This window comes from Homalodisca vitripennis, chromosome 6, assembly GCF_021130785.1.
Source record: "Homalodisca vitripennis isolate AUS2020 chromosome 6, UT_GWSS_2.1, whole genome shotgun sequence".
Classification (NCBI taxonomy): Eukaryota; Metazoa; Arthropoda; class Insecta; order Hemiptera; family Cicadellidae; genus Homalodisca; species Homalodisca vitripennis.
Window position 1 is genome coordinate 15,785,363 of NC_060212.1, and position 113,805 is coordinate 15,899,167.

Here is a 113,805-nt window from a genome sequence, read left to right on the forward strand (position 1 = left end):
TTGCAATTCAGTGATCATTGATTTACAGATTGTTCTCAGTTCTTGCAATTCAGTGATCATTGATTTACAGATTATTCTCGGTTCTTGCAATTCAGTGATCATTGATTTACAGATTATTCTCGGTTCTTGCAATTCAGTGACCACTGATTTGCTTAAATGTAAGTTATCTTTTAATATTTGATGGAATGAAGAAAATAAAAAAAATAATGTAATATGATTAATATTGTAGAATAAAGATTTTTCAAAAGATTTCAAAGGGTTTTTCGTTTATTCGTAGCAGATTTGACAATATTTGAATAGATTTTTCATTAAAACAGCTTAAGAAAATAGAAGCAAAACTGAACAGTAAAACAGTTACAGATTCGTTTATTGTCCTTTAAACAGTATTTTATGTTGAATTACTGTCAGCTCCAAAAGTGCACTAGAAATATTACTATCTACTTAAATATATATATTGCCACAGGGATGTCTTGATGATACCAAGGTGTCAAAATAACTGCTGTGGCAATTGTAGCTTATATTAGGGATATTCGTTGAGATGGATATCTTCAGAAAACACTTATAATGATATTTTCTCAACAATGTACATAAGCGTGTCCTACCTGGATTTTTAAGTGGACAACTTGAATCATACTTATCCTATCAAGCCATCCTGTAATACAAATTTAGCACAGTAAAGGTTAATAGTTTTTCGAAGAATTTATGTTTTTAACAGTATTCAAGGTTTTTAAATATTTAAAACGTTTTACCTGAATTTAAAGCTTTTTTTACAAGAATTATGAATATTACATAACAAATTCATATTATTTGGAAGATATTCAGATTTTAATTTATTTCTGAAAGTGTAAGAGACCTTTTTAGTTATCATTGGTGGAAGCTTAGTTTTATTTTTATTTTGTTACAAGTGAGACTTTGAAGTCTTCTTGGTTTATGCACATTTACTAATTATTATTTTAGAACACTTTCGAAGAATATTCGTTTCATTTATAATTTAGAAGTGACGTTTGATTTATTTAGTTTAGTGAGGGACATTTTGTGACTATGTTTTAGGTGAGAAACAACATGAATATATTTATCAGTAATACTTTTGTTTCTTTGTGAGACTTTGTTTCTGATGGAGAGCTCTTTAACACTTAACTCAATTTATTTATTACTTAATTTAGCTCTATAATTTAGTGAATTTATACAAAAAAATTGTGTAAAATCAACATAAAGGTTATTGAAAATAAATATTATATTTTGATACAGCTAATTAAATTTATTCCAATACAAAACCTGTTGTATGGCATTACGACTATGAATAAACAGACAATTACCCTAATTCGTGTTTTTTACATCTGTGTTATGAATAACTATTGCATAGAATCATCTGTTCATACAACTGAAACAATGAAAATGTCTTGTTTATTTAAATAACATTTCAAGAAATTTTAAATGGTTTTTATACCTCAAATTAAATATAGATACTGCACTAAGAGAAAGGTGAACTGGAGCTAAACTCAATATTCACTTTATATACACTGCTGGACTCTTTTATTGTTTTATATATTGAGAAATGTTACTTTTTTGTACAAAAAACCTTCAATGTTTTGTTGTTTTTTTTTTTATACAAACTGAAACAAATGGGAAAGTGAATGAAAAAATTGTCTTAAAATAAAATTCAATAGCACTTTCATAACTTTATTGTAATAAGAATTCAGTATAAACAATAAAGTACAAATGTTTTTTTTTCTAAAAATAGCGTATTGATATTTACACTGATAATATTTACATTTGATGGAACCATATAAAATGATCGGTCATCAAAGCCATAGACACATCTTGATCATTTTAATGACATTTGATCAATATTTGTTCCAGATTTTTAATCAGTGGTAATTAATCTATGTTGAACAGAACTAAAAAAATTTAAATTATTATAAATTTAGTTTCATATCATCATATTATTTTCTTAGATTATTTCACTTGCAATAACAAAAACAATTTATACTCAAAGTGTGTAATTTCTGTCACAATTCCCTTACGGTAGATCACATTGTACTCAATGCATGGAAGCAATCAAAAATAAAATTATTGGGTCAAGTAAATAAAAAGCTTCGTTACGTTGATTTTGAAACAATTATTTCATTTCAAGTGAATAAAAATCAAAATGCTACCAAAGGATAGCTTAAAATTTCCCAGAATCTGTAGTATTTGTTCTGTGTTCACTTGAATAAAACATAACAATTAATAGAACAATGTAAATTCCTATGAATTTCCATATTGACCAGTGATGAACCAGCCCTGCTGTAAAGACAATATTGCTTCAGCTCATTGTGTAATTTAATTGAAACCTTACAATTGATTTAAATTCATAATAATAGAAAATTAATCATACTCAAATAAAAAGACCAAGGTTCCCATATCGTTTTTAAAAACTTTTTTAAAACGTTTTTTAATGGAGTAAGTACTATGCTAACAAAATTTTATGACAATAAAATTCCTCTTAACTGTCCAAAACCCTTAGGTTTCTGAAAATATTTATGCTAGGAGACTGATAATTCATAAACAATATAACTATAACCATCATCATAATGATGTATCAACATAACATTATCTCAGTTATACCACGGCTCAGATCAAGATGATTTTAAAAACGTCTTTTGAATTATTGATGTTCAACTGAAAAGAGCTAAATAGAAACATCGATATAGCTCAAAAAAGATTTTAGGAAGTCTTTTTTTAACGAACTGTTTGGTTCTCCGAGCCCAACCAATCAGTTACGTGTTGTTTTCAGGTGGCGAGAACACCAAACTCCTGGCCAGATTCCTTGCCTCGCTCGGGTCTATGGCCCTCATCCTCTGCCGTGAAGCCAACAGATTGTCCTCCACCTGAAACCAAACAACTGCCAGTACAGCTCACATTGTACTTAAGCCGGAGTTAAAATAATTAAAAAAACTATATTAAAATTTTGATTCTAATATTTCTGTGTACATTTTGGATCATAATTATGATCCAAATAAAAAATGTGTTTCTATTACTCTCTATAAACTAGAGAAAACACAATTTACTAAAGAAACCCCTAAACGTTAACCCACAAAAAAATTAAATTAAAAATGTTTGAAATAATTTGGTTTGCTCAGCTTGCATGTTATTGAAAAGCACCTTTAATTTGCTTCAAGAATATACTATTTTTGAGATCCTTATACTCATTTCTTTTCGAAAACAGAATAATTCCATACAGCTCCGAGTCTGGTCAGAAAGGTTAAGGTCAAAGGTTAGTAACACTTGAAATGATCAACTTCCCAAACAAACACATAAAATTACACAAGAAACACTAAAAAAAAAATCATTTATGTAATATCAAACAATAGGCTAAGAATACTGTACATTTTACCATCATTTCCAACGACGACTTTGCTCAAGAATGAACTGAAGTGATTCATATTGAGACAAAGTGCAATTTACGACAAATGCTGACTAAATGTTGATGACAAACTTCAAAAATAAATGTAGTCCCGAAACAGCTGACTCCATCACTGGTGAACACGTGGCCAAAATATGTATTTAAAGACTTCATATCGTCATATTAACAGACGTTGCACTCTTTGCAAATTTCCAAATGTCCGGTAAAACTGAACATAGTTACCAAAGGGTTAAAATAGTAAAGCGTCAGTTTCTAAAATTTTCAACTCTACAGATACTTAAGAAAAACATTATAGCCAGGAGCCGATGTGAAATTTCAGTTTTTTCGGTCCTGGCCGGTATTTATGCACACCAAGATGTTTCTTTGTGCCGTAATTGTTCAATCTGGTGCTGAACAGCGTTTTAACTGAAAATGAATTTCTCTATGAGGATTTCCTTTATTTGTAATTTATCTTAAACTAGTATATTATGTACAAAATATTTTGAATTCCACATAAATGGTCCTAAACATATATCACTGTCTTTATTTCAGAGGTTACAAACAAAAATATTATGTATGTATTCGTAAAACATAGAACTGATACAGATAGTATATTGAACATAATATTAATTTATTTTACTTTAAACTCATTAATAGTTTTTTAACATAAACAGGTTGACAGTACAATCTTTCAGGTCACAATACTCTGCAACTGCTTAACCCTATGCACTCGAAGGCAGTATTTATAATTTGTCCATGGAGCTCGAATGGCCAGCTCTACTCGTCGCTAACCAATTTTGTCGTGAAGAGCAGACTACTTTTTGCTCGTAATGTTTATCTCAAGCTGTACTCGGCCAAGATATAATATGTCCATATTTGAGTAAACCAGCACCACTGGCCACTTAACATAGCACGTTATTTTCTAATATTCCCTCTTTGTTTTATAATGAATGGTCGAGTGCTGAATGAACCTACTCGAGCACTGATTATTTAAAGTAATTTTTAGGTAAAATAGTCCAATTTTAAATTAGCCTATATACTGAAGTGAATAGAAGGGATATTAAACCGATAAAGTATTATTAAAGAAGTGTGTTAATTATTCCTTGACTACACGTTGTGGTGTGTATTTTTAAAAGTTTTATTCCGTCAAAAAAAGAAAAATAGTTCTATGGTCTGAAAATAACTGTATATGTCCTACTTTATAATGTTATTATTTACATATCATTTTAAACAATATACGTATACATAGTTAAATTTCCCAAATGCATTTTTATACATCTCTATGACATTAGAAAAAGTCATTAAAAATTAATTTTAAAATAATTTTCATTTCTTCTTTAAACATTTTTAAATTACTAATGCAAATAATGTCGTGAGGATATTGAATAAATTAATTCTGAACTGAGGAGACAAACAACAAATAATGGCCCGCCGTAGTTGACTATTACAGTCAGCACAACGGCCAACTGTACAGGCCAACACGAAGTTCGCGCCGGACGAAACTATGCAAAACTAACGAGCAAGCCTGTCTGCAACCTTGGTGTGGCCAAAGCAGCTGCGGCCCATTGGTCGTGCAAAGTTAATTGATATTTTATTCAGGAATTACAAGACCCCTGATAGTGATACTTTTATAGAAAAGAATCAAATTTATTCCGGGTTGATTTTTATTCCAGAGAGTTAACAACTTAAAAAATAAACAAATCCGTCGAGGTACTCAGCTGCATCCTGACGTTCGTCTCCTCCTTGCCTGTCCAACGTTTTTGAGAGGCGAAACGTTCTGAGGGTAGCTTTGCCTTCTTCTTTGAGGTCTACAAATATCAAATTAACAGGTTAATACACGAAACAATTAGTTTTGTCTAAGTTAGCGTATTATCATAAAGATAATAATTGTGTTTGGAACATCACAGCCCCGATTAAAGAACAATACCTTATGCCCGTGATTCCATGAGGGATCACTTCTGGCTGGCGTTACTACCTTCCAGTATGAACCCACCACATGGCACAGCAAAAAACGGCTGTCGTCACATAAACTCTGGGGCAAGCCTTATCGATGTCCAGGAGCAGCACATCACTAACGCAAATGTTGAGATTCTGGCGGGTGCAAGGATAATGTCGATAGGCTCTAGTCTACACCTGGCGGGAGTCGTATGTGTTGGAGTTGGGTTGGGGTTCGTTCCCTAAGTATCAGAGGTTCTTGCTAGGCCTCAACAAGGGTTGCCACCCCCTGCCTGCTTTTGAACTGAAGAGGCTTGTTCAGAGACTGGCCCTCCTCTCTTCCGAAGACATGACTTTTGAGATTAGTGCCTCTAATTCTTCCCTCATGGCATCTCGAATAGGGAAGGCGGGCCCCTACCCCCTAACCTTACCCCGTCCTGAATATCCATTGTTCACTTCGAAGCAGAACTAAGTTTCTACAGGACTAAGTGCAATTTTATAAGCTTCCTTTGTCCTAAAGATGCGAAGAAGAAAAAACTGATTCAGTAAATAGTTAGGCTCTCTGGAAGGTAGAGATGATGTTATAGTGAACGAATCTAAAATGGTTTTGAATTTCACTCACCCCGTTCCGACAGGGTGAGACACTTTTCTTGTCGCGTACTGATGCGCCAGCCTCCAGTTGCTGTTCTTGTGATGTGCTGTGACGCCAGAAACTTGTAAGCGTGGAGCGAGGTCGGGCCTTGTAGTCGCTCGTTTTCATGCTCGAACCATCACCTTCACAAACCTGTGTAACGCTGTCACCGCATCGGTCCACCAACTGGCACTTCTCGTAGCAACCTAACAATCAATCCGTGTATTAGTAACTTACGTAATGAGTGTTTACACGAGGTCAGGTTAGTACTATACTGGGTACCACCAGACAGCCTGTGGCCACTGATTGTAGCGTGTTTCGCCCCCCCCCTCTTTTTTAAGATTCATGGAATATAGAAAACCCCCGTTGGGCAAACTGTACCTCTACCCTTCACTTCCCTCATTTTGTGGCGCAAAAAGAGAATTGATATATAAATTATTTTCAACACACAGAAAATCTTAAAGGTGGAATTTTTTCGGGGGTTGGAGGTTTTTTCCTCAACAATTTTAAATGTAAATGTGTGGCATGTTGTTACCTCTTTTTAAATGACTCTTGAACACAGATCATTTCAAATAATATTCTCGATCTTTCTGTAAATCGAAAAGTGTCAAAAAATCTAAAAAAAAAACAGATTTAGCAGATTTTTTAGTTTACTACTTTATTGAAAATGTATTAAACTTCAAATGTTACCGCAAAATAGTTTAACCCCGTTTTAATTATCAATGTGATGTGCCAAAAATCCCAAGAGCCATTTATGGAGATAAATGGTAAGTGTTTTGTACAATCTTCCGTACCTAAGAAATTTGTTAAAGACATCCAAGCTAATTCATTTTTTAGTTTTAATTATTTTAAATGTATTCCACAAACATTTTAAGATAATAATATATATATAAATAAAAGTAAATGTAACACAGTACTTGAACATTATAGTCCTAACAAAACAAATAATAATATAATTACAACTGATAAATTCATCACAACGGTTTACAAGCCTTATATTTTTAAGAAACAAAATAAACCTTTTAATATATACAATATTTATATATCCAGAGTATGCTTTCAGAATTGTCAAAATAGCTATCACTCAATCATCAGCAATCACTCATCCACCGCCACTTGCAACAAAGTTAGTAAATGGTAGTATTTTCTATTCCTTTGACTTAAAAAAAATTCCTTTTAACTCCATTTCCAAACAAAATAATTAACAAACTTAATGATTTTAACTTCTATTTTATACCGGTTTTAAATTAATAACAAGCAGTTAACACAATGGAATATTCACAAACGTATGAAAAACATCTATATGCAATAATCTGTGAGTATTCAGTCTGAGGTGAATGCAATTTCTCAATCACAGGACTGACAAAATACTAAGTCAAAAAAGCTTCTAAAATTATTTACATTTTTTCAGAGTTTTAAAAAATGTTTTATAACTAAAAACCGTTAAATACAACCCATATGGTTAGCATTACAACAAAATTAAAGATAGTAAAACACTTTTTTTGTATTTAATCTGAGCAATTTTGGTTCTGTAAGCAAAAATAAAAATGTATTGAGCCGTAATGTTATCTCAGCTGTACTGGCCAAGATATAATATGTCCATAGTTTGTAAGACCAACACCACTGGCCACTAAACATAGCCGTTATTTTTTAATATATTCTGTGTTTTATATTAAATGGTGAGTGCTGAAACCTATAGAGCAGCTGTTTTTTAAAGTGATTTTTAGGTAAAATAGTCAATTTTAAATTAGCCTATAGACTGAAGTGATAGAAGGGATATTAAACCTATAAAGTTTTATTAGAAGATGTGTGTTAATTATTCTTGACTACACACGTTGTGGTGTGTATTTTTAAAAGTTTTATTCCATCAAAAAATGTAAAATAGTTCATGTCTGAAAATAACTGTAAATGCCTACTTTATAATGTTTTTATTTACATATCATTTTAACAATATACGTATAAGAGTTAAATTTCCCAAATGCATGTTTATATTTGAATTAGAAAAATTCATTAAAAATAAATTTTAAAATAATTTTCATTTCTTCTTTAAACATTTTAAATTACTATGCAAATAATGTGGAGGATATTGAAAAATAATTCTGATCTGAGGAGACAAACAACAAATATGGCCGCCGAGTTGACTATTAAAGTAGCACGGCCAGCTGTACTGGCCATACAAGTTGTGAGGACAAACTACGGCAAAACTAACGAGAGCTGTCTGCAACCTTGGTGTGACCAGTGCTGCTGGCCCTTCGAGCGCAAAGGGTTAATGTATTTCAGTAATTACAAGACTCTGGTAGTGATTTTTACAGAAAGAATAAATTTATTCCTGGTTGATTTTTATTCCTGATGTTAACAACTAAAAAAGTAACAAATCCAGTCGAGGTACTCACCTGCATGCCTGACTCGTCCCCTCCTTGTTGTCCACGTTTTGAGGCAATTGTTCTTAGGTAGGCTTTGCCTTCTTCTTTGGTCTACAAATATCAAATTCAAGGTTAATACACGATACAAGTTTTTCTAAGGTACGTTTATCATAAAATATAATTTGTTTGGAACATCACAGTCGGTACAGATCTTATACCTTATTCCAGTGATCCAGCAGGGACAACTTCGGCTGGTTTATACCTTCCAGTTGAACCCACCACTGGGCACAGCAAAAACGGATGTGTCACTTAAATCTGGGCAACCTTATCGATGTCCAGGAGCAGCACATCACTAACCACAAATGTTGGGATTCTTGGGTGCAAGGGTAGTCCGATAGGTCTAGTCTACTGCGGGAGATGACTGTTGGAGTTGGTGGGGTTCGATCCCTAAGTATCAGAGGTTCTTGCTAGCCTCAACAAGGGTGTGCCACCCCTGCCTGCTTTGACTGTAGAGGCTGGTTCAGAGCTGGCCTCCTCTTCTTCCGGAAGGACATGACTTTGAGATTAGTGCCCTAATTCTTCCTCATGGATCTCGATTAGGAGGCGGCCCCTTCCCCCTAACCTTACCCGTCCTGAATATCCTTTCACTTCGGAAGCAGCGCTAAGGTTCTTATAGGACTAAGTGCAATTTATAAGCTTCTTGTCCTAAAGAGGAAGAAGAAAAAAACTGATTCCAGTAATAGTTAGCTTTCTGAAAGGGGAGAGATGATGTTATATGAATTGGTAGTTTTAAGGGTAAAGAGTTAAGAAATACAACTCGGACTAACTCACTAACCTCCTCGAAGGTGAGACACTTCTGCGCGTACTGATGCGCCAGCTCCAGGTTGCTGTTCTTGATGTGCTGTGACGCCAGAAACTTGTAAGCATGAGCAAGGTCAGCCTTGTTGTCGCTCGTTGTCATGCTCACCATCTCTTTCACAAACTCTGTGTACGCTGTCAGCGCTTCGTCCACCAACTGCACTTTCTCGTACAACCTAACAATCAATCTGTGTATTATTAACTTACGTAATGTTTTACATGAGGTTAGGTTAGTAATATACAGGGTGTACCAGACACCTGGGCCACTGATTGTAGCGGTATAGCTAGTGAAGAACTCCGTTGCAACTGTACCTCTACCCTTCCATCCCAATTTTGTGGCCAAAGAGTTTGATTAAATTATTTTCAACACACCAAAAAATCTTAAAGGGGAATTTTGGGGGGTTGGAGGTTTTTCCTCGAAATTTTGTAATGTGGTGCACGTGGTACCTCTTTTTAAAAGACTCTTGACACAGATCATTTTGAGCGGTTTTGGTTCTGTAAGCAAAAATAACAATTTTAATTGATTTATTCCAATTAGTTTTCAAACAATCTTATCTGAAAAATTAACACTGTGTACTCAATGTCCTTATAAAAATCACAAAACTTTTGCAGGTCCTCAAACTCTTTTTCTCTAATACAAAGTCCAGTAGCCCTTACAAACAGCAACAAATTAATTGTATTTATTTGATAAAAAATTAATAAGCCATATTGTTTCTGTTGAAATGAATATAACGAATGAATTCTGTTGAAACGAACAATTCGAAACTTTTTAGAACAAAACCCGTACTTGGCCAGCTTGAAGATTGCAACGCCTTCTATATCGCCGACGCTGCGGGCCTTGTAGAAACACTTCAGGGCATCCTGGATCTTGTCGAGTTTCTCGTACGTCTCGCCCAATGCTACCAACATGCGGCTGTCGTTCGGCCTCAACTGCTGGGCCTGCTTGTAGTAGTACAGACAGTAGTAGGTCATCTTCAGTATCTCGTAGGTCTGGCCGAGGCCGTACCACGCTCTATAGTCACGTCTGTTCACCTCTGTGGGACGATCATAGTCAACATTTAGAAAAATTGTCATCCTAAATGAACATGCAACGATTACATTCTAGGTTATGGGTTGAACCTATATGTGCCATCCACTTTATTTTGATCGACATAAGTGATACTGTAGGTCTATACATAAAAGTAATAAAGTTCACATCTTTATTTTTAATTAGTTACTATTTTTCAACAAAAAATCACTCAAACGACTTTAAAATGATTACAGGATTAATGTAAATAAATGAAGAAAAAGAGCATAGAGATTTGGCGATAACTCCAAGCGAGATATGTAAAATTACAAAATATGTACGAAATAACTAGAAATGTAATTATTTCTTAAATAATATATTTTGACTGAAACAAATTGATTTAATTGTGTTGAATATGCTGTTTAGAAATAAACAATGTGGTGTAATAGATCAAATACCAACAAAAATGTGTATTATTTAAATATGTAATTGTACAGTTATTATAGTAAAATAATCTCTTTGTTTAAAGTTAATTTTTAACTATAATAAAGAGTTACTTATCCATCACTCAAAATTTATTTTTGGTGGCAGACTTCTGGTAAATGCTTCTGAAGATGTCACCTGTTAAGTATCCAAATGCCCCCGTGAAGTTCTTGTAAAGGTAAGTGGTTGTTTTTAATAAATAAGGAATCAAACTACACAGCTTTTGACCACATTTTCTTGAGTAGCTAGTAATGATAACAATAAAAAATGAAGAAAGAAAAGATTCAAGGGTTTTCGGAAAGTAAGTTATCTAAACAAATAAAAATTACATGTCATTTTTACAACTTTTTTTACTGTATATATTTGAAAGAGCAACTATCAATCTATTTTTAACATATGTAACATTTACATTTAAACACTGGGTCAAGCTTATCAGTAAAGATTGAATACAATTGTGCTGCTTATACACATAACCAATTGTAAAGGATTTCGAGGAGGTGTGACCCCACTCCATTGATTGTCTTATTTGTTTGACCTTGACATAAGAGACTCATGTTCCCGTCACAAGTGACTACGGTTTTATAAACAACCGTCACTTTCTTTACAGAACCGGATAAGTAACTTGAGAGTTGCCTCCATTCTCTTTGTTTGCAATTCATTGGTAAAACATTTAGGGTGCCATCGGGCATAAATGTTACAATACAAACATCTCAGTCACAATTTCATAAACAAGATATCTGATTGTAAACCTTCCATTTTCTTCAACACGTTATCTCAACAACTTACTTTCTGAATTACCCCCATATTAGGAGTGTACACTGTAGAGCCCATTTCTTTAAAATGAGACATCTCGAAAATGTCTTGAAAAAGCAAATATAACAAAGTAAAATACTCCAGTTTTGTTTTATCGGATAAAATAAAGATGGCACTAATGCAATAGGCCCTACAGGGATCACTTCTGGCTGATCTTATACCTTCCAGTTGAACCTAAACTCGGCACAGCAAAAACTGATGTGTCACTTAAATCTGAGCAAACCTTATGGATGTCCAGGAGCGGCACATCACTAACTGCAATGTCGAGAATTCTGGGGTGCAAGGGTAGTTTGATAGGTGTAGTCTCTACTGTGGGAGATGACTGTTGGAGTTGGTTGGACTCATTTCCTAACCTCAGAGATTCTTGCTAGCCTCAACAAGGGGTGTGCCACCCCCTGCCTGCTTTGACTGGAGAGGCTGGTTCAGAGCTGGCCTCCCCTTCTTCCGGGGGGACATGATTTTGAGATTAGTGCCCTAATTCTTCCCCATGGATCTCGATAGGAGGTGGCCCAGCCCCCTCCCTTTAACCTTACCCATCCTGAATATCCTGTCACTCCAAAAGCAGCACTAAGGTTTCTTATAGGACTAAGTGCAATTTATAAACTATTAATAGAGAACAAAAAAAATGCAGTAGGCAAGAGTCAGTGTTTTGGTTTGGTTAAAACTTAAAAAGTGAAATTTTAATAAAAAATTTAATTTTTGTAACGTAATGCAACAACCTGGTTTAGACATTCAAAAAATTGTTTCTTGATAATCTAATATTGAATTGAGTACAGATTTTATTATCTCTCCAAAAATAAAATTTTATACATAATGGTTCTACATTAATTCAGAAGTAGGCTTATAATATAATTTAGAACAGAATAGAAAATGCTTCTTTATTGAGATGATTTGGTTCAATGTATCTTTCACTTAGCTTCAAACAATAAAGATCTACTATAAATAGGCATATATAAACAAGTAAACCAATCGAGTGATTTTTCTTATAACTCTTAAAGATAAGTGGAAAGGTGTGCAGACACCAGACTCGACACTCGAAGGGTTAATCTATTTAAAATTAAACTATAAAACAACATTCAAAACCACAATACTACAGAATTAACCATTTTCCTTGAAAGCGCAACTATTGAAACGGATTAATAATAAGTAAGCTTGACACGCACCGATGGCCTGTCGATAGCTCTGGATGGCCGCATTTGTGTTTTTCATCTCCATAAACTCATGACCCATCAGCGTCCAAGCCGAGAGGTACTGGGGGTTCAGTCGAAGGGCTCTTTGGAAGTACAAAACAGCTTTTTGGTGTTCAGTTCGTAAACTGTAATAATTACCTGAAACAGAGCAAAAACAGCTTTCTTAACAAGCACAAGTAATTTTTATTTTAACCTAACTTTAGGTAACAGTTCATTAATTGTTACTTACATTTTAATAAATATTCTAGAATATTTTTACTTTCTAAATACTTAAATTCCTTTCAGTATCACAGCGTTAATATTTGAGACAGTCGTATTGTGTGTAGAGTGCATGGAATGTTGCAGTCACCCTCCTGACTGATAAAATAAATAAATCAGTTTGCACATGGAATCTACCCTAATAAACCAAAAAAGCACCTCAAAATAGAAACCCCCTATGAATGAGCTAAGCAAAAAATTGACATCAGGAACCTATGTAATCAGAAAAGAAAACAAGTCAGTAACATAGACATTACAGCTGTTCCAATATCAAATCCGATTCTTAAAATATCGATCCCCAATTATCAAATTTTGAATCTTAATAGATTTCTTTTTAACCCAAGCATGATTTAAACAAAAACACCATCAATCCGTTACTGTTATTCTAAAACTATTGTAGATAATATAAAAATAAATCCAAGAATTAAGTAAACTGGCTGACCACATAGTATACTTCAGGGTGCACAAAAGGCCCATGAGGCTTAAGTGCATGACAATAGCCCGCACTGAAAGAAGAAGAGAATAATACAAGAATACTGCTCTATTGTAAAGAGATTTTTTATACGTAAGTATTTATACAATACAATTAGAATATTGAGAAGTGAACACAAATGTTTAACAAGCTGCTGACATCCGCGCGTAAACACAATAGACCTACATTGCACAAATATAGACTTAGAAAATCGAGTCAGTAAACAAAAATATTATATACAAAAGGACAATAGTTTATTTATTAGATTATCTATCTTCGATTTTTCATGAACAAAAATCTATCGATAATTAACCCTCTAAGTGGCAAGCGCCGTCTGAGACGTATGATTCACGCCGCGCGAAGTGGCAAGCGCCGTCACAGCCGTCGCTTCACATTTAAGGCCGTTGCTCCACAACCGTCCATTATTTTTAGGCCTAGTTTGAACTATCGTATTCTCCATGAAATTTCCTATACATATTATATAGTATAGTGTGTATTCATGTTACTAATGTTTGCTGGCGTAAATGATTCCGACGGTTTTCGTTTGACCTGGCGGCAGACGAGAGAACAGCTGTCTACTCATCTCGTCACTGTTTTGTTTGACGACTTTGCGTACTGTTATTGTCAGTATATTATTGTTTATCTCGTTGTTTGTGTGACCGGTAAATGTTTAGGTTATTCGTTTGTAATGGAAAATGTTGGGGTACTTTGGGATTATACCGACTACACCAGTATGAGGAAACACAAACAAATAAATTTATAGAAAAAAAAACATTATAGAACGAAAAAAGCAACTCTTCAATTACAAACTTACAATGATTATTAATTGTTAATGGGTTTCCTGTGACGCCCAGAAAGCAGCAATATCAAGGATGAGTGAGTCTAGTGGATTTCCGCCTTCAGCAGCAACTGCCGACCGCAACGCATATTTTGAATGTAGGCAACTAGTCATGATCTTGTAAAAAACGAATGGCCCCCTCTTCGCTCCTGGGTAAATCCCAAATTCTCAAGTGTCACCCATCAACTAATCTATTAACACACACAGTAAAAACACGGAAGTACAAACAAAGCGGCACTCGACAGACACTTCGGCACGAAAAGTACAAGAATGCGGCGCACAAGCTGAACGGGCGGCGAGAATCTGTAGTCACGTTATCTACTAGATCGCTCGACTTTGACCTCTGTCTGAGGATGGGGAGGGGTTTGCGATAAGACAATTCCGGTTTTATATTTACGAAATATACTGTGCTATGACAAACTAAGCCACTATTATACTATTATAGGCCCTACACTACTGGGAGGAAAAGACAAGCCCCTTCTAGTGAATCGGGAGTAAAAAAAACCAGTTTAATACATATATTTAGTTTTTCCCATTTAACTTTTTTGTTCTTGTAAATAGAAAAAAATGTATAAGAAGTAATTTGTTTAGAATAAAATTGTGTATATTCTGTGAATTTGACATTATTTTTGTAGCTCCAGTAGTTTTCAAAGTGACTGGACAGTAGAACTTAAAAATTATTTTTTCAAAAAAAAATTTTTTTTACACATCTACAATGATATTAATCTGAAAATAATGATAAGGCACCAAATATTATATTTATTCTTATTCTATAGTTTCATAAGGAAAACAAAAATATATAATGTTACTAGGTTATCACTTAGATTATATTTTCTAAAAAATAAGTTTAACGATCACGGCAATTTACCCAAAAACGGCCTGCCACTGAGACCACAAATGATCGCCACTTAGAGGGTTAATTATGCGGTAGATCTCTGCAGATTCAAATTTCGAATCCCATTCATCAATTCTCGAATCAGAATCTCCGTTGAAGATTCAGTGGATTTGAGATTCAGCTTTGACCCATCACTAGCGTAGACACAGCTGAGATAATAGCATTATCTGAATCACACCTGTGATATGGATTAGTGCTATGGGGAGGATCTGGATATACCTGTTTCGAAAGAGCATTTCATACAATAGAATGAGATAAGATGATAAGAGAAAAGAAATAATGAGATAAGATGCCTGACAGGACTTCAATTAAGGAAGAGCTACAAAGAAACTTTTTTAAATTCAACATTCTCACTTTTGTATCTATCTGTTTATCCAAGAAAAATCTTCCATGCATCAGAACGGATACAGAGGTTTACATCCACAAAACACTCTTTATACCTCTAACTTCATCTCAGGAGCACTTTAAGTGATGGGGTTCATCATCTAGAACACCTGCACAGAGAACCTCCACAGCACTTCCAAGAGAATGGTGAAAAAAAGCTGGCAGTAAAACCTTTCTATTCTAAAAAAGAGTTTCCCACCTAAAAAAGATATATGTAATACATTAAATATTTTTTTTATCAACCTGATGGAATTTTTTTTTGAGGATCATGTCTATTATCTATTTTCAAGACAGAGACTGTCTCAAATACTGGTTATATCCCGGCGTTTTTGTGGATAAGTGTCCACATTTTGTGGTATACTAACTCAGCACAGGATCTCCATTTACCCTAAATATGTCGATAATACACAGGTCATTGCCAGTACTTGTGAAATGGTTAACATTAATTTGCTTTATTCAAGGCATCATTTCCGTTATTAAAAACAGCTTCCTAACTGTATTGGGGCTTCGAGTTATGGTTGATTTACAACTCTAAGAAACACACTAGTTAATAGCCTATGAAGTTTTGGAACATTGTAATTTTTTGCCCTGGTTCTGAAACGGTTAAAAATAAACTCAACACACCCTTTTGCACACCACTAATAAATCAATTAATTTCCCTATAATGCCAAGACATCTATAAAATACATTTTCTTTAAGTTCAAATCTAATTTTTTATTACAAATATACTATAAGAAGTAAACACAAAAAATATTAACCAGGAAATTTCAGTTAAAATTAGCATATTTACTGATATGAATCTAAAAATAACAATTTATTATACTGTGAATTTAATCTAAATTAAAATTCTTGGTATAAACTAATAAAACTGATAAATTATAAAAACTACTTGTGATTAGAGCAATTCCTTATCTAAGGTTTCACAGACAAGGTATATCATATTATCTAACTATTTGGGCAGATATCGGATATATTTGGTTATGGCTCTGTAGGAGCAGAACAGACAAGCAGGTGGGCGGCGCTAGACAAGGGTGCCCCCCCTCCCACTCGCCAGGGAGTGAAGGTCGTCTATAAATACTTCCTTATCAACTGTGATAAGCACAGAGCATGTACCTACCATTTGGAAGGTCATTTGTGAACTAAAAAAACTCTCCAAGAGATACAATGTGTAATACGGGATATACTCGTGTTTGGCGTTTTGGTCAAGGTCTACAGCGTAGGAAGGGTTAAATCACAAAAACACGTGTTGGACATTACCTATGACACAACAAGTCTCCACTCTGTACTTGTCAATCTCAGAAGCATGATGAGCTAGGTACGCAAGCTCCACTTTCATTTCTCTCACGTAGAGCAAATTCGAGAATGTGTCCAAGTTGTCCAATCGGAGTGGATCCAGCTTCCGCAGTTCGTGAAATGTTGAAATGGCCTTGACTACATCTGGAATCAGAAATTTCTTTTTACATTTAGTACCCACATTAGTGAAATAAATCGGTAATGAATTACTTATCCACTTAGCGAGATACTCGATATTTCCTCTTCTTTTAATCAATTAATTATAAACTGACTTTTGGTTTTATATTCTCAAAATTCAGTTTTATTTTCGGAGAATTTATAACTCAGTTGTTTTAGCAGGGGGAAACTTACTAACAAGTGTAAAACTATATTTTGAGATCAACTGAACCTGATGAATGAAAATGCTACTAAATTGATAACATCATGACTACATAAACATTCCTGAATGTTTAAAAAATTTACAGCATGAGCTAAAATGTATTTAAAATGCCAACTGAAATAGTCCTTCCGGCTCCGTATGAAGAAGTAGGTAAATTTGGTGAAAACTTAAATATTATTAATTTATTCTCATGGTATTTACAAGTACTAAAATCAGTTTTTTCCAAATTTGGGACAGTTATTCCAGAGGAAGCATTCTCAATCACCAAGACCGAAAAATACTCAACAACTGCAGTCAAACATGAAGGTTATACTGACTGAGTTCTTTAATTTTAATGGCATAGTGCATCACAAATTCTTGCCACAAAGTCAAACGGTCAAGAAGGAGTACTACCACACCATTTGCATCATGAAAACAATGTAATCTAGATGAAGAGGTGCACTAAGCAAAAGGCGTGAGCAGAACTCAACACGCAAATGAATCAAACCTTTCAACCATAACTACGTTATGTGTAGAAAACAGGTTGCTCCACCCTGATTTGGGATCGTGTCTGAAACATCATAGTGCACTCAATTTTGCACCTGATGGGACAATGAGAAACTCCTCTTCATCTAGATTACATTTTTTTTGTAGTCTTTGATGAAAGACTACAATGAATCGAAATGATGCAAAGAGTTTGTTTTGAGCTCCATCATCACCAACCCGTTTGGATCTCTTCACATGGACATTGACTCCAAATTCTAGGAGTAGAATACAAACTTACCTCGCTTGTTGTGGTAAGCTATTGCGGTCTGGGCGAGTAAGTAGTTGCTCTGGCCAAAACCCTGACTCTGCAACTGACCGTAGATATCTAACGCTTCGTCGTTCAGCTGCTGTTCCAAGTACGTGTGGGCGAGGAAGAACTGCTTGATCCAGTGATCTGGTAGCAGCAGAGACCTCAACTGGAACACGAGAACAACACTTTAAGTGTACTCTTCATTACCATTAATTATTGCATTACAAAATGAACAAGGTTTCTTTTCATTTTAATTTTTTATTACTATAAATTATATACAGTTTCTTGGGACTACTTAAGAAAATAGTGGTGAATTGGAGACATTAACCCTTCACTCGCTACTAATAAATCTATTAACTCTCCTATAACGCCAAGACAAGTAAAACATTTTTGTTTTTTTAAAGTTCAAAGCTAATTTTTATTATAACTACTAAATTATAAAACATAAAAGCAAAAAAAGTATAAAACACTGCATTTTACTTAAATTAGCATATTTATTTATAAAAATAAAAAAGATTTATTTACAAAACTGTTTATTCCAAATAAATTTAACTTTCATTGTAAAATGAAATTAAACTGAAGTTTAATTACATTTTACTGTACAACAAGAGAAATATTTCAAACTAATCACAACACTACCACGAACAATAATAAAGAGATATGTAGTAGACATGTGCGCTTGCACGAACTCGTGACATCAGAGAAAGCAGTAATACACATCACGGTTATGTTTGGTTATGGCTGAGTAGGACACGCAGAACTGACGATCAGGCGGTGGGAGTTAGACAAAGGGCGCTCCCGTCTCCCTGCTGCAGAGTGAAGGTCGTTTATAAATACTTCCTTGGCACGAAGCGTGCACCGGGCATTTCAAAGGCTTTCAGTTAACAAAAAAACTACAAGAGACATAATCTATAATATCGGATATAACTGTATTTGGCGTTTTTGTCATAGTAATGCCGTTCTAATATATCCGTCTAAGGCGTGGGAAGGGTTAAGAGAACTAGTATGTAAGTTATCATCTAATTACCAATCTAATATGTTTTAACTCCCTTTTCTAAATTACTATGCATTATTGAGTTTAGCTCCAATTCAATTTCCGCTAGAGCAGCGTCTGAAATCTGTCACTGGTACAGATGGACTCGTGAAATGTGAAGTACACTTCTGTCCGTAAAGATCCAGGAATAGTTGGCAACAAAGATGCTCATGATCGTTTTTGTCATCAGAGACTCCTAGACTATAAAGGAGTTCTGTCTTGTTACCCAGCTACCTGGTGTAATCCAGAAGAAGAGGTATTCTCATTGTCTCATTAGGTACACATTGGAGTGTATTATGTTTTAGACACAATTCAAAAGCACGGGGGAACAACCAGGAGTCAACCTGTAACTGTGTCAGATTTCAGATGCTACACTAAGGGGACAGGTGAAATTGAGCTAACCTCAATAATCACATTAAATCAAACCTTCCCACCATAGCTACATTATGTTTAAAATATGGATCACTTATTTATTTTTGGATTTTTCAACATTTTAGAAGACAATGCATTCTAGTGAAGCTTTATGATCTAATTCCTTGTCTTCTTCTTCTACAGGCTGTCAGCTAATTCTCTCAATGTAGATTCAGATTCTTTATCTGTCATTAGATAACAATTCTGTTACAATAGACTTCATCTACATAAAACCAATATAAATAGTAGGTTATACTTAAAACAAAGTTGCATTACATTGGACAAAATACAATACAATTACATGTTCTAATGTAATTTGGTATTGCTTCTGGAATAATAACTAAACATACTTTTTTCCCCCTTGGGGCGGCCTACTGCCATGCACTTAAGCCTCAAGGGCTTTTTGCACACCCCGGAAACACCATGAGGCCTACCAGTCTACAACTTCAGCAGTTCAACAAACTGCCGAAAACAACCTATCAAGTCCTCCTGGGAAAATTCACCACCCCTGTCCAAACTACCAAAGATGGCATACTGCTCTCTTGCTATTGCAGGGCAATCAAAGAGCAGGTGCTCAGCAGTCTCCTCCTGCTTATTACACCTTCCACAGAGCGGATCCTCCTGAAGGATACCAACTCTGTGAAGATGCTTCCTCAGGTGACCATGCCCCGTAATGAGACCAATGACCTTAGGAGACATACTTAGACAAGAGCTTCTTAAGCTTAAGATGTTGGATTTCAATATGAAATGAATTTTGCTTTCTCTAGTGTCTTATTACACTTAATGTAATCAGTTAAGAATTAATGTACAGAGTAGCCATTTACCACTTTCACTGCTGACAATGAGTTTCAGTTGCACATGGAATTCTATAGACTGCCGACAACGTCTTTTGACGGCGCCGACTTTTACAGTAATAAAAATGCATATTAACATATTTGGATTTTGGCATAGATAGTTATTTGCTATTTCCATGTTTTTATTTGTTACTCTATGGATTACGTTCTATGAAATGTTGTTGGCAGTCATCTGGAATATCGGAAAAATAGTGGTTTATTTACGAACACATCACTGTGTCGTGTCGCAGCAGCCGTTTGTTGTCGTTCTGCCAATTCGTCGTTTGCATTGTTATTTATTTGCTTGCTATTACTTTAGTTTACAACAATTGTTTTGTGAATAAATACAATAAATCGTGACAGTATTGAAGACAATCAAGTGCTAGAAGAGACTCCGATTTTCAAGTGACAGTGAAAGTAATGATTTATTCCAAGGTGACACAGATAATGATCCTGATTTTATTACCGATGGACTTCTTGGAGAGCAAGTAGTTTGTTGACGTTGTTTTTTTTTTCTTTTTACTCAAATAACAAATATAAGCAAAATAGAAATAACTTTTACTATGCTCTTTGATAAATAAAAAAACAATCAGGCAAGGCTGCAAGAAGAGACATTTTGTATCAGTGTAGCGAGTGCAAAATTGCAATAAATCATGTTTCAAGGTTTTCCACATTCAAAAAATATTTAAAAAATAAGTGGATTTCAATTGTAAATATGTGTAGCTATAGTGAAAGTAATTTCAATGCTGAATACATCAAATAATAATAAGAAATATATTTATGTTATAGACTAGTACATGATGATGGTTTTTGGTCAACTTTTAATTTTTTTCAAAAACCTTGGGTTTTTTAGTTTAAAAAAGAGACTTCTTGTTTGAAAATATTTATGCATGAGCATTTGTGTAGAAAGAGGATGAACCCAGCTTTAAAAAAATGTAATTCTCATGGTTTTCTTATAATTGTTTAAAGAAACACTAAAATGGGTGGGAGTGTAAGAAAGTTCTAAGAAGACAGGAGGTGGCAGTGAATGTATCAACAAACAATTGCACATTTTGGTAGGAAAAGTAAAGTCTGGCTGGACAAGTAAGGATAAACTAACCTTGGCTCTGTCAGGTATAAGTGTGGCCAGCTCTATCCAAGCACCCCAATGTAACGGCTCCTTGTGGATGGCCTCCACCAACACCTGTATCGCTTCGTTGTGCAGGTCCCGCCGCTTGAGAACCACACCGTACAAGTACAGCATGTAACAGTCAAGTTTCCAGATCAAGTAGTCGGTCCGTAGGTCCACACAGAGACTCTGCAGCTTGGAGTTCACTCTCGGGTCTGGCCAGTCGTCGGTCATGTCCTCCACCTTCTTCTTCTCCAGTGACAGATACTTCGAGTACAAGTGGAGGAATCGACATACCGGCGTCGTACTCTTCTCCGTGTGATAAGTACATCTGGACAATAAAACAAGAGTTCAAATAGAAAAAATGCAATACATTTAATCCTCTAGGACGTTTTAACTAAGCGTTGGAGAATGTGTAATGTACCTGAAAAAACGTACTACTTTTAACGTACCTGAAAAAACCTTAACTGATATTGATGGAAACTTTATGAGTTAAGATATCAAAATCAATAGTCATTAGTATAGACACTGAGAAAAAAGTATGAAATCTGATGTAATGTATCAGCTGTTCTGACTGCCCAGTCAATCCAAATAAATTTCCAGAGACTTACCAACCTTCACAAAATATTCGATTAATGACTTGTTGTTATGGAAGGATAGATTGTTATTGATACGGTACAACCCACTGGGGTTGCAAAGTTTGGAGCGGGTGCTTTTAAGCTTTGTGGATCATCAAATGGCTACATATGAAACTTTATTGTATACACAGATAATGATACAGCGATTCATTGTTGCCAGTATATATTCATTATACGAGGGTAATTCGGAAAGTAAGGTCCGATTCGCGTTAACCAGACAAACAGTAAGCGAGCAGGGAAATGCGCATGCGCCCTAACTCCCGGTATGCATTGCGCGCAGAACGACGCCATTTGCAGTGAAATCGTTGTAGTCTGCTGTTGTCTGTGCCTTTTAAAAATGTTTAAAACTATTGAACGTCCCGCCGACTGTGAAATACGGTCTGTGATACGGTTTTTGACAGCAAGGAACGTTTCAGCAGCGGATATTCATCGACAGATAAGTGAAGTGTACTGTCCAATGCAATGAGTGACAGCAAAGTGCGGAAGTGGGTGAGAGGTTTTAAAGATGGACGGGAAAATGTCCATGACGAACCACGATCTGGTCGGCCGTCAGTGATCACCGAAGATTTGGTGAAAGCCGTCGATGAAAAACTTCGTGAAGATCGGCGATTCACTGTTTCTTCATCAGCAATAGAATTTCCAAACGTGAACACGTTGTTTAAAATTGATTCTGAAATTTTGGATTTTCGCAAATTGTGCTCACGTTGGGTTCCCAGGCTGCTTACTGAGGAACACAAAAAAAGAAGAATGGGTATTGTTCTTGAATTTTTGATCCAATATCATCAGAAAGGGGATAACCTTTTAGACCACATTGTGATGGGTGACGAGACATGGGTTTCCCACATAACCCCAGAAACGAAACACCAGTCAATGGAGTGGCGTCACTCGACGTCACCGGTTAAAGTGGTTAACAAGACTGGTTATCGTCGCAGGCGGCCGACTTCTATGACACCGGCACTCAAAAACTTGTAGATCGTTATGACAAGTGTTTACACAAAAGTGGAAATTATGTAGAAAAATAGTGATTGATGTCAGGAATCAAATAAAACAAGTTTTTTGAAAAAATATGGTGTGGTTTTTTTTTAATAAAAAAAACGGACCTTACTTTCTGAATTACCCTCGAAAGAAAGTCTACATCAAATTTAAATTATAAAATATTAATAGACGATTGTAATTTTGACTATTCATTAGCACTGAAATCACAGTTTCTATAGTAAAACATTTATAGATTTGAGACGAGAGAATTCTTGTTTATAACGCATTTTTAATCTTTAATCCTATGTTAAAACAGAGTCTCACATGCACGCTAAGCAGCTAAATAGCATCCCCTCTAAAGTATTTGAAAAAACAAATTAAAATTGGATCAAAACCGAATCAAATTAATAATAATTTTCTTTCAATTCTACTTACATTTCCAAATAAAACTATAAACCGCTAAACTCGTTTATAAATTATCCTCACCTGTCATATTCTCTTACATCGAAGTAACTCTTAGCCAGAAAATAAGTGTCGTACTCATTTCCAAAAACTGCAGGATCTGTATGAACTCTTTCAGCAGGGTCAATCTCAACATCTTTTAGTGAAAAATTAAGTTCTGACAACCTGAAAACAAATTTCTTTATTAATTCAATCTTTGAATTATTTGAAACAAATAACAATAAAATTTCTGTTACACACCTTCAACTGTACAAGGTTCACCCTAAATTATAACAATGTTTGTTGTTTATTTGAGAAAACAGGCTTTCTCTTCAGCACTTAAGATGACTAAACAAATTTTTTATGGACAAATTTTGTTTTAATTTTATTATTCTTTATTTAGTTTTGTACAAGAATAATGCAAGAAACGGTTTTTTCAAACATATTTTGGCATGTTATAGACCATTTTGTTAAGTTCTGCATGCTCTGATTTCAGGATTCTATGTGATCATCGTACTAAACGAATGTTTCCATGTTTTCAGGAAGAAAATTTAATGCATCTAAAGATCCACAAGAAATAAAGATGAAACATTTTTTGGATCATTAAGACACTAGTGTCCAATTATTCTTGTATTTTGAACTCATTTTTATAATTAAGTTTTATAAAAAAATATTTTTTAGAACATTATAGGCCTATTCATACTAAAGTAAAATCCTATATATTTTATATTCTGTAAATGATGCTATTAATTTGAAACTGCATTAATTTCCAAAGGATCTTAGTACCTTAAATTTGACTCCAAAAACATTAAAGTTAGATGAGTAGCTTTTTAATATTAAAAAATATATGTTTTTAATATTTTTACAAATTTTGTTGCCAAACAAAAACTTTTAAAAGGCCAGCATTTTTTTCTCTTAATTAGCACCTTAAAAAACAAAAAAGAATATAAATATTATTGCTAGATCTTACAAAAAAGTACCTAATCTAGTGCTGATCTTCTTCAAAGTTTCATATCATTTTATTGCACATTTTGATGAGGGGGAGGGGGTTGTTGCTCACGTCCTTAAGTTATATGTACTCCCTAGGAGGTGATAATCAAACAATGATGGTGGCTGACTCTCAATGGCAGCTATGCCAGATGCCATACAAAATAAAAATGGCCATTTTCTGGGCTAAACTAAGTTTTAAGATATAGGTTCAATTTTACATATTCTACATTTTATTAGCAAAAATCCTCTTAAAAATAAGGCTTATATCCTTACAGTATTTTAAGAAACACATTGCAAAAGGTAATATTTCAGAATACAAACTTGTAGAAGCAGTCTGTCACGGGTTGTAGGGTATGGCAACATATCTTAAAACAGGATATATATATGACATACAGTACTGGTGATCCATAAAAGCTGTCTGTGATGGTGATAATTTGTATTGGCGGTGAAGGTGTCTGAAACAATCATGGTGAATGTTTACATCCAGTGACCAGACACAGTTTTTGCCTAACTTTAACAACCCTGTCCTTTACGTTGGGGGTTTCAATATCCATCACAGCCAATAGGATCATCAAGCAGATGAAGAAAACACAGCAGGGACTTGATCTCGTAGGTTGAAAATAATACCTTCTTCCTAGTGTATGACACTAAAGATGGCCATACATTTTATACAGCCTGGTGGTGCCGTGATAACTCTTCAGACGTTGCTTTTGTGACCGATCCTGACAGTTTGTAGAAGAGTTTTTGGGTCTTTCCACTCTTTCAGCAAAGACCTATTAACATCAGCTGGAATTTGAATTCCCAAGACCAAGGTGGCAACAAAGGCTGAGTGGGAATCTTTTTCAAGCAAAAAGAGGCCAGTATCTGATTCATTCCTCCTGAAATGGGAATCTACGAGTGGTTCACAAGCCTTGTTATATCTGTTGCAAAGCTCTACGTTCCACATATCCCTTCATTTGGAAGTAAGGTTGTTTTTCACCCTTTATATGTATAAAGTGAATTTACACATTTTAGTGGTAGCTAGAAGATTGCATTCAGTCGGAAGTAAGTCGTTTTAGCCTACTACTGTTATTAGACTGGATGGAGAGATCCAAAGACGAGAATAAATAAAAAAAGGTTAAAATAAATCAAATTAAAAAAAAATGCTCCTTTCTAAAACAATATATGCTCTTTTCTAAAAAAAAATTAATTTTAGCCTTGGATAATGTAGGAATTCAACCTCTCAAAATTACAAGTAATTTCTTTTAAAAAAGAGAATATGATTTAAAAAAAATTGATTTCTAAAATAATAATAAATTAAAATAATTTGATTTTCTACGCATGGATGGAATGGATGGTGGTGATCCATTCGAACAGTTTTTAAATGTTGCCAGACATGTTTAATATGTAAAGCAATCGTATAAATTATGCCGCTCAAACATAATATATAAAAAAAAATTTAGTTATTTTATATAATCTTAAATACATATATTTGCTTTACATAATAAGATATAGTTTCACTACAATACAATTTGAAAAGCTCATATGTAATTCAGTTCAACATTATTGTTCTAAATTAACTCAAAATAAAATCATGTGTTTGGCATTTCAATAATGACCGCAAGTATAATGGCGATGTACATGTATTCACTGTGTCACAAGGAATTTTTGTTAGTAACATTTTATAAATATAGTCTATATAGTTAGTTTTTTTATCGTTAATATATTAATTTTTAAGAGGTAAAACCAGCAAAAATAGTTATTTGAAATACCTATTATGTAATATGGCTCGACATTTTGTTTTCAGTATTTTTAGTTAGACATAAATATCGAGGATTCGATACTCATGAATATCGAGGATTTAATACTTATGAATATCAACTATTCGATTATGGTGGTGACTGCTTATTACACTGCAGCCTTTTTCAGTACTAGTAGTTGAACGGACTAACAGTAATGCCTCCGTACATCACCCCAGGCTGCTGGTGCTGTCCCGCACACTGCTGATCAGTAATGTTCACTAAATACTACAAACTTACCTAACCATATTAAACCTATCTAAAACATGATTGTTAGCTAGAGGACAATTATCACCTCACTTGCTGCACAAAAGAATGTCCTATCGAACTAAAAACTCTAATAAAAAAACTTGATATAGCACCCTCTACACATACCGTACATACATAACATTTTCTCTACTTGTAGAAGGTAAATCTATTGTTCCAGAAGCTTATTAGCTTGAACTCAAATACAAAATGGTGATGATAAAACATAAAGAACATCTTAATTTTGATATATATATATAATAGGCAGCGGTATCTGATTAGTAACAAAACGGGAAACAAATAATTTAATAACAAGAGGAGCATTAGCAAACAATGTAAACATTATCCTAAAAAGCAAACATTAGTTTAACAAATCAGCAAAACTACTGTACATAACTACAACTTCCTAATTTTGTATGTACTAACTTCACTGATACTCTTGTTTTATATCATAACAATTAAATTGAATATTAAAAAAAAACAATTACCTACATAAAGCCTTCAATGTGGAACAGGTTTAACAAAATGAAGCATAGGCTACTTACCATTTGGTTGTGTGATTAAGTCCTCTGATGGAACAATCTAATATCGCTTTTTGAATGCTTGTTTTAACACTCTTTAGATCAAAATTTGAAAGATCGTCAATCATGTTAAGTGATCCCTCTGCTGCACTATTAGTAGGCATTAAAGAAGGCTATATACTGGTAGCTACAAGTCTCCCAGGTAAGATACCCTAATAACTTAATAATCCATTTAAGTAATAGACTAGATAAATATCAAATCCAGGAGCAATTAAACATTGCCAATAAAACGATACACTAAATATAAACAGTTCATGGGTGAATTTGTTTCGCCGGTTATCTCATTAATTCCCTTTGTATTTTGTGGTTAATCACCAGCACTCGTTCGGCCACCAGTAAACTTTGTCAACACAACTCAAATCCATCTATGTTTTAATATTTTTGGGCTTGGTATTGATACTATGAAGCTGCACAACCTTAATCTTTACATTTTAATTATTGACTTTTAACTTTTAGTCTACAAATTATTTGTAAGAAACATTTTATTTCAGGCTTTTAAAATTCATATATTATATATATATTATTTCGTATCTTATGTTTGCGTCTATTAGAAATTTCAAGATATGTTCTCAAAGATAATAGTGATCCGTTTTAAATAAGGGTTGGTAAATTTTGTCGAGCTGCAAAAGAGTTCAAACATTTTTTTACGTTCCTTAACATAAACAGCACACTAACGATTATTACTATTATTTGTAAATGGCAAACCAAATTTTTGTAATAACAGTAGATTAATTTGGTCCAACAGCAAAAGTTATCAAGAGATGTGAAAACGACAACATGAAGCAGAATAAAACTTTTAGATTAAGAATATAATAAGCATTACTAAAAACAATAAAGCAAACTGTATTTTTATGTTACAGAGAAGGATTGTTGATGCGCTTTAATTCCAGCAGTTTTATATTAATACGACATTCCTTCAATATTTTTTGTCTATTGTTATTGACTCCCGAAAATGAGTACACTTCAGGACATTGGTGATACTCTGGACTATCCTCAATATGTCTTTCCACAAGACAAAGAAAAGGAAGGCTGCTGCTTCTCTCTCAGACCCTCCTCACCGTTCTCCTAGTCCCGCCTTATCCATTACTTTTTCCGCTGTCTCCTACCCAACCTAAGACCCCATCGTTTCTACATTGACCGTATTTCAGACTGGCATAGCCATACTGCTGCCCTATATCATCTGAAAGATAAGGTGTTCACTGCCCTCTTGGCGAAGGGTGAGTTTCTTGTTACTATGATAAGCATCCCTAACTTTAGTACAGTTCATGCAGTGAGGTAATCACTGAAAGGAAATTCATTTCTTCACACGTTTCCTGCCTTGCACTAAACCCCACGAAGGTTGCCTTTTCTGTACTTCACCTCTTTACTGCCGCAGAAGAGGTTCAAAAACGCGTTGTCGGATAAGGCTGGTCGTCCACTGGAAGCGTATTCAAGCGTCTTCACGCTCGCGCGTACACGAGAGGCAAGGAGCAACTACAAGCTGAGCAGCGACGAGCGTAGGCCTCGTCCACTGGAAGCGAATATGCGCTGTCAGTGTACGTGAGTTGGCGTTTACAGACAGACGTGTGTTTATTATGTTATGTTAGTTATCTAGTTTTGTAACCTTATAGTTTTGTAGAGGAGTTATACTTGTTCGACAGTACTTACCTCTTGAGGCGTCGGATGGCAGCTAGTAAGTTAGTAAGAAAAGGTATTGTTGGATGAGTCCAATTTATCAGAAGAGGAAGACAATGGGCGAGTATAATCATTTACATAACGATTTGGAAAGAGAACCCGCAAAATTTTCTGACTATTATAGGATGAGAAGAGACACTTTTAATTACATTTTGAATAGTATAGAGCATAGTGTTTCAAAGGAATCAAATTTTAGGGAGACGATTTCACCTAGTGAACTTCTAAGTGTGACTTTAAGGTGAGTGGAATATTTAAACTATTTTAACACATTATAATATTTTATTACTTAAGACTTCGTTACAGTTTAATTTGTATTAAATAAGTAATTACTTCCTTTTTGTGGTTTGTATATAAAACAAATCAATAATTAAAAAAAATAATTTGTGAATTGTAACTTGAGCTACATTGGTTGGCAACATTTGAACTTTGAGAAATTTACTTAAAATTTGTTACAAAATTTTGCAATGGAGAGTTTACTGGTGGAACATCCCACGACGATTCGGATGTAGCATCGGAACTGTATCCTGTGTACGCACTATTACTCTAAGATGAATGTCCAAGTGATTGATTCACAGTTGAAGGCAAGGGATCCTTGTAATTGATTGCGACAAAACTGTTGCGTTCTTGTTCGTCGATCAAAACCTGCTGAAGTTTATTCCTTACTTGGAGTTGCCGGCTTGCTGGAATATTTTTCAAATAAGGTAGCAGGCTTATAAGAAACTGATGTTCACTGTCATTTTTCAATGAAGCAGATGTTTCAAACAATTTGAGCTTAGCTTTCTCAATTTCTAGGAAATGCGCATCACTGACATCTACTGACCTCTTCTTTTTATTTGAGCTGCTCTTTCCTGGAGATCCTCGGTCACTGTTATTTCTGTCGAAATCCAATCTTTTGAGTTTTCCCTTAGTCGGAGTTGTTAGGGGTGGTCCCATTTTTTGAAGTGCAGTTGGCGCTAGTTGTGGTTCGCTGAGATGAACTGCAGAGTTGCTGTTGGAGTTTTCAATCAATGAATCATCTTTTTCGCTCTCTAATTCTAGGTCTTCTTCAATAGCATCTATACTTAGAGTTTCAGTTTCAGTATCTTTTACCGGAGGAGGAATGTTCCCCTTGAGCTGCCTAGGTTCCATAACGTCACGCAAGAAAAGCATTTGATCAAAAAATGGCCACGAGGATTCAAATTCACAGGTGCCTCTTGACCTGATTTCAGCAATTTTTTGTATTCTCTTCTGAATGCATCTCGAAGTCCCTTCCACCTCTTTTTCAATTCAGCCACTGAAAAAAAATTCTATTAACCATGGATTGAGATAAAATTAACGTCATTTAGCTTATTCCAACCATTGGCAATCTTTGTACTATCCGACGTAGGATTCCCTGACATAGTTGTTTTACTTGCTGTGCTATAATGGTTTGTTTCATTACAGGTACTTTGCAACAGGATCATCTTTCAAGACATTGGGGTACACCTATAGGATGTCTGATGTTGGGAGGATTGTTAAGGAAACAAGCAAGGCAATCTTGGACAAATTGCAAGCTACCCACATGGCTTTTCCCTCAACAGACCAAGAGATTGAATCAATCAAACAAAGATTGTGGGAAAGATGGAGATTCCCAAACTGTGTAGGCTGTGTTGATGGTAAACATGTACGTATACGAAACCCACGACATTCTGGCAGCATGTTTAGAAATTATAAACTATATTTCTCGATTGTATTGCAAGGTGTTGCCGGGCCTGACTATAAGTTTATTGCTGTCGATGTTGGCGGTTTATGGCAAAGAAAGTGACGGAGGAATTTTTTCTCATTCGTATCTTTCAGAAAATCTTGAAAAAGGAGCGTTAGGCTCACAATCATTCGCTCCATTGCCAGGAACGAACATAAAGGTTCCCCATGTTATTCTTGGCGATGAAGCGTACCCACTCAAAACTTATCTCATGCGACCGTTTCCAGGAGACAATTTGGATCCAGCTAAAAGGCTGTTCAACAGGCGGCTCTCTAAAGCTCGCCAGGTTATTGAATGCACATTCGGTATAATTAGCAACAAATTGAGACTGCTGCTGAAAGGCATTGAAGTGGAGCCAGACTTTGTTGACACCATAGTTCAATGCATATGCTTGTTGCATAACATTGTCATCGACAAAGAAGGCGAACAACAAGTGTTACCACATGGCCAAGAAGATAGTAATGATGACAACACTACTAGCAGACCTGTTAGATTTACTTCTTTGGGTGAAAATAGGGGCTCTAACGCAGCCTATACAGTAAGGGACAAGTTCGTGGCTTTTTTTTCTGAATTGGAAACTGTATAAAGTGGTGACAAAGTTTAATGCACATTGTGAATTAGGAGTATTTTACATACTGTTACTTGTACTATAAAATAAAGTTGTAAATAATAAAAAAAATTGATTATTTATTTTACCAGATGAATTTGCTTGAAGTAAATGTTGTTAAGCAGTACACAATCACAATTTGTTCATGGTATTACATCTTAATAATGCATTTATAATACAGTAAAATATTTTATACAAAATCATTTATGACACGTTTTGGATCGATAATATTTTTTATATTGCAATTAATTGAATTTCTTTTAAAATACAAAGCAAACTTTAAAATTTTATTATACTTCGCACTGTGGCGGTTAGGTTAGGTTATCATTCTATAATATTACTAATACTGTCTTTGTTACATTATTGATATAATGTACTTATAATAATGTAGGCTAGGTTTACCAAACCCTAGCTAACTTTATTTAACCTAACATAGGCAAATCTAAGGTTATTATAATTGATGCAGCATGTAGTATATTTATATATTACTAAATACTAGAGTCGACAAACGTACCTTCTTCTCCAACTTCTTGAGCTACTTTTGCCCAAAGCTTTCTTTGGATATCCCTTGAATGATACCGCTTGTCCTTCATATCCCACAACGGTGTAAACAATCTTACTGTGTTAATAAACTTGTCGGTATTGTCTTCCATTTTTGTAATAAAACCACTATTAAACACAAAATATAACAATCTATAAATAAAAACAAAATCAAACACACAGTGGACGATTGGCTTCTCTCTGGACTCTGGGCGTACTAGCGTGTACGAGCGACAGATCCCATCCAGACGGGATGTGTAGCGCGAGCGTGAGTACGCCTGTAGCTGCGCAGGAGTTGGCGCCTGCAGTGGACGCGGCTTTACCTGACTCATGGTTTTGGGATCTGTCGCGCGAAGCCGCTTGTTTACGCTTGTATCGCGCGAGCGTGAAGACGCTTGAATACGCTTCCAGTGGACGACCAGCCTAAGTGTTTCCCTGTGGGCGATGTCTTCCAACTCCGCACTAGGAGAGGGAAAACAAATCTTTGGATTGCCTTTCTTCATTGCGGCTCTGACCGAGACTGTGATAATATCCGGCCGGCCAAAGAAATTGTACAATACAGGCAAGCTGATGTACAGTCACGGCCACCAAATAAGGCGGGTGGGTGGATTTGCGCTGCTGCCACGTATGGGACCGGTGAAGCGGAGGAAGGTCGAGAATCGGTCGCTCTCAGGCACAAATTGGCAACGCTGTGTGCACATTGTTGCCTAGTCCAAGCGTCGGGGCGCGCTGACGCTGCAGCTTTCACTCGCCACCCTGCCAGTGCCAGTGCCAGTCGTATTGTACTGTCTGACTAGTTAGTGAGTGTAGTTACATACTGAAAATGGAGGAAGCTGGTAGTTCACGAGAAAATGAAAAAACACCTGTGAAAAGGAGACGATTAGAGGGTATTAAAAAAGTGATTTAAATAGTCAAACTAAATGTGTTGTAGTTAACGTTCTGAATTTTCTGAAAGGTTTAGCTGATCCTGGTGTTCTTGAAACAATTAACTTCAAGAAAAGTCAAGAACTTACATCAAAAGTGTGTAAATTAAGTCTCCGTTCTGTTCAATGATGTGTCCAGGAACAAAAATTGTCACCAACATGTGATTTCTCGTCCCCAAGAAAACAATATTCACGAGAGAAATAACTGACTGTTTTGAGTGACTTTGATTGTGATCTGGTTCGAAGAACAATTTTGGAGTTTTATGACCAAGGTGAGTTTCCAACAGCTGAAAAAGTGAGAATAAAACTTCAGGAAAAAATTGAATACAAGGGAAGTGTACGATCAACTAGGAGGCTATTGCACACTGTTGGGTTTAAGTTTAAGAAAGCAAACGATGGTCGTAAATTTTTGATGGAAAGACAGGACATTGTAGTTGCACGTGCACAATTTTTAAGGAAAATGAAATCTGTACGGGATGAAAACGTTGATCACGTGTATCTAGACGAAACATGGGTAAACCAAAGTCACACAAAACATTTTATTTGGCAGCATTCTGATAAATTCAAATTCAAATAACTTTATTTGTATTATATATAAAAAGGGCGAATTTAGGGCCATAAGGCCCTGTCTTACAATTAACCCTAATATAATAATATAGAACTCAAGTCAAATAAAACTATTACTGAACATTTCAAATAAAACAAAATTATATAATAAAGGTATCTTTAAGAATTTAGCACACATACATTCATACAAAAATTCATACACACATTCATTAGCACCCTATCCGATAAAAGTGGTGGTTTGAAAGTGCCAACAGGGGGAAAGGTGGTAGATTAATAGTGTGTCATGCAGGAAATTCAAAAGGATTTATTCCATAGTGCAAATGGGTTTTTAGATCTAAAATAACCGGTACAGACTATCATGCTGAAATGAATCATACATCATTTAAGAGGTGGTTTTGTGAAGATCTTCTACCAAGTTTGGAAGAACCTACAGTCATCGTTATGGACAATGCACCCTACCACTTCGCACAAATTGACAAAGTTCCCTCATCTAATTGGATGAAAAAAGATATACAAGACTGGTTAAATAGAAAAAATATTGATTTTCTTGACAAGGAAACTAAAGCGGAATTACTTGTAAAAGTGATACCTTTTAAACAACACAAAAAATACGAGCTTGACGAACTAGCGTTGTCATGGGGCCATGAAGTGGTGAGGTTGCCTCCTTACCACTGCCAGTACAACCCGATTGAACTTATCTGGGCACAAGTCAAGCGAGAAGTTGCTACAAGAAATAGTACTTTCGAATTAGCAGATGTTGAAAAACTCACTTCAGAAGCTATAGATAACGTCACCGCTGTCGATTGGGAAAATTGTGTGAGACACAGTGAGAATTTGCAGTCTGACGATTGGGCTAAAGAAATTGTTAGAGATGAAATAATGGAACCATTTATTATAAACCTTAGAGACGACTCATCAGACAGTGAAAACAGCGACAGTGACTGTGACATTGACAAAGATTAAAAGCAAGTAACTCGGAACCACCAAGTGATTAAATCAACCACGGACTGACATATAATTTCACTGTGATTATTTAACCGTAAGTACTAACAATGTCACTTATTTAATAATAATTACTTAAAAATGTTTCTTTATTATTTCTATTATTACACGTGTTTAAAATGTTTATATTTAAAATAATTTTGCTAAGGAAGGCAAAACAAATTGTTTTAAGCATGGTTACTTTTAATAAACTTTATATTTATTTAATTTTCGCTATGGTTACAATACATAGTACTATAGTTGAGTAATGATAAAAATAATAGAAAGTAAAGTATTGCTATTAAAAAAACGTTGAGTAGAAATTGTGTGTATACGCACGGCGCACGCATTGCTCTGCGTGTTTGAATTCAATAATTTAGGTTTGCACGCATTTTCCAGCGAAGTTAGTAAACTGAGAAAAATTTGTTTCGAACAAGAAATAAAGTTTATACCTTTGTCTAAAACTTTTCCACAAAAAAAATGTTCCTAACCAAAAAATAAAAAACTTCCTGGCTTACTGAAATGTTTAATACACCATGTTAATGAATTAAAATTGGTTTGTAGGTATTTAGTATTTAAAAATTACATTTTTGTATTTACATACAAAAATTATATACCGTTATCATCAGCAGTCTCTCCTGAAGCCAATAACACGATTTTAATCTTTGTAACTTGTAAGATGTCATCAGAATCTCAGGAGAAAGCAAACAACATCGTGCTCTAAAATGGATACAATTCAGGGATTATTCTATTTCACGATGTTTGCACAATCTGCCAACGGCGCAATTCCACCCACCCGCCTAATTTGGTGGCCCCGACTGTAGGCAATAAGCGATGAATTGGGTCACTGTGGTCATGAACTCCTGTCTCTCTCTCTTGGACACTTCCCAACACGCTAAGCTATTACTTATTCCTAAAGTTGGCAAGGATCTAGTCCATCCTGAGAACTACAGGCCGATTCCCCTACTCCCGACCCTCTATAAGGTTTTAGAGCGGTTTATGCTGACTTTTAATATCTGAATCCTATGTTACAGAAGCTTCTTTAGAATTCCATACTTTATTGCAGTAATCATACAACAAAACTACACATGTTTGAATCGCATTACTTTCAAACAAACAAAAGTTCTATCAAATATTAAAAACTACACTGTGTACAACTCAGTTGCAGTCTGCCAGGTGATGGAAAGATGTAGTGACACAATTACATTATCATCAGTGTAGCACCCTTCAAGATTTAATGTAATGCATCACTACATTTTTAACACTTCTTCAGTAATTTTAGGAACAAGATTATAGCAGGAGGAGACTACAACGCCTAGCATCAACAGTGGGGCCCGCGTGTAACAACGCCAAGAGGACGACAGCTGCTAATAACGATGATTGCAAATAACTAGCGCTATCAATCCACTGGCATCCCACTTATTGGCCTACAGATCTTACAAAGCTTCCTAGCGTTTGATATTTTATAAACTCCGGAATTCCCCAAAACTGTGTAAACCGCCTTCAGATTAAACGTTTGATCACAACCCAGCTATTGTTCAATATAGGAACTTGGATAAGAGAATACTTTTAAAGGATAAACGATTTTGCTTGTACAACACTAAAACATAAATTGGATATTATATCAATACTTAATAATAACCTGTACCTATAAAATACCTTTAAAACAGACAATAACGCTCTTCCAATCCACAAATATATAATGGAGGGATATTTTAATTTCTCGAATCTTACAAGGTTGTCCTCCTAATTAATATTCCAATCCATCAAAAGTAAGGACAGTCATTTTGGAATTAAATCTTAAGAAGGCACACGGTTTTGACTTTAAAACATTTAGCTTATTAAAGGTAACTAGGTTTTTAAAGGAATTTTCTCTGAAGAATGTATTACTATTGACAGTCTTATTCAATGCCATATTAAGATAGGAGTGTTCGCCATCTCAGTGGAATATAATAGTGAACCCAAAGCCACAAAGATATTAACCTTTTTCGTATATACCAAATCAGTATTCTGCCTGAGGCATCAAAACTTTTTGAAAAACAATTTCTAGAAAAGTTGCAACCCATTATAGAATCACAACATTTAACTGCTGAACAAAAATTTGGGTTTAGTATGCAGCATTCTACAGCAAAACAAGTATATAGAATAATCCATTGTATAAGATAGTAAACAATGTTATCGAAAATAAACAGTGTTGTGCATCTGTATTTCTAGATGTAAAAAACAGTTACCGACGATGTAGTTTTGGTAAACCTGGGCTTCTTTACAAACTTAAGCGTGATTTACAGCATACGTCCTATAAAATCAGTGAAAATTGACTTCATTGTGTAATTTCGTCAGCCTTAAGGCATTTAGATAAAAAAAAACATGCAGGATATTCATTATAAAACTTCAAGATGTACAAACTGACCAAGTAGGAGTGAAGTCAAGACTTCCTCAAGGAAGTGTTCTCAGACCGATTTTGTAATAACTAAACATTCAAAATTTTATATACAAAATAAATAGAAAATAAATCTACAAGGGCATACTGCATTCAATTATGGGAAGCAGCAAATATTAAAGTAATACATTTTCAATCCAAAATTCTACGAGATATTGTTGGAAACCTTTGTAATGTGTGAAAAAGAGTCTCAACAAAGATTAAAAACTAACTACAATAACAGAGAAGTACGATATTTCAGTTTGAGACACCAAGACAAGAAATGTACGGCCTGGCTGTATGGTAATCTAATAGACAAAAAAAATTAAAAAAAAAAAAACACCATGAAGACAATTTAAATTTGTTTTGTTTAGGTTATGCTTTAGATTTTAGAATGGTTTGAATGAGATGTTCGACTAATTCTTTTAAACTTTTCAGTTAACTTGGAAATGTTTTAAGAAAAATTATTATTATGTATTAGATCTTCCAGCTCTTTTATTCGAGCTTAAGTGAAGGTTGAGTTGATTTGACGAATTGATGACGATGAATTACTCATTGTAGACTACAGGATAATAATTAGGTGTTTGTAGTTATAAAACTAAAGTAATTCTTTATTATGTAGATTCTACATCCATATCTATTAAATTAGGTTCATCATATTATAAGAAGTCAGTTTTGTATTTGTCAAAATATTACAATCACGTTTGCTTTATGAAATTATAAAAATATAGGGTATGTAGCATATTCCAGCAATTATCATGTGTTTTTAATTTTATTATTTGAATCGATAGTCAAGTATCTTATTAAATTAAACAACACTTCTAGTTGATGGCCAGTGTAGAAACATCTTAACACATTCACTACTGGTCTAGGTATACTGAGTAACATCAAACATAGTATTAAGCCTTTGTGCCGTAAGGTGTTTGCCAGTCAGTGTGTTAATCGACTAGATCCTAGTTGATGGCCGGTAGGAGGGTTAAACTATTGTAGTTGTCCTGAACATCACAGTACCAGGTTTATAGGAGGTGGAAATGGCAATGAAGTTGTAGAGTATTAAAACTGGAATACTCTTGTCACCAAAGCAGTATTTCTGTGCTGTGCGTCACATGATATGGCCGTGAATCAATATCATATCACTGATAGGCGGCATTCCATTGTTAGATATGTTACATAATGATAGTAATGAATTCAGGGAGGTTTTTACTCAAAAGAAAGACAGTATTGTATTTTTTCAATAACCTAACACTAAAAGATAACATTCTAGAAGGTCTGCTTACAGGTAAATTTAATAAGTGGCCTACACTCGTTATTCAGTTTTTTTAATCGAATGGTTCGATGTTTTTATCCGAAGGAATAATTTGATATTGCAATTTATTTAATTTAGCATATGATTTCAAGTTATTAGTTATAGTAAAATTGTAATGTAAACAACAAACAGCAAGAAGTAACTAATATTTTGAGACTGTAAATGGTAATGAATATGAGGAAAATATGTGAGATATTTCTCTCAAGTGATGAGATTTTTTAAGTAGCTTCAAAATGTTAGTTTGGTTCCTGGTAACCCATAGGGAGAATTATATACTCAAAAAGCCACTTATTCAAGCTAGGCAAGTTATAAATATTGTAAAGTTTCTTTGATATCCAAGTCTAGGCCTAAGTTGGTTTTGTTGTTTTGTAATGTTAGTGTTAAATTTACATTTTTTAAATTGTAATATAAGGGTTTTTCTTGTTACGGTAATTTATTATAACTCTTATTGTGTACAATTTTTACATATTGAATTGTTCGATAAAAACAACCGATTAACGAGTGTAGGCTGCTTATCAAAGTCTCCTCCTACTTACGAATGACTCCAGCCATTATTATGGGCTGAGATACACAATGAGACAGAGGAAATATTGAATTCACCTAACTGTAACTTCCTATTTTATCTCTTTCTGTCTTAAAAGAAAAGTGGTAATATTTGATAATATTTGAAACTTTGTTATTTTAATTTTCACACCCCCCTTCACCTTATTGTTTTGTTTAGGAGTTAGATTATAATGTGCATTTCATAAGTCTTATAGGTGCAGATAAAAGTATTTTTGAAAACGCAAACTAATTTAACTTAGTAACTTACTAATAACTACTTACTAATAAATAATGTAAAAAAGAAACTATACCTTTTATGTAATAAATGAGTGAAACTAACGTTACCATAACTTCCCAAGTTTGTATGCTTCTGTGTATAACCTACTTACAAACTGCTTGTGATCTTTACTAAATATAATTTTCTTGATTAAAAAATGAGATGATAAATTGCCAAACTGGCATTATCATTGTGACGATCGATCATTTTTCAAAGTAAAAAAAAAAAACAGCTGCAATAATGGGAGTTACATTAAAATTTAGTTTGTTCTTTTTCTGTGTTTAGACATATAAAGAACTTTACTGTATTTACAAATAATAACTTCAGACTGTTTTTATATCAGTAAGAACAAAATATTTTAGATACGGGTTTTTGATGCCTTTTAACCAAACAACAAGTTTGAAAACTTGTGATCCAATTAAAACCAAATGTTTATAAATGATAGGAACAAATATAATATTTTTTGAGTATTTAATTGTATGAAGTTCTTATTTAATTAACATATTATCTTTTATTCTTGACCAGATTCCAGGAGTCAAGTATGACAGGATCAAATTTCAGATGCTGCACTGAAAGAAAGGTGAACTTCAGCTAAACTTAACATTTAAATTGAATCAAACCTTCCCACCATAGCCACGTTATGTGTTGCAGACTTGGTTGCTCCGCTATGCTTTGGGATTGTTTCTAAAACATCGTAGTGCTCTCAATTGTGTACCTGATGAGACAATGAGAATACCTCTTCACCTACATTACATTATATTTGTAGTCTAGGGTCTCTGATCTCAAAACATTGGATGGGTTTGTTTTATGCTTCTTCGCCGTCAACTTTTTAATTTCATCAGATGAATATTACTTCCAGATGTTTTTAAACTTATATCTGGCAATCAAAAAAGTCCAAAGTGTCTTTTTGTAGGTTGGAAATAGTTTGAAAATTAATGCATACATGTTTTATTGAAAATAAACACTGATGGATTTGCTGGAGTGGAGCTTTGAGTGTGTTGGGAATCGGGGTCATTGGTTGGTGTAGATCTGGTAAGCAGATTTGGAGGTTTTCAACCATTGGAATTTTGAATGACTCGAGTTGGTCAAAACATGATATTCTTCAGTTTAGGCACTGAGGTTGACCTAGGTAACTAATTAATTTTGTTTTTTTATTACTCACCCTGATGTATCAAGTGAAACCAGGTAGACCCATTTTTCAAGTTCCCAACCGATTTGCCCGAACTGCCAAATCCGCATACTTGCTTGTTGTTGTGGAATATACAGGCTTGAACCCTCATCATCTTTCTTTAAAAGAACATTCTGGTTGAGCATAGTTTGAGGGTGTTAAGGAAATGTAGTGTCCATCTTGGTTCTCAGTTTGCGTTGAAGATATAATTCCACAGTTGTTTGACCATAAGCCAATGGGGTTGCTTGGTTGCAAATCAAAATGTTCCTTTTCTATCATAGGAGTGATATCTATAGATGGATGCAACTTTGGCCTTTGAGATGATTTCGTAAGGTCTGTACAGAGCATTCATCTTGGCCACTCATTAAGTTTACTGTAGATCTGGTGCAATGATTTTTTTTGATAAATGCCTTTGGTCTTATAGAAAGTTCAGAATGTGGTCCTTTGGTAAATTGTGGCGTTGCGAGATGCGTGTACTTCTGGATGTCCATATTGTGCAAAAATACTTTCAGGAAGAATACTACTACTATATGAGCTAAATGGAATGTCTTTGTTGACCTTCAGTTCTGCTGACACATCCAAATGTTTCTTAGTTTTCTTGTAAACTGTATATACTTCTTTAATATTGAACAGGTGAAGTAAAAAGGTTCTTTTAAAATTTTTTCTGATCATCCAATTAAAAAATTTGTGTTTGGATGAATTGTATCTTTAAACTAATATATCTCCCACAATTCCGCCACTAAATATAAGAGTGTAAGTAAAAATAATTTATAATCACTCTTATGGGGCTAAAATCAAAATGGCCACTAGTGTAGCCGGTTCTTAATAATTGAATAATCTACACTCATGAGACACTGCATGTTGCTAACACTTTCGGATTTTCACTGTTAACTAGTGTAACTGATTTTCCCATTATGGAAATTGAACTAAACATCAAATAGTAAATTCGCCGATCACTGGAAAATGAATAACATAGATTGTTCTTGTAGAATTTGAAATAATATATGTATTTTAATTTAAGCATTTATCAGTTTTGAATGGAATGGAAATGAATGTTTGAGTGGGTCAAATAGTCAATGAGACAACAATTGAACATATTCATTTTTAACTTTAAACCTCACTTTGAACACCGTTTATATGATGTTAAGGTCAATAGTGTATTTATTTCGTTAGGAATTAATTCTTTTTTTAACTACTTTAACTGCTTATTTCCATTATTCGTTCCTTTCTCATAAAATGGCACACAAAGTGCCTCCTAAAAGATCTATTCTAATGTTAGTAAGTGTTAAAAAAATTGATTCTTTCATTATTAATAGTCCGAGTTTAGTACATTATGTATACTATTAAATTCAGATATTCTATTAAAGTTTACTTTCAGTAATTTTTATTCATGAAACTTTGCATCAAACATTTATAATATATTTATGGTCATTTTTAAAATATCATAATTTAAATTGATAATTTTTTGTCATGTACATTACAATATCACTTTAAAGTCTAAAGTGACAGCTTTATAAGACCTTTTCATTTGTTTTTGCATGTTTAATTATTTATTAAAATTGTTATAAATTTGAATCACTGTATCACCATTAGGCAAAATATATTTACAAAAGTCACTAGTATGTAACTATAAGAAATATTTGTAATAAACAAAAACAGTACGGTACAAAATTAAAAACTTAAAAAAGAATTTCTTTTGGTATATAGATATTCTGCCTAAGCTTCTCGAAAATGTTCCAACGTCAACACTAGCCAACACTAAGGGGCCCCAACTCACTTTAGAAATGCAGTCGGGCAGCACCTTAACGCAATATATGTCAAACGTTGTGGTCTCTTCGCCCCCGAGATCCCCGGATCTTTCACATCAAAGGGACCACTGGCTCCCTACGTGGTCTCACTCCCACAATCCCAGCGCCTGTGTCACTTTTTGTTTTAGAGCCATCTGTAAACAACTCAAGCTCCGCTGGTGGAAGACTGATGGAGTCCTTAAATTTATACAGCAGCCAAATGTAAAGTTATCATACCACATTCTAAGAGTTCAAGTATCCGTTTTCGATATATTCGGAATCAATTATTTTTTTATTTAGTCTGCTGCTGTCCCTTACTTTTTCCTTATTTCCATTAATTATTGTTTGGCTATACTGGTTTAGTAAATTGATTATGTAAATCATTCATCAGATCTTTCTGAATGTGTGATCATGTAATTAACATTGAGCCATGTTCTTGTCTAAGTATCTTTTAGTTATTTAAATTTCTGGTACTATTCGAAAGTACTAGGTAGCCTCCTACTTTGCCTTCTCAATTCAGCCCCTATTCTTACCTGTAATAATACAGCAAACGTGACAGATTTTAGCTAAAGGAGAACGTAAGACTTCTCTGGTAAACATTGTTTTTTCACTCACACTTATAAAACCAGTCTATGTTGATAATTGGAATGTAAGTAAACTCATCATTTGAGAATATTTTTTGCCAATTAACTGACTGTTTCAAATTGTCTTAAACCTCTGCAGAAATTATTTGCTTTGTAAACAAATCTTTAGTGCAAAAAATATGTAGACTTAACTCTTCTTCTCCAGCCAGCTATTCATTTTTTACAGTTTTTAAATGTTTCCCCTACAGTGAAATGTGAACTTAAACTGCCAATACAAGTCCATAAAAGTTGGATGTTCTAATAAGTTATTATGCTGTCATAAAAGGTCGATGATCTAATAGCATATGCTGTTATTGCAGGTGGTTGCTGCACTTGATTTTCCAAATTAAAACATGGAGGATAACTGCAATGTTTTCTACGGCACCATTTGTAATGTCTGCAAGAGTCTTCCGAACCATCCAGAAGCAATGAAGTTCTGTTCAGGGTGTAAGCTCGTTCAGTACTGTGGCAATCACCATCAGAAGACAGAATGGTGTGGTCATAAAAGTTTTTGCAAGAGTATACAGCACATAATGAAAAGAACTGGCACTGATCATGTGTTCAAAGACGCGTCTGAATTTGCTGAAAAGGATTCTGTCCAATGGAACAACCTACGTATGTCCGTGATAAATCTTGTGCAATTAATTTTAAAAAGACCTTTGACAACTGTTGAAAATCAAATCCTCCTCTTCCCACCAGTTTGCAGCTTTTGTCGTGTCTACAAGCCAAACAAAATGTTCTCCTGTGAATCCTGTCATAGTGTGCTCTTTTGTAGCAGAGAACATCAATCGAGTGACAGCAAACATTCAGGGGCTTGTAAATCACTAGCTATGGCCTTTGAAATCAACATCACACGATTTTTTAAACAGTTCGTTCTCTTTGACTGTATGAAAAATTTTACACCGCCAAATGAGCTGCCGCACAGTATAGAACTATTTTTAAAACAAGGGAACAGTTTGTCGATTGAAAATGTTATGTACAGTCAGCCGCTGTCCTATGCTTTAACTCTAGCGTATGCCATCAGTAAAATTGGTAAGGTCTCAAGAAACAAAATGACAGTCCATGTTGTTGGTGCTGATGCCATGGAAGCACAAGCGTTGTATACTTTTCCAGTTATTTTCAACTTATTAAAATTAGCTCATCTCACAATAGTAATGATTGGGCCAAACCTTCCTGATGATACCATTCTTCCTTCCGGACTCGAACAGAAGTGTTCTCTCATACTGATAAGTAAAAAATTGTATCACGAGTATGTCTCAAGTGATGCTTTCATACGTCCTGATGTAACCGTTGTATACAACTGCGGTTTCTGTGAGTTCAGTGACGTGCCTGAAAAAGATATTTGGAAAAATACATTGCCTTTTATTTTGAATCAAAGAGATTGTTTAGTGATTTTGACCTCTTACACTGCAGAAGAATCGAGGCAAGATTTGACCAGATTGGGTAATGTTAGTGACCATGTAGCAAGTTACAACGTGTTGGTGGCGAATGAAGAGAATCCTTTCTGTAGTTTATGCCCTCTCAGAAATTGGGAGGCAGGGTTCGAAGCTGTATTTTATGTGAATAAATATATTTCAGTGCTACAAACTTAAAGCAGTATATTTTATTACTTCCTGTTTACATTGATTAATTGTGCCTCAACAGACACAACTGTAGTAGCTTTTATGGTGGCTAAAATTTCTTAAAAAATGAATTGAAGAAACCTTTTTAATATAATATCTTTCTAAACTAAAAGAACAAACCCCAGTATTGAAAAAAGTATAAAAGTAATTCAAGAATACAAACACTATTTATTCAATTTAGGAGTTTTCTCATTGAAAACATCACATATCGCCTCAAATTAAATTCTTAAGTCAGCCAGTATCACAATATTAATAAATAATCTAAAAATAATCTCTTCATTTAAAAATTGTTACACATTAGTTTTTTTATGTAATTCAACATAACTACATATTAATTTCAAAAAATGTCATACAACAATCTTAAATTTTGAATCATGAGAGATTAGAAAGTCAAAGTTTACACATTTAATTTAGATTTGCATAAGAATAAATAGCCCAAAAAGTAATCCCATAAATCATTTACGCAGAAACAAATGGTAAATTGTGATACCATAGGTAAGGGGTAAGAATTAGCGTAAATTGCTACAAATTTGATTTTTATTTCACTAAGCAGAACCTTGGATACACCAAATAATCTAAAAAATAGTATGTAAAAATTGGGCAAAATGCTTTGAGTTTCATAAAAGAGCTCATGTATTCAAAATTTTGAAATCGAGATCTTAACTTATTCTGTATGCTAATTGGAAATGGATTTTTTAAACGTATTTCTCTTAGATTATCTAAAACAACAAACCTGTGAAAATCTATAATATTAAAACAATTAAAATAGAGTGTATAAGGCATTGCTTAGAAATTTAAACAATGTCTAGTAATATAAGCAGGGAGTAAAATGTGTTATTTCATAATCACTTCAAATTAATTTGGAATACAATACAATAATATAGCAATGGATCTTAATCATTCATAGTAAAAATCTTTTTTTCCATTCATGATTTTAAATTTTAGATTTCTTGTAAGGATTTTGTAATTTTATTTCCCCACACTAAACTAATAACATAATATGTTATTAGTTATTATGTTATTAATATGTTATTTTGAATTTTCTTACATATTATGTAAGAAAATTCAAAATTGTTACTTGCCATTTTTTAACTGATTAGTTTTTAGCGACATTGATTTTGTACATAGCTGAAAAGTTTTCAAATTGAGTTACAAAATATATAAGTATTTGTTTTATTTTGAAAAAAAAAAACTATATAAGTATTTTAAATTAGACAAATTTTTTCAAAGTTTACCATTTTATTTGGTTTTTCGAGATACAAAAATACACATTGTTTTGGTAGACATAATATAAATGACATTTGACTCGGAAGGTTTCATATCAGATAATTCTATTGGAAATAAAAATGTGTTAGATGGATCCTATACATTCTAGTGTGTTTTACATCTTCGTGGAGAAGTTTATATACTGTTTTCAGTTATCTTATCTCTCCATCTGTCACAGTAAACCTTAATTACATCATTTTATCTACAGTTAAATCTTTCAAAGTGAGGCCTGCTGTAAGTTGTATGATTTCAGAACGAAATGTGTTGGATCACTTTTAATTAGTTGTGAATTACATACAAACATGAAAGTTACTTTTGATTGTTCTGTGGAATTAACCGAGGTCGGTTTTATCCTCTTGATAGGGAAAGTTAAAACAATTATTTAACTTGTAATAAGTGACTTTCCTGAATTCTTTCTGGGATCAGCTAGTATTTATATTTATATTTGGTTATAATCTCACTCAGTTATGTAAGTTTTTGAAATTTTTTATAATTCGTTTTAGTAATTAATTTTAAACATTTTAGCTTAAAAATATTGTGCAGTGTTTTAAAATTTGGTTAACAGCTTTTGTGTTTTGTTATTAATGAAAAGATCTAGATAAAAGGATGATGAGGAAAATGATTATTAACCCAGTCTAAAATGATGACCTATTACAGGTAATGAAAATTCTTGGAGCAATTGGAAAATTTTAAAATTCAAAGCATTCAACAAGCACACACTTTTTCTAATGTAAATTTGTTTCACATTTAAAATAAGTTTTGAAACCCTTGGAGGGATATACTTATTATTTGTTTAAATAATGTATTAACTATAACTTCATTTTGCTGGGAATTAAAATTAACTGTCTGACATATTGGACAGGGTAAATATACAGTGTTAAAATAACGATGTATAGGAATTTGAATGCATGTCCAGAGTTCAAAACAAGACTTTCCTTATTTGCAGAAATGTAACCCTTAGGAGCTACAATCGCCACAAGTTGAACAACAAAGTAGTATTTTTCTCACTGTGTCCAAAGTAACGCAATTATCACAAAACTTGTCACCTGGGTAGTTTTTGATTGAGGACTTTAACAATAGTGATGTAAAAAATATTTTTTAAAGTTATTTATTTTTTACAAATACCTGATTTTTAGAAAGAACAGTATTGGTACACAGTATAAAATTCATATAGTAATCAGATTAAATAATATCTTTTGGAAAATGTTGCTATGGCATATCATTTCCAAGATGGTTTCATCTGAAATTTTCGAATTCTTCAGGCAAGAAAGTAGTTATGACAATTGATGCTATAGGTGGGCGAGAAACTCTCCACCAAAGTGCATTTCCAGACACAATATGTCCATATGATAAATAAGACTTGAATTTTTACCTGTAGAATATGATCTAAAGTTTTGTGCCATCCATTTTAGAACTTTAAATAGAGGCATGGCTATTTCAATCCTCCACGATCTATATTAATGTTAACAGTTTCCATTTCCATTTATTCATAAGTTCAAAGGGGGTAAGATTTTATGTGTAATGACCACACTGTTCTGCTACTAGTATAGCCCCAAGTCAGATAATTCCAGAGACTGAACAAAGAATGTTGTGAGAAATTTATATATGTATAATTTGATGCTGGTTACTTACATTTTATGATAAACCATAATATAATTTATGTTCGCTATCTGTAAAGGCATACTATCTCATTACTATGCTATTTGAAAAATATTCAGACAATAAATTTTACTGTACAAAAAATGTACTTCAATTAGGTAGAAGTATTAAATCTTAAATAGTATTATATATTCTGTAAATGGAGAAAACATGCAAAGATACTTGGCATAACACCAATATAAAAGCAGACTGTCACTCATTCCTACTATAATTTAGGAGCTTGGTTCTGCGAAAAGAAAATACTTGTCTTAACCAACAATAAGAGTTGCACATTGCTTTGCTGAATGTTTTCTTAAGGAGTATTTTTTTTAATTAAAGAGTCAAAATCAAATTGATTTCTTTTCCAATTTTTTTTTGTAATTTTCTGCAAAATTGCTGAATTTACAAAGATTAGTGATCAGTTGAAGTGAAATTGCAGTCAAGGTCAAATTGATTTATTTTCCAAATTTTAGTGAAATAATGTTTGTTTTATTTATATTTAACAACTTGTTATCTATTTCACTATATGAATGGTTCCTTCTTCCCCTCAGGTTACTGATAGCATGGGTCAGCACCTTGCTGAGGACAGTATTGCTGATTGCTGCAGTAGCACACCTACCTTATACCCAAGGTTATTCAGAAGGGGCGCCAAAAGAGGTACTAATAACTATTTTTACTTCACTAACTTCTACATTTCTATGGAGGCCATTAATTTATTATCAGTTTTGATTGAATACATTTGAGACACGTCAGCCTGGTGACTCAGTGTACCAACCTAACTTTATTCCTAAATAGAATCCTAAGTTTGTTTCTTCCACGAGTTGAAGAATGGTGGTTCCCAGTCCGGTTGCTTTGACGTCCTCCAAAGATTGAACTTCCGGTAGTCTCATCTTAGATATCAACACTTACACAGTCAAAAAGGATATGCTCTTCAGTTTCCTGGTGCCAAAGACGACATAGAGGTTCATCGTTATAAACCCTACCTTCGTCAAATAACTCATGAAGTGGCCATGTCGAGTAAGGAAAGCAATACCCTCCTCAGATTATCTTTGACCAAGCCTCAAATGGGCACGGCAAGCATGACATTGGTGCTCCCAATAAGTTTCTTGCAGAGTTTTAACTTCGCTAGCAGTGTGTCTACTTGTGAACCGGGAAAATTTAGATGACAGTAACGTAGATAAAATTGTTGACTTCCCCATTCATGGATGGGATCTACTTACATAATTACCTACTTTTACGCTTAATTCTTACGTGTTTAAGCAGAATTATTACACATGTCGTAGCTACGGTGGGAATGGTTGATCAATGCTAATGTTGATTCTTTGTTTGAAGTTTATTTTTGACGATGGAAGGATTGTGAAGGAAACAGGATTTTTCCGGACATTTGCCACCGTTCAGTGAAACAAAAAATCAGTAACACTACGTTTAGAGATCTGCAATCTGAAGCATCTAGCGATCCTTTTCTATTGGCCTCTGGTCAGTCGTAGGTGGTTGGTGGATGAATGGAGATGTATTGTGACTTGTATTCTGTAGTTCAGTTTTAATAATTAGTGTTGTATATAGTTTTTTTATTTATAAGTTTCATAAGTGTGTAAGTTTCATATTTTAGAGTTAGTGAAGTTGACACACAACATGGTGGTTGTGATTCCTGACTTAGGCGTGCCACAGCGCTTTGGTCTGATTTGTTTATTTTAACCTAGTTTGTAGTTATGTGTTAGGTTAGTTATTTACCTGAAGAAGAGATCAGATTGCAGATCTCTAAATGTAGTGTTTACTGATTTTTTGTTTCACTGAAAGGTGGCAAATGTCCGGAAAAATCCTGTTTCCTTCTCAAGACAAGATTCCTATGACTTGCTACGTATCGTACCGATTGCAACGTTTAGTTGGAACTTCACCAAATGAAGCTCTGTAGAATTGAAATACAATCCTTCAAATGCACAACCACTGGAAAAGCTTCTTTAGGAATAACTGCTAACAATTTAAGGATTAAGCAAAATTATCAGTTACTAGATTTGTATAGAAATGTATCAAATTTAATTTTTGGTGTGTGGGTGCCACACTAGTGGTGTTGTAATAGCTACTCAAAACTGTGTTTTACTATAGGGTTCAAATTATGTTTTGCATAAAATGCTACACTCCTCGTAAGTTAATTTAGATAACCATGTTCCTTTAATTCTTGGATTCTTATAAACTCTGACTGTATTGTAGGTGTGTGAAGATCTAATTCCGCGGCACCTGAAGCCCCCTCAGACCACCCCCTGTCCTTACCGTATAGAGCTGAGCACGTACTCCGCCAGCAGTAACCCCATCAGGTACAGTCCTATCGGGGGCAATGAGCTCCTCAACGTCACCCTCACCGGGGTCCAGGGGTTCAAGGGGTTCGTCATCCAGGCACGCATGGACGACAAGATAGTCGGCAGGTTCGAACCCGATCCTGTCAACTATCAGATGATCGATTGCTGTGAAGGAGAAGAGGTTAGTAAATTTACTACTGATTGAAGTTCTGTCTTAGAATTATGAATGTATTATTGGCCTCTGGACTGAGTAAATCATCTAATAATAGGTTCAACCTTCTGGCAAATTTCAGTCATTTGGAATCCATCTGCGTCTCAAAGGACTGAAATTTGATGGAGGGTAAGAACCTATTATTAGTTATAGTAGAAGATGGAATTTTCTTCAACTAGCCCTCTCTGGGACAGTCTAACAGATAATATCAATAGGTACGTGAAACTATAGATGGTTCTGGTAACAGATGTATCTAATGGTCAACATGAAACCTGCTTTTTCAACCATAGGGAATGTTGTAAAAGATAAAATACTTACACTAAAATTGGGGAAATGGTTTTGGGTGTTTCTATATAGATATAAACTAGACTGAATTTTTATACATGACGATTTAAATTTTTGTTCTTTTGTTGATAACTGATTTGTGAGCGTAGAGATTTAAGGAGGTTATAACGCATAAGGGCCTATGTGAGACAACTCTCTATAATCCTGTAATATGCTAAAGTCAGTTCACACTTTAGAACCTCTGGATGTTTTTTTTGTAATGTGTGACTTTTGACAATAAGTATAAACATTTACTTTTCTTGCAAGTTGATTTTGCAAAAACATTTGAAGTCAGGGACGTAGCCAATAAGGGGGTCCAAGGGGTCAGGAACACCCCCCCCCCGAATTTTTAATTTTTTTAAGTTACTTTTTATTAATACAATATTATTATTTAAATAATTCAGTATTACTGACATATACTGCTGAAAGATCATTCTCAACAAAGAAAAGGGCTAGAACTTTTAAAGGAACAAAATGGGGCCTAACTCTTTGTCCACTACCGTAAAATATCAGTTGTCTGGACGCCCCACCAAATTTTTTCCTGGCTACGTTCTTGTTCTAAGTTAGCCTCTTATTTGCTTAATTTTTAACGCTTTGGCTTTTATATTTTAGAAAAAACATTGATTGAAACTTGAGGAGTATGTTAATATTTTTAATGTTGGTTTAAATCAATTTGTTTAGTTAATTCAACTTTTAATTCTCAGAAGTGAAGTCATATACTCACTTAACTGAACACATTTTTTATTTATTAATACTAACTTTATTGAGATCTACTCCCAAGTTAATCTTATTGAGTATTAACAACAAAATTAGCTTGACCCAAGGACGTAGCCAGTGAGGAGGTCCCCAAATTTTCAATTTGTTCAATTATTTTTTTATTAAACGATTGTTATTATTTAAATAATTCAGTATTACTGACATAAACTGCTGAAAGATCGTTTCAACAAAGAAACGGGTCAAGAACTTTTTAAGGAACAAAATGGGGCCTTACTCTCTGTCCACTATGGGAAAATATCAGTTGTCTGGACCCCCCAAAATTTTTTCCTAGCTACTTTCTTGTCTTGACCATTTTTACTCATAAAATTCCAAAGTAGAAATATTGTAGATCTAATATTGTGAGAGTGCCTAAAATGAATCTAAACATTGAATTTTTTATACTCTACCTAATTTAAATGCCCAATACTTTTTTTAAATATTATTAAAACAATTTCTGAAATGCCAATGGCTTGACCCAGTGAGAACACCAATTTTAGCTGAGGGAATTGACTAGGAAAATACTTCACCTAGTAAAATAAAAGGCTTCCTTTAAACTTTACCAAATACCTTTCTTTCTAAATATGAATAGCAGTTCAAGTACAAATAAAGTTATATTGATGTATATAATAGTATAACAGTGTATGATATGCGCTCTTTAACAGGGTTTACAATAAATACTTTTAGAACAATGTGCACTTTTTAACTTAAGTTTTTGTTTATTCCATTACCAAATAATGAATTAATTTGTATCTTCACCCTTGCAGAACACAGCCACCCACATCAATAATGACATCAAATCGGAAGTGGTTCTGCAATGGGTTCCGCCAACCAAAGTGACGGGACAAGTCTGGTTTTAGTAAGTTCCCTGTTTGTGTGAATACTTTATTATTATTATTGTTTGTGCTGAACACTGAACAGATTTTTAGTGTCATGGCTCGTATTTCACGCATCCATTCTGATTTACAGAATATATCAGATTACCAATGTGCCGATTTGATTCATTTATTCAGATTCTGGATACTGTAGCAATGTGACTTAAGCGAAATGCTTAGATGCTGAATCAAGAAAGTCCAGATAGATTCAATGATAGCAGTGGTTCACTCAGGAATTTTCTCTGGAGGGTGTCTGAAAATCAGGGATCTGGGGTGCCCCCAGCTCAGTGGAGGAGGGTCTTGGGGTCTACCCCAGGAATTTATTAAATATTAGGTCCTAAAATCACGACTTGTAAAAAGGAGGACAAAGATCAGATCAGAGTGTATAAGGTTAACAGTAAAGTCACACTACTACTAATTACCAGGAAGCTTATAGAGGGATAATAAAACTGTAAAAATACAGTTTATATAAAACAAAATGTAATCATAACATAAATGGACAAAATATTGAATTAAATAATTAAGTTTAAGACATAAATCAAGATCAAAGCTAAATGTTGATACTATCGGATCAAAAAGTGTGGATATCCGAGTTTGAAAGTCGACCACAAACTAACTAATACAGCTACAATGATGGGAATTATATGAAAGTTGAGCCTGTTTATTTCTGATTTTCAACTATAAAACAAATAATTTACCAACAACAACTTAAGTTTTTAAATTGTTAACAATGAAAACGGGTACCGTTTTTGACATTTTCCACCAACTGCAACTTTGAACATTATTACTCAGAAACTTGTGATCCGATTGTTTAACAAGACAACGTTTTTATAAAAGATAAGTAAAACTGTACTGTAGTTAAGTATGTAATTGTAGAATTATATAAACAATTTTTATTAAATGACCAAAGTCCATTATCTTGGGCGCATCATTTTGTCAACTACTATTTAAAACCTTTAATTTTCAACACATTAAATTAAGCAGGTTTTGTTAATTTAGCACCACCGGCACATGCTTGCTTGAACATGTAAACCAGATATCTCTGGGGGGTGTCCAGGAGGTATGGAAAACTGTCCAGAGCAGTAGGAGGAGAGTCTGTGGGGCGCTCCCTGGAAATTTATGAAATGTTAGGTCCTAGAATCTTTATTTTATAGCACTTTCAAAGTAATAAAAAGGGGAGAAATCAAGTCGGAACGTATAAAGTGTACAGTAAAAGCACTCTACTACCAAATCACCAGGAATTTTTTTGCCGTCATCTTGTTTCTACAGTGACGTTTGCCATTTACTATTGGCGTCTGGTCAGTCTTAGGTGGTTGGTTGGCGAATGCAGACCTATTGTTACCTGTATTCTGTAGTTCAGTTTTAATAATTAGTGTTATGTTTGGTTTTTATTAATAAGTGCATGTTTTAGAGTTAGTGAAGTTGTGATTCCTGACTTATGCGTGTCACAACGCTCTGGTATAATTAGTTTATTTTAACCTAGTTTGTAGTTGTGTGTTAGGTTACTTATTTACCTGAAGATATAGATCAGATTGCAGATCTCAAAAGTAGTGTTACTGATTTTTTGTATCACAGAACAATGGCAAATGTCCGGAAAAATCCCGTGTCTTTCACAATCACCAGAAAGCTCATACAGGGATGATTAAACTCTTGTGCAACAAATAACGTTTCCATGAAATGCATTTAACTAAAACAACATTTACAGTAATCATGAGATTAACAAAATATTAAAGTTTAAATTACAAATCGAGACCAAATCTAAATCTTGATGTCTGGATCAATATGTATAGATATCCGAGTTTGAAACTCGACTACAAACTAACTGATAGATATACAATAACGGGAGTTATATTAAAATTTAGATTGTTCATTTCTGCGTTTCTACATATAAAACAAATAACATCGGTAACAACGAAAAATACCGGTTTTTGACGCTTTTCAACCAAACTGCAATTTTAAAAATTCATAACTGGCAAACTTGTGATCCGATTAAGGCGAAATGTTTATAAAGATATACATACAAGTCTACTATAATTGAGTATGTAATTTTAAAATAGTATGAAAATAAAGTTGTAATTACGTTGCCATCTTAATTTTTATTCTTGACCGGATGGTCCACACAAATTGGTATTGGTCACGTTATGGAACTCATTATCTTGAGTGTGTAATTTTGTAAACCACTATTTAAAACGTTTGACTTTTAACACAGATTTAAATAAATGAGTAGGTTTTTCAAATTTACCGTAACTGGCAACGTTTAGTTTTTGTCGTGCAAATCGCCAGACTGCCTAGGGCGGTGTTGCCTAGTAGTGGCAACGACCATGGCAACAACCAACACAGTACAGAACTGCTCAGAGCTTGGCAACTCACTCACTACAGTGACAACTGATCAAGTCGGGATTAAGATGGTGCGGCTTCATAGCACCTAATCTTATAGCACCTAATCTCATACCACCTAAAGCAAAATAATCGTCATTTAGGTGTTGTGATATTAGGCGCTATAAGATTAGGTACTGTGCGACGATCCACGGTTCGTTTAGGTGCTGTAAGACTGTTTCAAGTTTCAGTGTCACAACACCTCTCGCTTTGTTCCAAACAGGCCTTGGTGGGGACAGCTTAAATTTAAAACAAAAAACTGTGTTTTTCTTCATATTTGTGATTATCACAATCCATAAAAATCCCTAAAATATTTTTCTTTCGCTATAATATATGGATTAAGGCTACCTACATACAGTACATAAACAGTAAAACTTTTTTTCCGATGTAATGTAGGTGTATATTTTAATGTGGTAGATGTTTGAAGTGAGATGTTTAGTGTGTGTGTGTGAGAGGTTGCCAGGATCCGGTGACAATAACATATATAAATTCCTAACATTCAGAGTACTCCTAGTTTAATTGTCGTGCCAAGATGTATATTAAATAACTAACAGTTTATAATTTGACATAGAGCGTTGTAAAAAGTTTTAACTTATTGAAATTGTAGTAATATGAAACGTTCACCGCCTTCAGTCTTCCAGCGAGCGCGTTGATGCAACCCGCACAGCACGTGTCAATAACCACTTTAAAAAGCTCTCTCTAACCACACGACTCAACGGACGGTCATCCACTGGCCACTGACTGTGGTGGCGGCCTACCCCTCCAGCGAGCCCCACCACTTCCTTTTAGGTGGTGTGAGATTAGGTGCTATAAAACTTGGCACGATCTTTAGATGCCGTGCGACTCTCGGGCACTTCTTTAGGTGTTGTGAGATTATGTACTATGATATTAGGTGCTATGGGAATCGGCCTCATTAGACGGTTAAATTTTAGGTGCTGAGAGATTAGGTGCTGTGAAACCCCACGATTAAGATGCCCTGTACCGGTTACTCGTCTGTCCCGAGAGTATAACTTACCGCAAACCGAAAGTACCTAGTACAGATAATGTTACATACACGTTTAGCAGTAACAGTACGTACTCTTTGTATGATTTTAAATCAGTACGAGTACATTTTGTACTGAAAGTACAGGGTACAGTTAGAAGCCACTAGAAATAGTAAGAACTAACCTCACTTTCGTAGTTGCTGCGTGACAGCAACATTCAAATATTTAGCGTTTTGAATACAATTGTATTATTATACGTGCACTATCGTGTATTTCGTAAATTAATATAGTTACAAAGTTTGAATTTGTATATTTGATTGGATTAAAAATTCGACATAAATGTAATTTTTATTTGAAATAAACTACTAGGAGATCGATTATTTTAAAATAAATGCTCTTTTTTTGGGGGGGGGGGGCAGGTCTCGTTTGTCCCCCCTGTCGGTGCGCCCTTGGTTATAGGTACTTTTACGATACAGAAATTTTACACAGCACTGCCATCGCCGTTCCTGTTACAAAAGTACTCGGACTCATGTACCGAATGGGCAATACACATGGGGTTGGATACCGCTGAGGTCGTAGTAATGAATACTCGAAATTCTAAGGTTACGTATATGTTTAATATTGGCAAATAAACATAAAAGCACTACTTCTAGTTGGTAAAATAAAATAAATTATTTCCACATTGCTGCAAAATAGAGTATGAATGAATTAAAATATGATACCATGGGATGGGTCTAAATATTCCAATGTACTATGGATTGTACCTTCGAAATTAATAATTATTAAAACTTAAAAAATAAATTCCCTTTACGACGAACTTGTCTACAAACGCGGGCGTCAGCATTCTTGGCTCGACAATGCAGCTGTAGTCGGAAAAGGGGAAGATTAGTAGACTTGAAGTCTAAAACATGAAGTAATTGGGCTTGAACTCAAGAAGTGAGCTCGAGGAGCGAACTGCAACTCGTGGACAAGGGGCGCGAGAGATAGCTTCGGTAGCGAGGTTCGCAGCTAAAAAGTTCCCGAGAGAAAAAATTAATACGCGTACCAATTAGGTTATCAATCCGCCTATAATTTAGTTCCAAGAGCATCGGATGTAACTTATACTAACCAGTAACAAGTAACTGGGTTCCAAATATATGTATTATATATGAAGTAAAACTTAATAACGGTACACTCGTTTGGCAGTAGTAGTAACTGGAACATGTACCTGTGCCATTTGGGGAATATTCTGTAACGTGTGTTTCTTAATCAGTAAGAGAACATTTTGTATTAGGTTATTGGGAGAAACGGGTACAGGTTTTACTAGCCACGAGAAATAGTAGAAACTAACCTCACTTGTATTGTTGTTGTGAGGGTGAAATTCAAATATTTGGAGCGTTTTGGACAAATTGAATTATTATATGTGCAGTGCCGTGTAATTGTAAAATTTAAATAGTTATAAAGTTACAATATATACATTTGGTTATGATTGATTGCAAAGTTCCCACGCAATCGATGAAAGTAGACTATTAGGCGATCTCAGCGTGCTCTAAGGAGGGGACAAGTCCTGTTTGCCCCCCCCCCCCTACCAAGGTACGCCTCTAAGTGATAGTGCATGAATTATTCAATGATATTAAGTAACATACTAGAAGGGAACCTGTCTTCTTTATTGACTTTTTGAGCAGAATGTGGGATTGCTGAAGAGTTCAATTTAATTTTGACCAGTTTATAAAAGATATTGCTCAACAAAGGTTGAGGAGAATAAATTTGTGAATTTAAATTTGTATTATTTATCATTAATATTAAAAAGTAATAGCGCTAACCCAATGCTTCGCCTGCAACTCATTGCATCATGAATTTAGACTAATGTGAAGAAACTCCAAGTCGAAATTCTTAGCTTTGTTAGTGAAAGCATTTATGGCATAATACGATGGAGTCAAAAATGGACGCAATGTCCTTCGACAATTTAATGCCATCAAAGAATTGTATGTAATGCCTGGTGTGTTGCTTTGTGATTCCATTTGCAGTTACCTGTGGCTTCGCACTCAATTTTTTATGTAGCCTATAAGCACTTCTGGTTCATGAGTGCATTATATTTTTGACGTGAATGTAGCCACGGTCAAGAAAATCTGCCAAAAAGTGTATGTTTCTTGCCATTGTAATATACTCCAGGCTCAGTATATTTTTTGTTCCATAGTTGATTTTACCTTGTTTCTCAACCACGAAAACATACATGCACAGATTTGCGAAACCTACTTCTGTCAAAAGACAACTAAAATGGGTTTTATAGCAGTCTTTACATTTTATATTTAAGGGTAAATGGTAAATTTGTTTTTTATATCTACATTACAGCCCTGCGTACTTAATATTTGCTAAAATGTGCAGTTTAAAGTATATATTTTCTAGTTTGTTTTATCTGGATATTTTCTTACTCTGTGCTCAACAGTGGTTGCAGAAAAGGTTGGAATAAGAAGTGTTGTAACTATCGAGCTTACTCTATGCTCTCACACTATAAATGTAAACGAATTGAAGATAGTGGTTAAATTAATTAAACATATAGTTGTTTTTTTTTTTTTTTTCAAAAGCTTTATTTCTGGTTCAATACTACAAGTAAATAATTATACACAGAAGTTTGAATCATAGAGAACAGAAGAACATAGAAATATTAACATTAGTGGGTTTGCTCCAATGGAGACACCCTATAACATAATACAGTTAACAGAAAAATAAACAATAAAATTAGTACTTGACAAACAATGTAAGTTTTCAAATTATAATAAAAGTTCTTGAACAAGACGTGCTTTCAGTCTTCTGTTGACAGTTCTCTTTTGGCCAATGTTAAAATGGACAGCACCTGTTGATTGGTCCAGAGTTTCTAGAAATGTAGCACTTAGTATTTTCGGAATGTAGTCACAGATGGTCGGAATTTCTAATTCATTATGAATCTGTCGGTTTCTAACAAACCATGGAGAATTTGTTGCTATTCTCAAAACTTGTTTTGGAATACTTGAAGTTTTGTTTCATTTTTGATTTATGAGGCAAGGACCCCAAAACTGGACAAGCATAAGTTAAGAGGGGTCTGAATATTCCTTGGTAGATTAAAAGAGCGCATTTAAGTTTTAAGAGATGAATCTTCTATTGATAATTGGGTACATTGTGCCAATCTTGTGTTTGCTTGATTTAATTTTGAATTTATGTGCTGTTTATAAGTAAGTTTAGAGTCTAATAAGACACCCAAATATTTAACAGTTCTGTCATTTTCATTCCATGGTATGATGTTATCTTGAATTTCTATATTCCTTAAGGGATTGAATTTTCTTAGCGAAAATATTTTCGCTTCACATTTTAGAGGGTTAAGTGCGATTTTCCAATTAACGAACCAATCCAACAGTAGGTCTGTATCAGTCTGAAGCATGTCACTGCTGTGTCAATGTCTTGATGTTGGGAAATCAAGGCAGTGTCATCAAGCGAAAAGAGCAAGCGTAGAATGAGCTGGAATGGGTAGGTCATGCATGAAACATATTAAACAGGATAGGTCCTAAATTGGAGCCTTGTGGCACACCAGCCCGGGATCTGTCGAACAGTGGAATGAGTAGAATTTATTTTTACTGAAAAAGTCCGTTTTTACTAAAAATGATTCGATGCTGTTTTGCAAGTAAAATTTGGAAGTCCATTTGAAATAGCTTATACAGAAGGCCTTTGTGCCATTACTTTGTCAAAGGCCTGAGCAACATCCAGAAACAAAGCAGCAGAGTGTCTTTTATTTTCAAACCCTTGCACTATTGTTTGTGTTAACCTCGCAAGTTTGCTGCGTAGTAGAATGTTTTGCCCTAAAAACCGAATTTGGTGGGAGGAATACATTGAGCATCTTCAATGAATCAGCATAGTCTCTTCTGTATTAGCTTTTCAATACTTTTGCCAGAGTGGGTAGTAGGCTGATGGGTCTGTAACTAGAGGGATTTCTAACAGGCTTACCGGCTTGTGGATAACAATAACTTCAGCATGTTTCCAGGATTTAGGAAAGTAACCAACGTGTAGGCATGCATTAAATAAAGTTTTTAATAGCTGATGGGCTGTTGACGGGAGTTCCTTTAATATTAAGTTTGTTATCAAGTCCATTAACCCAGGAGCTTTCCTCAACGGTAGGTATTGGGATAACATTTCTAATTTTCAGATGTATGAGATATATCCTGAGTGGGAAGCTCAGCAGATAAGATTGTGCTATTTAAAAACCTGTTTGACTTCATCTTCAGTTTTTGCAATTAACAGTAGGGTTAGGGTGAAAAAGCATTTTCAAAAATAATTTCGCAAAAACCTCACATTTTTCAGAGTCACTCTGGTACGTCTCCTGGCCTTGTTGAAGGGGAGGGATCGTAGAAGGCGTTCTGAGAATTCTTTTGGTTGCCAGCCACATTGAAACTATTCGCCTGGGTTTATTTCACTCAAATATTTCTGATAGTCATTAATTTTGAAAATATCAAATTCTGATTTTATTTTCCTGATGAGCCTGTTAAGCTGCATGCGATCTTCCTGGATGCCTGTGTCTCTGCCACCGTCTCCTAAAAACATGTTTTTCTTTAATTAAATTAAGAATTCTTTGCGGAGGGCGATTAGGACAAAACATGGTTTGTGATTGTTTTGCGACTCGATGCTTTTTTTAACCGAATTTTTAATCAGCTCAGTGAATTGTAGTAACACAGTTGTCAATATCTTCGAAAGACTGTAAACAATTCGGCAAGATAATATTAGTTTCTAATTCGTTATGAAATACAGCCCAGTCAACTTTACCATTTATTAGTTTCAATGGAGGATTGGTAAAATCGGGTTTAATTGAAAAAGTTACAATTACTGGTAAGTGGTCAGACGTTAACTCGCATAAGGTTTGCTGTACTATCGGTTCATTGAAATTATTTAAACAAAACAATATCTAATATGATCAGGTTGCTGGTTTCTCTGCCACGGGATAAATGTTGTTCTACAGGAGCAGATATATTAATAGTTGTACGCATCAAGTAGTCATTCAATTTATTACCTTTGGGTTATTAGTGCGACATCCCCATAAAGTGTTTTTTTACTGTTTAGATCTCCCATTAAAATAGTAGGACTAATTATTATAGAGAATCCTATTAAAATCTTCATCAACACAAAACGTTTGTTAGGAGGTAAGTATGCTGATACTAATGAAAAGTTGAGTCCATTTTGTAAAATTATTTTTATGGAAACAGCTTCTAAACTTTGTAACTGGGGAGCAAGAAATTCGTGGTGTTTTATGTTTCTTTTGATCAAAATTGCGACACCCCCCAGAGGCATGAGGAGCCACTCGGGTCCTGTCTGTAAATAGAATAGCCACTTATTTTAAATTTATCATTGGGCAGGAAGTGAGTTTCAGTGACACATGCAACATCTATATTATGTCTTACTAGGAAATCTGTAAAGAGAAGTTTTTTTTGTCTTTTCAAGCCATTGGCATTCCAATTGAGAACAATTAAGTTTTTAAAGAGAGTTGGGGCCTGATTGTTAGTCGCGGGCATTTTTAAAGAAAGAAGCAATAACCTGCTGAATAACCTTTTTCAACTGGGGTATGAGTATTTTTACTACATTGCTTATTATTTCGTCAAGACCTGAGATGTTACCTGCTTCCAGAGATTGTGGATCCTCTACGGAGTTTGCAGTTGAAGGAATGTACGACGGATGAGCCACCTCAGCATAGCTGGGGGAGTTCATATTCAACGGAGATCGAGGTGGAGATGATTTTGGTTGAGTTTTCCCTAGTTCGTTGAGTTTTCGGGTCGTGTCGTTGTAACTTGTGGACGAGATTCTTGGGTCCGTTCCCTATGGGAGGATTTCTTGCGACCGGTCAATTTCTGCTTGATGCCCTGGTTATATTTACACCTCCTGTAATTTGAAGTATGTTCCTCGCCGCAGTTTAACACACACTGGTTTGGTTTCTTTACTGACCGGGCAGTCTGAATAGAGATGGGATCCCGAGCACCGCACACAGCGAGGGTCCAGTTTGCAGAAGTTTTTTGTGTGACCAAAGTCTTGGCATCTCAGACACTGTGGGATGTTTTTTTGACTTTCCTTTTAATTTCCACTTTAACTATGGCGTGAAACAATTGTTCAAGGTTCATAATATCACGACCACTTTCCGAATTCTCCAGCTCTAACAAAACAGAGTGGCATTGGACTTTTGTTTTTGTTGAACAATCTTGATACTTTAATGGTCGGGTAACCCATGTCACATAACTCTTGATTGATTTCCTTCGTCAGTTAGAGAGTAGGGAACATTAACGAATGATCACTTCAAGGTTTTTGTCCTGGGAATGGTTTAAACCGTGAAAAACTTTACTTGATTTGTTTTCATAAAAGTTAGTTAGTTTCCTGTAGTCATTTATTTCTGTTAGGTTTATCTTGATCGATTTAGCTTTGATTTTCAGTTGTGAAACTTGATATTACATTACACTTAATATCTTTTATTATTTCTTGTGGTTATTTACGTCACGCAAAAATATTGGTGGGATCTTAGATCGTGATTTATTTTTCTTTATATCATCAGGAGATCCTTGTTCCATTTCATGTCCTTGTTGTGAGGAAAGGAAGACAGTAGCTATGATCTGCAACATTGGTATGGGTTGGTTCAAGTATCTTGAATCGGTTTTTTTGAATGAATCTCACTCACATCGAGGTAGTACTTCTTAGGAGGTGGAGAAGCATTTGCAGTTTTTAGTAATATGTCGCTTTTTGGATTCACGAAGTCGTTGTTGTTATCGGGAAGAGGAACAGTTTAGTCATTTCATTCATGTCTAACGTCGAACTTTGTCCGAGCGGGAACAATTCATTAGCCTGGCTGGCTGTCATAAGCGGTAGGAGTAGTTTTAAAACATTTTAGGTTAAGCCTTTGTTTACAATATTTTGAATTGAACTCTCAAATTTCTTGTGTGAACGAATCTTGTGAATTAATCAAACAAATACAATCTAAACACGGTAAAAAGTTAAAAAACAATAATTAAAAACACTTAAATAAAACTTTTGAACAAACAATTCGAAGAAAATAGCGGACTAGAAAACACTAGGTAAAACTGTTTTGTCAGTCAGCTGAAGATCATCTACATATAGTTGTGGTGTCATAAACCAATGTTTACACAGAACAGTTGATAACAGCCTGTTTCAAATTATATTTAGCAACTTTAGAGACGAGATGGGATTTTCCATACAGTGGGGTGTGGATCGGTTTTTTAAATAAGAATAAGCCTATATTCAGGAACGCCTATGTCCATGTAAAATTATCAGTACAATCGGTTGAATAGTTTACGCGTGAAAACGCGTAACAAACAGCAAGCAGACGTCCTGTATATTAAATCAGAAAGGCCGTTTATGAAAAATATCTTATAAGAAATTGATCTTGAGGCATTGTTAATGGCGTTTACATACTAGAAACTGCATTTGTATTGTCGATTTGGACATTTAGAAAGAATTGAGAAGTGTTTTTGAAATAAGAATAAGCCTATATTCAGGAACGCTAATGGCCACGTTAAAATTTCAGTACAATCGGTTGAATAGTTTACGCGTGAAAAAGCGTTTACAAACAGCAAGCAGAAGTTCTGCATATTAATGAGAAAGGGCCTTTATGAAAAAGATCTATAAGAAATTGAACTTCTGGTATTGTTAATGGCGTTTACATACTGGAAACTGCATTTTTATTGTCGATTTGGACATTTAGAAAGAATTGAGAGTGAGAGAAACTCTTTAAGTGTTGATACGTCCACCGAGAGAGCTAACGGACTCTATGATCCTCTTGGAGAATTAACGGACTTTCTCCCTCGCATTTGACATGAAAAGAAAGCAATGGATCAATATAAAAAGTGAGAGAGAGAATATGACACTTCTCTTAAACGTTCGCTCACCCAAAAACGTCGTCGAGGTGTAAGAGATAAATCCTTACAGGGAGAGAAAAGTTTCAAGTTGAATAATTAATAGAAGACATGTATCTGTAAAAAAACGTAAATGTTTAACGTGGGATTACATTTTCATTAGTGACACATAGCTTACCAGTTTTTTCTCGTAATATAAACATTAACTAAACTGTATTCCTCATAAAAATTACATTATAATAATGTTGTTTACCAATTGGCGTAGCTACCTTGGGTGGCACCCGGTGCGGAAATTGGTAGTGTCACCCCATCGAAAGAAAAAACAATAAATTTTATATGATAAAGGTCATGGATATATTTTTTTTCTTTTTATTATCTATCACTATAGAATAATACACTTTTAACAATTCAAGCCAACCAAACACAACACACTTCACGAAACAAATGAGAAATGTTGCAACTGAAACGTAAAAGATCACGAGTATGGGACGGGGAATCCCCCACGACAGCGTCAGGCTCTTTTGCGGGAATCCCCGAATTATACATAGAGCTGAGCTAGTGCTAGTGGAAGAATCCCCGAAAAAGAAATTTTTGTGCTAGCGATTTATTTTTGTTTGTTTGTAGGCTACATTGCTCTTAAAGTTGAGAGACCGGGTGGGTGTCACCCCAAAAAAGGTGACACCCGGCCCCCCGCCGCCCCCCCTTTGCTACGCCACTGTGTATACAAGTTCATTATAAAGTATTCTCTCTTGTTTGCGTTAAGACGATGTTACTTGTAAATTTTGAAAGTTGTCTCATATTGAAACTTCTTCAACGAATGAGAAAGTGGAGATTGTATATATTGAGTCAAAGCACAACCTTGACTGAACACAGGTCCTATACACAGACTTCAATGTGAACGGGTATAATAAAAACTGTCTGTGCTTATAAAAAACAATTCCAACGTTTTTGGAAGTCTTAATGTTTTTGTTTTAGTATACAATTGAATGTAATGTTCATGTAATAAAGTTATGCACATTTTGACAAACTTTTAAATGACGGTTCGTCCATATAAAACTAGCGGTTAAGCTGAGCGAAATTTTAATATGTCATAGAACATTTTTCGCTCCAAATTATATATTATAATGCAAAATCGCACAGTGTACAGCATTTTCATGATGTTTTGCAGAGTAAGTCGTCAAATTCTAAAGTAAAATTCCATTTCTGAAACACACTGAACGAAAAAACTAGAAAATGTGTTAAAGTGAAATAATAGTGTTTGAAATGAATCCAAAACTGTATTTGGTTATTACTTTGGTTCAAAGTATTCGCTCCCCTTTTGTTGTGAATTTTACCTATTTCCCGTAAAAATCACAAAAGTCTTTAAATAGCAATATCAATTTTGTAAACAGTTAAAAGGATAAACAAAATCCAACGGCAGTCATAATAATGACCACGTTCCCCTAAAAACTGTTAAAGGTATAGATAAAGGTGGTGGTGGTAAGTGTTTATTTCGTTACGAAAATGATAATATTCTAGCAACGGTAAGTGTTTTTTAGTGTCAAGAAACGTACTTTGCATTTAAAAAAATATTATTATAGAATCGTTGCTGACCTTTTACCATTTGAAAAAAGAAGCAGAGTACAAAATGTCTCTAAGCAAACTTTAAGTAGCGTTTTATTATTCCATTTTCGTGATTAGAAAAGTGGTAAGGTGGTTATTATATTTTCTCCCCGTATTTTTATATTCATTACACTAGCATGTTGAATCACTACAGCAGTCCGTGATGAGGCAAGGGAAGGCCTAAAGAGAACGTTGTCATCGCATTACTGCAATTAATTAGTCGCCAGAGTCTGGGATAGACGGACAAAGGATCGAATCAGTGCCGATGTGATCAAAGAGGCCTTGAGAGGCTGGCCTTATGTATATGGCACGTGTCCACACACGCACATGTCCATTTCCTTGCTTTCACGCGCAGACACACACACGCGTATGCGCACACATAGACACCGGTTGTTGCCAACCTTCAGAGAGCTTACCTGTGAACTCGATCCAATGACACAAATCTGCGGCTCTGCCTTGGCTGGCGAAACAAAATAAACTTTGGCTTGTGAAGTATCGCGTATCTCAAATATTGACTGTCCCGAAGAACCCAAGGGAGAAAAGGGCAATTTCCATCGTGCAACTAACAATTGCAGTAACAGGTTACAATAGATAAAAAAATACTAAATATAAAAGCAATATAAAAAATGCCCATTCCTCTTCCCTTCTTTTTTGCTACCATCTTGTTTCTGCCGTTACGATTACCATTTACCATTGCCTCTGGCCAGTCGTAGGTGGTTGGTCAGCGAATGCAGATCTATTGTGACATATATTCCGTACTTCAATTATAATTATGTGTTGGGTTAGTTATTTAGCTGAGGAAGAGATGAAATTGCAGATCTCTAAACGTAGTGTTACTGATTATTGACGTGACAACGTCTTAAATTAGGTTGCGGCTCGGAGTCACTCATGAAAAAGTGTAACGCCCGGTAACGTTACGATGCCCGTCCAGTGGGTCCGCCGCACGGGATAAAGCAGATAACTATGTTTATTCGTGAAAATGTGGAGTGCTTAGATTCGTCATTTACAACAACTACAACAATAAAGGTAAATAATTGTACACTGATATTTCATTATCGTAAACTATGATTGATTGATTAATTGTTAGATTGACACAAAAGTTGAGAAACTGAGTTTATAGGTTATGTCATACTATTGACAAATGTTGATAGTGTTAAGTAAATTATTAGTTTAAATCACTCTGCAATCAATCGTAATTCAGTCGATTGAGAAGAAACAGCGCGTATTGCTAGTCAAACGTTTAAAATAACAAATTATAACCTCTAACCTGTCATAACAGTGCGACCAAACAAACGAACTAAACCGACCAATCACCACGCGCGGAGTTAGAATTTAACTGTGTTTAGCAAGAATTTCAAATTCCAATTTTAGTAAATGTTTTATTCAACTTTACCATTTACAATAAAAAATTTTAATTAATTTCAAATTATGTACAATGTTTTAGTAAACAAAATATATTTCTATAGTTAAAATTTGTGCAATCCTTATTTTCATTCAATTCCTTGTTCCTATTGTGCAATTTAATAATATTCATATCAATAAATATTCTACCGAGAAAAAGACGTTGTCACGTAAAATCTTCGCCCGTAAAACCGACTTTACAGGCAACCATAATGTTTTTTTTTTTTATTACTGAACAATGGCAAATGTCCAGAAACATCCTGTTTCCTTCACAATCCTTCCATCATCAAAAACAAACTTCAAAGTTCTGGAAGATTTAAGTCACTACGGTCTCTCGGTTATTGAAAGCTTTCGACCCTCACGAGCTTTTAGCTTCTGGGATGTCATTTTTGTGGGATATCCAGCCTTAGCAAACTTTATGAGCTCTCGGGCTCTAAAAATGACTTCTTTGGAAACCCCCAGACAACTGCTGAGACTCCCCGACCTCTAGAAGTTACCAGCCTCTTGAAGTTCCTGGTCTCCAGATGACAACGACCTTTTGGAACTCACGGTGCCTGGAAGGTATCCACTGTCTGTAGCTTTCGTCTATCAGAAGCTTGCCGTCTCTAGAGCCACCTGGATTCTGTAAAATTCCGGAATCCCTTTCTGAGTATCTAACTTTTTGGAGATACCAGTCTCCGAGAGATCTCGGCTTATCGGCACTCTAGTCCCATTCTAGAATCCGGTTATTCAAAATCCGTCTACTGGAACTTCCCACCTGTAGAATATTTCGACATCTCGAATTTCCTGGCGCCTCATTGATTTCAGCTTGTAAAGGTTTCCGTCATGTGGAAGTCCCGACTCTTTGGGGTTCCATCATTTAGATGGTTTTGGACTTTAAGATGCGCCAGCCACTGGGAACCCTCGTTCTTTGGAAGATCCTGGCTTTTGAGTTCAGATCATCGTTGAACTGTTGTTTCTAAGATATATTTTCCTGTATAATCATCGCTTTTTTGAGGTCTCGAGTATTCGAAGAATTAGGCCATTGAAATCTTTACGTTTCTAGAAGACTTTGGCTTCAATAAAGCCTTTGTCGCTGAGAGGTTTTAAGATTCTGCCTGTATCTTTTAATGTTTATGGATGACCGTTAACAATTGAGGGCTTCACCGAGATTATACAATAGTTGTATACACAAACACAGAACAATAGGTAACTTAGAAATATAATTAAAAGTTATCTCTGCATGTAATTTTCAGGTATTGAGTAACTATTAAATTTAAATTTAAGTTGTTGCGTTCATTTAACCTGGGGCTGGCCAAAAAATACACTAATCATTAATTTTTGCTTCTCTTAATAGTGAAGTAAATTTTAAATTGAGATTTAGGATTATAACAACTATCGAACCATCAGTTAATCAAGCAACGTTACGTTCTTGTAGTTGTACAAAATGTAGATATTAAATTGAAATATTGAACGGTACTCCTCCGATGTTTATATAAAGAAAATTTACTACAAATTTTCATCATCTTGCATTGAAAATAAATTATATGATACAAAGACTACTAACCGTAGTACTATTATTTAATTGTGGTCATATATATATTATTTTTCCTGGAAGATTTAAGAAATATGACTGAGCAGAGATCTAGAATGAAGTTTGTTGTAGTTTACCTTTATTTGTAATTTTATCTTTCCAAATGGAAAGGTCGATAGCTTAAAATGCCATATTTATCGTTGAACTACCTAATTTACCATCGGTTTTATTTCCTCCTCGTTAATTTGAGTGGCTGGTTTTCAATAAGTGGATCTTACTTTCTGGTGGCGGGTTTTTTTTTACCAGTTCACCATGGGGGCATTGGTTAAGGACGTGGGGTAAATTTTTGCCGTAATATAACTCTAGGTTTTAGCAAGCACATAGCTTATATTAGTGCCCGCCCAGAACCTGCTTTTAATGCCTTGCACATATGCCGCATTACCTTCTTGTTCACAGAGTGTCCAAACTACGAAATAACGTGTTAATCGTTTGGCGTTGATTATAAAGGATGCCGCTTCTGCTCTTATACTACAATGAACGTCTATTTTTTAATTACTTCACATGGGATTTTGAACTAATTTGTTTAGAATCCATAATGTATAGTTTATATTCGGTGTTACAAGGCATTCTGTTTTGGTCTTCAAAATGTTTTAATTTAGCAGTGTATGGATCATTCGTTTTCCAAATTTATATAGAAATGTTTTTTTATGTTAAATGCAAACTTCCTTTTTTAGTTCTTCTGATTGTAGCAGTTAGTAGTTCTTTCACGAGTACCCTGGAAATAATTTGGCATCGCCTATCTAAATGTATTTTACTGCGGAGTGGATCAAAATATCAATGCCTTTAAAACAATTACACTTAATGCGTTCAAAGAGCTGGGTATAATAATTGTTGTTTGAAAACAGTTTTTTTTAGAATTTGAGGAAAAATGAATTTAAGATTGGTATTTTATTGTTATTGCTACTGACTAGCACAACCTCACTGAAACCTAATTGACTTTGCAAGTTTACGTCAAACGCATTGTGTACGTCTTTTAAAATGGATTTTAAAATTTAGAAAGAGCACGAAACTTAAAAGGCCACATATAATATCCACCGCACTAAATTAAAATCTTAATGTATTCTTCACAATTCAACATCAAGAGTCACGATGTTACAGTAAGCTATTCAATGCTGCAGTAATTTGATGTTATTACATCCTCCGCCAGACAGGCTCTGTGACCTCTTTGATCAAGATGGCAGTGTACCGCTGACTCAGTTACCTCAACAGCTGATTACTTATATCAAACTGTCAGCTGGAGTTTATTCACAGCTGCTCGACCGGTTTCGCGGCATTTCGCAACGAGTCGCTGACCACGTGATTTTGTCTGAATCCATTAGATTTTTTAAATACTACTGAAGGTCGTACTGAAATACGGCACAGTGATTAATTGTGTATTCGTAAATAGTTTAACATCAACGTTATTAATGGTCATTCAGCAAAAACAAGGTAGATAATTATTTCTCTGGAATATTACTGTAACCTCACCTATAAAGTATTAATTTTTAACCTATTATTAGTTCTGTACCCTAAGAGTGCCGCAAGGATAAAAAAAATAATCGGAATATTCTTTTTGTGTTTACTGTATGTGAGAACTAACGTGATTTTTATGATAAAAATGAAGGTTTTTTAATGAGAAACTTTTTTAAAGATCATATAAGAAAGGGCTATGTAAAATTTACTGTAAAACAATGTCAAAATTCTTTATTTTCAAATTTTGTTTTTAAGAATTATCTAATATAATATGGATTTAAATATAGTAGAGAAAGGTATCCAGATGGCCTTAGGGTTAATCTGATAAAAACCTATTTACACACAAAGTTTTTGTGTTTGATTCATACAAACTATGTTAATTTTTTTTATTTTTTGAAAGAAATTTTTAATTAAAGGACATTAAAAAAAGAAAAAGGATCTGCATGAGAAACGTAACAATTAACAGAAATATATCAGAGAAAACAAACCACTTTGGTGACAAATTCTGCTTTTATTCGTTATAATTCAATGCTTAGGTAACACTGCATGATAATAAAATTTACATACATCCACTATTGAAATAATCCCACTAATGGAGGTAGGTGGTTTTGGGTTTGCACAATAAACAATTCCAGAATCACCTGTTTGTAAAGTTTGGACAACACTGGCAGGAGATGTTACTTGGATTGCAGAATCAAGTTCTAACTCTGATTCACTGTGTAAGGTCAAGATAAGTAATACTACCTTCTTGTATCTGTCTTGTCTGCGGCTTTCATCAATTGTTAACAAAACATTAGATATACGATTTAGATATGCGACTTATTATATAATGTCACTATTAATAAGGCAAACCTGTTTGGTTTTGTTGTTTATGCTTTTAATGTGTATATTTAAATATAAATTCACACGGTGTCAGGATTTTTGTAGCTACAGTAGACTCCCGTAAGTTCGGCCTCGGTTAGTTCGGCCGCCGCTTAGTCCGGCCGGTCGGCTGAGCATGAGTCACACGCACTTGGCGCCAGCCAGAAAGCGGGCAGCACGTCTCTACTAACAGTGCCGTTTGTATTCTTTGGTTAGTTTACTGCTCTGTCAACAGCTCATCAGTTCGTCTCGAACATTCATACTGGGTGGTGCTCGTCATTTTTACAGTAGACCTACAAAGTCAGTTATTTTCTTTTAGTTTGCGTTTTGTACTGTTGTTTATTTACTCGTGGGTTTCTGTGATTTCTTTTGTGTATGTACAGTACTGTTGTTTTTCATAGTTTTTTGTGTGTGTGCGTGTGTGTTTGAACAAAAACTGTTTTGCATCGTGTTTTAATCTGTTTTTAAAATGAGTGAAATGCGTAAACGTAAGTACAAGTCAATGGGAACAGAGACTACAAGCTCTGGAGAGATTAGACAAAGGAGAATCCGTGCAAAGTATTTGCAAGGATTTAAACGTGGGCAAAAAGTACAGTCAACGACTGGCGACGCAACAGAAAAAGTATTGAAGGCTTTTGTACACAAATTGATACCGAAAAAGTTCTAGAAAAGCGTTGCACACTAAGGAAGGCCAAACACGAATTGGTGGAAGATGCTCTATGGTTGTGGTTCGTTTCAAGAACGAAGACGAGGAACGCCATTAAGTGGGACCAATATTAAAAGAAAAGGCCATGATCTTACACTCAAAGCTTCAACCAGAAGAGGCGTTCGTGGCTAGTGATGGATGGCTCTCTCGTTGGAAAAAGAGACACGGCGTACATTTTATTGGAGTTTGTGGTGAGAAGTTATCAGCAAACCCAACAGCGGCCACCGACTTTTCTGCAAGATTTTTTAAAAATTATCGATGATGAAAACTTTTGCCCAGAGCAAATATACAACATTGACGAAACTGGTTAAATTTTAAAAAACTTCTGCCTAGAAAAACATTTGCCACCCCGCAAGAAACGTCTGCTCCAGGGTTTAAAACCAGCAAAGACAGGATAACAGTCGCCTTGTGTTCAAATGCTTTCGGGGACTCACAAGTTACCCCTATTTGTCATTGGCAAAGCAGCAAAAACCGAGAGCGTTTAAGAACATAAACATGGACGCTCTCCCAGTGTATTATCGGTCACAGAAATCAGCGTGGATGGACACGTACTTGTTCAGAGAATGGTTTGTATGCGAATTTGTTCCCAAAGTGAAAAAACATTTGGCAAAATCGAAACTCCCCGCCAAAGCACTTCTACTTCTTGACAACGCGCCTACTCATGATGAACATCTTCAGTGTGACGATGAAAAAGAAATTAAACTGCTGTTCCTACCACCCAATGTAACCAGTCTTCAACAGCCGATGGACCAGGGTGCTTCAAGAGGGAAGTATCGTCGTAAGCTACTTTCGGAAGTTCTTTCCAAACTGGAGACTGATGACAGCTTAGACCTTACCAAAGTGTTGAAGTCAGTTTAACATGAAGGATGTTGTGTACATGTCGGCCAAGGCATACGACGAAATACCACCATCCACGTTTGTAAAGTCTTGGAAAAAAACTTTGGCCAAATATAGAAGATAGCGTAGATCAAAACAACACAACAGCAGATGAGCCAAACAACATTCTTGATGGCGAACCTGATGACAATGCAGCTCTATTGCACGACCTTCAGCAACTACCGAACTGTGGTCCCATTGTTGAAGAAGATGTTTTGGAGTGGATCAACATGGAAAAGGAGCTAGACAACGAGGTTCTGAATGATGACGAAATCGTCGAGTGTGTCATTCGCCAGGACAACGAGATGAATAACGACGCAGATGGTGCTGAGATTGAAGAGGAAGACGAAGAAAATAAAATGAGCCACGCTGAAGGAAAAGCAGCTTTGCAACTGGCAGCTACTTACATCGAACAGCAAAAAGAAGCAACTGCAGTCGATGTAATTTTTATTAAGAAGTGGCGTGAGTTTGCACATAAAAAAATCATTAGAAACAAAAATTCAGAAAAAAGTGACAGATTATTTTAAGTGTTAAGAAGCTAAACCACCAATGTACAGTGCAGTACTGTATTATTTTATTTTTTATTTCATTAGGTCTGTGGTTTTGTAAAATAAAGCGTTACTCTGTGTTGTATTCTATGTGCAAGTGTTTGATTCCTACACGCATTGATTCCCAACATATGCAGTATTACCGTGTTTTATTGGTAAGTACAAATTTAAAATTAGTTTTAGTAGTTAATTCTGTGTTGGTAATGTTTGGAAAGGTTAATTTTACGGTATTTCATAACTTTTATTGAAAAATTACCCTTGCAAACAATAAATGGGCATTTTTTTAAATAGGCATCGGTTAGTTCGGCCGCTTTTAAGTTCGGCCTAGGGTCCGGTCCCCGAGGTGGCCGAACTTACGGGAGTCTACTGTATTTTAATACTGGGTAATAATGGATCTACATCTGAAATGCTGAAAGTGCTCTTGAACTCTGAGTTAACCATGAAGAATAATTAAGAAACGGTAAGTTATGATTGAACTATGAAGATTTTCATGAACCGATTTCATGGTCAGGCTGAATCAATAGGTTTAATGAGTTTTGAAGTGCGAAGGGACTCCCAAATAATCCGGAGCAGCAACACATCAGCATGTTTCTTTACTGTCTCGGGCCGAAAGATGTCTAACTCCTATTTCTACAGGCATGCAAAAATCACAGTGGATTACTTATGACGGAGTCCCTTAGCATGAAGCAATGTAACGGGGAGAATGGACTTTTACAATTATGAGCTGCATAGGATGTTTGATCATTGAGAGTGGGCTTGTGGAAAATTTCAGAGCCGTGTTTATAATTATTGGATTGGCATTATGGGGAGGTTGCACAACCGCAACCTTTTCCAGAATTTTCATCCTTCAAAAAAAGAAGTTCGAACAATTGCAAAACTGCAATGGAGAGAGTCGTGCAGGCCTGCTTTCAAAAATCTAAAATTTTTGACATTACCTTGCCTCTACATCTTGGAAACTTGTCTTTTTTCAAATCCAAATGCACACACAACACACAAGAGGTAGTGATTTACACTTTTATGCAACTAGAGGCAGGGATGAATACCGAACTGGGAGACACAGGACGGTAGCTCACGAGCGTTTGCCTTCTCAGGCAGGAGTTCGAATTGTCAACAACTTGCCGAACTCGATCAAAAGTGTCCCCATGCTGAAGGCATTAAAAATTCGTCTAAAAACAACATTGACCACTCATGCGTTTTACAGTATATACGACGTTATGCCACACAGTTGGGAGACCTCTCAATTGGTTGACTGACCGGGGAAGTGGTGGATGAATTTGAATGAGTGAGAGAGAGTGAACGCAAAAATGGTACGTATGGAAGGGACTTCGATGGTGGAACGAATGAAACATTTCGCTCAAAATACTTGACGATTGCTATAACACTGTTTTTATGTTTTACAATAACAATGCAATAAATAATTTATTATTATTATTATTTTAATGATGGTCTTACTAAATCTAGTTCCAGGTATTCGGAGAGATTTTTGTCTAAAACATTTTACTCCAGGAAGGTTTTACATTGAACAAGGCATTCAGAGGCACTTCAAGATCAAGTCAGACAGCTGAAAGAAGGTAATGGCAACAGTAGCATCTTGGGAGAGATCTAAAACGAACAAATTCTATTTTGACAGAATATATTGAGCTAGATCCCTTACCCATCTTCAAGTAGGTGATGTGGTCTGGATTACCGACCTCAAGAACTACAAGGAAAATTGTAACCCTAGGGATAACCCATCGAGATTATATACTTAGACGGAATAGATGATTCCCCATTAGAAATAGTGAAAGACAACCAGTTCCCTGGTGTCATTGGAACTACACGAGTATGAGTATAGAGACACAGTTCTGAGAAGGAAGTGTCTGATTTATGAGATATGGGCGTCGATTAACAAATGATTACCAGGAAATCCCCAGCTAGCAGGAAAGATGCAGAATGTCATTGAACTCGATCAGGTCAGGTAGTAAGAGCTCCTCCAAACAAGTACTGCTGGTCTGGGTCAACTCCTGTTTGAAGAAAAAAAATTAAGGTGAGGAGGAAGCTTTATTTAGATATACGACTAGATTTGTTTTCAAGGGAGTTCTTTCTACGCCAATGTCATTTCATTTGAATTGAGTACCAATAGCGTTTATTTTTTAAGGGAAAACGGTCCAAACCCATTTACAAAAAGTTACTGACCTCCCACGGAATCGAACGCGGGACCTCTAGATTTGAAAGCCGCAGCTTTATCACTACGCTACGGCGAAGATCAACGTTCTTGCATCTTCTTGCGTACTACTGAAAGGCCTGGATTGGACTCAGACACTCAAATGTCCACATTAGTGCAAGGACGTAGCCAGCGAGGGGGTCCAAAGGGTCCGGACCTTCCAATTTTCGATCTTTTCAATTACTTTTCTAGTAAACGATTATTATTATTATTTAAGTAATTCAGTATTGCTGTAATGTACTGCTGAAAGATCATTCTCAACAATGAAACGAGTCAAGAACTTTTTAAGGAACAAAATGAGGCCTTACTCTCTGTCCACTACGGTAAAATATCAGTAGTCTGGACTCCCCCTCCCCCAACTTTTTCTGGCTACGTTCTTGATGAGTAGCAATTATCAACTTTAAAACACGCCTCTATAAAGTACGTATTTTTAGGTGAATGTGAATGGAAGGTGGTTGTTAAATGTCGTCCTCTTTGCCTTTGTTCATCTTTCAGATACACATAGGCTACCGCCAAAAATCACATCTTTATATTCAATAGATTTCATAAACTTTTCAAATTGTTTAACACTGTTCTTTATATGTTTTTGTGCAAGCAGGAAAAATAGAAACAATGTTTTGATAATTCCACTATGAATTGCAAATACATAAAATAAATTGAGATCGTTATGAAATCTATTGAATATAAAGATGTGATTTTTGGCGGTAGCTTTATGTGTATCTGAAAGATGAACAAAGGCAAAGAGGACGACATTTTCTACAAGATGTATTTATCCTACGTGTTTCCCCAACAGCAGCTCGTCACACACTATCTGCTTCCTAATATTCATCGCATCCAGTATTAAACTTACATTTCTTAAGTCACGATGGCCCCTTTGCATTATGATTCAAAGACGTACTTCTTTTTCACTATCTTGACGTACTGAACACGAAAAATAGCCAACAACGTAAAAATCCTGCGTTAAAACGATAATTCGTGTTTCGACCCCGTTGATAGTTGCAAAATTCGATAATTATTCCCACTTACTGCGCCTTCGAGGCCAAGGATACCACCGCAATGCACGGCTGTATGCGCCCGGAAAACGCTACATGCGGCTTATAGGCAGTGCGCGTTCCAGAAGTATAATTCGTTGTAAAGCACATAACGTAGCTTTGGTGGGAAGGACTGGTTTTAATGTGAATCCTGAGTTTAGCTCCAGTTCACCTTCCTTTTAGTGCAGCGTCTGGAATCTGACGCTGTCACAGACTTGACTTGAGAAGAACGTCCTAGTAGTAAATCGACATTTTGTTATATATTATCTTTTGTACAGATAACATAGATGATTTTTTAAATTAACACACACACACACACACACACATATATTTATATACATATATAAATATATATATATATATATATATATATATATATATATATATATATATAGGTATATATAAGTTATATATAATATGGTCTCATAAAGAGCGAAAATAAAAAAATTGTGTGATGGACGAGGCATTTGAAGTTTATGAGGACATACGTATTACAACAAATTTCGCATAAATCTGAACAATCGTTTGGTAAGTTATAAATAATTTGAACCTGTTTACATGTATGCCGAAAAACTTAGGCTATATGTACTCGAAATACAATAAGTAAGAAATAAGTGGCTAGTTATAACTATAATAATACGTCCGCAAATGACAAATTTTAAGCTACTATAAAAGTAAAAGTATTTTGATATATACTAGTAATATCTATACCCCTCAATGTTAATTATTGCTAGTAATAAAAAAACAACGTTTTTATTAAAGGACAACGAGAATGTCATAAACAAAGTAGGGTCGAAATGAATTTGCTATAAATGTGTTTTTTGTAAGTTACATAAAAATACACGTGCAATTAAACTATCATAAATTAAAATGTTGAAAAAAGTATTTTAATTAAACTTATTTTCAAAATTAAATGTTTTCAAGCTGCCTTTCAATAGTTGGTGAACATTCCGGGTGCACCAAAAATATAGATTACCTTAGCTTATTAGTAAAAATTAAGTTTACAAGCTAGCACATTTAAGAAGGATAGCTAGCACTCTTAAGGATAATACAAGTCATCCCTGCCAAAAACAGCATTTCATTAGGTTTGGACTGTACCGCGTGCTTTCACGTAAACTGGAGAGGGACATGTGGCTGGTGCGCATGCGCAGATCGCGTTTCGTGCTACATGGTTTGGTCTGTAACAGCTGATGTCAGCTGATCAAACGAGGCAACATGACTAGTGCTCCTTTCGGTGTGGTACGCAACTAGCGCCTATAACCGGAGAAGAAGAAGATATGAATCATGACATTGGCACTATATAAATACTAGCCTAAACCCGCGGCTCCGCTCGCGTGGCAGTAGAGAGGGCTACATCAATCAAGCATCGAAAAGAAATACTAATTTTATTATACGTTTTTCCAATTAATTTATTGCTCTACTAATACATCGTAGCATATCATAAAATCTATTATAAAAGTTTTTTTGTTTATTTTAATGCGTTTTGGTAAACAACGTTATTAGTTGTATTATTTGGAGCATAAATATAAAGGTTCTTCGGGTTTCCGACTCTTGAGCAAGCGACGTATAATTGACCGTGCGAGAAACATGAGGGTTCCAGATGGATTCCTGCGACGTTAAGTGATTGTCCTTGTGCCTTATTAATCGTCATTGCGAACGCAAGTCGAACGGGGAACTGAAGTCTCTTAAATTCAAATGGCAAGTCGGATGGAATTAAGGGGATGCGAGGGATGAAGACATCTTCCCCGGCATTATGTTATTTTCCAATAAAATTCGTCAAAAAAAAAAACTGCTCAAAGGAATTCTGTAAAAAAAAATGTTGTTGAGAAAAAACATTCTTCAAAGAATATTTACATGAGAAAACAAAAATACTTGCCTATTTTTTTAAACCTTTTACTGATGGAAAATAACACTGTTCTTGGAAATTGTAAAAAAAGATATCAAATCACGTTTATCAAAAATTTGACATTTGTGACACGTTGTAAATGTCAAAAAATGTTTGTTTACATAGAAACGTCAAAAATATTTATGTTTACTTAGTTACTGTCAAAAATAACAACAATTTTTTGTCGCATTATATATGTTTACAAAGAACAGCTGATTAAAAATTTGAAAAGACTCTTTCACTTAATAACATATGTTTGCTGCAATGCATTTTCTTACGGGTATTTCTGTAACCAGTGGGGCGGAATCCTGAATCGGGAAAGGGATAAAAAAAGTATCCTATAACCTTCTACAGATCAAGACGAACAAATTAAAAAAAAAAAAATAGGCGAATCCGTCCAGCCGTTTGTGAGGTGATGCTGTTACACACGAACAGTTTCATTTTTATATATATAGATAATGTACCTATGAGTTAACCGGTCCTGACAGTAATTTACCAGTTTTACAGCAGCAGGCAAATCGCGATACCATGTTGTGTCTTTCATGTAGTCGTAGCAAAGTTTTTATATTATATTAGGCCTACAGTAATAGAATAGCTATAATAAAATTAAGCTGTTTTTGTTTAAGATTCTTCTTTAAAGTTCAAGCTTTCTTTAAGATATTTCTTTTTTTAAATTTAAAATGAGTGGTCTTTTGTTTCAGTGCTGCTGTAGTGAAAACATTCGACATATTCTGGATCGATATCACATCCGACCCTCTGCAGTTGACTATGCCCGCAGGCAGATGATATCACAGTCAGCCATGTATATCAAATTGTTTTTAAAAAAACTTTAAATAAAAAAATGTACTCACACTTATTCTTAATGTTGTTTCACTGCTAAACCAATAATAACTGATCGCATGATATCATAATTTTGTGGTATCTATGTTTTTATTTGATTCTTTTGGTAATTTTAAGGATTAAAACGGCCTTTTCACTCTGAAATTATATAGTAAAACAAAAGAGCTCGACAATATCCATCCGAATTTTTTCAAAGAACAAACAAAAATTCAATGGTCTTCTCCTGGCAGAAGTATGACTTGATTCCCTGTTCAAACCTGCACCCGATAAATGTTTTCCTGCATTTACGATAAACATTTTTTATTTCGGTTTTGCCCATTGTATAAAAGGGAACCAAGACATTTCGACAGGTTAGGTGGTTAACAGGTGAAATAATTGCAAGCCCCCCCCTCCTTTGAAGGAGTGGTACACATTTTTGAGAGGCAGCCATCCTTCACTCATGAAGGATATGGAGTCCAGGCAAGTGGAACCGCATAATGTCTCTGTGACCTATGTCACAGAGCGGTAGCCCAGTGAGGTTATTAACAGGTGTAGGCCTGCAAACAAGTCCCCCGGCAGTGGAATAAATCAACTTGTGTTTGAGCATTAAGGATCCTCAAGGAAATTGCACACGTTTTCAATAATTTCTTCATTAAAGGTTGCTGAAAACATCCGGGACAATAACGGCTAATTCACCTCCATCCTTCAGCAGAGGATGTTTTTCACATATTGAACAAGTCCGAAGTTCTTTATTGTTTTAATAAAACTGACTGCACTTAAATGTCCCTTCTTTAAAATCTAGGAATTGTTATCACCTATCAACACAACTCTTTGTTTGAAGTTTATTTTTGACGATGGAAGGGTTGTGAAGGAAACAGGATTTTTCCAGACATTTGCCATCGTTCAGTGAAACAAAACAGTATTAACACTACGTTTCAAGATCTGCAATCTGATCTCTTCTTCAGGTAAATAACTAACCTAACGCATAATTACAAATTAAGTTAAAAAAATTATTTATTTTTATTATTTTATCAGGTAAGTTATTTACCTGAAGAAGAGATCAGATTGCAGATCTCGAAACGTAGTGTTACTGGTTTTTTTTTGTTTCACTGAACGATGGCAAATATCCGGAAAAAATCCTGTTTCCTTTACTATCAACACCGTTTTTCAAAGAATTTGCTGGCGTGCTAGCTCCTTTAAACCTTCCTTGCAGCTTTAGACGGAGTTTTCCCCCAAGGATTTGAAAATGAGTAAAACGATTCGTTTACGTAAAAAATCCACCTTGAATTCAATGTTAAATTCATTCAGACCTATTTATATTATACTAGTTTTCTCTCAAATGTTTGAAAAGATTATTTCCAATAGGTTTGTTGATTTTTTGTATAAAAAATGTACTGTCCCCATGTCAGTTTTGGTTTTCGATGATGTTTAAATACATTGGATTCTAGTGCTCATGCTTTGAGGAAGATCCTTTCTTCTTTTGATTCTGGCGATCACACATTTGGTCTTTTTTGCGATCCCAGTAAAGTTTTCGACGTTGTCGACCATTAAAATCCCTTGAATAAACTAGAAAGGCATGGAGTTCGGAATAGCTTGCTGAGGATATTTAAAAATCTTATTTGAGGAATAGGGTTTAATATGTTCAAAAACTTAAGTAATAAAAATACACGTGTGTCTGATGTTTTATTCCTTAAAACAGGTGTGCCTCAGAATTCAATTCTGGGACCCCTCTTGTTTTTATATATATATACTGCATTAATGACTTATCCATTGTGTAATGTTTTGACATTGTTATGATTCAATCGCCTTGACTCTTTTTGCTGACGAACAGCTGTGTGGTTGGTCACAATGAACTCGAAGAGCTAGTGCAATCTTTTGACTCACTATCTGAAGACTTGAGTAATTGATTCTCTACAAATCAACTTAAAGTATTGTTATATATCTTTATTTAATTTAGACATGTTCTCAAGGTTAGAAATAAGCTATCAACACCATGCATAACACTTACAGAAATATTTCTGTCCAACAAATAATATTAAACCAATTCCTAAAGTACATGTATCCTCAAGCTTAGCAAAGAAATGATAACTTTCTCGTGATTATTCCGCAAAAATGGCACTACATTTAGGTTAATTTCTGTTCAGAACAAAGTTTAATCCCAACCCCTTCCTCTTAGACGCGTTCTGTAAAGGAGCTAAATTTAGAATGCCCTTAATTTTCACAATGAAGTGTGTTTTGAACAGTTAGGACAGTTTTTTTATTGGTCAAGCAAAGTCCTATCTTTATGTTTTTGGATGTCCTTGATATTTATAATTTTGTTCTCTCAGAGCATTACTTCCCTATATTTCAAACGTATTACTTGCTCTTCTTGCATTGCTAATTATCAAACATTTTGTAAACATTTGCTAAATTACCCACAATCCTCACTCATGTCACATCTCTTCTCATTAATCCTAAAAATCCATATTTTGTAATATAATATAAACTTCGCCCAGTGTAGCAAACATTGTATGGTTGCTCATGAACAAATCTTTGTCTGTAATTTAATGTTTAATTTGTCGTTTGGCTACGTAATCTTGCACGCCAGTGATAAAATGTTCCCTTTATTTCAAATAGCCAAGTTGATACTTTCATTGAATGTATAGCCTATTCAACATCAAATTAACACTTTTCTTGGTACGTATGAGGCTTAACACAATTCAAAAGAGTTTGTGAATAACGTTTTTATGGAACAGTAAATTTTATTTCGCTCGATACCCGAAAAATTATACCAGAAATACAAAGCGAGTCCTATAATGCTAACGTCAAAATATTTCAGTTTTCGAAATGCCATGCTTCAATGTCTGATAATGACAAACGTCTGACTAAACTTTCACTTTAGCTTTTATTCGAATTTGTAATTTTTAAAACTCAATTTTCTCATAATTCAATTTATACAATGTATCTAATTTTATCACTCTAATTTACTGTACAACCAATTTTTTATTCTAAGTAACTGTTTGCAAAGTCATACTATATTCAATTTCCTCATTGATTCTACCAAACTAAATCCTTTCTATTTCAACTTTTCCCATTCTTTCCTAACAGTTGCTCTAAATTTATACACCGGGGACTCACGTTAAATAAAACACATTTCTAAATCCATTAAAAAAAAGTAATGTCATTGCATTCTCATTGCCAACAAAGTAAACAGCCTCCTAAATTAGTAACATCGTTTTTTGTTGTAAATTGTTAAAATCTATAGCCCTTTAAGGTAACTTCCCAGGAGACAAAAAAGTACTAAAAAACTTTTGATAACTCTACGAGAAATTACTGAATTTAATGCAGAAAATGTAACCAGTTCTGTAATTAGGCACAGATTAAAACTGCTGAAGAAAAAATGTGAATTTTTCCAATATTTACATAAGCTACAGTCTCAGCAAGAAACATTATTACATGTAATAGTGCAGTCATTGAAGCATTATTGCTCCGAATTTTTTTTACTGTGAACCGAATTGCATACAATTTTGGAATTAGGTTCATCTTACCCTTAACTTCAAAAGTGAAAATGATTTGTACTCCGCAACCACCCTGGGGGTGGTTGCCACCCCTTCTCGGGGTTGATTTTTGGTTTTTCAAAATAACCTCGGATATCGATAGAAGGCCTAATTTTAAGCAAAAAGTCATCTATAAAGTTTTTCGAAAAATCCAATACTTTTCAAGTTATTGGCAATTAAAAAATTCGCAATTTTTTCACGTTTTTCATCGGTTTTTTTTTGTAAATATCTCCAAAAATATACGTTTCATCGAAAATGTTATATGGAAACAAAATTGTAGCAGGTAAAAAAATGAACAATTTGGTTTTTTTATAAAGTATTCTAAGTGCAATATTAAGCTAGATATTAAAGATCAAAGCCGTTTCTTATTTTGTCTGAAATTTAATCGATGTGGTTCAATTCCATCTAGCGGCGAGTAGATGCATTTTAGGCATTCTAATTAAAAAGGGTTTTGTAGTGCTTGAAATAAGCTTTAAAATGAGCACTATTAAAAGTCTTTTGCGCGTAAAAATAAGTGAGCTGTGTTGCAAATAAGAGGAGCATCCTAATGTTTTTTTTTCTTTTAAATCTATGGGTTTCATAAGTGCCATTTCCACCAAAATTAAAATTAATCGTATTCCGCCTAAAAATTAACTTTATGTTTGAAGAGTTTGATAGATTGTATCAGTTTTGGCTGCTTCAGGACACATAATTTTTCAAAAGAGTCACGATTAAAAAAAAAATTCAAATTTAAAAATAACTTTTTCATAATATCTAAAAAATTACGACAGATACGTATAAAAGTGTAAGGATAAAAAATTTAGGTATTGTTCTGAAAAACAATTTTATTTTTTTGTTTTTTCTGTTAAACAAAAATTGACGGAGATATGATTGTTTAAAGAGCGCGTGGCAGCGCAATCACAGCCTCTATTAAGCCCTTTAACCCTTCACCGTTTGAGAAAAAGGTTTTTTTTACTATATATTGCAATAAAGGATGTTATTGTAGCTCTCTTAATTAACTTTACAATGGTTTTTTTAGAAATTTTTATAGGATGAAAAATTGAAGGAGTTATGGTTCAAAAACTTGTCATATTTTTTTTTACTTAGTAACTGAAAATTTCGGAGTGTGAATATTTGGAGCAATGTGAAAGTACGCAGCATAATAGAGACCCAAAACTATTGTAATGTGTATATATATACATAATATGGCTCATATATTTTGGAAACGTAGGCATGAATACATACCAACGTTCTTATACGTATATATAAACACATTTGAGTGAATTTCATATAATTTGTAAATATTTTATTCAATGAATGGCAATTTTTTACTCTAAATTCAATTATTTTGAAATATGTAATCATATATATTTACGGTTTTTAATTTAGGGGTAGTTTTAAGGGTAGAAAAACTTAAGAATACGATAATCATTTTCGAGTGTGGAATAATATTTAAATCCTTTTCATTTTATATAAAAAAAATTGTTTAACAATTTTTTATCAAGGGGTAGTTTTCTAGGGTTGAAAGGGAGTTAAAAATTTGAATAATTATTATAGAGAATATAAAATATTACTTACTCTATTACTTACATCTTTTCATGTCGTACCAAAGTATTTTTTGTGATTTTTTCAATTTAGGGGTTGTTTTGCAAGGGTTTGTACGATTTTCAAGGGGTTGAAAATGATTTTAATATGAGGTAATTGTGTTAGAAAACACTTTACAATTTCACCACTTACCATTAGACATGTTTTCTAGCGATAAAATGGCTCAATGTCAATTTTTCCATTAAGGGGTTGTTTACACCCATTAAAAATAATAGGCGGAATTCAGATCATTTTCACTTTTGAAGTTAAGGGTAAGATGAGCTTAATTCCAAAATTTCATGCAAATCGGTTCACAGTAAAAAAGTTCGGAGTAAGACTGAATTTTTCGCTTCAGTGACTGCACTATAATTTAAGACACTTACACGTTTTTAGAATATTTTTGCTTAAGGAAGTTAAATGTCTTTATAAATGGCAAACGTGGCATTTCCCTTGTTATCTGTTATGTATATACTGTAGAAAATGTTGTGCCCTAATTTTCAAAACTTTTTGTGGTTCTGTTACAAAATGGCCTAAAACGCTGCTTCAACTCCTACCACTTCTAGTGGAATACAATTATTTATGTTTTCCGTTTCTTAAAACATGGTATCTTAAAGGCCGATAACAATTTTTAAACAAACTGAGACCAATTGCCCAGCTTTGAATCTATTGAATAGAAACTTCCATCACTGCACGTTGAATCAGGCTGCACATCCATTTTTGCAAAACGCGATATAATTAATTTCTAAAATGTTACACAAGTTAACCACACATCTGATTATACATTCAACAGATGCCACTCGGTTGACCTCTGACCTTTTAATAGTAATTTTAATAAGAGCAATTGATTCACGAATAATCAAACACAGGGCAAATTGCAGGTTATCAGTTCAGAAGTGCATGTAATGTTATCTATAAACCAGACAGTAATTCCCACAGTATTACGAATCCGAGGATATCTCCCAAAACTCAGATTTCAGTTAACTGGTATTTCCCATGAACAGGGAAACACAGAATTAACAGATGTGTACGTTTATTTATATTCTTGTTTACTTATGATTACGTAAAGTTGAAGAAAATCTAGCCCATTTATTCTACACAAAGAAGATATTCATTGATGTTTTATTTAAACTATTTAGTAGACAGATTAAAAATTAAGTAAAGTCAAGTAATACCTTATTTTTATTACGCACAGTTAGGGCTAAGAAGACCTCTCTAACACTTAACTTGGGGACCAACGGCAAAGGTGACTTCCGAACCACTACCAACGGCCAGGCAGGCGAGCTGCTTGCAAGGACAGGAGTGTGTGTGTGTAGAAGGGAGAGATATAACTTATTTATAAGCTGTAAATATTTGAAATAATGATCTCCAGCCGTTTTTATTTGGCCATGAAACAAAATGTGTAAATGTTCTATTTTAAATACTCATAGTTTTACGTAGAGTGACAAAAACTTCCCATTCTCTGTATCTAGGGAAGTTATCTTGCAGTAAAGAGAGATGTATTTAACATAAAATAATTCTTGAAACCCAAAATCTAATGCGATTTTATATGAAAGCAGGGTCGTATCCGGGAATGAGAAATTTGAGATGTAACAATTCTACTCTGAACAATTTATACATTCACAACTAAATCACATATTTACCTATATATATATATATATATATATATATATATATATATATATATATATATATATATATATATAAGAACGTTAACAATTTATCCACATTTTCTACTAAAGCATATGATAAATTCTTTCAACTCCAAGATAACTGCCTTAACTAACATATCTAACTATGTATATTTGATTAGTACACAATGTAGGAGCTACTGTATCGTTTTATACTAAACTCGTTAACTGTAATTGCATATAGACGTGCCATTGTCTATGGCATCTAGATACTTTTAAGTGTTAGATTCTAAATTTAGGTATTTTAATTAATTATTTATCTATTATTCAATCCCAAGAATAATTAATATGAAATCAGGGGTGTAGTCAGGAAAGATGGGGAAGGGGAGATTTTGTACTCCGAACATTTTCATTTTCTGCTTTGCATTCTTGATGGAAATGAGTAGGTTTTAATACAAAAGATATTTTTTATTCTTCCACATTTAATTTATTTCAAAAGCGCTTTCGCCGGTTAAGGCATCATCAGTTAGATATTGTTTATAGAAAAAACATATGTATAAAATAGAATAAAATCTAAAACTATTTGTAAAGACCAAAAACTAATAAATTATAAAAGGATTATGTAGAAAAATATGGTTTGCAATTCATAATTTTGGAATGGATTTCTTCTTTTACTAATAGTAGAAAAATGTCACTGAAATTTACGGAAGGTTGGGAAATACAATTATCTTTTAAAACCGTTATACATGCACTTTCAATTTTATTTCTTTTTGCCCAGGAAGATTCTTTAAAAACTACACTTGACGATTTCAAATTTATATGGTGATTTTCCTTTATAGCATGTTCAACTAATTTAGATTTTTATATGTTTTCTTTTTTATAATTGTAAATATGTTCTTTTAGCCTCGTTTCCTCAGGTCTTGATGTTTGTCCGATACAAGTCTTGTTGCAACCACAGTCAATTTTATATATTACATTCTTGGTTTGTTGTTGTTGGTTTTTTTTGTTTTAATTTTGATAAGTAGCTTCTTAGATTATTTTGTGACTTAAAAACAGTACGGGTGTTACATTTATAATTTACCTTATGAATTTTTTCTGATGTTGCTTTTGCATAAGGAATAGTTACAGTAGTGAGATAATTAATTAGGATTGTCTATTTTGTTCATTTGCCTGTAACTTTTGTCGATTGTCTGAACATTTTGTCGATTCATCTCAGCGTCAACAAATTATCCACAAAGGTTAAGCTCTATTCTTTAAACTCTTCGATTGCTTCATTAACTAACATATCGCCTACCAAAATGTTTTCCTGATTATGCTACTAAACATGATTGTATTTGCGAACACAATTGGTTACCTATGTTTCATATATCTTCAGCTGGTAGCTCCACGCCAACATCTGTATCGGGTAGGGTACGATAAGCGGACCCGGTTTTTTATATCGAAGAATGAAATCATCGATACCTAATATTCGCAACTCAAATCCTAGACTATCAAACGATATAAAATTATCTATACTCCTCAATAACAATCATATTATGTGTTAAATTAAAATATGAATTTAATATTTACAGTGATCAAACAAATTATTATAACCAAAATTAGGAAAACTGAAAACGACCATATTTTCTCCTCTCACAGTTACACTACTTGTTTTCCACAAATTTCACGTAATGAGCTTTTCGGTATGAGTCCAACATGTTGAAGCCACGAAAAATATCTCTTATCATCTGTCAAAGCAATGTTGTGTAGTTTTCTAAAATTGACTGCCATTTTAATAATCAAATGTTAATTATGTAAAATTTAAATATTACCTTACGTGTACTATTTGAAAGTGTTTACAGCTGCTGATATAGATTATTTAAGTGAATTGTTCAAAATAATTAATCACTACCGATTGATTACATCGATAGTAATGATTAAAAAATATCGTTTGCCAATTTCGATATAAAAAACCGGGTCCGCTTATCGTACCCTACTCTCTGTATCCTCCAAAATTGCGAACAGCTGGTCTGTTAATTGCTTCTCTATAGTCTACAGGCAGTAAAACAGAACGTAGTTCGGCTCATAGGAACTAACTCTATCAAAGGATTGGCATTTTACACAGTTGTGTTTATAGAAGAGCGATTAAGGCCAAAGGTTAGAGAGGGGTCGGTGAACTCATAGTTGCCACATCCACGCAGCTCTCACATCCCACTTCTACCATCTTTGTGTTTTCTTCTTCGTTTCCCACGTTACTCTTTAGTGTAGCGCTAAAGCCTTATGAGTTAACAAAATAGACAAATCAATGCCGATAATTATGGATCCTTCTGAGGATAATTTGTTATAACTTATAACAAATTATAAGCTTACAAGTCTTGACAAGTACTATGGTCTGCTCTATCTCCAAAATATCAACTTTTGTTTAAAATTATATGAAAAGATTGTATCTGTGTAGATTATTAATAGCCTAAACTATCATCGTATTATACATATTATTTAGAGTGATCTCTATAAAGGTAAATAAGTTTAAATTTCAAAATAACACAAATTTCATGTATATAAATGCATTTGTTAACAAATGCTACAGTTCAAAATGTGTAAACATTTTGGGACACTCTGTACTAATTTAACATACAACTTGTATGAAGAGGATTTATTTAACGGAGTGATCAATGGTCTAAAGCTGATAATGATTGTAAACATTTAACTTACATTTTATGTGTGTGAAATGCTTTTGTCTTGTGTGGGGACTAGTGTAGATATGTAATTGGGCATTGAATAGATGCTTGTATTTTTACATGTTTGGAATACTTCAAGGCAAATATATACCCACATTTTTTTAATGTTTCAAAAACCAAAAATTATAAAAATTAATTAATTTTTGGAACAATTTAAAGGTGCAATGATATAAATGTTTTTCAATGGTAAACACTATAGTAATAAACAATTTTTGTACATAGGTACCTACAGGCATATGTAACACAAAACTTACTTCAAAGCTGAAATATAGGTACTTTAAAATCAAAATAACAAGTTTTGAAAAACATCTCGGAAAAAAGAGTACTTCAAAACTTATATTTACAAGTTTCCAGCGCCATTTTGTGCCTCTTTGTCCAGCCCATGGTATTTAGTCTTCCTTTCAATTTGTCTTTTCTTCACTCTAGCTTCTTTAATAATTTCTTTCCAGGTTTTGCAGCTTATTAAACTTTTATTGCATCAATTTTACGAAATTTATTTTGATTACTTTTTCCTGCTCCTACACCCATGTTTCCAAAAACTTTTAACTTGACCATTGGACCATCAAAATAACGTAACTAAATAAATGTTTATTACTACATCGAATGCTCTACATTTCAGAGCATTGTATTCTACAAACACTCTTAGGGAATTTCAGATTTAGACTTTTGTTTGGATTTCGTATCCTTTCATGAAGACATTTTTGTAAACATACATCCTTTGAGAGGGCTTTGAATATTTGTTTAATGTGAGTACAAAAGAGTACAGAGTACAAAACATGTTGATTAGTAGTGTTACAGTACACTATAAGTAAAGACGTTGCAGTGGTGGTCTATTTGACCACTTCCAAACTCCATTGTGTTATTGTATAAAAAATATTATTTCTAGAACTAGTGACGATATAGATAACAAACGTTGAACATAGATTGTGATAACGAAGATGACAATTAAAAAAAAAAACTAACTGTGTGATTTGCTTTCATACTGACGTAATGGTGTCTGTTGAAAATTTTTCTCAATTGAAAGTGAAATAACACAAAATACAATACTGTTACAAAAAACTTACAAGATACCAAATATTTTGAGTTTTTTATTCTAATTCCTTTAATATACAGCACTCCTATCAACGAAATCCGGCAACGCATAAACGAGCAAGACCATTTCAAAGGTTTGTTTCCACAAGCCGGGACAACAAACAGTTGAAAGACATCAGCTGTTTTGACACATTTGTTGCTCCCGGCTTTGGGTAACTAGCCTATGTCTTTCTTCACTATATCGGCGGAAATGTCTGTAAATCTATTTGTAACACGTTCTGAAAATAATCCTGGGGCGCTTAGAGGAAGGACTGGTCCGATTTCATTTCCTGCAGTGTTATTAGCACAGAAAATATAAACAACAAAATATACTCGAGGGGAAGCAGGACCAGTGGCGTAGCCACTTTGGGTGGCAGCCGGTGCGGAAGTTGGTGGTGTCACCCCATCGAAAGTAAAAAGCAATAAATTTTTTATGATAAAGGTCATGGATAACACACCCACTATACTATATTAACTACTACATACTATACTATATGTAGTGTTATTTACTATATTATTTATAGCATCGTTAACCAAACACAACACAGTCACGAAACAAATGAGAATGTTGCAACTGAAACGTCAAAGATCGCGAGTATGGGACGGGGAATCCCCCACGGCAGCGTCAAGCTCTTTTGCGGGAATCCCCGAATTATACATAGAGCTGAGCTAGTGATAGTGGAGGAATCCCCGAAAAAGAAATTTTTGTGCTGCGATGTTTTTTGTACTACATTGTTCTTAAAGTTAAAAGACCGGGTGGGTGTCACCCCAAAAAAGCTGACACCCGGTGCGGTCCGCCCCCGCTGCCCCCATTTGCTACGCCACTGAGCTCCTGTATCGTTCCATTCGCTCCTGGGCTCGGTAACTGTAATTATACATAGACATTCCATTGTTTATGACATCTAAACAATACAGCATTCCTAAAGTGTTAGATTCTAAATTGAGGTTTTAAAGTGAGATATCCGTTAATAATAATTTCAATACCCCAGAATACTTAATATGAAATCAATCAGGAGTGTAGCTAGGACTGTTGAGGAAGTGGAGATGTAATAATTAAATTCTTAATATTTTGTAAATTCACAATTCAAAATATCAATATACGAAACTTGTAATCTGAGCGTCAACAATTTGTCCACAAACTCTAGTAAAAATATGCTATATTTTTTAAACTCTTCGAGCGCTTCTTTAATTAACATATCGCATCCACAAATGTTTTTCTGATTACGCTACTCAACATGATTGTATCTGTGGATACAATTGGATACCACTGTCTCATATAATCTTCTTCAGCTCAAAGCTAGATCTTCCGAGAACGGGAGCAGTATATTTTTCCTCATTTATTTCCTCCTCTACAATCTACAGCCAGTCTCCGATTCTCCGAATGTTGGCATTCTAGTTAACGATTACTTATAAAAAAAATACTACTGATAGTAAAGGTAACTAAATTATGTAAGGAAACAGGAATTCGGGACATTTGCCATTGTTCAGTGAAACAAAAAATCAGCATCACTACGTTTCTAGGTCTGCAATCTTCAGGTAAATCTTCAGGTACGTTTCTAGTTATTTCTTCAGGTAAATAACTAACCTAATACATTATTACAAACCAGGTTAAAATAACATAATGGAAAAAATAATAAATAATTGTTCTAAAATGTTTTAGCAATGTATTAGGATAGTTCTTTACCTGAAGAAGAGATCAGATTGCAGATCACGAAACGTAGTGTTACTGATTTTTTGTGTCACTGAGCGATGGCAAATGTCCGGAAAAATGCTGTTTCCTTCACAATCCTTCCATCGTCAAAAATAAACTTCAAACAAAGAAAATTCATTGTATAATTTCTAATCTAACCAAAAACTTTTCTAAATTCCGATGACTTTATTCAGTACACAAGCTATTATTGCGGGATTTCTCCGAGTATTTTCTTACTAATTAATCCAAACGTATATTTTGTACCAAATTTAGGAGCGCGCGTTACATACTGAACTCGGTATTTTTATTACGCATATGCATACCATTGTTTATAACATCTATAATTTCACACGTTTGACTGTTATGTTTAAGTTACGTAACGTGTGTCAATTCAAAACTTTGTTTACATTTCGTGATTTACGTGAACGAAGTAATTTTGTTGCATTGTTATTTCTAGCCACATCAAGGCAAATATACAGAAGTAATGAACAGGTGAATGTAATTATAATTGACTTATTTCAATTTACCCTTATCCAACATGAGGAACAGGCGGTAGAACTATGAGATGACGTGCAGCTCCTGCAGATCTGGTGATCGTTAATTGATCAAGATTTGAGATCTCAATTTCTAGAACTTTTATTGTTCTTGTTAGGACAAGAACCTGGGAAATTTCTCTTAGTCCTAAAAGGACCATAGCGCTGCTCCTGGAGTGATAAAATATTCTGGATGGGTAAGGTTGGGAGTAGGGGCCGCCTCCTGTTAAGATCCATGTGGAAGGCTTTTGGGCATTAATGTCAGTCACTCTTCTGAAGAAGGAAGCTTTGAGCTGAAGAAGATATATGAGACAATGGTATTCATTTGTATAAGGGATGGCAGCCCTTATGTCTAGGCTAGCAACAGCCCTTAAACACTTTAGGGAGCCCCACCAACTCCTTCAGTCATCACCCACTAGACCTATCGATCTACTCTTGCATCCCAGATTCTCAACATTTGTGGTTAGTGATGTGCCGCTCCTGGACATCCATAAGGTTGCCCAGATTTAAATAACATGTCGTTTTTGCTGTACCCAGTGTAGGTTCGACTGGAAGGTATAGACCAGCCAGAAGTTAACCTCCTGGGGGAATGAATGCCTTTCAGAGCCCTCAAGCTTTGAGAAAACCAGATTTCGTGCACAGGCCATCGTGGAGGTTGCAGAAATAAAGAAAGTAGTCTCTAAGGTGTATCCCTGAAATAGACCTAGTCTTGGTGATTGGTCATTAAAGGATATGAGGCCAAATAAGTAGTTTATATAAGTAGTAGTTTAGCTATAAGTAGGAAACCTCACGTCCCATGAAATCATCTCACTCTATCCGTTAGTATCCAAAATATATGTAAACAGTTAATTAATTAAGTACATTTATTTCAAATCTCTCATTGTTAAACTAGTTATGAAGGTAAATTCCATCTCACTGTATTCGACGCAGATAAATTACAATTAATCCAAATACTTTATAGTTTCCTTAATATTATTCAAATGATTTCCTAGATTTTGAAATAACGGAAACTGTTTACAAAACAAGTCCCAGACGCGGAAAACTGTTTACTTGGAAAAGAACGTCAAAGCGGTTTGTAGAACCCTTGGGCATCATTGCGATAACTCAGAACTTCCTCAGACAAGGAATTGACGGTACGGAATTGGCGGATACTTCAGGGTCGGATCAAGACCTGTTTAAGCCGTAGGCTAAACCTTATGATGACAACTAACATTAGTTTTCCTGTTCATACTGCGTCGAATCATAACACAAAACAATGAAAATCTTGTGAAACTAAGAAACAATACACATATCCGCAAATATAACTGAGTTGAAGTGGGAGTTGTATCATGATTGGTTGAAAATCAAGCAATCAACTACTAATATGGTCAACAGCGATCAATGATTTCTTTATCACGGGCTGCCAACTGTTGGACAATTTGATGCTGTCATATTTTACCATTTCTAGATGGCCCTCCGTAGGAGGCCGACATCTTTCAAGAACTTTAATTGTGTGAGAAGTCTTCGGAGCGATATGAACATGAAAACTTAAATGTGTCATAGTACTGGCCAAATAAAGCTCAAAATTAAGGTTTATCATAATTTTGTAAACTATAGAAGCCAACTTTAAACTTAAACTAATTTATTATTACGTAGCGAAAGGTATGAGTTAAAAACACCAAACATGCCGACCTTCGTAAGATATTTATGATTTTTCTGAATAAATGTTAATTACATTTACAATCTATATTGGAAAAATAAAAAAGGCTTGGGTTCGCACAAATCATACATTTAAAGATATTCAAAAGTAAATGGACAAACTGAAAAGGATAAAAAAGTCTTAGAGTTTAATATTAGTCTTACTTCACACGTCAAGGGGGTTTTAGCTCAAATATGAACATGAACCAGCATTTTGTTATAATGAAAACAATATTTAACTTATTCGCGTATTAATTGTTGCAACATGCAAAGTTGACGTAGCTCTGGTGGGAATACGAATGTTTATTTCAGTTTCCACTTAGTGCAGCGTCTAAATTTTGACACTGTCACAGATTCTACTCCTGGAATCTAGAATCCATAATTGTCTGAAGAGATGCAAAAAGTCAGCGACAAAACGTTCTAAACCTCTTGCATCGTTTTGACATCAGAAACGCCTAAACCACAAAATACCACTGTCTGGTTTCCCAGCAGCCTCCCAGTGTGAGAAGAACGTAGCCAGGAAATTTTGGGAGGTAGGGTCAAGATAAACTATTCTCCCAAAGCAAGGACCCATTTTGTGTCTTAAAAAGTTCTTGACCCGTATCTGTGTTGAGAGCGGTCTTTCAGCAGTACATGTCAGTAATACTGGAATATTTAAATAATAATAATCATTTACTAAAAAAGTAATCGAAACAATTAAAAATTTGGGGGCGTCCTGACCCTTTGGACCCCCTCGCTTGCTGCGTCCTTGTAGTGAGTCAAGTCAGTCTGTGACAATGTCAGATTTTAGGCGCTGCAGTGAGTGCAAATAGAATTGATCTAAACTCAAAATTCGTACGCAAATTTAGTTAGGTTACAAAAATTAGCTTTAAAATGTTAGTAGCTTTTAGGTGGACGTGGTTTGGTTACAACCAGTTAGACATTCTGTTTTATTCATATTAAGTATCCATGTTATATAAAAAAATATACTGTCACAAAAGTTTTTAAGTGCTTAATTTTTTATTTTTCACTATATTGGAAGTACAATTACGAACTCTTTGTTTGAAGGTTATTTTTGACGATGGAAGGATTGTGAAGGAAACAGGATTTTTCCGGACATTTGCCATCGTTCAGTGAAACAAGAAATCAGTAACACTACGTTTCGAGATCTGCAATCTGATCTCTTCTTCAGGTAAAGAACTAACCTAATACATAAAATTACAAACTAGGTTAAAATAAATGGCAAATGTCCGGAAAAATCCTGTGTCCTTCACAATTACGATCTAATTTTGATATTTTAATATCAAAAGCAACAATTTTTAAACCTTTTGTTTGTTAATACTTGTTAAAAAACATGCCTACTTAAGTACTATATCCGTAGCAAGTTTAGTTCGAATACATTAGAAATTATGGCAGTCATCGCGTTAACTCGTATGTTATTACATACTGTTCGAAATGTTACGCGGCCGCTATTTTGAAACCCAAAATTTCGAAGAAACCTAAAAACTTGTAACTCAATGTTTATTATTATTACTGTTGGACATTAAATCATTTTTAAACCTATATTGAATTAATTAATAGTTATTTTTTAACGTTCACTAACATAACACTTTATATACATATGCGGTAATTAAAAAAAGTTGTAATAATAACAATGAAAATTGACTGTAAACCGAATAATAATAAGAAATCCAACCCGAACAATATCGTTAAGCTGCAATACCAAACAAAAGAAGAACAAGTAGGATTCGTCACACATCATGACACGATAAACAAAAAGAAGTAAATAAGTTGTTTTCTCGTTAAGTTAGACTTATAAAACAACTTGTTACCGAATACCGAACAATTTTCACCCGTTAAGTTGCAACCAGCGGCAGGAGTGCCACCAAAACAAACAACGAAATCAAAATGTAACCGTTCACAATTTAAATCTTGTTATTGGCCATGGATTATTTAAAGGATACAAGAATTTCAGACATTTTCCATAGTTATATGTAAAAATTATCATTATATTTGCCATACTTTAGCATATAACAAATAAATCGTATAATTACACCAATCCCTATTACATTGCAAATTTTCTACTCAGAAATATCCCGCAACGCATAAGGGACCTGCAGATCCCGCTGTCCGCATACAAAAATCGTGTCTCTGTCTGGCTGTTGGAGGTCGGCGCTGAACACGCTGAGTCGCTTGCTCTCATCTATTTACTAGACTAATGTATATGATCACAATTATTTAATGGACTAACTTACTTTATTACACGTAACAAGCTGTTCTACTACTTTTGCTATGGCCGTCTTGCCCCGTTTCGCCTCCTGTCTCAGATGGTTTTAAACACCTCTACTAACCTAAATTTAACTTTAATTGACGTTAGTAATTACTTTTATTCAATTCAGTGATTTATTCTTTGCCAAATAACATACCTTATTTTTTATGATTTTTATATAAAAATAAGTATACTTTTCAGTATTGTGGCATTATTAATGTTTTCTGTGGCCTACAAATTACAGTTATCTACTTTTATTTTAGATTTTATATATAATAATTGTTTTAAAAATATACAAAATTGTTTATTATTATTATGATAATTATTATAATAACGCTATTCACAGCAACAAGAAACAGACTCGTCACCACGCACAAGCCTCTGTGGCCCATGTAGGACCAATTTCATGTATATTACGCGTACTATGCTTGTTTGTAAACTTTGAAATAAATTTGATTTTTTTATTTCAACTATGGCAAATACCTGATACCCTACTAACCTTTCAGGTATCAGTAGATTCGTCTTTCTGCAGGCCACTTTCTCTTTCCCCCTCCTTCTTCGCTATAATATCAGGTCCAACGCCGCAGGATTGTCGCATTAGAACAACGTCCTGCCCAAGTGGCGTTGAGTTAGTAAGGAATTAAAGAATTAGACATGTTAGAATCCCCGGAGGAGATATTCCTTTGGATAACCTTTGTGAGAATTGAGTTCCAAACTCTCCCTCCAGCACGATGATGTTAGCACATCGACACTGACATCAAATGAACATCAGCATAAAAGAGATGTTCATTTGGAAAGAATTGCTTGTAAGGAAAATTGAAATATATCAACGTTCGAACTGTTTGATGCGTAATAAAAATACGGAATACAGACCTCTGAGCGCTTTGGAATCTGATTTTTCCCGATTAGTCTATACCATTAAAACTTGTTTCGTCATTTTTATCGGTGGTTTACACTACTTATGGCCAAAGTCCTAGATCATGACCTAGGTTGACCTTAAGGTCTGCCTGCTGACTCCACCGGTTGGGCAAGCGCGCGCCGCAGCGTTGCTCGACTCCCGGGAAGGCCGACTGGTCGCTGATATAAGCCTTGGTGCTCCGGTGACCTCGTCATTCTCACAAGACCCAGCGGTCCCCAGGGTAGGATACTATTCCAGGTTAGTGTTCTCCACTCACTACTATCCACATTCGTAGTATTGAACAGTAATCGTTTATTTGTTTTGCAGGTTTTTTAAAAATATGTACGCAGATCGTACTGACCTTTTTGTGGGATTTAATTTAAAGAGAAAATATTATTAATAAGGGAATAAAATTTAAATGCGTTTATGAAAAGTTCGTTAATCATTGACAGAAATTATTTATCGCATTGTATGAATAAATTTAATAATTAATCAGATTTAACGAAATTTAAATTTCGTTTTTTTTAATGTGTTGGTTATATGTACATACCGTACTGACTTTTTTTGTTGGATTTAATTTAAATTGAAAATATTATTAATAAGTGAATAAAATTTAAATAAGTTTATGAAAAGTTCATTAATCAATGACAGAAATGATTTACCACATTTTATTAATAAATCAAATTTCACGAAATTTAAATTTCGTTTTTTTTTAATTTGTTGGTTAGATAATTTAATAGAAATCACAATTTTCCACATTTCCAATTTTACAATTTTCCATGCACTCTTAAACAAGTCTACAAATAGTTTTTTATCCCTTCATTTCTTATTGCATTTAGGTGATGCAAATATTTTTGGTTCGTAACATATTTTATGTTGAATATTTCGTGAAGATAATTTCCCTAAAAAAATGTACAGCTCTACTTGAGTTACAGTAATTTACAGTATGGAATTTAAGCATTTTGTAATCAAGCCCGAAGAAAGCGTGAAACCTTTACATAATGTATGAGTTATAGCTGTAGAGAGTTTCATGTTATTTAGTTATACTAATGTAATACCGTTAAGAAAAATTATGCAAATGCTTGTAATTTTCTTTAATTATATTTAATTAAAAGCTATAATTTCCATAAGTCATAAGTAAATAAAAATCGCTCGATGAATTTATAACTTATATATATATATATATATATATATATATATATATATATATATATATAATATATATAGGTACTGTTTCGTTAAGAAAAATATGTAAAAAATTGTAATTTTTAAAATTATATTTAATTAAAAAATATCATTTCCTTAACTCATAAATAAATAAGAAATGTTACTTTGTAAAACTATAGCACATACGTATACATACTGCTTCGTAAAGAAAAATGTGTAAAAACACGTAATATTTTAAAACTATATTTCATTAAATAATGCAATTTCTTTAAGTAATAAATAAATATAAAATTTCGCTCATACACATACTGTGAACGTTTTACAATTCTATCTTCAGCAATTTTTATTTGGGCCGAATTACAACATTGTCAAAATTTGCTATCTCAACTACCTGTAATTTCACATGGAGTGATAGAAAGAAATATTTTTTTCTATTTTATTGTGCATTTAGAAATCTAAAACAGCTATTAAAGTGTACTAACCAACTAAACATGCACTACCATTACCCATGAAGGACTAGTGTATAATGATGGCATTGGCTTACTGTTTTTATTTGCCTGCCTTTGTTATTGCCTCTTTTATCACTATGTTTAGATTCACATCCTACCTAGTTTTTACATTTCGTTACTATATAGTTACAATCACATTTTCTGGCTATTGTTTCGTATTTTCAACTTTTTTGGCAACACGTCTTTAGCCACTTACGTTCGTGGGTTTTAACCGTTGCTATCACCAAGAGGTAGCCAGGAGAAAATTTGAGGGTGGGGGTTCAGACAACTGATATGCGTAGTGTACGGAGAGTGGGACCCCATTTTGTTCCTTAAAATGTTCTTGACTCGTTTCTTTGTTGACAACGATCTCTCAGCAGTGCATGTCAGCAACACTGAATTATTTAAATAATAATCGTTTACTTTTTTAGTAATTGAAAAAATTGAAAATTTGGGGGGTATCCGGACCCCCTGGACCCCCCGATGGCTACGTCCTTGGCTACCATTAATGTTTTATTGTGATTGAGTGCATTTCATAGCATAAAACTTGTCTGCCAGTTGCATTTTAGTTTTTTATTATCGAGATATGCCGCTGTAAAAAAGTTCAAAGTGGTTACTGTAGCAATAATAAATCATTCCTGCTTTAAAACAAATTTTTTAAAAATCGTTTCCACAACCAATTTTTAAACTAATTACGCCACTGTGCGTTTAAATAACCAACGAATCCGTTTAACTGAAAGTTACTTGTGTGTAATTTAGCTATCGCAACTTTACTCCAGGAGAATACAATTATTTTCTAAACACTTAAAACGCCTAAACGTGTGTTTTAAGGCAAAGCCTTATAAAAACACTTAATTCAAATACTGATGGAAAAAAAAATTAAATTAATTTTTTAAGAGTGGCGAGACCCAAAATTATGGCATACTAATGAATGCCATACTGTACCAAGGCAGTCAACCTGTCAATTCTGAAGGTAAACGATGTGCCGAACTTGAGGGCAGACATTTCAGTAAGGAAAAGCAGCCATCAAAAACGAGAATCCTAATTTTTTCAACTACCTAATTTTTGTAAACCGAATTAATTGACAATGACTCGCAATTTTTAATATTCAGATGTAAAAAGAGCAAGCAGCTGCTGGATTAGTAAATATTCAAAAGGTCCTGGTGGACTTTCAGCGATTCAAAATGCTGAAGATGTTACAGCGCTTATTAAAGTCAAGTCGGAGGACAGGGTGCTTACAAAGCGGACTGGGTGTCCTTAATATCGCTAGAAATACATTTATTACGTTTACGTATTTAAATCAATCACGAAAAATCCATAATTAACAACTTTGTGCAAACATTGTTTTAGTTTCCTCTATCACTGATTAGGAAAACCGGAGTTTGTGGGCTTTCTAGTAAAATATCCGGTGTTAAAATTATCTAACAAATATGAAAGACATTTTACCAGCATGAATTTTTATATTAATAGTGAAGTACTTAAAAATCTGCTGTCAATCAATCTTATGTCAAAGTAACCAAGGAAATGGGGTAAATTATTCATACACATTTCATACATATAATAGTAACAATTGTTTTATAGCTACGTTAGTCGTTTACTGCGTCTTGTTTCTATGCCTATATTTTCCCACAATTCATCATCCATATGTATTTCTTGCATTACCTCTCCTTTCTCCTGACTCCAGCTTCTCCTTGGTCTTCCTACTTTTTCCTCCAAACTTCTGTTAAAACATACAATAAAGCATGAATAATGTTGAGTTTTAATTGTGACACGAAAATCTGTAATGTATTACGAAATCAATAATTTAAAAAATATCAAAGGCTTAGATTCTAAGACTGAATTCATTCATACATTCTGGGCAAGAAATTCTTACAAGAACTTTAAATTTTATTGCAGCAAGAATTTTTAACAAATTGCCAAACAATATTAACGAATTACCGAATATTAAAGCATTTTTAAAGTGGCTGCTAACTTTGGAGCACCTTCACTTCCTAATTAAAATTCAGCATTAACATATACGATTGTACACCATAAGTACATTCCACCATTATTTTGCTTAATGATACAGCGAATTTTTTATTTTTTTCCAACATCTTTTCTATTACATACTTTCATTTCAATAATTTCTCATGCAGTAAGCAAGCAAAGAAGCAAGTAAGAAAAAACGTTGGCCGAAGAAATCAAATCAAAATTCATTCTTTAACCATCTGGACGCTGTAAAATAAATAATTTTAATGTAAAATAATTTGAACCTCCAAACAGACCAAGTGCCGTGGAGGCCCTAACTTTTCTCTTCTGCTATTTACAAAAGTCAGTATATTTACAAGTTTGTATAACGATTATATATGTAATGGGACTGAAAGAAATTGTATTAAGTTACATTATATTAAATTTAAATCTAAATACATGTTTAAGTTTTCATTTAGTGCATTTAGTCAGCCTTGGCAAGTATAATTATATTGTTTATGATTCTTAATTAATTACGTAATTCTTTCATTTATTTTATGTATGTTTTGTGGTAGAATGAGAAAATAAATACATTTACTGTTATTATTTATTGTTACATAGCAGATATGTCATTACGAGACTAAAACTCAAAATACGACGTTTCGACAATTTACATCTTTCGTCTTTTTCAGGTTAAAATCTATAATTTAAGGTTACATGTGCAGCGACGTTAACAAATTTGAGGTACAATGATGGTCATCTATGGTCACAGTATGCAAATTTTGTCTCAAACTCTTTCCACACTAAAGAACTGAACTATACAATGTATACATACAACTATACATTTTATGTAAATTATAAACTAAATTAACAATAATAATATACTATGTATTTTTTGTTTTGTTTATAAACTATTTTGTAAATATTAAATATGGAAAATGATGAGGATGGTTCAGTTCTTGTGTGGAAAATAAGATGGGAAATTTTAATATTGTACCTACTTTTAACGTAGAGTGCACAACCGGTTTTCGTTAAAAATAATAAACATAATTTTTAGATAAATATTTGATTACAGCCACTTAATATGTCATTTCTGAAGACAGAAAAACTATTTTTATCAATCTATGAGGAGCGATAGGTATTTGATGCAAAATTTAAGGTCATCTTAAAATCAGATCCAAGGAAAAACTGTTAAAAATAAAAATATTTACAGTATGTGCGTGGAAGTGACATGTTGTTTATTTATAAAAAAAATAATTTCATTCAGAACATATAACTTAAATACTTGTAATTATTAAACTATTTGAACTAAAGAAGTATAATGTCCTTACATTTGTGCCATAAAGTACAATAAAACAATTGTAATAAACTCTTCTATTTACGTGGCTGAGTTAAACACCCACTTCCGGTTTAAGTGTGGTGATATCCGTTAGACAAATTAGCCTGTTGCAACCACGAAGCCAAATTCCCATAGACTAAAGGACTAGGTTTAAAGGTTGCAAAATGTTAAAGTCAGTCATTGACTCGTTTCAGGCAAAGTCTTATGTTACGAGTACATCAGAGTGTAATAAAAAAATCATTATTATCGGCTTTGGAGGCTAAGATTTATTTATTGGTGCAACCTCCCCCCCCTGTAATTCGGTGTAAATGTAATAAGAACACGTCACTCTCTAACTCTGTTATAACACATATTGTAAATGTCACGTTTTTATTTTGGCGTGATTACAAAATTAATTATATTTCCTTCATTAATTGTATGTAATTCCTTATAAAACAGTTCTTAAAAGAAGTTATCTTAAACGAAAGTGTGATGAATCCGTGAATTTATATGTTTATGGACTTTTCACTTTCTTACTTCCGTGTGAAATGAAATGAAAAATGACTTTATTAGAGGCGAAGTTAGGACTATAAAGTCCTCTCTACCACTTAACCTCATAAAAATTAAACTAACATATATATGAATACATTTATAACTAAAACTTAGTCTATTTATTTACACTATATATTAAATGAATCTTAAAATAAAAACAATCATCAATAATTAGTGTAACTATATACAAATTTACAATAATATCGCAAGACACACACTCGCATTCATTCAACTTGCATGCAATTGCCCGAAGTACCGCACACCAAGAGCCGCCAACCGCTATACCCCCTGAACCCCCAGCATCAAGGCCCTGACCTCCGCCCCAAAGCGAGCGCGCTTATCGATGGCTCTGATGTTCACGGGTAAAGCATTCCACAATCGACAGGCAGAAACTGTAAACGATTTGCTAAAGGTAGTTGTTCGATGAATTGGGATATATAATAAGGATGTACCCCTCCTTGTACTTCTTTCACTTATTTCAGACATAAATCGAAAGTTGTTTGAAAGATAACTAGGACAATTTGTATTTAAAAGAGCGTGCAACAGAATGAGTGAGTGATAGTCTCGAAGGTCTTTTAATTTTAAGATAGTTAATTGATTGAAGTAGGGCGTTACGTGATCATCACGTCTGAGATTGAAAATGAACCTAATGCAAAAGTTCTGAGCACGCTGGAGTCTATTTGAAAGCTCCACAGTCATGTCATTAATGACTATGTCACAGTAGTTGAAGTGAGGCAGTACAAGAGTCTTTATCAGCATTATTTTAACTTGCTGTGGTAGATATGAAGCCAGCCGCTTAAGGCAGTGAACACCGGCAAAGACCCTATTACATGTCAAAGAAGCCTGTTCAGTCCATCTCAAGTGTTTGTCAATAATAAGTCCTAGATTCTTTACTTTCTCAGAGTATTCTAGCTCTTGATCATTTAGTTTTAATTTGGGAGCCGTAGTAAAGTCAATTTTACGAACAAGCGTGCGTTCAAGTTTAAAATAATCTATAGTCTCCTGAGAGTCTAAGGTGTTGGCAGCATATTTATTAGTTATACGATATCTTTCAAAGTCAAATACAGATAGATAATTAAGCCCAATTCCATCAATCATATTTTACTAGGTGCAAAATATCCACCCTATTTGATATACTTTGCACTATTTGAAAGTGAAATAGTCATAAACAGTGTAAAATGGATTACTTTAGCATAACACAGTCTGTTAATTATAATTTTCTTAATTAGGGATCCTAAAACACTGTCAAATCTGATGTCAAGTAACGCCTGTTTACGCCATATGACTGCTATCGTGTAGCGGGCGGGCTATTCGACCTACTTCCAAGTAATTACTACTTGGTTTACTTAGCATAAATTTCAGATAAGTCTACAGTGCACGTCGCTTGGATTTTCTAAAGCAAAATGCAGAGAACGTGCCTAGTAATGTGAGGTGTCCTTTAGGTGCATAAATTTGAGGTAGGTCTTCGCTCTGAAAACCATACATAATTGACTATTACTTAAAAAAAAAATATTAATAACTTATGTAAAACGTATATAATATTAGAAATTAAATAAAATTGCAAATTTAAATCCTATAGAAAATAAACACTGATACAATGCTGCTCTTTGTTGAAATTTACAATTAAACTTAAATGAAATGTACTGAATGATAAAAGGATGCGTGATTTTTTACAACCACTGTATCTTGTTCAATTTAATTCCTAGATTAGTAAGTTGAGTATTAATGTAGATAACTTATAATGGATGCAAAGTAAGACTTTAAAAGGGTTCTTTGCCTGAAGTTTGTTATTGACGATGGAAAGTTTGACAGGATAACAGGATTTCGGACATTTGCCATCGTTATGGTTACAAAAGGTATAACACAACGTTTCGAGGATTGGAATCTATCCTCGTCATCAGGTGGGGGAGGTATTACAAAAAAGCAGCATGTGTACTAATACCTCCCCCACCTGATGACGAGGATAGATTACAATCCTCGAAACGTTGTGTTATAACTTTCATAACCTATAACGATGGCAGATGTCCAGAATCCTGTTATCCTGTATTTACAAGGGTGTGAAAATATCGCTATGATTCCAAGACATTGTTTTATGGACTCAGAAAGAAACTCAATCAATATAAAATTCCATCAAATTTATTAGCTCTTTACTTTATAAGACATTAATACTAGGGATCAATTGGAGACTATAATGATCAAATGTGAACCACTAGATTTAAACTCACATTCTAATAGTTTATGTATTGTCACATTTTAATTTTTGATTCTCAGTTTTAATTTGTTGTAAACGAAGTCGTATAGAATAAAGAAAAATGTAAAATGTTGCGTTCAAAAACATTCGTACGATAAAAAATGTGTGTAAATAGTTTATCTATAAACGTAGCTGTACGTGTTACGTAAGATTTGAGATATCGGGGGGGGGGGGGAGGTGGTCATACCCTTCCGAGATTTCATTTTATCTCATGATTATTGTAAATGAGATAGCCTACAAATAAATCCAGTCAGAAATCTAACTAACGCTTTACACACATGGATACTATTTTACATATTTTTACTTTCACTTGTGCTTTAAAATAGAATATCATACATACAGCCAGTCTCCCCTGAAATAGTTCTCTGGGTACGTCCCTGTAGACGCTCTCTAGGGATTGGCGTGTTTTTTTTTTATTTAAATTTATTTATTTATTGTCATTTTTATTCGGAAATAAATAAAAAATAATTTCCGGAAAAATATTTTTAGTGTTATTTCCATGAATTATATTTAGTTCAAAAATGATAATTTAATTGAGTCATGAATAAAAATGTGTTGCTTCCAGAATCAATAACACGTACACATGCTGTAAAGTTTCACATTTTCATCTTCAGCAACCTTATTTTATTCGAGCCTAATTACAAAACTGCTTAAATCTCGTACTTAAAATCCTTGTAACTTTCTTCGTGGGGCACTAAAACAGTTTTTTACTCTTTCTGTTTTCAGGGAATTTGTTTTAAACGCCTTAAAATTAAAATAAACCAAAGTTTCACATTTTCATCTTCAGCAACCTTATTTTATTTGAGCCTAATTACAAAACTGCTTCAATCTCGTACTTAAAATCCTTGTAACTTTCTTCGCGGGGCAATAAAACAGGTTTTTCACTCTTTCTGTCTTCAGGGAATTTGTTTCAAACGCCTTAAATTTAAAATAAAACCAATATTTTTCAACCAAAAATTGCTTACACCATCTTAATCACTAGTAATACAAGTGGAGAAACAAGATGTTAAATTATTCTTTGCTTTTTCGACCCATAGTTTCCAACATATTTTTTATATTATGACAATCAGAGTCACAATATTTAACTCCTATTTCGATTGCTATACATGAATGCTTCTGTCCTTCAACGGTGAACGGGTTCAATAGCAAAGCTATTTCTTATGCTAACCGCAGCTGGATCTGATGAATGGTAGCGATTGTTGAATTTATTACCCAGACTCAAGGCTATTACATTCAGTGGACTGTATCGTTTTTAATTGAGCATATAATTTTAATCCAATCCTGTAATTATTGCAGACCGAGAGCAACCCGTTCACCTGTAGCTACAACCAGTAATTCTTTAATTACCCCGCAGCAATTATTCTTTTTTGTACTTCGTACTTGGCTACTATAGAATGTATAAAAACCAATTTGTTCCACTTTTATGCAGGGCCAGATTAGCTTGTGGTAGAAAATGTTTACCATGGAGACCCTAATTTTGACACATTCTTTCCCAACACTATATTATGACTATAGGCCTACATCATGTTAACGCAGTAAAAACATCATATAATAATAATACTTAATTATTATATAGAATTGAATATTCCAAAACTTGGAAACCCAACTGTTTACTGTAGAATACATCTACTTATGCATGTAAATTCACTGTGCATTTTGATAACTCTCATGCACTCGTGATCAGACCATCTAGAATTTCATTCTGTTACGTGGAAGCATTAATGTTAGTCAGATGGTTTGGAAACTAGAAATAATTTCTAATCTTATTCCAACATAAATACTCGGTTTGAATTAAAGTTTAAGTAGTTATATCGTTATTTTACTATGGAAAAAGGTAAAGATTAATGGAAATCCGAGGAAGTATTAAGGGAATTTTACCGATCAAATGTATACAACCCTAATATGTATTGCAGTTTTGTTCATTCTGGACTAGTTTGGGGGAAAACGTGAACTTAACCTTAGGTAAATTTAGGAAAGCCATTAACAAAAACAAGTCCAGCTATTGTGAAAAGCGTAATTTCTCGAAGCAGGGCCAAATCTTGCATTCACAACTGGGTTAAACTATCGTCGTTCTGTTTTATCAAGGCAGACCTATATTTCGAACTGAGAGCTAATTAACCTCCTCGGACCCAGCGTCCCCTATAGCCTCCTCGGACCCATACATCCCCCAATAATATTTTTTGGAAACTAATATGATTTTTTGGTTGCAAATAAATCAAGAAACTCATATTATTTTTTTTTTTTTAATTTTTATTTAGGCCTCAGTATGAAATCAAGCATGTCCCCTATAAGGGACATTGGGTCCCGGTCAACCCCAAAAAAATCAATGGTATACAAACTGAAACAATGAACATTATTACAAAATAAAACAGGTTGATAGTAATGGATATTGCATTAGTTCTCTACATCTCATGGAAAACTTTATAAAAGTTTCTTGCACTATTCAGGCACAGGAAAACCTTACATGTGCTGCACTGCATCCTAGCTTTTTTTGAATCGCAACCTGGAAATCTGCAGCGGTGATCCTTGTTGTCTGGTATCATGGGCATGTGCTTCGCTGCGGTCTTCCTTTGGATGTCAAGAGGGATGTTGACGTGTTTTTTGACGGTACTGGCAGTGGTAAAATATCCACTTCATCGATGTCCTCCTCTGGTGTTTGGTTGTGAATCAGATGGTACGCTAGATCGGTTCTGTATTCGAGGTAGTCCATTCTATCCTTCTTTGGGGTTTGTTCAGCATTATCATACCGCCTTCGCATTATCCAACTGGAATCAACAACAAAGTCTATCATATGAAAAGTCAGACGTACTGTCCATTTTTTTGTTCTTGCTGATAGACGGTAGTAAGAAATTATGCGATCAAAGTGGTCGACGCCACCCATTTTGGCGTTGTACTGTAAAATTATGTTCGGTCTATCTACATCAATGTATCTCTTCTCCTGCTTTGACCAACGTCTACATTTGAATCCCTAACGATTGCAGAATTCATCCAAAACTCCTGAAAAAAAAAAATTGTTGTTACCGAGTTATCTAAACAATATTATTTCAATAACCCCGTGTAAACCATTGAAAATACAACCACTAAAAATTTTAAACAATAATTAACAATATAGTTAATTATTGTTTAACAGTACATTACTGTTATGTCGAGTATTTCTATCATTAGTTTCAGTTTTCATTTTTCAAATGTTAAGAAATGTGGCATGGCCGAGACCCAATGTCCCACATAGGGGACATCAAATTTTGCATGCCCGGCTAGGCTAAAATAACAAGGGAAACTCAAAACCAATAATCACATGTTGAAACACGTACTTTATTTAGTATGTCTAATTTTTATTAGGTCTAAATATTAACAATTACTTATTATTAGATAATACTTACGTTGAGAGGTTCGTGGTAGCCTGTAATCTCGTCCGTCTGCCATCTTGCAATGCTCAAAACAAAGCAATGACTGAGCAGAAATAGTATTCTGGCTATTTCTGCATGCAGGTGAACTCTAGTGGAAACAACTGGAACTATCTGGAAATGTCTACTACATACAGACCGTTTACTGTAGCGTTTAAAAAATTGTCCCCTATTGAACGATGTTCGAGGTTGAGTTTGTCCAGCTAGAATAGGCACTGTCCACGCCGCGCGCCATGTGTAACAATCTATTTATGGTAACAATGATTGTAACACACTTCACACTACGTGCTCGGACCCTCAATGTGATGAGATAACGTGACTAAGCTGTCAGCGCAACGGAAGTCGTTTACCTGTAATAGGCACGCGAGAATCACAGTATTACAACAGTTAACCATTGTTTATCTGACAGTTATAAGGCCGCTAACCTTCTCAGGACACCGAAAACAAAGGCCTCTCGAGGCTACGACCGTTTCCTCGTCCGTGGAGACCTTCAGTTGTGCCGTTCAGTTTCCTCCTCTTCTCTGTCATTTCCACGGCTGCAGCAACATCATTAGTCCGTGACGGGGAATTATAAGAAATTCGCCTGATTGAGGAAAACAGCTTACAGGCGCTCCAGAGGTATAATTAAAGGAGCGTTGGCTTGAGTGATTACCTCAATCTAATGCACTGACCTCAATAGGTTTGAACTCTTGCGGCAAAGCAGTCGATTTAAGGATAATAATGTTTGCTCTCATTATGCATTCTTGATTTCCAATGATTCTAGTCCAGCAGCTAATGACCTGACTATAGAGTGGTTAGCTCTGAGAATTAAGTGGTAAAAGACTCCTTGTTTAAAATTCCGCTTTGGTTCAGAGTAAGGTTAGGTTTTTCAAATTTGTTCACTCGTATACCCAAGAATGTATGGCAGTGTAGGCATAAAACTAAACATATTGATTACAATATTAATAATATAATCATCCTGGACTCTTATTTTGTGATTCTACATAATACGCTTCATAGTAATTATATAATTTTATCACTAACAGTAGTTTATCAGGACGTTAAAGTTCAAAATCATAAACATATATCATACTTATTTGGACGACTAATGCATACTTTCGATTTTCGAAACAATACTTCAATCAAAACAAATTTTACCTGAACCCAAAATACCAGTGAAAATCAAATGCCATGTGTGTCTAAACCGCACAGTGATGACTGTTATCTTTGTGGATGGAGTCATTTTAGAGGAAACTTACTGATAACAGTTTCTTGGAATGTTCATTGTTGACAGGGGAATGACCTGGGTTGATCATGTTGATAATGTCTGTGCTAGTTAATCGTATATACCCTACGTCACACAATAAAGTTTTGTTCCCAGAAGTATTAAAAATGGCCTAATATGCTGCTTTGCGGTAAAATTGTGGGGACTTTGTAGCAAAAACAAAATGCATCTTTAGAAAAGACTGCCAGAATCACTGGCTACAAGAAAATTGTACTCTAGATGGAATGTGATATAGGTATGTTTTTGAGGATTGCACATAATGCAGATCAAGGTGTGATTTGGTTCGTGGCATATTTTTCACCTATGAAACCAAGAGCAGAAATAACTCCTCAACACAAAACCATGGTCTCACACTAGCAACACCTGGCACACAATTGCGTCTCAGACTGATCAACGAGCTCTCTGAATTGATCAAAAGCCCAACAAGCAAATTCAATTCAAACCCGAATTTCTATTTGTTTCTAAGCGTTTTATTCCGTTGATGAGTCACTGAGACGTCAAGGAATATCTGAAAGAAGCTAGATCTGAAATGAACTCCGTAAGCGTGTGTGAGAATGTGTCGATGAATCAGTATTATTTAATGATGGCTATAAAGTGTATATGTGAGTCTGAAAGAAGTGAAACGTGATCCTTCCTTTTTTTTAAATGCTACCCACTATAAGTCCGAGAACTTTTGAAAATGGCACTGAAATCAAATTTTGGATTGAGCCGAAACTACTCATCAGCCTAACTCATTTTTTCAACCAGCGAACAGCTCAGGACCTGCAGACTTTATATGCTTCTGTCAAAGACGTGAAGCCCGCAAAGAGACAAAACGAAGCATCTGAAACTTCGAGTGCTTGCAGGCTTTGTAGACGTCTCTGAGGTCGAAATGATGCAAAGAGTTCATTTTGAACTCTTCGTCATTGACTTTTTGAATCTCTTCTGAAGGACTCCAGATTCCAGGAATTAACAAAACGCTTTACATTAACTAATTCTCATTATATAATGCAAATTTTTGTTAGGAAATTGCAGATACCATTAACTGATCTTTATAATATGAAAATTGGGATGTGTAAGAAGCTACTGGTTAATTGGCTTACGGATTTGGGAGGGGATTCTACAGAGAACTTGCGTCCAATTACAGATAGGAGTTTTAGTTTTTTTTACCTAAAGCCCTTATCTATTGTACCAACCTAGGCCCGTTACTTTACTTTATTTTCAATACTACTGTACAGGGAGCTAGGTTTGTGTATTTATGTATCTGCGTATGTGTGTGTTTTTGTATGCTATATATCTGAGTCATATATATGATTAAAACTTATCAGCAATGTGGGTCGACCTATCTTTTTTCAACGACTGGTACCCACGCACAGGCTTGCCTATGTGGGTACTTTTTTCCTATATTTAAAAAAAATGTTTATGTTTCAATCATATTTTAAAAATATAGTATAGACTAATCTATTATGGTATTGTAATTTCTTTATTTGGAAATAAATAAGGTTTTTTAAACTTGACTTTCGGATTGAACCAATCCTTCCCACCATATCGCAAAGTTAAATTCTATAGCAAACATTTATACTACAAGTTTATTTACACTCTGCTGTGTGTTGACAGACATGTTTTCGTTGATAATACTGAGTTTGGCGGCTGTGGCGCAGCTGACCAGCGGATACCCCTTCGAGGTTCCGACGGCTGCCTGTGTCGACATGACGCCCAAGGGCCCCGGCCACAACAACGCTGCCCCTCAGAACTCCAAGGTGCCCTTCGACTTCGCCCTGCAGAAGAACTCCATTTCGAACTCCGAGACCGTGGAGTTCAGCATCAACCAGAAGCCTGGAGGTCCCACGTTCGCCGGATTCATGGTGCAGGCCCGTGCCGGCAACTCCCCAACTCCCATCGGCACCTTCCAGCCCAAGGGCGACAACGCCAGGACCGTCACTTGTTCTGCAGAGAATGTAAGTGACACTAAACACCACATGTGGCTAGAGGCTGGAAGAAGACGGTATAGGCTACACAAGTACTAAGAAGTGGTCCACCACAAATGAACAAATGGACATTTCCTGATCGAACTACCTTATCAAACTAATTGAGACAGATTTATTTGATCTATCTCGAACAAATTTGTCTAACCACTTGATCAAGGCTGGTGGTGACATTAGCTTTGATCACGGTTTGATGCAATACTTTTGCAACATTTTGCAATATTACTTCTGTGGCCCAAAGAAAATTTCATACCTCAGTGCATACTTGTTGATACCTCTCTCTAAGTAAAAGATTAGTAGCATAATACACTTGCATGCAAGAACGTAGCCTGGAAAAAGTTTTGGAGGAGGTCCAGATAACTGATATTTTCCCGTAGTGGACAGAGAGTAAGGCCCAATTTTGTCCCTTAAAAAGTTCTTGACCTGTTTCTTTTTTGAGAGCAATCTTTCACCAGTACATGTCAGTAATACTAAATTATTTCAGATAAAAATAATCATTTACTAAAAAAGTAACTGAAAAAATTGAAAATTTGGGGGTTCCGGACCACCTTGCTGGCTATATCCTTGCTTGCATCTGAAATGACTAAAGCAACTGACAAATATATATATATAATATAATATGTATATACATACATATATATTAAACTCCGCAATAAAATAAGTTGGCTACTTATCAACCAAAGTGAAAAGGTATCATTTTTCAATAATATGTAATTAACAACTAAAAATATTGGTACTATCTCGAAATCCATGTTTCCATTCTAAATTTTTCCTTTTACTAAATTAATAAAAAATGCAGTTTAGACATTCATATGTTGAACTGGACAAACCTAATAAAATAACAAGCAAATTTAGCATAGCTACATAGGTATCCATCAATTTTCAATATTAACTAGGTACTTCCACAAATTAATAAAAATCAAAGTATTTATATGATTTATAGTCATTTGTATATTGTGTATGTTAACAATCCAGACAGTTTTAAATTCAAATGGGACAAAAACATTCTTATTTCAAAAGCTCTTCTAGATATTTTATGAAACTTGACAGATTTCTTACTAACAAAGATGTCCAACATTTCAAATGTATTTTCTAAAAATCAAAATGGTGTTGTCTATTTAAAGATCTTAAGGTTTTACGGGATATAGGATGTCATAACAGTCTGGACTCAAAGACCAGCACCTCCCTCTCCCCTTTTGTACAAGTTTCTTCACTCACCTCACAACCTGTCACTGTTATCAATCTAACAATCAGCTGTTTCTGTTCTAGGATACAGGATCTCACAACAGCCCGGACTCAAAGACCAGCACCACCCTGATCTGGACACCCCCCACCAACTTCAAGGGATCTGTCACCTTTTAGTGAGTTCTAAAATTGTTTCTTTGTTGTAATTCGAATACTTTTAATTAAAAGGAGAGGATCGGACCTTTACAGCCTTATGCTGTCTATTCTCGCGGTCCATGAGGATCTTATCCTATAGCATTTAAAGAAGAGAGTTGGTACAGTTCAAAGTCAACAGTACTGATAAAAGGTCACAGACAGGATTTGAACCTGCACTGCCTCTAACTTAGACCCTAAGCCGACACTATAGACCGCTCGCCCATTGATTCCTCCAATACATGTATATACATAATATAACATAAAATGTATATTGTAGGGTCGTTCAGTAGTTCTTTGCACTTAAAAAAAAATTTCTTTTGCATTTCTTATAAAAAAGTACTATTAATATGCTGATTATTAATCAAAATAAATTCAGTTTAAATACTGAAACTATTATCATTAATTCTTTGTCAATTTTGTTAAATCAAATTTATAAAATCGTAATTGCCTTGCGATTTTGACACCTGCAAACTTTCAACTTATTAACCACTAATAAGATTTCACTTATCTCCATTTTCCTCGTTGAATATTAAAATGATGAATTCAAATTTATTAAATCTTGTATTCTTACAAAAAGTTAAAAATTCAAATTCAAAACATCATACTGTAGGGGAGTCACGAGATGACCCCTGACTATGGTGCAGCTGTGTGTTGTAGCGGTATCACCTGATTTTGCAGGCACTCTGCAACATTAGAACACAGGATTACAGTTAGCCTCAAGAGCCGTGATTGTGCCCTCAATTTTCTGGTATCTAGAGACCAGGAGTCATCTCGTGACTTGCCTACAGTAGAATAGTTGGTATAATTTACAATAATATATAATTATATTTGCTGCAATAAATTCATGCAAAAATCTATCAAATAAACCCATATACCAAAAATATTACAAATATTTGAGTTATTTAGATTTCCGGTGATAATTTCTTTTCAAATAAGATTACAAGGAAAGCTCATTTCTACTCCTTAAACTTTATTTTTTCTATTTAATTTATATGGAAATAGTTTTTTTACTTAGTTAACGTCAAAATTCTTAATTCAACTCTAAAAAGTAAGATGTAACCTTTTATAAAAGGTACGGTAGTTGTAATATATTAAATAATTTGATATTAAATTGCACTTTGATCATATGTTTTTATGGAAGGTTTGCCTAAATATCAATATATTTTGAAATTGTTAGCAAAGATTGTGTCTTTTTAATCAGTTTAGTTTTATAGTTTCAAAAAATTGCCAAACGACATACATAAACTCGGAATAAATGAAAATGATTCACTGTATGTGTTTTGATTTTATTATTTGCGACATGTCAGTTAATTAACTAATCTAAAAGTTATTTTAAGTAATTTTGGTCTTAATTCACTTAAATTGTAGCCAATGTACTTTGGCAAACATAATAATAGTTATCTATTCTACATCTGTATAAATCTATAAAAATACATCTATTTTTTCAGTGCCACAGTTGCAGAAACCAAACTGAAGTTCTGGACTCGCCAGAAGGCAGCAACTTTGACTGTTAAATAGACAAACCAAAAATAGCTTGTAGGAAATGTAAGTATGTACAATTAATTGCCTCTTTGTGGTAAAATAAGATTAATTTCATTAGAAGAGATTTTGAAGCAAAATTCAAATTGTCAAAATGGAAAATTAACAATTGTTGTAATTGTAATTAAGAAACGTTTTACGCCTTAGCGTAAAATGCCGCTTGAATTAGATTACTTGTCATTAAGTGTTAAATGCAAAATAATTGATAACATTACAAGAGTATGTACTAGTTTTGCTTGTTGATTGTCAAATGGTCATTTTCTCCCCCACTTATCTCTCAAATATGAAGGGAAGTGGCAAAAAATGTACACAAGAAAATCGTATTTTGTTAAAAACAAAAAAAAAACATATATATATGTTACCTATATATATATATATATATATATATTTATTTATTTATTTATACTATGACTATATTCCTATTATTATGACAATAAATTAGTTTTTATGATGATGGTTGATGAGAAAGTAATAAAAATTTTACTGTTATCCAAAATAAACGTCAGTTTTTCGTATCAATTTATTAATTTGAAAAATGTATGCAAAATTTCCAAACTAATCATGTGAGTTAAAAAAATATGTAATAATTTCTTTAGTTAATTAGGACATAATTGTGTCGAATATAACAATAATTTTTATACTCCTTAATCATGTATATTAAATAATTTTAATGAGATATCTCACTGTAGTATTAGACGTTCCAACAGTGATATCGTTTTCTTCTTAATATTTCACACCTTCAACTATATTACATTCAATAATTGACATATTAAATTATTAAAACACAGCTTATTTATTTTACTTGTAAGCCATTTTACAACCATAATATTGAGTGAAATATGAAATAAAATACATTATTTTGGAGCAGTTTTATTTAATGTATATTTGAATATAAAATTGTATTGTTGCAGATATTAGAAGAGGCAGTGTCCTTTTAAAGCCAAGGTTGTAGTTCAAGATATGAAAACTCAAAATGGTGCTAATTCTGTCTGTGATAGTTAGTTTTTTTTTACAAGATTGGAGATGCTGGAATGGCTCTTTTTCTAATTATTTAGAATTGATATATTGTGTTAAGTAGGAAGTTATAATATTTGACTCAACATTATATGTGAAAAGAACAATCAACTGCTGGCTGTATCTAAAAGAAATAATAAATGATAATATTAAAGAATACCCTTGACTCTTAATTTATTTTTCCCATCCATCTATTAAATCTTCTGTGGTACAGGTTGGGTGAAATATTCATCCTCAGAATTTACAAACAAAATATTGAGAATATTATATAAAGAAGATAAAAATACGCTTTGATGTTTAGATTTGTATCAATCTCTTGTGAATTTTGTTAATATTGTGAAATAAAATCTTTTTCAAATGAATAAAAATAGATCTAAGTATTTGTATTTGAAGAGAACTGAAAAAATTGAATAGCTATATTTATTGGGTTTTACTTACTTAAAATGAATCAATCCCTAATTACTAATAAGATAACAACTTATTATTTCTTTAACAATTGACTTATCGTCAAAATACATTTTATATGATTTTAATTTTGTACATCTACTACGTAATCTTACTTTCCTTCTTCCATGGAAATACTCAATAATGTTTCAACAAAACAAAATTAAGATCAACCAGGCCCGTGCGCATGGGGGGGGTTTTGGGGGTTCAAACCCCCCCCCTTGAAGATTGGGATA

At 34.3% G+C, this 113,805-nt stretch overlaps 6 protein-coding genes across 9 annotated transcripts; 4 read left to right on the forward strand and 2 right to left on the reverse strand.

Moving 5' to 3' along the window:
- Positions 1 to 1,659: 1,659 nt before the first annotated feature.
- Positions 1,660 to 27,330, reverse strand: LOC124364143 (cell division cycle protein 23 homolog). Its single transcript, XM_046819382.1, has 10 exons — positions 26,957 to 27,330; positions 23,443 to 23,583; positions 21,335 to 21,674; positions 17,947 to 18,124; positions 16,769 to 16,948; positions 12,638 to 12,802; positions 9,960 to 10,206; positions 9,150 to 9,348; positions 8,345 to 8,425; positions 1,660 to 2,870 (listed from the first exon to the last, which is right to left on the reverse strand). Exons 1-10 carry the CDS (start codon positions 27,094 to 27,096, stop codon positions 2,760 to 2,762), a joined length of 1,782 nt encoding a protein of 593 aa, XP_046675338.1. The 5' UTR covers positions 27,097 to 27,330; the 3' UTR covers positions 1,660 to 2,759.
- A 1,879-nt stretch (positions 27,331 to 29,209) lies between these two features.
- On the reverse strand, positions 29,210 to 29,833 carry LOC124365306. Its single transcript, XM_046821276.1, has one exon. The coding sequence runs from the start codon at positions 29,813 to 29,815 to the stop codon at positions 29,210 to 29,212; it is 606 nt and encodes a 201-aa protein (XP_046677232.1). The 5' UTR covers positions 29,816 to 29,833.
- Positions 29,834 to 33,389: 3,556 nt separating this feature from the next.
- Positions 33,390 to 33,986, forward strand: LOC124365307. Its single transcript, XM_046821277.1, has one exon. It carries the CDS (start codon positions 33,390 to 33,392, stop codon positions 33,984 to 33,986), a length of 597 nt encoding a protein of 198 aa, XP_046677233.1.
- A 2,812-nt stretch (positions 33,987 to 36,798) lies between these two features.
- Positions 36,799 to 43,720, forward strand: LOC124364144. Of its 4 annotated transcripts, none has more exons than XM_046819387.1 (2): positions 36,799 to 36,820; positions 42,448 to 43,720. In XM_046819387.1, exon 2 carries the CDS (start codon positions 42,481 to 42,483, stop codon positions 43,717 to 43,719), a length of 1,239 nt encoding a protein of 412 aa, XP_046675343.1. In that variant the 5' UTR covers positions 36,799 to 36,820; positions 42,448 to 42,480; the 3' UTR covers position 43,720. The 4 variants fall into 4 exon arrangements, with proteins under 4 accessions (XP_046675343.1, XP_046675339.1, XP_046675341.1 ...); XM_046819383.1 differs by having other exon boundaries at positions 36,812 to 36,938; XM_046819385.1 differs by having other exon boundaries at positions 36,818 to 37,003.
- Positions 43,721 to 45,210: 1,490 nt separating this feature from the next.
- Positions 45,211 to 77,313, forward strand: LOC124364145 (putative defense protein Hdd11). The gene is made up of 5 exons (XM_046819388.1): positions 45,211 to 45,484; positions 47,205 to 47,310; positions 48,862 to 49,128; positions 51,003 to 51,094; positions 77,159 to 77,313. Coding segments are annotated over exons 1-5 (552 nt in total). The 5' UTR covers positions 45,211 to 45,482; the 3' UTR covers positions 77,244 to 77,313.
- Positions 77,314 to 94,987: 17,674 nt separating this feature from the next.
- LOC124364146 (putative defense protein 3) lies at positions 94,988 to 113,284 on the forward strand. The gene is made up of 5 exons (XM_046819389.1): positions 94,988 to 95,095; positions 108,825 to 109,165; positions 110,462 to 110,553; positions 112,021 to 112,117; positions 113,023 to 113,284. Exons 2-4 carry the CDS (start codon positions 108,827 to 108,829, stop codon positions 112,088 to 112,090), a joined length of 501 nt encoding a protein of 166 aa, XP_046675345.1. The 5' UTR covers positions 94,988 to 95,095; positions 108,825 to 108,826; the 3' UTR covers positions 112,091 to 112,117; positions 113,023 to 113,284.
- The last annotated feature ends 521 nt before the right edge of the window (positions 113,285 to 113,805 follow it).

What these genes read in the sequence shown, in the direction of transcription:
- LOC124364143 (XM_046819382.1), bottom strand. Translation starts at nt 27,096, where the DNA reads ATGCCTACTAATAGTGCAGCAGAGGGATCACTTAACATGATTGACGAT. An exon ending in CTTAATCACACAACCAAATG is followed by an intron (nt 23,584 to 26,956) that starts GTAAGTAGCCTA and finishes ATTTGTTTTCAG; the next exon opens with GTTGTCAGAACTTAATTTTT. An exon ending in GATGTAAGAGAATATGACAG is followed by an intron (nt 21,675 to 23,442) that starts GTGAGGATAATT and finishes TTTATTGTCCAG; the next exon opens with ATGTACTTATCACACGGAGA.
- LOC124365306 (XM_046821276.1), bottom strand. Translation starts at nt 29,815, where the DNA reads ATGCTTTTCTTGCGTGACGTTATGGAACCTAGGCAGCTCAAGGGGAAC.
- LOC124365307 (XM_046821277.1), top strand. Translation starts at nt 33,390, where the DNA reads ATGAATCATACATCATTTAAGAGGTGGTTTTGTGAAGATCTTCTACCA.
- LOC124364144 (XM_046819387.1), top strand. Translation starts at nt 42,481, where the DNA reads ATGGAGGATAACTGCAATGTTTTCTACGGCACCATTTGTAATGTCTGC.
- LOC124364145 (XM_046819388.1), top strand. An exon ending in CAGAAGGGGCGCCAAAAGAG is followed by an intron (nt 47,311 to 48,861) that starts GTACTAATAACT and finishes ACTGTATTGTAG; the next exon opens with GTGTGTGAAGATCTAATTCC. An exon ending in ATTGCTGTGAAGGAGAAGAG is followed by an intron (nt 49,129 to 51,002) that starts GTTAGTAAATTT and finishes TCACCCTTGCAG; the next exon opens with AACACAGCCACCCACATCAA.
- LOC124364146 (XM_046819389.1), top strand. Translation starts at nt 108,827, where the DNA reads ATGTTTTCGTTGATAATACTGAGTTTGGCGGCTGTGGCGCAGCTGACC. An exon ending in TCACTTGTTCTGCAGAGAAT is followed by an intron (nt 109,166 to 110,461) that starts GTAAGTGACACT and finishes TTTCTGTTCTAG; the next exon opens with GATACAGGATCTCACAACAG. An exon ending in AAGGGATCTGTCACCTTTTA is followed by an intron (nt 110,554 to 112,020) that starts GTGAGTTCTAAA and finishes CTATTTTTTCAG; the next exon opens with TGCCACAGTTGCAGAAACCA.